The sequence below is a fragment of the Mustelus asterias genome, chromosome 1 (genome assembly GCF_964213995.1).
Source record: "Mustelus asterias chromosome 1, sMusAst1.hap1.1, whole genome shotgun sequence".
In the NCBI taxonomy this organism is placed as follows: domain Eukaryota; kingdom Metazoa; phylum Chordata; class Chondrichthyes; order Carcharhiniformes; family Triakidae; genus Mustelus; species Mustelus asterias.
This window is the reverse complement of record NC_135801.1, coordinates 58,289,698-58,433,876: the sequence shown is the minus strand read 5'-3', so window position 1 is coordinate 58,433,876 and position 144,179 is coordinate 58,289,698. Positions and strand designations below refer to the sequence as shown.

The window sequence follows — 144,179 nt, the reverse complement described above, 5'->3', positions numbered from 1 at the left end:
ATTACCGCACCCCCCCCTAGGCTGCCCCGATCGCTGGCCACCCTCCAGTCCCAACCAATCCCCCATGCAGAGTGGTAGCGGGATCCCCCCACCCCCATCGATCGCCCCTAGGCCCCACCCCCTACATCCCACCCCCAGCAAGCCCCGTCCACTTGGCACTGCCCCATGCCCGGTGGGCAGTGCCAAGGTGTCCCCTGGGCATAGGCACTTTGTCCCTTGGGCAGTGCCAGGGGGCACAGGTTGGCACTGCCAGGGTGCCCATGCCCAGCAGGCACCATCTCCCTGGGGGGGGCCTTAATTGCCCCCCCTTCACTCCAGCGGGGTCTCCCGCTAGTTCCCCAAAAGTGGGGAGCTAGTCTGAACCCGCCAGAGTGGAATTGTACTGACGGTGTGGGAGATGCTAGCAGACCCGGAGACTTCAGTCCCAGGCCCACTAATCACATTTAAATAACTTTAAAATAAGATTGAAATCATTTACCTGTTGTTCCTGCCGGTTCCTAGCCTGGTCCCGATCGCACTGGATATCCGGCGCTCAGAGATGCACGTGCGGCAGGAACACATGCGCGAGTCCCGCGCATCGACCCACACGTGATTCTCCCGGCCCACCGCACTGAAAAATTAGTGCAGCAGGATGGGAGAATCACCCCCATTGAGTCTCAGATGACCATAAGCTGCTCTCCCCTTTGAGGGGGAGAGCTGACTGGTGGCGATTTAACCTGAGGATCACCACACCTCAGGTGAGGGGCATGGTTGGGAAGGCAGAGCCATCATGAATAACCTCAGCTGGTACAAGAATTGAACCCGCGCTGTTGGCATCACTCTGCATCACAAACCAGCTGTGCAGGCGACTGAGCTAACCAACTCCACATTTCTGAATAACGGTGTTACACTGGTAGTTTTCCAGTCCTCTGGGACTTTTCCAGAATTTGAGGATGTTTGGGAGATTGCTACCAGGGCATCCATTGGGCAGAATATTATGAGATTTTTTCTAAGTGTCCAGCTAGTGTGAAAATGGGAGAGTTCCTGATCTGTTTCTCAGGCGAGTTTTCAAACACAATCCTGTGCACTCAGTCTTTGAAAATATGTGCTGGACTGTTTCTTCTGTTGGTAAAATGGGAATGGGTGTGAAAACGGCAGCCATTCCCACTAGTCGCATCATGCCCGATTTTATGACATTTTCCCACTGCAAAAAGGGTGTGATGAGGTCGTAAGATTCCACCATTATCTCTGTAGTAACTTCCTTTGATCGCCTAGATGCAACACATCAGGCCCAGGGGACTTATCGGCATTTTGCCCTATGAGCTTCCCTAGTACATTTTTTCAAACAATGGTATCATGGTATCATTAGACTCATAATTCCATATTTTCCATTGAATTCAAATTTCAGTACCAGCCATGTTGGGATTGGAACCTGGGGTCACCAAATCCTGTCCCATGGGCTTGGGATTAATATTCCAGTGTCAATACCACTACGCCAGGATGAGGTGAAATATCTGGAAGATATGCGTGAGTCGAGTGCCAGGGAGCATTGCTGGGTGAAGACGCATTCACTGACATTGGCTACCTGTGTTAGGTCATTAGGCGTGTTGTGGCATCTCTGCAAGGTCCTTAGGTCCTGATGCTGAGGGTGACCTCCCTGACTGCCTGTTCTCAGTCCTCTCTGTGGATAGTTTCTGAGGGTCTTCTGGCCCCTGGCAGAACCATGGTGTCTCTCCTCCAGTCCAACTCTACCACAAAAGCCTCCAGTGCTGTATCCATGATCCACCATCCCTGGTATTCCATTTTGCTTCGTTAGGATCGCAGCAATAATATTCAGCCTCCTGTCATTCAGTGCAGCTTCCCTTTAAGGGGGATAGGCCTTGTTTATGAATAGAAAGCTGGCTGTGTGTTATCAGTGTGCTATCTCGGCCCCCTGCTGTGCACAAAGGCAGCCAGCAGTTTTGCAGATGCTGAGCCTGAGTCTCCAATCAGTGCTCATTTTGGATGCGTCAACATTCACAAAGACGGTGCGGGCAGATCACGACCATTTAATGGTGCAATCCAGTATTTAATGCTGTTTATAATTCCTGAATCATGCAGTACATTGTGGAGGACTCTTCCCAAGCACAGATCCTCTGGGTCTTTCTGTGCTTTTCAACAAAGGACACTGATTTGCGAGACATTTTTTTTGTTGTAGTTCGTTCTGTCTGCCCCGTGTAGTAGTGTGATATTCTCCACGTTAGTTATCTGATAGTGACATCAAGTGGCAAAACATTTACACTGCACTCTTTTATTTTTCGCGGTGTTCTTTTCATCTAACTGAGCTGTTATTGTACAGTGACAATGTCACCCACAAGCCTCGCAAGTACATATTTACTATTGTTACTGTTGGCTAAAAACGTTCATTTATCCAGTTAGCTTTCACTGTCGACCAGAGGCAGATTGGTCTCCAGTTCCACAGCAGTTGAGGGAGTTAACAAGCAGATACACAACAGGCTTGATTATGAAGAAATAATTAAGCACATGTTTTAATCCTTTTACCTAACACAAACAAATAGATAGAATATACTACACTCTTACATAACAGTTAGTGATACAAAAACTTTATTTGCAAGCTGGATCACAGACAATGAGTTAAAACAGTCCTGTACTTTGAGCTACTAACTTTTGTGCTTCATTAAACATCATGTACTTCCTTATTTATTCACATAGTCAATCATCAATAAACCAACACCTTTACAAGGCTACTCCTGGAAGGGATTGTAAATGCTGATATGACCAAGTGAGAAAGGGTGAACAGGCCTCACTGTATTCGACCTCCTCGATTGGTCACAGTAAAGGTTTGTTTCTTATTAACGAGGATCTGCCTTTTCCAATTCAGAATGTACTGAATATTTAAACTGTGAGCAATAAAGAGTCAATCAAACAAGGAGTTCTTCAGTCAAAGAAAGTGCGAATTTATCAACCACTAAACCCAGGAAAAATAATAAAACTGTAATAGTACAATGAGAAATCTGTCACTCCGGGATACCACCACCACCCCCTCCCCAGCCAGACATCACACCCACGCCCCCCCCATCCCACCCCCGCCGCCTCCCCCCATCCCACCCCCGCCGCCCCCCCCATCCCACCCCCGCCGCCCCCCCCATCCCACCCCCGCCGCCCCCCCCATCCCACCCCCGCCACCCCCCCATCCCACCCCCGCCGCCCCCCCCCCATCCCACCCCCGCCGCCCCCCCCCCATCCCACCCCCGCCGCCCCCCCCATCCCACCCCCGCCGCCCCCCCCATCCCACCCCCGCCGCCCCCCCCCCATCCCACCCCCGCCGCCCCCCCCCATCCCACCCCCGCCGCCCCCCCATCCCACCCCCGCCGCCCCCCCCCCCATCCCACCCCCGCCCCCCCCCATCCCACCCCCGCCGCCCCCCCCCATCCCACCCCCGCCGCCCCCCCCATCCCACCCCCGCCGCCCCCCCCCCCCATCCCACCCCCGCCGCCCCCCCCCCCCATCCCACCCCCGCCGCCCCCCCCCATCCCACCCCCGCCGCCCCCCCCCATCCCACCCCCGCCGCCCCCCCCCATCCCACCCCCGCCGCCCCCCATTCCCAGATCGCTGCGTCCCGGCCAATTGCTGTCTCTGGCCAATCGCTGTGTCCCGGCCAATCACTGTCTCCCGGCCAATCACTGTCTCCCAGCCAATCACTGTCTCCCGGCCAATCACTGTCTCCCAGCCAATCACTGACTTCGGCCAATCGCTGTCTCCGGCCAATCGCTGTCTCCGGCCAATCACTGTCTCCCAGCCAATCGCTGTCTCCGGCCAATCACTGTCTCCCAGCCAATCACTGACTTCGGCCAATCACTGTCTCCCGGCCAATCGCTGTCTCCTGGCCAATCGCTGTCTCCCAGCCAATCACTGACTTCGGCCAATCGCTGTCTCCGGCCAATCGCTGTCTCCGGCCAATCACTGTCTCCCAGCCAATCGCTGTCTCCTGGCCAATCGCTGTCTCCCAGCCAATCGCTGTCTCCTGGCCAATCGCTGTCTCCGGTCAATCACTGTCTCCCAGCCAATCGCTGTCTCCCAGCCAATCACTGTCTCCCGGCCAATCGCTGTCTCCCAGCCAATCGCTGTCTCCCAGCCAATCGCTGTCTCCGGCCAATCACTGTCCCCCAGCCAATCGCTGTCTCCTGGCCAATCGCTCTCTCCCAGCCAATTACTGACTTTGGCCAATTGGTGTCTTCCAGCCAATCGCTGTCCCTGGCCAATCACTGTCTCCGTCCAATCGCTGTCTCCCAGCCAATCGCTGCCTCTATATCGCCGGGTCCATTGTTGCCCCCATCATTGCACTGCCCCCATCATGGCCCCACCCTCCTATTAGGCCCTGCCCCTTGGCACTGCTCGGGCACCCGGTGGGCACTGCCAGGGTGCCAGGCTCGGAGTACCAGTGTGCTTGGTGGGCAATGCCAAAATTCCAGACTCACAGTGCCAAGTTGGCACTGCCCAAGGGGCACTGCACAGCCTTCCCCTGAACACCCGGGTTCCTCAATGGCCCTCGGTCCCACTGGCAAGGCCATTACGTCTGGTCTCGTTGCTGGGGACCATTCGTGATCCTCATCATTGAGAAGCTCCACCAGCGAGGCCATTACAGCGATCAGCCTTTTGAATTAGTTTCAGAGATGGGCATTGATACAACAATCTGGAAGGTTTCTTTTGTTTCCCCTTGAGGAAGGGTTTCAATCCACAAAATAGACCAGGTGGTCCTCACGCTGCCAGTTTTGCAGCTTTATGTGGTTAATATTAAAATACAAAAATTAGTTTGAATTCCAGAACATACTGGGTCATGACTTAATAAAGGGAAGCCCATGATGCAATATATAGCGGGCAATTCTCCCAACAAAAACTAAGTGTCCAACAGGCGGGAAAACAGGAGATTTTCCTGCCTGTTTTTTGGGCTTACTTACCTGAATGAATCTCCGACAGTCTGTGCATCCAGAGTGCCGCAGAGCGATTCACGCCAGTAAGGGGGTGCTGGGCCTCAGCCTACTCGAGAGGCCGGCATCAGTGCGTTGAGCGGGCCACTACGCCGATCTGTCAGTAAAGAGATCAAAACATACGCACTCTCCCCCCATCACCGGCCTCCCGATCGCCGGCTTCCCAACACTGCCTCCCCCCCCTCCTCCGATTACCGGCCTACCCGACCACCCCCCCCCCCCCCCTGCCCCCAGGCCAGCCCCAATCACCATCCCCGCTGTGTGCAGCTCTGATTCCCTCCAACGTGCAGCCCCAATCACCCTCTCCCTCCCTCTCCCACCAATCCCTAATGCAGAGTATGCAGCGGGTCACCCCCAACCACCACCAATCGGCCCTGCCCCCAGTAGGCCCTGCCACCTTGGCACAGTCTGGTGTCCAATGGACAGTGCCAATGTGCCCGGTGGGTAGTGCCAGGAATATAAGCTGGGGGGGGGGCCTCAATGGCCTCTGTCCCCACCAGCAGGGTACTAGTTGATGGGTACTAGTTTTAAGCCCCACTGGTGGGAACCTCTCCCGGCGGGGTTGGGGGGAGGAGAATACCATCCTGGGCTCGCTAATGCTATGGAAATCTATATTTCCATAGTGTAATCAGCCTCGCGCTGATTTCTGGCACGAGGCTGATTACGTCAGAAAACATTGCCTGGGAAGTTTACGGTCAGTCGGACGTCAGTCGCGGCCCCCTGCTGATGTCTCCCGGCCCGGTGTACCCACATACATTTTTAAAACCAATTGTCATTGTCTTAGGTCTTTATTTGGACTGGCCAGTATCAGAACAATTAAAGTAAATGATCATATTAATTAGACAATAATAAACAAGCAGACATCCTCACATCACAAGTGTTACTGTGCCGGGGATTATCTTGGCCTAAGGCAAAGCCAAGACAAGCATGAAAGCAATGACTGGAATGATAAAATGTCCTGACATTCAAATTCTTTCTCATTCAATATTAGCACTGCATTTTGTACAGCTTTTAAAATATTGCCCCCGAAGGCAATGAGTTTGACGGATTGTCATTAAGTGTAAGAATGAAGGTCAAGAAGTTAATTAAAATCTTCTTGAGCCTGAGCTGTGTTTTTGCACTAATTACTCTTCAATATTTTATGGTGTGTAACACAAGGAAACACAAGACACAAAATCACAACAGGAGCACAAAAAGTGTCTGAAATCTCTTTTAACTGAGGTACTGACGTGTTTAAAATAAGTGGGTCAACACCTCCATTAACATCAGGGATGGTGGAATTCAATATAAATGTCACCACGGTCCACTCTCACCTTTGGGAGAGAGCTGACTGGTGATGATTTAACCTGAGGGTCACCACACCTCAGGCAAGGGTCAAGGTTGAGAAGGCGGGGCCTTCATGGATAACCTCTGTTGGTACAGGAATTGAACCATGCTGTTGGCACCACTCTGCATCACTAACCATCTATCCAGCCAGCTCAGCGAGCCAACACCTCTCATATAAACACGTTAAGTGTTCAAACATTAAAATCACAAAGAAACATCTCAAAGCGCTGTCGCTATATATTACTTTATTTTTGATATAACTGTCAGGGCTATCCTGTCAGGCAACAACGAAGGCCATCTCTCACGATTGAACCATATAACTTCACAAATGACAGTGTTAAATGATTTGACAACAAACAATGACAACAGGATTTATTTCACTGATTGACACAGGAGAATACCATAAATACTGAATATCACAAAATAGACTGGTTCTTGAATCAAATAAATCTGATCTATCAACAGACTTTAAATCCATTCCAGCTCAGGACAGAATGTGAACACCACCATGAGAATGTAACGGTGATCTTCTCAGTGAATGTTTACTAATACCACCGTCAATTAATGTGTTTCAGAATTCCTTTACTTCATGCATAAAATATTTTAATGCTTTAGGAAAGGTGAAAGCTGCTTCTCCGAGTGCCCTCCTGAAGAGGGCATCGGGTGCACTTGTTCTTGCTTTTTTAGGCAGCCGGTGCAGAATTCGGAGCCATGAACGCTTGATGTCAACTTGCAGAACAATGTCCAAGAAAAATGTTGTTATTTATTCCAAATGAGAGACTGCATCAGCAAAACCCGCATCACAGAACTGATCAAACTGAACAAAATACACAGAATGAATTTCACTGAGTAATGATAAATTTGGAAAGTAAAAGGTGAAGATTGCCAGCAGCTAAACAGTTGAGGAAGGTAAAGGAGCAGTCCACGCCCCGCATGGTTATGATGAATTGTGCCGGTCCCAACCAGCAAACAGAGATCATAGCCTTGGGTGATAACTCCCAGCCTGAGTCCTGAGGGCAGTGGCCAATGCTGACCTCAAAGTGTCTGGTCCTGGTCCTCTGCAGCTTGATGTCTGGGAGATTTCAGCTTCCAGACCTCATCTGCATCAGATCCAACAGTGTCCAGCCTGAATGTGAAGTGCTGTGTGGGCCGGAGATTTTTTAAAATTTGTTCATGGGATGTGGGTGTCACTGACTATTGCCCATCCCTGAGGGCATTTAAGAGTCAACCACATTGCTGTGGCTCTGGAGTCACATGTAGACTAGACCGGGTAAGGACAGCAGATATCTTTCCCTAAAGGACATTAGTAAACCAGGTATGTTGTTACGACAATTGATAATTGTTTCATGGTCATCAGTAGACTCTTAATTCCAGATTTTTTATCTGGAATGAAATCTGCCATGACGGGATTTGAACCCGGGTCTCCAGAGCATTACCCTGGGTCTCTGGATTGCTAGTCCAGTGATAATATCACTACATCACCGCCTCCCTTTAGGTAGGACAGCTGCTGGAATCAGCCTGATGGAACAGTACCTCGCACTCAGGTAAAGGCCTTGGAGGGAATCGGTTTGACACTTCAATTGGAAAAAGGCCAAGAACACCTGGATCAAATGAAGGCCACAGTTTCCATTTCTGTGTCGATAATTTGCTGAGTCGCCTCTGTCCCCAGATTTGCTTGTTATCATTAACTCATGGCCCAGCACTGGGTGAGACCGTCACAACTTTTAATTACATTTCTGTCGGATCACAATAATTTCATAAGACCCCAATTTTTAAAAAGTTTGTGAAGTCCCCTGTATTTGATCCCATGGCCACTCCCAACATGTAGGAATCGGCCAGGATTTTCCAGTCCCACCCGTGGCGGGAACCGTCACGGGCACGATGAAAAATCTGATGGCCAAAGGTCCGCTGACTTTGGGTGGGAATTTCCAGAAGTGAGCGGGACAGGAAAATCCTGGCATAGTGGTCGTGGGCAGGGGCAAATCAGGAATGCAGATTAAGTTTCCAGCTCTATTTTAACTACCTGCTAACCTGTCAGAGGGGCTGAGTTAAAATCCTGTTTCGATGACAAATAGAAAGTAGACACTCTTTCCCGCTTGGAATTTTCAGCAGTGCTGTATACCGCTGCTCCAACCCCATGCCAAGGCTACCCAGGCAAGACCAGCAGTTGTAGGTTCAAGAAGTTCTTAGAATGTATTAGATAATTTCAAAATTTTGAACTTGTATTATGAGCGAAGGAAGTGAATCATGTGCGTGGGCAAATCAGTTTCAAATGAGCACACAGAGCTTATTGCATTTGCCTCCTGACATTGCATTTGTAATTCTGGCTTGAATTAAACCCTCAGTGTGTGACACTGAGAATGCCACTGGATTTTAGTATCACGTTTTCTCCCTGGGTCAAGTTCCAACACTCTGCATCTTATATCAGTAATTAAATCACCACTAATATCTCTGGAGAAATGCCTAACATCCCTCATAATGGTGGGGAAATCCTTAGAATTCCACACTGTCTTCTTTTGGTTCTGGAGGTCAGACCAGGTTTAAACAAAACATCTGCAGCAACACACGATCCATTGCACTTCAGCCAGCTGACAACTCAAAAAGGTATTTTTATTTCATGTTTTGAGAACGCCCTTCTCTTGTTGGTGCAATGAGTTAAACTGTCTGGAAATCATTTTCAGCTCCTGGTGTAAAGTAAACCGCGTCTGAAACATTAACAACTAACGCTAACTCTGTCTGAATTTAAATATGCCCCTCGCACTCAAATTCATGGATAGGTTTACGTATAAAACTATTCACAGATTCTGGTGTCGATTTGGTCAGGATTTTGGGATATTCAAGTTTGTGGGGGGCGGGGCTGGCAGTGGAGTTTTGGGAGCAGAAAATTGTGTGTAAGTTACATTTCAAAGGGTGGGAAAAATTAATATTTGTGGAGAGAGAAACAACACTTTGAAAGGCTCAAAGAGCATTGCGGCCCAGACTATGGCAGGGTTGAAAGGAAAAGGGATTAAGAAATAGTTAAAAGTGAAAGGAAAGGAAACCACATGTGCAGCTCTGAGGTTCTGCCACTTGTTGTGCCAGTTCCATAGTATGTGCTGGAAGCCGATGTCTTTATAGCAGATGGCACAACCCTGTATTTGACTCCGTACTGACTCAGACCCTCTGGAGATACTTCATCATGTTGTTGCTCTGTAAGAGCGTCTTCAAATATCGGGGGGGATTTTCCAGTCAGTGCAGCAGTGGGCGTCCTGGTGGGTGGAACAGGAAAATTCAGATTGTGGCCAAAAATCTGTCACCCACCGGTGAGAAGATAGATTGAAGTTTCCAGCTCTTGACTTTCGTGGCAGGTCAGGTAGCCCACCATCTCACGTTGAGAACTGTATCTGAATATCATGAATACTCATTAAAATCTCAGCCCGGCACCATCACATACCCCCTTCCAGATCAAATGGCCACTCTAACGGCAAATTGGACTGGCGTGAATCACAGATATATGTGCCATGCACTCGGTGAACTGCACTTCAATCATCACCTTGAGCTTTGTGTGCATAGTGCTTGCCTATCTTTCTCAGTGCTGTTCCCGCTGCTCCAACCCCATGCCAAGGCTACCCAGGCAAGACCAGCAGAAAGGTAAAGGCTTGACTGGATATGGAGGGGCATGGGGAGAGGTAAGACGAGACAGAGGCAATGGAAAGGGCCGGAAGGCAAAGGCTTGCTGGGTGGAGGGTAGGAGGGAGGGGGTGAGGGAAGGGGAGGTGGACAGAGACACATGGCTGGAGGGGATGAAACCGTTTGGACCAGTATACTTATTTCCCAGTTTTTTCTGTTTCTTCCCTTCAGGTTGGGGAAAGGTGGACAGGGGCTCATGGCTGGAGGTGGGTGGTGGGGGTGGATTACTAGGGAAGGGTGCACAGAGACACAGGTATGGGTGCAGGGGTTGGGGGAAGTATTAAGTTGTAGCCAGAAAGCACAGACTGTACTCGGCTATTGTACACCAATTTAGAGGCTGTGCTTGGCAAGACTGCCCTGGGTCCAAAACAGTTCAAGGTACTGAGAGAAAAGGAGATGTTCAAGCATTGGAATCACACAAAGACGAACCCTAATGCTGAACTCCAGCATCAAGTGTCGGAATGATGAGGAACGCTAGAATTAACCTGAGTTATCCCACCCCACTCACTTAATGTACAAACTTTTGGCTCCAACAGTGGAGGGTTGGAGCGCAGCCCATTAACCTGTTCTCTGGAGACAGGGCTGGGAGTGGGGGTGAGGTGGGGGTGGGTATATAATACAAGCTGTTAGTGAGGCAGCACGCTACTAATTGTAGCTGGATTTCTGATTTCTCCAGGCAAATCCCACTGAGATATGTCCCCCAGACCCAAGTTTTTTCTTCTTCCTCTCCGCATCTTGGCTGTGACCTGGTGTTACAGACCTCCCATCCCCCTGATAGCTCGCCAGTTTCTCAATCTGTCTGTCTGCAGACAGGAAACAGAGTTCATACATTTAAATCAGCTCTGGCCATTCAATTCTAGGAAAGCCATAATTCTGCTGCTGTCCATTCACTCAAACCCTGCTGCCTCCCCAAAGTATCAAGGCCAAACTATCTGAAAGGTATACATAGAACATAGAACATAGAACAGTACAGCACAGAACAGGCCCTTCGGCCCACGATGTTGTGCCGAGCTTTATCTGAAACCAAGATCAAGCTATCCCACTCCCTATCATCCTGGTGTGCTCCATGTGCCTATCCAATAACCGCTTAAATGTTTCTAAAGTGTCTGACTCCACTATCACTGCAGGCAGTCCATTCCACACTCCAACCACTCTCTGCGTAAAGAACCTACCTCTGATATCCGTCCTGTATCTCCCACCACGAACCCTATAGTTATGCCCCCTTGTAATAGCTCCATCCACCCGAGGAAATAGTCTTTGAACGTTCACTCTATCTATCCCCTTCATCATTTTATACACCTCTATTAAGTCTCCCCTCAGCCTCCTCCGCTCCAGAGAGAATAGCCCTAGCTCCCTCAACCTTTCCTCATATGACCTACCCTCCAAACCAGGCAGCATCCTGGTAAATCTCCTCTGCACTCACTCCAGCGCTTCCACATCCTTCCTATAGTGAGGTGACCAGAACTGCACACAATATTCCAAATGTGGTCTCACCAAGGTCCTGTACAGTTGCAGCATAACCCCACGGCTCTTAAACTCCAACCCCCTGTTAATAAAAGCTAACACACTACAGGCCTTCTTCACAGCTCTATCCACTTGACTGGCAACCTTTAGAGATCTGTGGATATGGACCCCAAGATCTCTCTGTTCCTCCACAGTCTTCAGAACCCTACCTTTGACCCTGTAATCCACATTTAAATTTGTCCTACCAAAATGAATCACCTCACATTTATCAGGGTTAAACTCCATTTGCCATTTTTCAGCCCAGCTTTGCATCCTATCTATGTCTATTTGCAGCCTACAACAGCCCTCCACCTCATCCACTACTCCACCAATCTTGGTGTCATCAGCAAATTTACTGATCCACCCTTCAGCCCCCTCCTCTAAGTCATTAATAAAAATCACAAAGAGCAGAGGACCAAGCACTGATCCCTGCGGCACACCGCTAGCAACCTGCCTCCAATCCGAAAATTTTCCATCCACCACCACCCTCTGTCTTCGGTCAGACAGCCAGTTGCCTATCCAATCGGCCAACTTTCCCTCTATCCCACACCTCCTCACTTTCATCATAAGCCGACCATGGGGGACCTTATCAAACGCCTTACTAAACATCAACTGCCTTACATCAACTGCCCTACCTTCATCAACACACTTAGTTACCTCCTCAAAAAATTCTATCAAATTTGTGAGGCACGACTTGCTTATTACTTATAGAATCATATCAAATATTTATGAAAATGGAAAAGGTTCACCTTTATATTCATTTTTAATATTATTTCTATCAATAATAAGACTAGAAATAAAGAGGGCATGGGTTCAAGTTAATAAAAAATAAATTTGTGCCTGATGACAGGAATTCTTCTTCATGCACACAATAGACTTACAGCAAGAGTAACTGAGACAAAAAGCTTTGAATCTTAAGTAACAACAGAATGGTGAAACTGGCAGGGCTGCAGTGGGGGAGGAACGGAACAGAATTTAGCAATATTTCTGGGTGCAGCAACTTTGATGGGCTGAATGATTGCGCTGAAAAGTAAACCTAAAGAGCGTTAAAAATCGGAGCAGCAGTGGACTGTATAGTTACCTCGAGCCTGCTCTGCCATTCAATAAGATCATGGCTGATCTCAACTGTACTTTTAAACCCAATTCCCAAATCCCTTGATCTCAGTCTTGGATAAACGTATGATATACATCTCCAGCCTCTGGGATAGAGAAAAAGGAAAGAAGCTCCCCCTCAGCTCAGTCCTAAATGATCGATCATTTATCCTGAGTATATGCCGCCCAGGTATAGACTGTCCAGCGAGGGGAAGAGCTGATCAGCATCTCCCCTGTCACAGCTTCACAGAATATTATTTCATTATGTTTTATCTTATTCCACCCCCCCCCCCCCCCCCCCACACTATTACCATCTGGTACATGCCTCAGGTTGTCCTTTGATACTCTGTACATTTGTTCAGCCATTTACACATTCCAATCTCTTTATGGACACTATTGGCACCATTCCCAGCCTTTATCATCACCATTTACATTCCCTTTGTCCTTTAGTCTATGACATCTTGGTCAATTACACAACACTCCACCCCCAACGTCACCATTCCACCCCCCCGCCCCCCCCCCCCCGGCCCCCGCAGCACCCCCTCCCCCCCCAACCCCAGTCCCCAGCCTAACAGTATAAATCTCATCCTATTTTCTTTGTCTTTATCTCTGACAAAGGGTCACCCAGACTCGAAACGTTGGCTCTATCCTCTCTCCACAGATGCTGTCAGCCCTGCTGAGATTTTCCAGCATTTTCTGCTTTTGCTTCACAGAATGTTATTTGTTTCGATGAGGTCACCTCATTTTTTTAAACCCCAAAGCATATAGTTCTAATCTACTCAATTTTGCCTCACAGGGACATTCCTTTCATTCCAGGAATCAATCTAGTGAACTTTCATTGAGACAGTATGGAGATCAAAATTATAAACAGTATTCCAGCTGTGGCTTCACTCAAGCCCTGCACAATTGTAGCATTACTTACTTATTCTTGTACTCCAATCCCCTTGCAATAAAGACCAATGTGCTTTTTACTTTCCTGCTTGTACCAACATGTTAATTTTTTTTGTCTTTTGTATGCGGATGTTTAATTTCACACCGTTTAAAAATGTTTAATTTTTCTATTTTCACACAGAAATGAGTAATTTCATTTTCATAATCATTTGGTGATACAGAACCTGAGCATTGCTGAGAAAAGAGACATGCTGTTGAAGCTTTTGTCTGGCGCTCATCAGAACAGTTTGCAAGAATATCATTAGTAAAAGGGAATGACAATTTATACTAGATGAGAAGAGAATGCTGATTGGTTGGCAAGTGGATTCTGATCGGTCGAGGCTTTGAGATGGAGAATGCACCAGGAAACAGTTAACTGTCAAGCTTTTGTCCAAATTCAAACCAATCCTGCAATTTCATATTTCCTCCATATTATATTTCATCTGCCACCCTCTTGCCCACTCACTCAACATGTTCATATCAATAATAACAGAGTTATGTAGCACCTTAAATGTAACAAAACAGTCCAAGGCATTTCATAGGAACATTATAAAATAAAATATGACACTAAGCCACATTTAGAAGATATTACACAGGTGTTCAAAAGTTTGGTCAAAGATGTACATTTAAACAAGTATCTTAAAGCAGGAAAATGAGGCAAAGAAGCAGAGAGATTTCAGGACAAAATTCCAGAGCTTGAGGCTTTGGGAGCTGAAGCCTCAGCCATCAATGCTGGAGTGATTAAAACTGGGGATGCTCGAGAGACCAGAATTAGATGAGTGCTGATATCACGAGGGTTGTGCGGCTGGAGAAGATCACTGGGATGAGGGCATAGAGGAATTGAAAACAAGGAAGTTTTAAGTCAACACATTGCATTTACTGGCTGCCTGCATAGTTTGGTGAGCACAGTAAGAAGTCTCACAACACCAGGTTAAAGTCCAACAGGTTTATTTGGTAGCAAATACCATAAGCTTTCGGAGCACTGCTCCTTCGTCAGATGGAGTGGATATCTGTTCTCCAACAGTGCACAGACACAGAAATCAAGTTACAGAATACTGATTAGAATGCGAATCCCTACAGCCAGCCAGGTCTTAAAGGTACAGACAATGTGGGTGGAGGGAGCATTAAACACAGGTTAAAGAGATGTGTATTGTCTCCAGACAGAACAGCTAGTGAGATTCTGCAAGCCCAGGAGGCAAGCTGTGGGGGTTACTGATAATGTGACATAAATCCAACATCCCGGTTTAGGCCGTCCTCATGTGTGTGGAACTTGGCTATCAGTTTCTGCTCAGCGACTCTGCGCTGTCGTGTGTCGTGAAGGCTGCCTTGGAGAACGCTTACCTGAAGATCCAAGGCTGAATGCCCGTGACTGCTGAAGTGCTCCCCCCACAGGAAGAGAGCAGTCTTGCCTGGTGATTGTCGAGCGGTGTTCATTCATCCGTTGTCGTAGCGTCTGCATGGTTTCCCCAATGTACCATGCCTCGGGACATCCTTTCCTGCAGCGTATCAGGTAGACAATGTTGGCCGAGTTGCAAGAGTAGGTACCGTGTACCTGGTAGATGGTGTTCTCACGTGAGATGATGGCATCCGTGTCGATGATCCGGCACGTCTTGCAGAGGTTGCTGTGGCAGGGTTGTGTGGTGTCGTGGTCACTGTTCTCCTGAAGGCTGGGTAGTTTGCTGCGGACAATGGTCTGTTTGAGATTGCGTGGTTGTTTGAAGGCAAGAAGTGAGGGTGTGGGGATGGCCTTGGCGAGATGTTCGTCTTCATCAATGACATGTTGAAGGCTCCGGAGGAGATGCCGTAGCTTCTCCGCTCTGATTTCTCCAGGCAAATCCCACCCAGATATGTCCCCCAGACCCAAGTTTTTTCTTCTTCCTCTCCGCATCTTGGCTGTGACCTGGTGTTACAGACCTCCCATCCCCCTGATAGCTCGCCAGTTTCTCAATCTGTCTGTCTGCAGACAGGAAACAGAGTTCATACATTTAAATCAGCTCTGGCCATTCAATTCTAGGAAAGCCATAATTCTGCTGCTGTCCATTCACTCAAACCCTGCTGCCTCCCCAAAGTATCAAGGCCAAACTATCTGAAAGGTATACTTATAGAATCATATCAAATATTTATGAAAATGGAAAAGGTTCACCTTTATATTCATTTTTAATATTATTTCTATCAATAATAAGACTAGAAATAAAGAGGGCATGGGTTCAAGTTAATAAAAAATAAATTTGTGCCTGATGACAGGAATTCTTCTTCATGCACACAATAGACTTACAGCAAGAGTAACTGAGACAAAAAGCTTTGAATCTTAAGTAACAACAGAATGGTGAAACTGGCAGGGCTGCAGTGGGGGAGGAACGGAACAGAATTTAGCAATATTTCTGGGTGCAGCAACTTTGATGGGCTGAATGATTGCGCTGAAAAGTAAACCTAAAGAGCGTTAAAAATCGGAGCAGCAGTGGACTGTATAGTTACCTCAAGCCTGCTCTGCCATTCAATAAGATCATGGCTGATCTCAACTGTACTTTTAAACCCAATTCCCAAATCCCTTGATCTCAGTCTTGGATAAACGTATGATATACATCTCCAGCCTCTGGGATAGAGAAAAAGGGAAGAAGCTCCCCCTCATCTCAGTCCTAAATGATCGATCATTTATCCTGAGTATATGCCGCCCAGGTATAGACTGTCCAGTGAGGGGAAGAGCTGATCAGCATCTCCCCTGTCACAGCTTCACAGAATATTATTTTATTATGTTTTATCTTATTCCCCCCCCCCCCCCCCCACCCCCCAACCACCATCTCACTATTACCATCTGGTACATGCCTCAGGTTGTCCTTTGATACTCTGTATTTTTGTTCAGCCATTTACACATTCCAATCTCTTTATGGACACTATTGGCACCATTCCCAGCTTTTATCATCACCATTTACATTCCCTTTGTCCTTTAGTCTATGACATCTTGGTCAATTACACAACACTCCACCCCCAACGTCACCATTCCACCCCCCCCCCCCCCAGCCCCCGCAGCACCCCCCTCCCCCGCCAACCCCAGTCCCCAGCCGTACAGTATAAATATTCGTCGTCCAGTACCGGGGAAGTACTGGACGACGAAGGGTACTCTGTCCACCGTGTCCCGTGTTTGTCTTCTGAGGAGGTCGGTGCGGTTTTTCGTTGTGGCGCGTCGGAACTGTTGATCGATGAGTCGAGCGCCATATCCTGTTCTTATGAGGGCATCTTTCAGCGTCTGGAGGTGTCTGATGCGATCCTCCTCATCTGAACAGATCCTGTGTATTCGGAGGGCTTGTCCGTAGGGGATGGCTTCTTTAACGTGTTTAGGGTGGAAGCTGGAGAACCATGAGCACAGGCTACAGAGTTTTGGGTTACTGCAAGTTTATAGAGTGTAGAATGTGGAATACTTGTCAGGAGTGTGTTGGAATAGTAAAATCTAGACGTAACGATAACCATGAGGTTATCCGTGGGCTTGCGGTACAGTGAGGTGCTGAGGTGACCGTCCTTAATGGAGATGCGTGTGTCCAAGAATGCAACCGATTCCGGAGAGTAGTCCATGGTGAGTCTGATGGTGGGATGGAACTTGTTGATGTCATATAGTTGTTTCAGAGATTCTATTGCTCTACATCATAGTTTGGTGAGCACAGGGGTGATAGGCCAATGGGACTTGATGCAATTTGGGGCACAGGCTACAGAGTTTTGGGTTACTGCAAGTTTATAGAGTGTAGAATGTGGAATACTTGTCAGGAGTGTGTTGGAATAGTAAAATCTAAACGTAACAAAGGCATGAGTAAGAATTTCAGCAACAGATGAGTTGAGATAGGATCAAAGTTGAGCAATGTTACATGGAGGGAAATAGGCGTTTTAGTGATAATCTGATGTGTGACTGGAAGATCAGCTCAGGGTCAGATACCACACTAAGTTTGCAAATAGTCTGCTTTATTCTCAGAGTATTGCCAGTGAAAGGGATGGAATCAGTCGTTCGGGAACGGAATTTGGAGTCAGGACTAAAAATAAAACCTTTGGTCTTCCCAATTTTTAGTTGGAGTAGCTTTCTGTTCATCCAGTACTGGCTGTCAGCTGAATGGTCGGACAATTTAGCAACAGTGGGAGAGTTGATGGGGTGGTGGGGAACTGGAGCTGGGCATTGGGGAACTGGAGCTGGGCATTGTCACCAGACAAGTGAAAAGGAATGCTGTACTTTCCAATGGTGTCACCAGGGGGCAGCATGTAGATGAGAAATTGGAGGAAGCCAAGGTTAGATCTTGGGGAACACCAGAGGTGACTGAGGGCAGGAAGAGAAGCCATTGCATGTGGTAATCCGGCAATGATTACATTGATAACCAGGGGAGAACAGTCCCACATTGCAGGACAGCAGAGAGGCATTGGAGGAGGATAATGTGGTCAACCATGTCGCAGGCTGCAGAATGAGGAATGATCATTTACCTTTGTTACAGTCACATAGAATGTCATTTATGACTTTGATAAAAGCTATTTCAGTACTAGGACAGGGCAGTTCCTCATTGGAAGCTTTCAGACACGGAATTCCAGGAAAAGTGGACATGGATTTTGACAGTAACGGTGCCTTTAAGGACTTTGCAGGGGAAAGGAGAGATGAGGCAGTTATTCATAAGTAACATAGAAACATCAAAAATAGAAGCAGGATAAGGCCATTCGGCCCTTCGAGCCTGCTGCACCATTCATTTTGATCATGGCTGATCATCGAATTCAATATCCTGATCCCGCCTTCCCGCCATATCCCTTGATCCCTGTAAAGTGATGTCTAGGACTGAAGAGATGGGTGATGACAATGGTTTTGAAGGAGAGGGAGATGGTATCTGAAGTGAGAGAACCATTAATATTCTCAGTTAACATGAGAATCAGAGAGAGAAGTCAGGTGGTCAGCAGTGTCGTGGGAATAGGATCAATGAAACAGGAGGTGGATCTCATGGGCAGTGAACTCTGAACGGGCAGGGAGGACTTAAAAGGGAAACGAGAAAGAGTTGTGAGTCCAGGGCTAGGCAGGGGGGACACTGGAAGATGTCTGTGGGCTAGGAGAAGGGAGGGAATCCCCCAAGGCTGCTGATTGGATCATTCCAATTTTAGACACGTGAAGCCCGTGATCTCTTTGCACTGTTATTTGGTGAGGCTGCAGGAAACAGAGAGCAGGTGTTCAAGAAGAAGGTTTACAATAGAGACAAGAAAGTGTCTTTGCATTCCAAGCAGTTGTATTGTGGCAGATGAGAACAGCGGTGCTTTATGTGAGTCCAGTCAGACCTTTCCGCGTGTGTGTGTCTGAACCAGGTGTCCACTAGACTTCTTCAATTATACATCCTTTGGATTTAAGGGAACAGGGATGAGGGCTACCAGGATGAATAGCCAGGAGAGAGAGAATAATTGCCTTAGTGGGGACCAGAGCATCACAGTCCTGAACGTCCTTGCCTGCGGCTCCTTGCAGAGGAGACAAGTCCGAGATTTCACAATCTGCTGTCCACAAATCCATCTCGGTGGCGACCAATGCCATGCTTGCCAGAACTACTACAGATATTGACTTGCTCCCCCGCTCCATGTAACCTTTCCACTTCAGTGACAGACACTTCTCAGCTTTTACATCTGTCATACAATTTACCTCGAGGCTGATGTCCAGTTGGCAGATGACATGTGTTCTGGACAATATTTATCCTTCAATCAACATCACAGAAACAAATGATCTGGTCAGTTTTACATTGCTGTTTGTGAGAGTTTGCTGTGAGCAGATTAGCTAAAGTGTCTTCCACATTATAACAGAGACTGGACTTCAAAAGTAATTCATTGGTTGTAAGGCACTCTGGGATGTCCTGTGGCTATAAGAGGCACCATATAAAGATAAGTATTTATTTTGCTTAATGGAAATAATTGGACAAGGATTTAATAGCTGTATGAAACTGATGAGCAACAAGGCAGATAAATGATAAATGAACAGGGGTTTATTTGAGGAGAAAAGCTAATACAAGACAGAGATAAGAATGCTCCCAAACTCCAGCACTCCTGGACGCCAACTCCCAGAAAACCCCTGCTCCCATTCTCCATTCATGCGTCTAGCCATGATTGGTCCGATGGGTCATGTGACCCCCGATAACTCACCCCTTAAAGGGGTATGTCACCACATCGCTCCCCCTTTAAGTCCTTAATTAAAATTTTGCAATCACAACAAAACTATTCACCAGATTATACAGCAAAAGGGGAAACTTAATTCTGTCTCTCATAAAGTAAGTCTATCTGGAGACTTTCTAATTCTTTGAGAGCGCTGTCATTCTTCAGCAGGTGTTGGGTCAGTTGAGGTGGTTTTGACTTGAATGATAGCAGGAAGCCTGCACGGGGCACTCATGCTGATAACCTCGCCAATTCCCACCAGAATATTACTCGGCCCCTCCTCAGGGTTACTGGATTCAGTTCCACTTACAATCGCTGCAGCCACACTAAGGTGTAGCAGGGACAGAGTGCTCACTTTGTACTGTGCATGGTTCTCTTCTCCTCAGGTAGTCCACATGGTTTGTCATTCTCTTCCCTTGTATGTCAACTATGTATGACACTAGGCCTGTCTTGGTCACGCTCATCCCAGGCACTCAATTCAGACCGGATTTTCTGACATACCAGATGTTTCACCTGAAAAACCCTCTCAACCTTGGTGGAGTCACGATATCTCTACTGTACGTTCTCCAGCCTCCCCCCACCATATTTGGAAATTTAGATCTGAAGATGTCTTTCCATGAGCAATTCAACTGGGTAGCTCCTGTAGTGGCATGAGGAGTTGTTCCATACGTGAGTAGAAAATGGGCTATTTGAAGTTGTAAAGGCTTGGAGGACTGCTTTTTCATGGCAGATTTAAATGCCTGGATGGCTTTTCCAGCTGTTGTGGGAAATTACCACTGGAGTCAGACTGGAGGTTTCAACAATACAGTTTTATTTCGGACACGAAGCTTCGGGGAGAAAGCACTGGTACTCCGCAGTACTTGGCAGCGACCTTCTCAATTATACAATAGCAGTTGATCATTTTTATACTTTTCAGACAATGGATAGTCCGGACATTAGCCATTTAACACATCGCTATAGTTGAGTAGACAGATCATGGTGATCGGTAGTTAACACATTGTTACAATCAGATAGGTACAGACATGGGCATTTAACATCGCATTGTTTCATAGAATGGACACATTTCCTCTATCAATGACTATCAATGACTGGTTTCGGCCTATACATACAGTGATTGGTTTTGCTGCATTTATGTATTTATGTTCCCATCTATGGCTGATCTTGTTATCAGACCTTATTGTCCTGGGTCTGTCCTTATCTTTAAAGTGCCTCAAGCTCTTACTGGCTTCCTGCAGCTTTTGGTTCCTGCATGTTTAACTTTAACTAACTGTCTGTGCTGCACGTTCTAATTTTAAGTAGCTGTCTGTGCTAAAAGCCAGTGCCTGGTTAATGTCTCTTTCCCAGGTAACCATTTTGTGTGCCAGGCAACCATTTTATGATTTTCCCCACTTCACAGCTAACCTGTTTGAGGATTTTCTTTGGATTGGTAGAATGTAGCTTAATATGGAAATGTGGAATATTGATCCCTATCTTTGGTTCACACAGTGTATGATGGTGATTTCTGGGAAAGATAGTCAAATATCTTGAGCAATTGCTCCTTTTCTCCCATTTTTCAAAATGTGAGAAAAACCACTGGGGTGAACACAAAATCTGTCGGCGACTCAAGTTATATGGCACTATTCTGCCTGCACCAGCTCAGGAGCCAAACCCTCTTTTTGTAAAGTCAATAGGTAAAAAGAAATGATACTTGTTGACAAGAGCAGACTAAACCTTGATGCTAGAAGCGGCGAAGTGAAATAGCTGGAAGCTGTTGGGAGTAGTTTTGTTTCTGAACTGTGCTCTTTGCTACATCATGAAGTGCACAGGTCTGCCACACTCACTGACATACAATCATCCCATTTACATTAGTGCACCTTTCTCAGGCCCCAATTCTTTCTTGCATTCAAGATTATACAGCCACACTCAGGTGGCATTGTGGTAATGTGACTGGATGAGAAATCCAGAGGCCTTGGCTGATGCTCTGGAAGAAGTCTAACAACACCAGGTTAAAGTCCAACAGGTTTATTTGGTAGCTACCAAATAAACCTGTTGGACTTTAACCTGGTGTTGTTAGACTTCTTACTGTGTTTACCCCAGTCCAACGCCGGCATCTCCACATCATGATGCTCTGGAGGCAGAGATTCAAATCACACCATGGCAACTGGTGGATTTTACAATCCATTAATAAATATAGAATTAAAAGCTAGTCTCATTAGTGGTGAAACTATCTTTGATTGTTGTTGTAGTAACCTGGCACCATCAATTAAGATGTGGAGATGCCGGCGTTGGACTGGGGTAAACACAGTAAGAAGTCTCACAACACCAGGTTAAAGTCCAACAGGTTTATTTGTTAGCAAATACCATAAGCTTTCGGAGCACAGCTCCTTCGTCAGATGGAGTGGATATCTGTTCTCCAACAGTGCACAGACACAGAAATCAAGTTACAGAATACTAATTAGAATGCAAATCTCTACAGCCAGCCAGGTCTTAAAGGTACAGACAATGTGGGTGGAGGGAGCATTCAACACAGGTTAAAGAGATGTGTATTGTCTCCAGACAGAACAGCTCGTGAGATTCTGCAAGATCAGGGGGAAGGCTGTGGGGGTTACTGATAATGTGACATAAATCCAACATCCCGGTTTAGGCCATCCTCATGTGTGCGGAACTTGGCTATCAGTTTCTGCTCAGCGACTCTGCGCTGTCGTGTGTCGTGAAGGCCACCTTGGAGAACGCTTACCTGAAGATATGATGACATCAACAAGTTCCATCCCACCATCAGACTCACCATGGACTACTCTCTGGAATCGGTTGCATTCTTGGACACACGCATCTCCATTAAGGACGGTCACCTCAGCACCTCACTGTACCGCAAGCCCACGGATAACCTCATGATGCTCCACTTCTCCAGCTTCCACCCTAAACACGTAAAAGAAGCCATCCCCTACGGACAAGCCCTCCGAATACACAGGATCTGCTCGGATGAGAAGGATCGCAACAGACACCTCCAAACGCTGAAAGATGCCCTCATAAGAACAGGATATGGCGCTTGACTCATCGATCAACAGTTCCGACGTGCCACAGCGAAAAACCGCACCGACCTCCTCAGAAGACAAACACGGGACACGGTGGACAGAGTACCCTTCGTCATCCAGTACTTCCCCGGAGCGGAGAAGCTACGGCATCTCCTCCGGAGCCTTCAACATGTCATTGATGAAGACGAACATCTCGCCAAGGCCATCCCCACACCCCCACTTCTTGCCTTCAAACAACCACGCAACCTCAAACAGACCATTGTCCGCAGCAAACTACCCAGCCTTCAGGAGAACAGTGACCACGACACTACACAACCCTGCCACAGCAACCTCTGCAAGACGTGCTGGATCATCGACACGGATGCCATCATCTCACGTGAGAACACCATCTACCAGGTGCACGGTACCTACTCTTGCAACTCGGCCAACATTGTCTACCTGATACGCTGCAGGAAAGGATGTCCCGAAGCATGGTACATTGGGGAAACCATGCAGACACTACGACAACGGATGAATGAACACCGCTCGACAATCACCAGGCAAGACTGTTCTCTTCCTGTGGGGGAGCACTTCAGCAGTCACGGGCATTCAGCCTTGGATCTTCAGGTAAGCGTTCTCCAAGGCGGCCTTCACGACACACGACAGCGCAGAGTCGCTGAGCAGAAATTGATAGCCAAGTTCCGCACACATGAGGATGGCCTAAACCGGGATGTTGGATTTATGTCACATTATCAGTAACCCCCACAGCTTTCCCCCTGATCTTGCAGAATCTCACGAGCTGTTCTGTCTGGAGACAATACACATCTCTTTAACCTGTGTTGAATGCTCCCTCCACCCACATTGTCTGTACCTTTAAGACCTGGCTGGCTGTAGAGATTTGCATTCTAATTAGTATTCTGTAACTTGATTTCTGTGTCTGTGCACTGTTGGAGAACAGATATCCACTCCATCTGACGAAGGAGCAGTGCTCCGAAAGCTTATGGTATTTGCTACCAAATAAACCTGTTGGACTTTAACCTGGTGTTGTGAGACTTCTTACCATCAATTAAGAACAAACTATAGACGTTTAATAACAAAAAGATATTTACAGGCTGATAGAGATTCAATTCTTCCAGACATAACTCTAGGATCTAACTGCTGGGACAAGCCAAGACAAGTCAGAATGAAGCCCCAACTCAGTTCCTGATTGGTCAGCCCAGGTCATGTGACTCTTTCAGAAGATCGCTCCTTAAAGGGGCCAGACACCACGTCCCACACATTCTAATTATACAGAATAATAGTTAACTTATATCATCCCCCATAATTTACAACAATGAACACTTAATCAGCCCATCAAAAACTCAGTCTCACTGGTGGCTTACAGATTACCCGTCACCCCTCAATTCAACTGGCAAACATTCAGCAGGTTGTATGGCTTCCAAAGACAGTATAGTGGGAATGTCACTGGAGTAGTAATCTAGAGGCCCAGCCTAGTGCTCTGGAGACACAGGTTCAAATCCCACCATGGCAGCTGGTAGAATTCAGTTACTTGAATAGAAACAATGTACAGGGATGGGCAGAAAAGGCAGGGGAATGGCACTAAGCTGGAATGCTCTTTTGGAGAGCTGGCACAGACACGATGGGCCAACTGGTCTCCTTCTGTGCTGTAATGATTCTGTGAGCTATCTGGCCTGACACTGCAATCCTAAATTCCTTTTCTATTTTCCCTCAGTTTTTCTCAGCAATAAATCCTTCTGAGCATTCAGCACCAGGCATTCCAACTTTCCCAGCAGCTAATCCAATCCTTGGCTTTGGCTGTGATTTTATGCAAGGGCTGCATGGTGGTACAGTAGTTGGCACTGCTGCCTCACAGCGCCAGGGATCTGGGTTCGATTCCGGCCTTGGGTCACTGTCTGTGCGGAATCTGCACGTTCTCCCCGTGTCTGCATGGGTTTCCTCCGGGTGCTCTGGTTTCCTCCCACTGTCCAAAATGTGCAGGTTGGGTGGATTGGCCATGGTAAATGCACAGGGTTACAGGATGGGTGGGGGGAATGGGCCTTGATAAGATACTCTGTTAGAGATTCGGTGCAGTCTCATTGCACTGAATGGCCTCCTTTTGATTTGATTTATTATTGTCACATGTATTAGCATGCAGTGAAAAGTATTGTTTCTTGCGCACTATACAGACAAAGCATACCATTCATAGAGAAGGAAATGAGAAAGTGCAGATTGTAGTGATACAGTCATTGTTAGGGTATAGAAAAAGATCAACTTAATGCGAGGTAGGTCCATTCAAAAGTCTGATGGCAGCAGGGAAGAAGCTGTTCTTGAGTCAGATGGTATGTGACCTCAGACTTTTCTATCTTCTTCCTGATGGAAGAAGGTAGAAGAGAGAATGTCCGGGTGCGTGGGGTCCTTAATTATGCTGGCTGCTTTGCCGAGGCAGCGGGAAGTGTAAACAGAGTCAATGGATGGGAGGCTGGTTTGCGTGATGGATTGGGCTACATTCACGACCTTTTGTAGTTTCTTGCAGTCTTGGGCAGAGCAGGAGCCATACCAAGCTGTGATACAAACAGAAAGAATGCTTTCTATGGTGCACCTGTAAAAGTTGGCGAGAATGGTAGCTGACATGCCAAATTTCCTTAGTCTTCTGAGAGAGTAGAGGCTTTGGTGGGCTTTTTTCACTATAGTGTTGGCATGGGGGGACCAGGACGGATTGTTAGTGATCTGGCCACCTAAAAAAAACTTGAAGCTCTCGGCCCTTTCTACTTCGTCCCCATTGATGTAGACAGGGGCATGTTCCCCTTTACGCTTTCTGAAGTCGATGACAATCTTTTTCATTTTGTTGACATTGAGGGAGAGATTATTGTTGCTGCACCAGTTCACCAGATTCTCTATCTCATTCCTGTACTCTGTCTCATCATTGCTTGAGATCCGACCCACTACGGTTGTGTTGTCAGCAAACTTAAAAAGCGAATTGGAGGGGAATTTGGCCGCACAGTAATAGGTGTATAAGAAGTATAGTAGGGGGCTGAGAACACAGCCTTGTGGGGCACTGGTGTTGAGTATGATCGTGGAGGAGGTGTTGTTGCCTATCCTTACTGACTGGTCTGTGGGTTAGGAAGTCTAGGATCTAGTTGCAGAGGGAGGTGCCGAGGCCCAGGCCACGGAGTTTGGAGATGAGTTTCATGGGAATAATAGTGTTGAAGGCTGAGCTGTAGACAATAAATAGGAGTCTGACATAGGTGTCTTTTTTATCGAGGTGTTCCAGGGTTGAGTGCAGGGCCCGGGAGATGGTGTCTGCTGTGGACCTGTTGTGGCGGTAGGCAAACTGTAGTGGATCCAGGCACTCTGGAAGGCTGGAATTGATTCGTGCCATGACTAGCCTTTCGAAGCACTTCATAATGATGGATGTCATAGAAATCATAGAATCCCTACAGTACAGAAAGAGGCCATTCAGCCCATCGAGTCTGCACTGACCACAATCCCACCCGGGCCCTACCCCCATATCCCTACATATTTACCCACTAATCCCTCTAACCTACGCATCTCAGGACACTAAGGAGCAATTTTAGCATGGCCAATCAACCTAACCCACACATCTTTGGACTGTGGGAGGAAACCGGAGCACCCGGAGGAAACCCACGCAGACACGAGGAGAATGTGCAAACTCCACACAGACCGTGACCCAAGCCGGGAATCGAACCCAGCTCCCTGGAGCTGTGAAGCAGCAGTGCTAACCACTGTGCTACCGTGCCGCCCAGAGCCACCGTCAGAGCCACCGGCCGATAGTCATTAAGGCACTGCACTGCAGAGATTCTATGGGCAGGGTTTTCCGGCCTCGCTCGCCCCGAAACCGGAAAATCCCACCTGAGGTCAATGGACCTTTTCATGGCCCCCCCCCCCCCCCTGCACCCCCCCCCCCATCCTCCCCCCCCCCCCCCCCCCCCCCCTCTGCCCACCACACCCCCCCTCCCCCCCGCCACCCGCTCCGATTCTTGTGGCAGGCGAAACGGGAAAATTCACCCCTATGATTCGATATGGAAGAGGTTTGCACATGGACCCAGCACAAGTGAATTACAGTTGTTATCAGTGGCATGGGCACAGTCTTCTGCTGAGCAGGGCAGAGATGAGGATCTCAATGTTTCGGATATGAAAAGCAACCAGTTGGCATTAAAATTGCCCCTCTTATGTTGTCTGTTATTTCTCTCCCTGCACCTAGTGGTGCACAAGGCAGACTTTCATCTGTTCCCATGGCAAGGGTTTTTCCTGCAACAAATCATTCGTTAATTACTCCCTTAGTTGTGGTGCATCAGTTTTGCATCTCTCAACTTTCAAACTATGCGCAGAAAAATTCCTTTTTAGAAGGAACTCGATTTTCTCTATTACCTAATTTAGAGAACCACACAAAATAATATCAAACTAGTATAACGTAAAGGACAGAACCTAATGACATTCAGACAAAGACTGAATTACACCTTCACATTGTGGTCCATGGGAAACTGGCTAATTTTAGATGTTACTTTTGGCTGAGCAATAATGTGAACAGTTTATATTTTAATCTCCTCTTCCTGGCAGATCTGAGGTTGGGGATTTATCAACACCTGGAAGAAAGATCAATATCTGTGACCTTCTCACATGGCAGGAAGGAATGGATTTAATTAGTTAGCAGGATAGTCTTCATCCTGTATTAGAAACTTATCAAAACATTATACAGCATAATGATGCTTCTGATAAAATAGTCACATCCCGTGTTCACAAACTGCAACGGATAACAAAGATGTATCTCCTCCAGGGGTTGGAGAGGCTACATCTTTTTAAAAAAAGATTTCATTAAAAAAGCTGCAGAAATCGTCTCTCTGGCGCTAAATAAGAAAAAAGCCACTTGAGGATGAATCAACCTGGCACAGCAGCTAGCACAAGTTGCATTGCATCACTTCCTAAAAAGATCACTCAAAAAACAACTCCTGAAGAAATATTATAAGTCAGAAACACTTACAGGAAACAGGAAATGGTGACGCTTCTTTGAGTGAGAGAGGAAATCAGAGCACAATAATTTTGTATGCACACTTTCTGCAAAGGTAACATGAACCAGCGGAATTCAAGACTGTATTTGATTCTGTCGGTGACCTTCTTGTTTTCTGGCAACAGTAAGTGTCAACGTCAAATGTTATTCTATTGAGCCTGGCTGAATAGTAAGCCTCTGGCTTACTTCTGTGAATAGTTACACCCAGGTGTCTGAGAATTGAAAGCAACATGCTTTAATATTTAAGTGCACCTCAGAACAAGTGTATCTCTTTCAGCTTTCTCAATGGGATCTAGTGTTCACTGTATTTTTTCTCTTGATAGATCAATTGGTTTGAGACTGATTTACATGGTTATCTGAACATTTCTATACTTTCATATTAGCTGTACAGACTGTGGTATTAATCTGTTCTTTGATTTGTTCATACCCACTTATGAAATCCACTAAATGTTCAGATAAGGAACTGTAAAAAAAAACAAGCACTCTAAGATTTATTGCCTGCACATATTGCAAAAGGCAATTCATTCTGATTTAAAATATAACCTATTTTGATATTCATACTAATCATACTCTTGTCAATCAGAAATGTAAAGCAAAGTTGACTGTTCTTATATCATTATACGTAATCGTGCAGATTATACTTTAGCAAAGCCTTTGACAAGGTACCACATGGTAGGTTGTTGCATAAGGTTAAATCTCATGGGATCCAGGGTGAGGTATCTAAATGGATACAAAATTGGCTTCTTGACAGAAGCCAGAGGGCGGTTGTAGAAGTTTGTTTTTCAAACTGGAGGCCTGTGACCAGCGGTGAGCCTCAGGGATCAGTGCTGGGTCCACTGTTATTTGTCATTTATATTAATGATTTGGATGAGAATATTGGAGGCATGGTTAGTAAGTTTGCAGATGACACCAAGATTGGTGGAATAGTGGACAGTGAAGAAAGTTATCTCCGATTGCAACAGAATCTTGATCAATTGGGCCAGTGGACTGATGAATGGCAGATGGAGTTTAATTTAGACAAATGCGAGGTGATGCATTTTGGTAGATTGAACCAGAGCAGGACTTACTCAGTTAATGGTAGGACGTTGGAGAGAGTTACAGAACAAAGAGATCTAGGGGTTCGTGTTCATAGCTCCTTGAAAGTGGAGTCACAGGTGGACAGAGTGGTGAAGAAGGCATTCGGAATGCTTGGTTTCATCAGTCAGAACATTGAATACAGGGGTTGGGACATCTTGTTGAAGTTGTACAAGACATTGGTAAGTCCACACTTGGAATACTGTGTGCAGTTCTGGTCACCCTATCATAGAAAGGATATTATTAAACTAGAAAGAGTGCAGAAAAGATTTACTAGGATGCTACTGGACTTGATGGTTTGGCTTATAAAGAGAGGCTGGATGGACTGGGACTTTTTTCTCTGGAGCGTAGGAGGGGTGATCTTATAGAGGTCTATAAAATAATGAGGGCACAGGTCAGCTAGATAGTCCATATCTTTTCCCAAAGGTAGGGGAGTCTAAAAGCAGAGGGCATAGGTTTAAGGTGAGAGGGGAGAGATACAAAAGTGTCCAGAGGGACAATTTTTTCACACAGTGGGTGGTGAGTGTCTGGAACAAGCTGCCAGAGGTAGTAGTAGAGGTGAGTGCAATTTTGTCTTTTAAAAAGCATTTAGATAGTTACATGGATACGATGGGTATAGAGGGATATGGGTCAAATGCGGGCAATTGGGATTAGCTTAGGGGTTTAAAAAAAGGGCGGCATGGACAAGTTGGGCCAAAGGGCCTGTTTCCATGCTGTAAACCTCTATGACTCTATGACTCTAAATGACATATTCTTAAAAATACCAATTCATTTATTGATTGTTGTGCCTCCCTTCAGTATAATCGTCATAATTTACCGAGGAGCTGTTCTGTCACTGTTTCCTGAATGTTGCCTTTTAAATAAACTCCCTTTTGCTATCAGTCACATCCTGTAGACAGAATGGCTGTGCCATATGGTTACAAGAATAAATACTACCCCGATGCTGCAAACCAGGGGAACACAGAAAAAGTTTCTTTCTAAACTTGTTTTTCTTAAAAAAATGCCTTTCAGTGATGACTGCTGCAGTCAGTGGGGGAGGTGATGGCCTCATGGTATTATCACTACACTATTAATCCAGAAACTCAGCTAATGTTCCAGGGGACCCAAATTCGAATCCCGCCACGGCAGATGGTGGAATTTGAATTCAATTTTTTAAAATCCAGAATTAAGAATCTACTGCTGGCCATGAAACCATTGTTGATTGTTGGGAAAAACCCATCTGGGTCACTAATGCCCTGCAGGGAAGGAAATCTGCCATCCTTACCCGGCCAATATGTGACTCCAGAGCCACAGCAATGTGGTTGACTCTCAACTGCCCTCTGATCAAGGGCAAGTAGGGATGGCCAATAAACGCTGGCCAGCCAGCGACGCCCATGTCCCATGAATGAATAAAATAAAAAGTTATGACAAATCTTGAGTGGGATAGGTCGACCCCTGGAATCTAAAACAGATATTAGACTCCTCAATTACATTAAAGGGACCTAACTCCAGTGTCACAGAATCCCGACAGTGCAGAAGGAGGCTATTCAATCTGCACCGACTCTCCGACAGAGCATCTTATCCAGGCCCACTCCCTGCCCTATCCTCGTAACCCCACACATTTTCCCTCAAATCTTTGGACCCTAAAGGGCAATTTAGAATGTACATCTTTGGACTGTGGGAGGAAACCGGAGCACCCGGTGGAAACCCACGCAGACACGGGGAGAACGCACAAACTCTACACAGTCACCTGAGGCGGGGAATCGAACCCGGGTCCCTGGTGCTGTGAGGCAGCAGTGATAACCACTGTGCTACCGTGCTGCCAGGAAGAGGTGTCTAACCAAAAAAATGGCTGATCCAATTTCGCAGGATGTGATCCCCAAAATTGGGACTTTGTTATGCCTAATTTACAAAACTGCATTGAGGAAGGTCCATTATCCATATTTCTGAGGAATATAGGGAATCCTGTAATAAGAAAAAGAGAGAAAATAGTTTTTAATAAAGAAAGAATACTTGCAGGAATTTCAGGAATAAAAACAGGGAATGCGGGATAAACTCAGAGGGTCTGGCAGCATCTGCAGAGAGAAAAACACACTTAAAGTTTTGGGACTAAATGACCCTTCCACAAAAACTTGGTAATGAAGGATGCCAGTGAAATGTGTCCGAACTGGTCTTGTTTACCTGAAAACAAAACTCCAGTATTACTAGTGTCAGTGTTACTGGGTTGTTCCTGGGATTTGGAAGTTTTGAACTGATTATTCCTTCTGGAGCATTTCTCACAACCACCGGATGTTTCAAAGCTTCACAACCAATGAAAGCACTTTGGGGAGTTTGTTGCTGTTATAATGTCGGAAATGTGGCAGTAAATCCCAGAAACAGCAATGTGATAAATTGACTGAATATCTGTGTTAGTGATGTTGATGGAGGAATACATTTTGGCCAGAATCCTTGCTTGTCTTTAAAATAGTTCCTTGGGATTTCTCACTTCTACCCTGGAGGTAGATAGGGCTTTGTCTGAAAGATAGCACCCTTGACAGCGTAGCACTCCCTCAGTGCCACATTGGAAGACCAGCCTTGATTTTTTGTATTCACGCCCTGAAGTGAGACTTGAAACCAGAAACTTGTGGCTCAGAGGTGACAGTGCTACCTCCTGAGTAAACAGAAACCATTGTATGAGTTTGATGATGGTAACAAATAGCTACATTTCAAGGGAAGGTGAGGGATGGGAAATCTGACAGAGTCCCATCAGCTCAATCACAATGGCTGATCATGGAATGGTGTTGAGAGCAGGTGTGGCCAAGATTTGCTCATTGAGTCTTCCCTGCCTGGGAGGAGATTGTAAAGTTATTGAAAGCAGCGAAAAACTAAAAAGGGGGAAAAATCAACAAAATTTAGTTTTAGTCTTTGTAACATTTGAGCCTTTTGCCATTGTTCTTCACTGTAGGGTTTCTATGATTCTATGATTCTATGATTTAAAAATATTAATTGTTCAACAAAGAGTAGAAACGTTTAGCTATTCTAAAAGTGCACAATGGTTTAAGAAAATATTTTGAAACCTGCAATTTATTCCCATCCATTCGGATGTTCTTCACTCAATCCTCTGTTTCAAATCCACTGTTGATTTGAAGGATTTTGAGAAAATGTAAAGATGTAAAGGGGGAAACATGGTGGCAGACTGGTTAGCACTGCTGCCTCACAGCGCCAGGGACCCGGGTTCAATTCCCAGTTTGGGTCATTTTCAATGCAAAGTCTGCACGTTCTTTCTGTGTATGCGTGGGTTTCCTCTGGGTGCTCCGGTTTCCTCCCACAGTCTGAAAGACATGCTGGTTAGGTGCATTGGCCATGTTAAATTCTCCCTCAGTATACCTGAACAGGCTCCAGAGTACTAGGGGATTTTCACAGTGACTTCATTGCAATGTTAATGTAAGCCTACTTGTGACACTAATAAATAAACTTAAACTTAGTGATGCGCGATATAACACACGAGAGGCTGGATGTACTCTGGAAATAAAGGCTTTTATTGCCAACAATAACAGAGCTACCATATACAGTATACGATCCCAGACTAAAGGCTCACCAGGCAGAGCAGTGACCTTTATACCTCTCCCAGGAGGCGGAGCCGACTGGGGTGTACCATAACGACTATATCAACAGGTAGAACAGCCCAACCCTAACCCCAACAGTAACATATCTAGAGACTCATAGTACTGGCCAGACCCTGGCTCAGTACTACCTGGTGGGAACCAACAATGGTTCACCACATTCACCCCTCCTTTGAAAACAAAGGCCGGCGGGGTACAAAACACAGAACAATTGTTCATCTGTCTATAAGTTCAAACGGTCTGGGGGACCGCACCGTCGCTGTGACCTCCTCAACACCGGCGATGACACCGGTTCAGGCAATCGCGGTGACCTTCTCTCCAAGGCGGTGTCCAGCGACTCCTCCAGTGCCTCACAGGCCAGTAGACCCCGAGGTGGTGACAATCCGCTGAATTCGGGCACGCCTTGAAGTGGCGACCATCTCCTGGACTCAGGCAAGCTGTACACGGGAGTAAGAGGGTTAAGTGGTGGTCCCGATACTGCCCGCGCCGTGTCAGGAGGGGAAATAATGGTTGGGGGGTCCCTAACAGGAGGTGTGGGAGCGACAGGGGTTTCCAAGCCCCCTGCTGGCGCCAGATCTCGAATCGAGACCGTGTCCTCTCGCCCGTCAGGATATGCCACGTAGGCATACTGAGGGTTGGCGTGGAGGAGATGGACCTGTTCAACCAAAGGGTCGGACTTGCGGGTCCTAACATGTCGCCGCAGGAGGACAGGTCCTGAGTACGTCAACCAAGACGGTAATGAGGTCTCAGAGGAAGACTTCCTAGGGAATGAAAACATTCTCTCATGAGGAGTAGCGTTGGTTGCCGTACACAGGAGTGAGCGTATGGAGTGGAGCACATCAGGGAGTACCTCTTGCCAACGGGAGACTGGAAGACCTTTAGACCTCAACGCCAGTAAGACAGCCTTCCAGGCTGTAGCATTCTCTCGTTCGACCTGTCCGTCACCCCTTGGGTTGTAGCTCGTGGTTCTACTAGAGGCAATCCCATATGAGAGCAAGTATTGCCTCAAGTCATCGCTCATGAACGACGAGCCCCTATCGCTGTGGATATAACAGGGGTAACCGAACAGGGTGAAAAGATCACGTAATGCCTTGATAACCGTGGCAGCGGTCATATCAGAACAGGGAATGACAAAAGGGAATCGTGAGTACTCATCAACCACATTGAGGAAGTACACGTTCCGATCTGTCGAGGGAAGGGGGCCCTTAAAGTCCACACTCAGTCTTTCGAAGGGACGAGTGGCCTTAACGAGTTGTGCCCTGTCAGGTCGGTAGAAGTGCGGTTTGCATTCCGCGCATACCCGGCAGCTTCTGGTTATGGACCTGACATCCTCCACCGAGTAGGGTAGATTCCGGGCTTTTATGAAGTGGAAGAGTCGAGTGACCCCCGGATGGCAGAGGTCATTGTGGAGAGCCTGCAATCGATTCTCCTGCATACTAGCGCATGTTCCACGCGACAGGGCATCCGAGGGCTCGTTGAGCTTCCCTGGACGATACATGATATCATAATTGTAGGTGGAGAGTTCGATTCTCCACCTCAAGATCTTATCATTCTTGATCTTGCCCCGTAACGTGTTGTTGAACATGAACGCCACGGACCGCAGGTCCGTGAGCAGAGTGAACCGTTTTCCCGCCAAGTAATGGCGCCAATGCCGAACGGCCTCCACAATGGCCTGGGCCTCCTTTTCCACCGCCAAATGTCGAATTTCAGGGCCTTGGAGGGTGCGAGAGAAAAAGGCGACGGGCCTGCCCGCCTGGTTAAGTGTGGCGGCCAAGGCGAAATCAGATGCATTACTCTCCACCTGGAAGGGGATGGACTCATCGATAGCGTGCATCGTGGCTTTCGCGATGTCAGCTTTTATTCTTGCAAAGGCTAAAGCGAGCCTCTGCTGCGAGGGGAGAAGAGGTAGACTTGATGAGCGGACGGGCTTTGTCCGCGTAATTGGGAACCCACTGTGCATAGTATGAGAAGAAGCCTAAACATCTTCTCAGTGCTTTGACACTAGTGGGCAGGGGAAGTTCGAGGAGAGGACGCATACGGTCTGGATCAGGGCCAAGGACCCCGTTTTCCACCACGTATCCGAAGATAGCTAGGCGGCGCGTGCGAAATACACACTTCTCCCTGTTGTAGGTCAGATCCAGGCGAGATGCAGTGCGTAAGAATCTAAGAAGGTTGGCATCGTGGTCCTGCTGGTCAAGGCCACAGATGGTGACGTTATCCAGGTACGGGAAGGTAGCCCGCAGTCCGTTCTGGTCCACCATTCGGTCCATAGCACGCTGGAAGACCGAGACCCCATTCGTGACACCGAAAGGAACCCTTAAAAAATGGTACAGGCGACCATCCGCCTCAAAGGCCATGTATTTTCGGTCCTCTGGGCGAATGGGGAGCTGGTGATAAGCAGATTTTAAGTCGATGGTGGAGAACACCCGGTACTGCGCAATCTGGTTGACCATGTCAGATATGCATGGGAGAGGATACGCATCCAGCTGCGTATATCTATTAATGGTCTGACTGTAGTCTATGACCATCCGGGGTTTGTTCCCATTCTTAACCACCATGACTTGCGCTCTCCAAGGACTAGCGCTAGGTTGGATGATCCCTTCCTTGAGGAGCCGCTGAACTTCAGATCAAATGAAGATCCGATCCTCAGCGCTGTAACGCCTGCTCTTTGTTGCGATGGGCTTGCAGCCTGGCACGAGATTCTGGAATAGGGAGGGTGTGGTAATTCTAAGCATTGAGAGACTACATGTGGAGCGCGTTGGGCAATTTAGAGGCTGCAGGTCTCCCACTGAAAGCGGAGGGAGTGGCCCATCGTACCGCAGGGTTGCACTCTTCAAGTGGACCATAAAATCCAGTCCTAGGAGTATTGGCGCGCAAAGGTGCGGTAACACAAGGAGCCTGAAGTTCTCGTAAACCGTGCCCTGCACCGTCAGATTGACCACGCAACTCCCTAGCACGGTGACAGACCGGGACCTTGACGCCATCGAAATTGTCTGCTTGACAGTCCGAATCTAGAGACCACACCGCTTCACGGTGTCTGGGTGAATGAAGCTCTCCGTGCTCCCGCTGTCAAACAAACAATAAATCGGCGTTTGTTTACCTGTATGTCCATCATGGACTTGTCGAGTCTGTGAGGCTTGGCCTGGTCCAGGATGATCGACGCCACCGTTGGTTCGTGGGTGCAACTGCAGGCAGCTGAGATGGTTGATGACGACCCCTGCTGGTCAGTCGCGGTCGGTGCCGACCAAAATGGCTGCCCCCATAGGTCGCACGTGGACGATGGCGCCAAAGCCTGCGGCCCCTGCAGGTCGCACGTGTCTTGCGACTCCGTCGTTCGGAATGGCGACGTCCTGGAATCGCACATGGTGGAAGACCTTGAAGATGCAGAAGACAAGGAGGCCGGCTCCGGGGAGTCACACGCCGCACTGCTGTTCTTGGATGGAAGTTTGGACCAGCCTACCTTGGAATAGTGCCCCTTCTTGCCGCAGGCGGAGCACAACACCGCTTTAGCTGGACATCGCTGCCGAGGGTGTTTCACCCCCCCCCCACAGAAATAACACCGCGGGCCACCTGGAGCTGCTGCCGTCGTCAGGTCCGAGGCTGGGAACGCAATCGCGCAGTTTTTCGGTCCCGCTGAATGAAGTGGAGTCTGTGACTGCCCCTGCCATGCTGTCTCCACGTGGTCGTCGGGGTACATCGCCAGACTTTTGGAGGCCGTTTCTAGAGCGTCAGCTAACTCTATGATTTTAGTGAGATCGAGGTTACCTTACTCCAACAGCCGAAGGCGGATGTACGATGAGCCGATTCCCGCCACGAACGCATCTCGAGCGAGGTCGTTCATGTACTGGTCTGCCGACACTGACTTGCAGTTGCAGGCTCTGGCTAGCTGCTGAAGCTCGCACGCGTACTGTTCCGTCGTTTCGCCGGGCTGCCGCCGTCGAGTGGCTAGAAGGTATCGAGCATGCATCTCATTCGGCGGTTTGTTGTATCGCTTCTTGAGAAGCTCGAGGGCCCCTTTGTAGTCGGTGGCCCCACGGATCGCTAAGTATACAGCGTCGCTTACCCTCGCGTGGAGGACCCGGAGTCTGTCAGCGTCGTCGGTGACCGCTGTGGAGGCTTCGAGGTAATCTTGGAAACACTTCAACCAGTGGTCGAAAGTGTTCGATGCTCCCGCCGCACGTGGGTCCAACGTAAGCCGTTCGGGTTTAAGCATTTGCTCCATGTTTTAAAAAAAAAGAATTTACTTGTTGGCAATAAAATTGATGCGTGATATAACACACGAGAGGCTGGATGTACTCGGGAAATAAAGGCTTTTATTGCCAACAATAACAGAGCTACCATATACAGTATACGATCCCAGACTAAAGGCTCACCAGGCAGAGCAGTGACCTTTATACCTCTCCCAGGAGGCGGAGCCGACTGGGGTGTACCATAACAACTATATTAACAGGTAGAACAGCCCAACCCTAACCCCAACAGTAACATATCTAGAGACTCATAGTACTGGCCAGACCATGGCTCAGTACTACCTGGTGGCAACCAACAATGGTTTACCACACTTAGAATGCAAAATTCAAAGCCTCACAAAGCCACACAAAAATCATTTGTTTTACCGAAACATTTTGGAAAGAATTAATTTAATATCCAGTTTGATGAATCTGTCTAGTTATTTGTTTTGTTACTTTTTGATTCTATTTCACCAACGCATTGAAAAAACAAATGAGCTCATTCAGCTTGTATTTGATCCTTGGTATAAGATCGAAAGAAGAACGTTTTTCTCCGCAGGAGATAAATTAATTTCATGGAACTCGATGTGATGGTGAAATCATGCCTTTCTTTCCAATATGCATCCTTTGTTCTGTATAATTATTTGCATCGCCTTCTGTGGTTTTGTTTTATTCTCCTTGTTGGAGCAATCTTAAAACATCGATCCCTAATTTTAACACAGGTTAAGGACTGGGGTACAGAGGCCAAGGTGGACAGCAAGATTTTAACTCCCAGGCCTTGCTGGGATGTCTGACTCTGCCTGCACCCGAAAGCAGTAGGAAGGAGACTGGTGCCAGTGGGTTGGAAGGTCAGGCCAGGAATCCACACAAATAGCCCATGGCAAAGGGAGAAAGGGGCAGCACTGGCAAAGTTCTCAATCAGAGAAGGACAGGGGAATCCTGAAGTATCTGTGTGGGGCCGTAAAGGGGATTTACCTGGGCATTTTGCGGACGAGTGATGCCTGGTGGCAGCAAAAGCTGATGATTGTGAAACTGGATGATCCTTCTCAGTCCTGGAATTAAATTGACATGTATTTTCTGAATATATCATTGTGTTATTTAAATGAAGCTACTCTTCGAGTAGGATAGCTCCCTGTGCTTCAGTTCAGCTAAAATAAGGCGGAAAGAGTAAGAGCAGGAATCACAAAATCTTTACAGTGTCGAAGGAGGCCTTTCAGCTCATCAAGTCTGCACTGGCTTGATGAAATACCTAATCTCACTGCCCTGCTAATGCCTGTGACCTTGCATGTTATTTCTGTTCAGATAGCAATCCAATTCTCTTTTGGACACCACAGTTGAATCTGCCTCCATCACCCTCTCAGGTAGTTTGTTCCAGACTCCAACCACCGACTGGGTGAAAAGATTTTCCCTCACATCACGTCCATGCCTTTTTCCCATTATTTTGAATCCGTATCCTCTAGTTCTTGGTGTCCTCCTGAGAGGGACGACATTGGGAATGAGGGACGGGGCCCCTCACCATCTTAGCCCTCTGCCTGTGCTGTTTCCGATAGTCCTAGGCAGAGGGGGTTAACGCAAATCCTTAGTTTTGGGTTTTGGGTTTCTGGTTCAGAAGCATTAATTGCTTTTGAAGATTAGAGGGATTTCTATTTTGCATCTGGCCTATGCTATGGTAACAACCTCCATTTTTACAGTGCTAATTATGTAATAGAACATTCCAAGTTGCCTCATAAAATACAGATGGCTCACCCGGCAACAGTAACAGATTTGGATGACCAAAAATAACTTTTTTGGGAGCAGAGAGAAGCCGCTGAATGGAAAGTGTTAGGAAGAAAGTTCCAAAGATGTTAAAGTAGCTGGAGGTTGCAAAATTGAACAGGGCCTATGTCATAAATCGAGGGTGACTCGATGAGGCTAAAGAACAAAAGGCTTTATAGCCAACGAACAAATAATTATATTTACAACAGTGTCAGACTGAATAACTATGCCAGTGTATACTATTCCTTCCTGGCTCCAATTGCGGATCCTTCCCCAGCCCAGGATGCACGTCCTCACACTCGATTGGCTCAGTTTCCCGCCTCAACACTCCATAGGGTCCGGCCCAATCACGTAGCCCTTAAGAAACGCCCCCTTAAAGGAGCCACGCGACCACACTCCTTACCCCCAACTCCTGAAGTCACCTAAGGAGGAAACAAAAAGAAAACATCATTAATATAATCAACAATTTGCAAAAAGAACATGAGAGAAACCCCCAAAGCAACTTGTCATAAGTTTAGTCAATCCGGCAACTTCCGAACTTTAATAAAACCTCGCCTCCAGGTTCATCTGGAAATGGAAACTCAGGTCAAGGCGAAAGGCAAACTCACCAACCCTGGGTCTCGTTCTCCCTCGGTAGCTGCTGTATTCTCTGTTACAGAAACCACTGGTTACGCCGGTTCCACATTTACACCTGGGATCCCTGAAACTAATCCTGGCTGATCGACATTTCCTGCTGAAGTCTCCTGTTGATTCCTTGGAACAGGCACTACTCTCCTCCTCAGGTGGTCTACGTGCTTCTTGACACCGCATCTTTGATTCTCTATAGAAGACCTGCTCTTTCCATGATCTTACCAGCCACCCATGTCGGTCCTGTTGCATAATTTCTGACCATGAATAAATCCTCAACCTGGAAACTCTGTTCCTCCTGAAGTTGTGATTTTCTTTCTGAGAGGGTTGCCTCGTCTCCACCCTTCTCGCCAGATTTGGGAATATCATGTCCAGACATGTCCTTAAATGGCGTCCCATTAGCAATCCGGCTGGCGTGACCCCCGTGGTCACATTTGGCATTGTGTTATTATTCAGCAAAAAGCTGGCGATACGGAGTGGGTAGAGGTCTATTGACTTGTTTCTTCATTGAAGCACTGAAAGTTTGTGCAGCATGTTCCCTTAACCCGTTTGAGGCTGGCTGCTGGGGTGCTGATCTAACATGGTGAATGCCATGAAACACCTCCACAGTGAAGGATGTGCCATTATCTGATACTGAGACCTCCAGGATACCACAGATGGCAAAGATTTTTCTCAACTTATCAATGGTGGCAGCTGCCATCGTGGACTTCATCAACTGGACATCCAGCCATTTCGAGTGTGCATCCACTAATATCAGAAAAGTATGACCCATAAATGGTCCTGCAAAGTGAATACATATTCTTGCTCAGGGTCTGCCTGACCACTCCCAAGGATGCAGATTAGCCGGTGGTCCACCTCAGCACACTTACTGAGATTATTGGCGGCACTGGCCTATCTTCTCTGAATAAGCCCAACAATGGATTGTGGTCCGAAACTATTGTAAAACGCCGACTATAAACGTACTAATTACTTTTTGACTGCATATATGATGGCCAAGCTTTCCTTATCTATTTGGGAATATTTCTTTTTCACATCTGACAACGTCCTTGAGGCAAAGGCAATTGGTCTTTCTGCTCTATCAGGCATTCTGTGGGGCAAAACCACCCCCACTCATAGATTCATAGAATTCATAGAAACCCTACAGTGCAGAAGGAGGCCATTCGGCCCATCTAGTCTGCACCGACCACAATCCCACCCAGGCCCTACCCCCACATATTTTACCCGCTAATCCCTCTAACCTACGCATCCCAGGACTCTAAGGGGCAATTTTTTAAACCTGGCCAATCAACCTAACCCGCACATCTTTGGACTGTGGGAGGAAACCGGAGCACCCGGAGGAAACCCACGCAGACACGAGGAGAATGTGCAAACTCCACACAGACAGTGACCCGAGCCGGGAATCAAACCCGGGACCCTGGAGCTGTGAAGCAGCAGTGCTAACCACTGTGCTACCGTGCCGCTCCATATAGTGATGCATCACAAGTTGCCACCAATGGCTTGGTTGGATCATAGTTCACCAATAACGCTGAGGATTGCAGAACCTGTTTAATTTTTGTGAATGCCTCTCTCTGGTTTTCTCCTCACCTCCAGCAATGACATTTCTTTAACAATTGGTGGAGTGGGGCTAAGATGGTCGGTATATTTTGTAAAAATCTACCTCAGTATTTCATCCTTCCGAGAAATGACTTTAATTCAGAGATGTTTATTGGCCGTGAATGTTCTGTTATGGCTTTTACATTATCCTCCCAGAGATGGTGTGGCGTGGGCTGTAGGTGTTGTCCATTCTCACTGTAGTACAGAGTGGAATTATTTGCAGAGGAGAGTGAGAGAAAGAAGAACACTGAATTATAGAACACAGGGCAGAGAGGATGCTGCAAGGATTTCTGGCACTATGCTGGATGTCTGGTGGAGGAGGTGGACAGGAGGAGGAAGATCTCTATCCATGAGTGGTCATGAAGCCCTCCCAACACACGGTAAGATGGCAATAGCACCGGAGAATCCTGCCCCGAGAATCTGGTAAATTGATGTGACCACAGTAATCTCTCAATGTCAGAAAAATGAAGGAGATAGTCATCAACTTCAGGAAGTGTAGTGGAGGACATGCTCCTGTCTACATCAATGGGGAAGTAGAAGAAATGGTCGAGAACTTCAAGTTTGTAGGTGCCCAAATCACCACCAACCTGTCCTGGTCCCCCCATGCCGATGCTATAGTTAAGAAAGCCCACCAACGCCTCTGCTTTCTCAGGAGGCTAAGGAAATTCGGCATGTCTGCTATGACTCTCAGCAACTTTTACAGATGCACCATAGAAAGCATTCTTTCTGGTTGTATCACAACTTGGTATTGCTCCTGCTCTGTTCAACACAGCAAGAAACTACAAAGGATTGTGAATGAAGCCCAGTCCATCACTCAAACCAGCCTCCCATCCATTAACACTGTCTGCACTTGCCACTGCCTCGGAAAAGCAGTCAACATCATCAAGGACCCCTCGCACCCCGGACATTCTCTCTTCTACCTTCTTCCATCGGGAAAAAGATACAAAAGTCTGAGATCACATACCAATTGACTCAAGAACAGCTTCTTCCCTGCTGCCATCAGACTTTTGAATGGACCTACCTTTTATTAAGTTGATCTTTCTCTACATCATAGCTATGACTGTAAAATTACATTCTGCACTCTCTCCTTTCCTTCTCCCCTATGTACTCTATGAACAGTGTGCTTGGTCTGTACAGTGTGCAAGAAACAGTACTTTTCACTGTATCCCAATACATGTGACAATAATAAATCAAATATAAAAAAATGTCCACAGTCTGTCCTCCAACACATTGCTGGGGCTACTGAGGCATTGCCCCGGGGTCTAGCAATGGTCCAATGGAGGCTAAACCACTCAGAGGACAGCAATAATGCATTTATCCTTCCACCAGCCACCACCTACCCTCCACCCCATGCCTCACAACCCCCCAAACCTCAACCAGCCAGTGCCCTTGTGGTTGCCTGTCATCTGGCAACTCATCAAGTCTCCTTCGACAATTCCTTCCAAATCTGTGCCCTCTACTCCCAGGAAGGACAAGGGCAACAGATGCATGGAAACACCACCACCTGCAAATTCCCCTCCAAGTCACTCGCCATCTTGACTTGGAAATATATCACCGTTCCTTCACTGTCACTGGGTCAATACCCTGGAACTCCCGCTCTAATAGCATTGTGGGTGTACCTACATATAAGAGACTGCAGCGGTTTGAGAAGGCAGCTCACCACCATCTTCTAAAAGGTTCTGCTTCTAGATTCTCTGGACAAATTTTAATTTTACTGGCCTTCGGCCTTGCTACTTTTTGGAAGCTCGCTCTTGCGGTCTATGAGGGCACTTCCATCCTTCTGGGCTTCTGGACCTTCTCCAGATTTCTGGTCTCTTTCCAACCTAGTCTCAGCCTTTTTAATTCCAGGTAGCTTTCCTGAAGCAATTTTATCCCTGATGGATCTTTTAACCCCTGCAGGGTGTCTGAACTCTTTTCAACCTTCCGGCACAGATGGAATCCATACAACCACAGAATCCCTACAGTACAGAAAGAGGCCATCCGGCCCATCAAGACTGCACTGCCTCTCCGAAAGAACATCCAATCGTCCTGTGGGAGGAAACCGCAGCACCCGGAGGAAACCCACGCAGATACGGGGAGAATGTGCAAACTCCACACAGACAGTGACCCAAGACCGGAATTGAACCCGGGTCTCTGGCGCTGTGAGGCAGCAGTGCTCACCACTGTGCCACCTTGCCACCCATTTGGGTTGTTCACCCTCTCTGGACTGTTCTGACTTCTTGAGGCACAGTGCTTGGGACCTCACCAAGTCATTTACTATAATATAGCTAATTCCCACTGTCTCCTTTCTATCTCCTTCTGGAATTCCCTCTTTGCTTCCTAAGCTTTTAATTTCATCTCCAGAGCCTGTTCCCTCTCGTTCTCTTTTCTGGATTCGTGGAAGGATTTGAAATGTTCTTGCCCAGAAGTAAGAATCTGGAGATCACTGCCTGAAAAGAGGCAGAAACCCTCTCAAAAACTCTTGGATTGTACTTGGAGATGTTTTGTCTTGAGATAATCAAAGCATCGCTAAGATTTTTACTGATTTTGGGTGAACCAGGTTCAGAGATGGATAATATTTTGGAGATTGAAATAAGCAGCCTTGGGGCTCCTGTGATGCAGCCCCTGGGAGAATAGGCCATGCAGGTTGTGTTCTGTCTGCTTTAGTCTGAGCGATCGCTGGGGGGTGAATTACTTTGGGGCCTAGGTTTAATATTTTTGGTGGGAGCTGCGTAAAATGAGTTCAGTTTTCCAAATGTGCAACTGGGGAAATTTTTGTTTTATCCACAACTTTAGGCTTGATCGGCTGTTTGTAAAAACAGAAGCAGTTCGACAATCAAAGCTTGTATTAAAATAAAACCATATGATATAGGAGCAGAATTAGGCCATTTGGCCAATCGAGTCTGCTCCACCATTCAATTATGGCTGATATGATTCTCATCCCCATTCTCCTGCCTTCTCCCCGTAACCCTTGATCCCCTTATTGATCAAGAACCTACCTACCCACCTACTCCCCTGGCCAGTCTCCCACCTTGCACCCCCATTACCTTCAGCTCATTCTAAGCTTTCTATTTTAAGTCCCTTTCATCCATCAGCATTGTCCTTATTCCCTACACTGCCTCACGGACCAGCAATGCCTTGATTTTATAATTCTCACCCATGTTTTCATATCCCTCCCTCGCCTCACTCCTCTCCATCCCTGTAGTCTCGCCCAGCCTCCCAGCCCTTCCAGGTTTCTGTGTTTATAGAGTTGTGGCCTCTTGCCATAGCGGATTTTTAGCATTCCGCCATTGGCGGTCAAACAAATTGCCTCAGCTCTGGAATTCCATTCCCGCCTCTAAACTTCTCTTTCTTCCTGTGAGACAATCGTCGGACCCTACACTTTGACCCAGTTGTTTTGGTATCTTCTTCAAATTCTGTTTGATAATATATCCATAAAGCGTATGCGGGAGTTTTTACCACATTAATGATGCTATATAACTGCGAGTTGTTGTTACCATGATACACTCACCATGAGAATGAGAAAAAAGACCATTCCAGAGGTCACTGTGTTGAGATGTGAAGAGAAGCAATTGCTGGGGGTGGTTCTCCTGGCACTGGGAGGAATGAAAATATTTCAAAAGAAAGGCAGTAGAAAGAAGTTATTTTTTTAATTGATTTGTTTGTGGGATGTGGGCAACATTTATTGTCCATCCCTGAAGGCATTTTAAGAGTCAACTACATTTCTGTGTATCCAGAATCACATGTCGGCCAGGCCGGATAAGGACGGTAGATTTTCTTCCCTGAAGGATATTAGTGAACCAGATGAGTTTTTCTGACAATCGGCAATGGTTTCATGGTCATCAGGAGACTTTTAATTCCTGATTTTTAGAGAATTCAAATCTCACCATCGCCGAGGTGGTTTTGAACCCAGGTCCCAGAGTATTACCCTGGGTCTCTAGATTAAAAGTCGAGTGATAATACCACTACGCTACTGTCTCCCTTTGCAGTGCTTGTCTGCCATCAGTGGTAACTGCTTCAAGCTGACTCCTGTGTCCTGTCCCATATTCAGTCCTGTTCCTTGTTCCATTTCATTTGCCCCCTTTCCAATCGCACACAGATTTCAAAATGAAATCATAGAAACCCTATAGTACAGAAAGAGGCCATTCGGCCCATCGAGTCTGCACCGACCACAATCCCACCCAGGCCCTACCCCCATATCCCTACATATTTTACCCAATAATCCCTCTAATCTACGCATCCCAGGACACTAAGGGGCAATTTTAGCATGGCCAATCAACCTAACCCGCACATCTTTGGACTGTGGGAGGAAACCGGAGCACCCGGAGGAAACCCACGCAGACATGAGGAGAATGTGCAAACTCCACACAGACAGTGACCCAAGCCGGGAATCGAACCCAGGTCCCTGGAGCTGTGAAGCAGCAGTGCTAACCACTGTGCTACCGTGCCGCCCTCCTCTGACCTTGCTGCTCCCCACCTCTGTAGCCTCGGCCAGTGCTATGTTTATTTGGTTGTAAGTGATACCAATGAACTATTTTTAATAAGAGCAGTGGGGTAGGGGAGGGAGGGTTCTTTGTGTTTTGACAATACTTACCCTTTGACCAGCATCACTGAAACCGATAATCTGGTCATTACCTCAGTACTCTTTGTGGGTGCTTGCTGTGTACAAGTTGCTTGCCACATTTCCTACATTACATCAGGGACTGCACTTCACAAACACTCGATTGGTTGTAAAGTAAGTTGGGATGTTCTGGGGGCACGGCGGCACAGTGGTTAGCACTACTGCCTCATAGCACCAGGGACCCAGGTTCAATTCCCGGCTTGGGTCACTGTCTGTGTAGAGTCTGTACATTCTCCCTGTGTCTGTGTGGGTTCCTCCAGATGCTCCAATTTCCTCCCACAGTCTGAAAGACGTGCTGGTTAGGTGCATTGGCTGTGCTAAATTCTCTCTTGCTGTACCTGAACAGGTGCCGGAGTGTGGCGACTAGAGGAATTTCACAGTAACTTCATTGCAGTGTTAATGTAAGCCTATTTGTGACACTAATAAATAAACTTTAACTTTTAGATCACAAAAGGTGCCTCACATCTTCAAGTCTTGCGTTTAACAGCACTTGTGTCAGCAAAATAGTCCCGCCAGAAACTTTGAGGACAAACTACTCAAATGGCTGTTGATTTGCTCTGGGAACAGGAACTATGGCACAAACCGTGAGCGTTCCCTATAGATCCTGCACTTGGAGCTAAGCAGTCGTATCATATCAGAGCAGGAACTGGGCTCAGCAGTGAAGGCAGCCTGAGAAAGCAGGCCATCGACTCATGAGTTGGGGGAAGGGAAGATCATGAACTAACAATTCAGAGCAAGAGTTGGCCATTTGAGCCTATCCCACCATTTGATAAGATCATGGTTGATCTGATTGTGGCCTCAAATCCACCTTAACTCCCTTGTCGATGAAAAATCGATTTAGTTCAGCTTTGAATAAATTCAATGGCCCAGTCTGCACTGCCCTCTTGGTTAGTGAATTCCATACACTAATGATCATCCCACAGGAAACAACTCTCCTCATCCTGTGTCCCTGAGTTCTGGACTCCCATGAGGAAAAGCACGCTCTCAGTGTCCACCCTGTCAACTTCCCTCAAGGTCGAGGGTAGAATTCTCCCATTTTGAGACTAAGTCCCATGGCAAGCGCAGAATGTTTCCCACCGCAGCGACTGGTGGGAAAACACAGCAAATCCTCTGGACCTGACCTCATTAATTATGCGCCTGGGCGATTCACACCATATTCAGTGGTGGGGCCAGTCTGGATGGCGCCTAGTTCACCACTGTGTCTAGCCACCATGTTGCAATGGCACCCAACAGCACTGATCCCACCATTAAAGAAAGAATATGGACCTCCTGAGGCTGGAAGAAGGTCCCCCTCCAGGATACCGAATCTGGAAGGTCTACCTGCAGATGCTCCCCTGAGCCACTGAAGTGGCGTTCCAGGGTCCAGGGTTGTGGGTGGCCTCCATTCTGAATTCCAGAAGCAGTCTGACATTTGATGAGTCCCAACATGCCAGCTCGCACCCGATTTCTTCTTCTCCTTCCAGAATAACCTTTTCATCCCGGGCATCAGTCGAGTGAATTCTCATAGAGTCATAGAGGTTTACAGCATGAAAGCAGCCCTTCGGCCCAACTTATCCATGCCGCCCTTTTTTTTAAACCCCTAAGCTAATCCCAATTGCCTGCATTTGGCCCATATCCCTCTATACTCATCTTACTCATGTAACTATCAAAATGCTTTTTAAAAGACAAAATTGTACCTGCCTCTACTACTACCTCTGGCAACTTGTTCCAGACACTTACTACCCTCTGTGTGGAAAAATTGCCCCTCTGGACCCTTTTGTATCTCTCCCCTCTCACCTTAAACCTATGCCCTCTAGTTTTAGACTCCCCTGCCTTTGGGAAAATATATTGACTATCTAGCTGATCTGTGCCCCTCAATATTATATAGACCTCTGTAAGATCACCCCTCAGCCTCCTTCGCGCCAGAGAAAAAAGTCCCAGTCTATCCAGCCTCTCCTTATAACTCAAGCCATCAAGTCCCAGTAGCATCCTAGTAAATTTTTTCTGCACTCTTTCTAGTTTAATAATATCCTTTCTATAATAGGGTGACCAGAACTGCACACAGTATTCCAAGTGCAGCCTTACCAATGTCTTGTACAACTTCAACAAGACGTCCCAACTCCTGTGTTCAATGTTCTGACCAATGAAACCAAGCATGCTGAATGCCTTCTTCACCACTCTGTCCACCTGTGACTCCACTTTCAAGGAGCTATGAACCTATACCCCTAGATCTCTTTGTTCTGTAGCTTTCCCCAACACCCTACCATTAACTGAGTAAGTCCTGCCCTGGTCCAATCTGCCAAAATGCATCACCTCGCATTTATCTGAATTAAACTCCATCTGCCATTCGTCAGCCCACTGGTCCAATTGATCAAGATCCCGTTGCAATCCGAGACAACTTTCTTCACTGTCCACTATGCCACCAATCCTGGTGTCATCATCAAACTTACTAACCATGCCTCCTACACTCTCATCCAAATCATTAATATAAATAACAAACAGCGGACCCAGCACCGATCCCTGAGGCACACCGCTGGTCACAGGCCTCCAATTTGAAAAACAACCCTCTACAACCACCCTCTGGCTTCTGTCATCAAGCCAATTTTGTATCCATTTAGCTACGTCACCTTAGATCCCGTGAGATTTAACCTTATCCAACAACCTACCATGTGATAACTTGTCAAAGGCCTTGCTAAAGTCCATGTAGACAACATCAACTGCACTGCCGTCATCTACCTTCTTGGTTACCCCTTCAAAAAACTCAATCGAATTTGTGAGATATGATTTTCCACTCACAAAGCCATGCTGACTGTCCCTAATCAGTCCTTGCGTCTCTAAATGCCTGTAGATCCTGTCTCTCAAAATACCTTCCAACAATTTACCCACCACAGATGTGAGGCTCACTGGCCTGTAGTTCCCAGGCTTTTCCCTGCAGCCCTTCTTAAACAAAGGCACAACATTTGCCACCCTCCAATCTTCAGGCACCTCACCCGTGACTATCGATGATTCAAATATCTCGGCTAGGGGACCCGCAATTTCCTCCCTAGCCTCCCACAATGTCTTGGGATACACCTCATCAGGTCCCGGGGATTTTTCTATCTTGATGCGCTTTAAGACTTCCAGCACCTCCTTCTCTGTAATATGTACACTCCTCAAGACATCACTATTTATTTCCCCAAGTTCCCTAACATCCATGCTTTTCTCAACAGTAAATACTGATGAGAAATATTCATTTAGGATCTCACCCATCTCTTGTGGAACGAACATAGATTACCTTGTTGATGCTTAAGAGGCCCTACTCTCTCCCTAGTTACTCTTTTGCCCTTTATGTATTTGTAGAATCTCTTTGGATTCTCCTTTGCCTTATCTGCCAAAACAATCCCATGTCCCCTTTTTGCCCTCCTGATTTCTCTCTTAACTCTACTCCTACACCCCCTATACTCTTCAAGAGATTCACTTGATCCCAGCTGCCTATGCATGTCATGTGCCTCCTTCTTCCTCTTGACCAGGGCCTCAATATCCTGAGTCATCCAGAGTTCCCTCCCTCTACCAGCCTTGCCCTTCTCTCTAAGAGGAATGTGTTTACCCTGAACCCTGGTTAATACACTTTTGAAAGCCTTCCACTTACCAGACGTCCCTTTGTCTTCTCACAGACGTCCCTTTGCCTTCTCACAGACTCCCCCAATTAACTTTTGAAAGCTCCTGCCAGATACCATCAAAATTGGCCTTGCCCCAATTTAGAATTTTAACTTTTGGGCCAGACCTATCATTCTCCGTAGCTATCTTAAAATGAATAGAATTATGGTCACTGGTCCCAAAGTGATCCCTCACTAACACTTCTATCTCCTGCCCTTCCTTATTTCCCAAGGTCAAGTTTTGCCCCCTCTCTAATCGGGCCATCCACATACTGAATGAGAAATTCCTCCTGAATACACTAACAAATTTCTCTCCATCCAACCCTCTAATACTATGGCTGTCCCAGTCAATGTTGGGAAAGTTAAAATCCCCTACTATTACCACCCTATTTTTCTTGGAGCTATCTGTAATCTCCTTACATATTTGCTCCTCAATTTCCCGCCGACTATTTGGGGGCCTATAGTACAACCCTATCAAAGTGATTTCCCCCTTCTTATTTCTCAGTTCTACCCATATCATAGAAATCATAGAAACCCTACAGTACAGAAAGAGGCCATTCGGCCCATCGAGTCTGCACCGACCACAATCCCACCCAGTCCCTACCCCCATATTCCTACATATTTACCCACTAATCCCTCTAAACTACGCATCTCAGTACACTAAGGACAATTTTAGCATGGCCAATCGACCTCACCCGCAGTGACTGGGGGAGGAAACCGGAGCACCCGGAGGAAACCCACGCAGACACGAGGAGAATGTGCAAACTCCACACAGACAATGACCCAAGCCAGGAATCGAACCCAGGTCCCTGGAACTGTGAAGCAGCAGTGCTAACCACTGTGCTATCGTGCCGCCCATATAGACCCAGTGGCCGAACCCTCGGATATATCCCCTCTCAGTACTGCCATTGTGTTTTCCCTAATCAAAAGCACAACTCCCCCTCCTCTTTTACCTCCTGTTCTATCTTTCCTATAGCATCTGTGCCCTGGAACATTGAGCTGCCAGTCCTGTCCCTCCCTTAGCCATGTTTCAGTAATTGTTATAATATCCCAATCCCACGAACCCATCCATGTCCTGAGTTCATCTTCCTTGCCCATCAGGCCTCTTGCATTGAAATAAATGCAGTTTAATCTGGACTTCCCTTGCTCTCTGCTCTGCTTTTGCCTGATCTGTCTGGTACTAGGATTACTGACACTGCCTTTACTACTTAATATGCTCTCTAACTTCTGTGCTGTCCTCAACCTTCTCTTCTGTCTCCCTACTGCTTTGGGTCCCACCCCGCTGCCAAACTAGTTTAAACCCTCCCGAGTGGCTCTAGCAAATCTTCCCACCAGGATATTTGTCCCCCTCCAGTTCAGGTGTAACCCGTCCCTCTTGAACAGGTCACCCCTTCCCCAGAAGAGATCCCAAATGATCCAAAAATCTAAATCCCTGCCCCCTGCCCCAGCTCTCAGGCCATGCATTCATCTGCCTAATCCTCCTATTCCTACTCCCACTAGCACGTGGCACCGGCAGTAGTTTAGAAATTACTACCTTCGAGGTCCTGCACTTTAGCCTTCTGCCTAACTCTCTATATTCACACTTCAGGACCTCATCCCTTTTCCTTACCTATGTTGTTGGTACCAATGTATACAGCAACCTCTGGCTGCTCACCCTCTCCCTTAAGGATGTCCTGCAACCGCTCAGAGACGTCCTTGACCCTGGCACCATGAAGGCAACACACCATCCTGGATGGTGTGTTCTCTGAAATGCTTCCATTACAATTCTATCCTTTCTTCAGTCAGGAAACCAAACTGTGCACAATACTCCAGATGTGATCTCACGGAGACCATGTACATCGATAGCAACACTTCCCTCGAAGAAGAGTGTTATTTTGAATAGGGTGCGATTAGCAACAAAATTAGCAACTCGGGAAGAATGGGATTGGGAATGGGAATGGGACTTTGACCTGTCAACTACCGCAGTGGCTATTAACTATTTATTGGATGAAGGGCCCATTCTAAAATCAATTATTAATCATGGCCAACTTGCATTTAAATGATAATACTCTAAAATACAAATGATATAAAAGTGTTGTCTATAAAGTGTGTTATTAATGCTTTTAAGAAAACAAATTGATGCACTATCAATTACGACACAAAGACTCCTGTGAGTGAGGGAAACTAATAGGCTTTTATTCACAGAGAACAGGAGCACACCCATGTAGCTGACCTGGTCTAGGCTGAGGCAAGGAGGAGGGACCATCACCTTTATACCCCACTCTGGATGGAAAGGGAGGAGTCTCAGGTGGAAAGGGAGGAGTCTCGGGCCAGGTGCAGCATGGATGTGTCCAGGTACATACATGTAGTTACAGTGGGTCACCACATTCACCCCTCCTTTTAAAAAGAGTCTGGCGGGGTGGGTGGAACCATATGTACAGGGGTATGAGGGTATATATATACACATAAGAGTCACAAGCTGAGGTAAGGCGTCGTCCCTTCACAGGTTCAGCCTGTCGGGCGGCTTGACCAGTCGCTGTGACCGCCGCAGTACCAGTTGAGGTGTTGCTTCCGATGGCAGGGTGGAACCGCTCGAATCCGCCGTCGTCCCTTCTGGTCGGGTCCTGCGTGGTGACTCCGGGGGCTCAGGCGAGCTGCGTACAATGGGCAAAGATGTAAGCAGACCTGTTGCTACCTGAACAGAGGGGTTTAGGGGTGTGGGGTCATAGTGGCCTTCGGGGCACCCAGAGGCGCCAGGTCCCAGATAGAGACCGTGTCCTCCCGCCCATCGTGGTATGCCACATAGGCATATTGGGGGTTGGCGTGGAGGAGCTGGACCTTTTCAACTCGGGGGTCCGACTTATGGGGTCGTACATGCCTCCGGAGCAGAACGGGGCCTGGGTACGCCAGCCATGTTGGTAGTGCGATTCCCGAGGAGGCCTTCCAGACTGTCGCGTTCTCCCTCTCCACCTGCCCGTTACCCCTGGGGTTATAGCTGGTAGTCCTACTCGAGGCTATGCCCTTAGAGAGCAGGTACTGACGCAGCTCATCACTCATGAATGAGGATCCCCGGTCGCTGTGGATGTAGTTAGGGTAACCGAACAGGGTGAAGAGGCCGTGCAGGGCCTTGACGACCGTGGTTGAGGTCATGTCCGAGGAGGGAATGGCAAAGGGGAATCGGGAGTACTCATCTATCACGTTGAGGAAATAGATGTTGTGGTCAGAAGAAGGAAGGGGCCCTTTGAAATCGACGCTGAGGCGTTCAAAGGGGCGGGTGGCTTTTATGAGGTGTGCCCGGTCCGGCCGATAGAAGTGTGGCTTACATTCAGCGCAGACCGGACAGTGTCTGGTTATAGACCGGACGTCCTCAACAGAATAGGGCAGATTATGGGCCTTAATAAAATGGTAGAGCCTGGTGACTCCCGGGTGACAGAGGTCATTGTGGAGAGTCTGTAGTTGGTTCACCTGTGCGCTGGCACATGTTCTGTGAGACAAAGCAACCGGAGGCTCGTTGAGCTTCCCGGGCCGATATAAGATATCATAATTGTAGGTGGAGAGCTCAATCCTCCACCTCAGTATCTTATCATTCTTAATCTTGCCCCTCTGCACGTTGTTGAACATAAAAGCCACTGAACGTTGGTCCGTGAGCAAGGTGAACCGTTGGCCAGCTAGGTAGTGGCGCCAGTGTCGCACTGCTTCGACGATGGCCTGAGCCTCCTTCTCGACCGAGGAGTGTCGAATTTCCGGGCCTTGAAGGGTTCGTGAGAAGAAGGCTACGGGTCTGCCCGCCTGGTTGAGGGTGGCGGCCAGGGCGAAGTCAGACGCATCACTCTCCACCTGAAAGGGGATTGACTCGTCCACAGCGTGCATCGTGGCCTTTGTGATGTCCGCTTTGATGCGGTCGAAGGCCGAGCGGGCCTCTCCCGACAGGGGAAAAAGGGTGGATTTGATAAGCGGACGGGCCTTATCCGCGTAATTAGGGACCCACTGGGCGTAGTATGAGAAGAGGCCCAGGCATCTCCTCAGTGCTTTAAGAGTGGTCGGGAGGGAAAGTTCCATGCGGTCGGGATCGGGGCCGATGACCCCGTTCTCCACTACATATCCCAGGATGGCGAGGCGGAAGACACACTTCTCCTTATTAGAGGTCAGATTCAGGAGAGCGGCCGTACGGAGGAATTTATTAAGGTTGGCGTCGTGGTCCTGCTGATCATGGCCGCAGACGTTATCCAGGTACGGGAAGGTGGCCCGCAGCCTGTTCTGGTCCACCATTCGGTCCATTTCGCGCTGGAAGACCGAGACCCCATTGGTGACGCCGAAGGGAACCCTGAGAAAGTGGTAGAGGCGGCCATCCGCCTCGAAAGCCGTATATTTGCGGTCCTCCGGGTGGATGGGGAGCTGGTGGTAGGCCGATTTGAGGTCGATCGTGGAGAACACCCGGTATTGCGCAATCCGATTGACCATGTCGGATATGCGCGGAAGGGAATACGCATCCAGCTGCGTGTACCGGTTGATGGTCTGACTGTAATCGATGACCATCCGGTGTTTCTCCCCAGTTTTGACCACTACCACCTGCGCTCTCCAGGGGCTGGTGCTAGCCTCAATGATCCCTTCCTTCAGGAGCCGCTGGACCTCGGACCTAATGAAGGTCCTATCCCCCGCACTGTACCGTCTGCTCTTAGTGGCAATGGACTTACACTCGGGGGTGAGGTGTTCGAATAGCGGTGGAGGGGTGACTTGGAGGGTCGAAAGGCCGCAGGTGGTGCGCGGTGGGCAGTCTAGGAACTGTGGGTTGCAGACGGAGATCGGAGGAAGAGTCCCGTTGTACTGCAACGTGACACTCTTAAGATGGGTCATGAAATTGAGCCCGAGGAGTACGGGAGCGCAGAGGTGTGGCAGCACCAGGAGCTTAAAATTTGCGTAATCGGTCCCCCGAACCGTAAGGGTCACCACACAGTACCCGAGGACATCCACCGAGCGGGACTTTGAGGCCAAGGAAATGGTTTGCTTGACTAGCTGCACAGATAGGGCGTAGCGGCGCACAGTATCGGGGTGGATAAAGCTCTCCGTACTCCCGCAGTCAAACAAACAATTTCCCACATGGCCGTTTACCTGTATGTCCATCATGGACCTGGCGAGCTGATGCGGACGAGACTGGTCCAGCTGGACCGCTGCCACCGTGGGTCCCGGAGAATCATCGACCGGCGTCCAAAATGGCGGCTCCCTTGTCTCGCATGCGGCCGACGGCGTCCAAGATGGTGGCCCCCTTGACTCCCACGTGGCCGATGGCGTCCAAAATGGTGGCTCTCCGGGCTCACACATGGTCGCTGGTATCCAACATGGCGGCTCCCTTGACTCCCACGCGGCTGATGGCGTTCGGGTTTTCTGTTCCTTCGGGTCGCACGCTGCGTTATTTGGTTTCGAGGCCCACTTCGCCTGCAGACTTTCGCGTAGTGGCCTTTCTTTCCACACCCTGAGCAGAACACCTCCCTTGCCGGGCAGCGTTGTCGGGGGTGCTTCGCTAGGCCGCAAAAATAACACTTCGGGGCTGCCGCGGCCACGGCCGCTGAGTCATTGGTGGGGCGCTGCGTGGCATAAGTCTGAGGCCCTCCTAGGTACTGGGATGATAGTCGCCGTGAGGCCCACGATGTCGCGTGATCGGGCACGTACGCCTCGAGATTACGGGATGCCACTTCTAGGGATTCCGCGAGTGTTACAGTTTTTGGTAGGTCCTGCCCACCTTGTTCTAGCAGGCGCTGCCGAATATAGTTGGATGCGATGCCCGTAATGTAGGCATCGCGGATTAAGTCCTCTGTATACTGCGCAGCGGATTCAGCCTTGCAGTTACAAGCCCTGTACTGAATGCATACGGCCTTGCACGGAGTTCACGGAAGAACTGTGCATTTGATTCCCCCGGCCGCTGTTTACAGGTAGCTAGCAGATGCCTGGCGTATACTTCGTTTGACTGTTGGCTGTATTGGCTCTTTAAGAGCGCGAGCGCATCAGTGTACGTTTCTGCGTCACAGATGGTGGCGAAAACTACGTCGCTTACCCGGGCGTTGAGCATGTGTAGCTTGTCTGCATCGGACCGGACGACCGTGGAGGCTCCGAGGAAGGCTTCGAAGCACTTCGGCCAGTGATTAAAGCTGTTGGCTGTCCCGGGCGCTTGCGGGTCCAAGTTTAGAGTATCGGGCTTTAAAAGTTGCTCCATTCCGTTTTTTTTTCTCTCTGTGAATAAAATTGATGCACTATCAATTACAATGCGGAGACTTCTGAGAGTGAGAGAAAACTAATAGGCTTTTATTCACAGATAACAGGAGCACACCCTTGTAGCTGACCTGGTCTAGACTGAGGCAAAGAGGAGGGACCATCACCATTATACCCCACTCTGGGTGGAAAGGGAGGAGTCTCGGGTGGAAAGGGAGGAGTCTCGGGCCAGGTGTAGCATGGGTGTGTCCAGGCACATACATGTAGTAACAGTGGTTCACCACACAAATATAATGTAAACAAAAACTTGACAATTAACTGTTCCCTAGTGCATTTTCCAGAGTAACATCCCGACCAATCAGAGCCCACTTACCAACCAATCAGCAACCTCTTCTCATACACTATAAATTGTTATTCACTTTGAAATTTGGTATTCTTGCGACTGTCCTGATGAGTACAAGATGAACAGTTTTGACAGCATGCCTTTTTTACTGCAAAACTCAAATTCTGTACTGCCAAATGACAATCACAGATTTACGTTAATGCCGCTGTGAGTGTTACTCCTTGCACATCCCCCTTTGTAGGTGAGACAACTAGCCCACTCTACACTATAGGTATTTAATGCAGCACTCCCATTTCTCTTTCTCAGCTTGCATTTTCACCTTATCCCAAAGATCCACTGGAAAGTGCCCAGAGCCTCCAGTTTGAGAGCCAGTCCAGCAGAGAACAATGCCTCCCAGAACTTTGTGAGTGGAAGTGGAGGATGAATATGTCTCTGTGAAAGAGAGGGAAACGTGGAAGAAGAGTATTTCTTGATAGTACAGAACTTGAATATTGCTGAAAAGAGAGACATGTTGCTGAAACTTTTCATCTTGCACTCACCAGGACAAATACAAGAATGCCAAATTTCAAACAATCACAGTTCACATTACATGAGAGCAGGGTGCTGATTGTTTAAAAATGGTAAACATTTTAAAAACTGAATTGTTTTCTCCTCAGTTGCTGTCAGCAGAACCGTGGAAATGAATCTTTAATTCTTAGAGGCTCTGGGACAATGCTGGAAGTTTCGTAAACATTCATAACTGAGCCATTCACTGCAGCAAGGTTCCAGAATTGGCCCTTCATCTGAATCCATGCAGTGATGGGATTATTACACTTTGTTCATATAAAAAAAGGAAAATGTGTGAGTGATTCTTGTAGCTGCTGTACAAATACGTGGGGGACATCATTCCGATTCTTAAGCAGCTTTGTTTTTTCAACCACAGAACAGTGTTTCCTTTTCAATGCTCCTGCAGTGTTCTGACCAGGTGAGAACGCATGAACTGACTCCCATTATCAGCTGGTCATTAACAGAGGTTTCAATTTCTTTTTCATGAGGAAATGCGTTTTCCAAATCGGAATGTATTTAACTATTTATGCAATGAGCAATAAGAAGCCAAGCAAACAAAGTGTTCTTGAGTCACAAAAAAGCAAATTTATTAACCATTGTGGTGAACCATAGATGGTTACCACTATGGGTACTTGTACATATGTTACTCTTGTTACTGTTGGGGTTAGGGTTGGGGTGTTCCACCTGTTAGCATTGTTCTGTGGTACACTCCGTTTGGCTCCGCCTTCCTATAGGAGTATAAAGGTCACTGCACTTCCTAGTGACCCTTTAGTCTGGGATTGTATTGTTAAGCAGTGTGCTCTATTCTTGTTGCGAATAAAAGCCTTTATTCCCGGGTACGATCTAGCCTCCTGAGTGGATTAATCGCGCATCAATTTTATTCGCAACAAATTTTATTCTGAAAAAAAAATGGAGCAGATGCTGAAACCCGATCGGCTAACCTTGGATCCGCGTGCCGCGGGAGCGTCGAACACTTTCGACCGTTGGTTGAAGTGTTTCCAGGATTACATCGACGCCTCAACAGCAGTCCAAACCGACGCCGACAGATTGCGGGTCCTCCACGCAAGGGTGAGTGACACTGTGTATGCAACAAACCGTGATTCCCAAGACTACAAAGAGGCCATCGAATTACTCAAGAAGCTGTACCATAAACCGCCAAACGAGATTCATGCTCATCACCTACCAGCCACTTGACGGCGGCAGCCCGGCGAAACGACGGGACAGTACCTGCGCGAACTTCAGCAGCTAGCCAGAGCCTGCAATTGCAAGCCAGTGTCAGCTACTCAATACACTAACGATCTGATCCGAGATGCGTTCGTGGCGGGAATCGGCTCATCCTATATTCGCCTGCGGCTGCTAGAGCAAGGTAACTTGGACCTGGCTAAGACGGTAGAATTGGCTGATGCAATGGAAACGGCCTCCAGAAGTCTCTAAACTTACCCCACCGACCACGTGGGAACATCGTGGCAAGTACAGCCACCGACTCAACTCTACCCGGCGGCTCCTAGGAACTGCGCGATCGTGCTTTCAATCTCGGACCTGACGGCTGCGGCAGCTCCAGGAAGCCCACGGTGCTATTTCTGTGGATTGGCGAAGCACCCTCGTCAGAGATGTCCGGCCAGGACGGTATTTTGCTCCGCTTGTGGAAAGAAAGGGCACTATGCTAAAGGGTGCCGAGCAAAGCCCCCTTCGAAGCCAAGCAGTGCTGCGTGTGACTCCCCAGGATCCGTCTCCTCGTCTCCAGCTTCGTCGATGTCTTCAACCACGTGCGATTCACGGGCGCCGCCATTCCTGATGACGACGATGCAAGACACGTGCGACCTGCGAGTGCCGCCACTTTCAACGCCATCGACCACGTGCGATCCATGGGCGCAGCCATTTTCGTCGACACCGGCCGCAGAAGACCAGCAGGGGTCCTCGTCGTCGACCATCTCAGCTGCCTGCAGTTACACTCGGGATCCAACAGTGGCGTCAATCATCCTGGACCAGGCCAAGCCTCACAGACTCGACAAGTCCATGATGGACATAGAGGTAAACGGACGCCTGACACATTGTCTGTTTGACAGCGGGAGCATGGAGAGTTTCATCCATCCGGATACCGTGAAACGTTGCGCTCTCCATGTGCAAACTGTCAGGCAGACAATCTCTTTGGCGTCGAGGTCCCGATCTGTTATCATTCTTGGGAGCTGCGTGGTAACTTTAACGGTGCGGGGCACAGTTTATGAGAACTTCAGGCTCCTCGTGTTACCGCACCTTTGCGCTCCAGTACTCCTGGGGCTAGACTTTATGGTCCACCTGAAGAGTGTGACCCTGCAGTATGATGGGCCACACCCTCCACTTTCAGTGGGAGAACAGCAGCCTCCAAATTGCCCAGCACGCTCCACGTGCAGTCTCTCGACACTCAAAATTACCCGCCTTCCTTATTTGAAAATCTCGTGCCAGGCTGCAAGCCCATCGCGACTAAGAGCAGGCGTTACAGCGCTGAGGATCGGATCTTTATTCGATCTGAGGTTCAGCGGCTCCTCAGGGAAGGGATCATTCAACCTAGCACTAGCCCATGGAGAGCACAAGTCGTGGTGGTTAAGACTGGAGACAAGCCCCGGATGGTCATAGACTATAGTCAGACCATTAATAGGTACACGCAGCTGGACGCGTACCCTCTCCCGCGCATATCTGACATGGTCAAGCAGATTGCGCAGGACCGGGTGTTCTCCACCATCGACTTGAAGTCAGCCTACCACCAGCTCCCCATTCGCCCAGAGGACCGAAAGTACACGGCCTTTGAGGCGGATGGCCGTCTCTACCACTTCTTAAGGGTCCCTTTTGGCGTCACTAATGGGGTCTTGGTCTTCCAGCGTGAGATGGATCGAATGGTGGACCAAAACGGGCTACAGGCTACCTTCCCGTACCTGGACAACGTCACTATCTGCGGCCATGACCAGCAGGACCACGACGCCAACCTCCTGAAGTTTTTACACACTGCGTCTCGCCTGAATCTGACCTATAACAGGGAGAAGTGTGTATTCAGCAAGCACCGCCTAGCAATCCTCGGATACGTGGTGGAAAATGGGGTCATCGGCCCCGATCCAGACTGTATGCGTCCCCTCCTTGAACTTCCCCTACCCACTAGCATCAAAGCACTGAGAAGATGCTTACGCTTCTTCTCGTATTATGCACAGTGGGTTCCCAATTATGCAGACAAGCCCGTCCGCTCATAAAGTCTACCTCTTTTTCCCTGACAGCAGAGGCTTGCCTAGCCTTTGAAGGGATAAAAGCTGACATCGCGAAAGCCACGATGCATGCTGTCGATGAGTCCATCCCCTTCCAGGTGGAGAGTGATGCATCTGATTTCGCCCTGGCCGCCACACTTAACCAGGCGGGCAGGCCCGTCGCCTTTTTCTCTCGCACCCTCCAAGGCCCTGAAATTCGGCACTCCTCTGTGGAAAAAGAGGCTCAGGCCATTGTGGAGGCCGTACGGCATTGGCGCCATTATTTGGCTGGAAAACGATTTACCCTGCTCACGGACCAGCGGTCCGTGGCCTTCATGTTCAACAACACGTTAAGGGGTAAAATTAAGAATGATAAAATCTTGAGGTGGAGAATCGAACTCTCCACCTACAACTATGATATCATGTACCATCCGGGGAAGCTCAATGAGCCCTCAGATGCCCTGTCGCGTGGAACACGTGCCAGTGTGCAGGAGGACCGGCTACAGGCCCTCCACAATGATCTCTGCCATCCGGGATCACTCGGCTCTTCCATTTTGTAAAGGCCCGGAATCTGCCCTACTCCATAGAAGATGTCAGGTCGATAACTCGAAGCTGCCAGGTATGTGCTGAATGCAAGCCGCACTTCTACCGGCCTGACAGGGCACACCTCATTAAGGCCACTCGCCCTTTTGAACGACTGAGTGTCGATTTCAAGGGCCCCCTTCCTTCGACAGATCGGAATGTGTATTTCCTCAATGTGGTTGACGAGTACTCCCGATTCCCTTTTGCCATTCCCTGTTCTGACATGTCCGCTGCCACGGTCATCAAAGCCTTGCGGAGTCTTTTTACCCTGTTCGGCCACACACACAGAAACATACACATGCACACACACACGTGCACACAAACATACACATGCACACACACACACACACATGTGCATGCACACATGCACACACAGACATGCACACAATCACATGCACACACACACAGACACATACACACACACACGTGCATGCACACATGCGCACGCACACACATACACACACACATACAGATGCACACAAGTGTATGCATGCACATGCACAGACGCACACATGCACACACACATGCATACTCATGCGCATACACATACGCACATATACACATGTGCACATGCATATGCACACACACATGCACAAACACGTGCACATACACACACGTGCATGCTCACATGCACATACATGCACACACACACACACACACAGGGAGTTAGAGTCCACATAAAAAAGGCAAAATAATATATGGTTAAGTGTCTTTTCATTGTCCCTGAGGCGTTGATTTGAAACATTGTGGCTGATTTAGGTTAGCTGGTTTCTTGATAAAGTGAAAGATAAAGTTTTAAAGTTTATTTATTTAACATTGAAATGAAGTTACTGTGAAAATTCCCTAGTCGCCACACTCCGGCGCCTGTTCGGGTACACTGAGGGAGAATTTAGCATGACCAACACTCCTAACCAGCATGTCTTTAGGACTGTGGGAGAAAACCAGAGCACCCGGAGGAAACCTACGCAGACATGGGGAGAACGCACAGACTCCACACAGACAGTCACCCAACCCGGGAATTGAACCCAGGTCCCTGGTGCTATGAAGCAGCAGTGCTAACCACTGTGCCACCGTGCCACCCTATGTAGATGTAGAGGATATTGTGTATATTGTGCGATTTTGGTTTTCCGGTAGGTTTCTGGTAGATTGATTTCTTGAACTGGGTGACACACTTAGTCCAAAAGGAAAAGGGAGAAAAGCAGCCCTCAGCTTGTTTCCTGAGATTTGTTTGACACTGGGAGTAATTTTGAGTCCACATTAGCCATCAGAGTAAGCGGCAATGTGAGACCAAAATTTCGTAAGAGTCAGGAAAGGAGATTCTCGCCGGTGAGATGCCTTTTAAAGGTGTCCCGATCTCTGTGGAGCTGGCACTGCCAGGTCTATGAGGCCCTGCCCTGCCAGAGTGACAATGAAAACCACGCCCCCAGATTCGCAGTGCCAGAGAATCTGGCGAGAAAACTCAGCTGTGCAGCTGGAGAGCTACCCGCTGGTTTCCTCACTGAAACTCTGAAATAAATCACAAGATTCCGCCCACTGTGCGTCACTTGCAATCTCTTTGCAGCCTTGCCTTGAAATACTTCACCCTCTGTGTACTTCCAAGAGGTCTTGCATGTGTCTGGCTGTGGCTGTCATTGTTTCAATATCCAGTACTTTGCAGATTTAATGTCTCTTCCTGAGACAGTTAAGAGTTTCAATGAGTGTCTGGATTATAGGAAATCCTCTCTTCACGCTCCCCTGAGGGAGACGTGTTGATTTCTCAGCTCCATTTTGGAATGTGGCGCCGGATTTCTAAGCAGTTGGCTCTGGGCTGAATTCTCCCATTCCAACACTAAGTGCCCACACCGGCAGGAAAACAATGCCACCCTTGGCATTGGCAGCATCTGTCAGGTGGGATTCACCCAACTGAAATATGCTAATGAGCTCATTTCGAGCAGCCTGCCGGCCAGCTCTGCTCTTCAGAGATCAGGCCGCCATTTTCAAAGGGCTCCTCGATCTCCGTGCTTGGAGACAGGCCCCTTCTCCCCAGAAAATGAAACAATGCCTCCCCCCCACCCACCAACACTTCACCAGAGAGGGGCACCCTGCCCTCCACACACAAATAATGGTACCCCCCCCCCCCCCCGCCACCCCACGCTGGCATGAGAGTGATCCTACCCCTCTCCACCCTAGGCGGGAATCCGATTGGTGCTGGCGAGCGGACTGAGTCAATGTCGATAGTCCTGACGCCGGTCGGGAATCCCAAGTTTTCGCACCCAAAAACAGGTCCAACTTGAGGGTAAAATTGGGCCCAATTTGTCCGTTTATAGTGCAGCCAAAAAACTTCATTTAAACGTGAGAAGTGGTGGTTAGCGAAATGGAAAAGATCAAATGAATCATCATATCTTGTGGACTAACCATCAGTCGTTTCAATATCTGGTGTGAGTGCGACTGAGACAGGGGAAATGTTGACACGAATTGAAGACGAGATGTTGTATTCCTGTTATCTTTTTTGCGTGCTTCCCGTTGAAGTTCCAAAAGTTACTGAGGCTAAATTAAGAGCCAAATACTGCTGGAAATCTGGAAAAAAGAGGAGAAAGTGCTGGAAATACTCAGCAGGTCTGGCAGTCTCTTTGGAGAGAGACAGAGCTCATTGCCTGATGTTCATGCACATTGGGTACTCGATGGGCCTGGACGCGGGTGTGAAACGTGCTTTTGGCCACGGTTAGCCCCGGAACAGGATTTCATGCTGGCTGGCCAATTACTGAGCAGCCAGTGAGATAGACACTCTGGGGAAGGCTGTGTGCAGCCAGGGAGGGCGTGGTGAAAAGGGAGGGTGCAGACTGCCACTGGCTCCCTCAAGGATAACAGCTACTGTGGGGCACCAGGCAGCTGCAAACCTCCACAAATTCAAAATGAAGCAGAAAACCCCAGCGAACTGTGTCCACGCAGCGCAGTCAAACACCTGACAGCAGTATTCAGTCCCCAGACATTATTTTATTGAATTATATCCTGCCCTGGATCAAGATTGAGGTGAAAATGTAAAGGCCGCCTGGCCGATTGACCTCCCCACTAACTGTAGAAGTCCCTGGGCCTTGCAAAATTGCTTTACTTCACTCCTTAACGCTCCAGATTGTTTGCTTAATTGTCAGTGGGTGCGCTCCCCACTCGTGAGCACCCGCACTGAGTGAAACATTGCATGGGTGTGCCATGACTTTGGGACACTCACCCCACACCGTTTTGTGAAATTTCACATGCTGTCAGGTCAGGCTCACTCAAACCACGCAAACTTCTGGCCAATGTTTCAAGTCCAATATAACTCTTCTTCACTGGGATTGATAGATTGGTGTTAGTGTATTGAGGATTACGACACCAAGGTGGCTCAATGGAGTTAAGATACAGATCAGCCACAATCTATTTGACTGGCAGAACGGGTATGGAGGATAGAATGGTGCACTCTTGTACCGAGGTTACTATATCGTCTGAGCTTCTGCTTCTTTCCCACTGGGCAGCTCAATTAATGATCAGTGCTTACTGTTCCAAAAGAGATTTTCTGAAGCACACTCAGTATGCAAGGTATCTCACCAAAAGTCACAACTCAGAAAAGTTGTCTCATTACCATGCCTGCTGTATGCAGAGTTCAGTCATTGAAAATCTGATGTGTTGTTAAAGGACAGATTCATGCACTGTTACCATTACAGCTCCCATTTAAAAATAATTCTTCAGAGAGCCACTATTCCAAACACCACCACCAACTAATTTAAAGATTCTAAATGGCTTCTTATCGCTGAGGAAAGCGGATACTTTCCCCTAAGGGTAATCTCTAGCGCCAGAAAATGACCAGCAGCAAGCATTCACATTGTTGCAGTTATAGGAATGTTCTCCTTACGATCTCATTACAATCTTCCAAAGCAGCGGTATTGCTAGTATCGCACTTCTGTCACAATGATAAATGAGCAACTTTTGAAAGAATCTTATTTTTATTCATTTTAAATAAAGTAACGCTCATTTCTTCTGATGTGGGTGGCTTCCTGTCACCCGCCTGTTCCTGCACTGCTGCAGCTGAGTGCAGTTTTTGCAGGCAGCCTGTGGTACAGTGACAAACATTACTCCAGCTCATCTACATCTCCACGGTTCGGATGTGAGACCAGAGCCACTGGGGGAGGGGTGAGGGTGAGTGGATGGCTACAATCATCAACAGCTCCTCCTCCAGAGGGAGAAGAGTACATTTTATTCATATCTTGTGATGCGCGATTAATTCACACGGGAGGCTAGGACGTACCCGGGAATAAAGGCTTTTATTCACAACAAGAATAGAGCACACTGCTTAACAATACTATCCCAGACTGAGGGCTACTAGGAAGTAGCAGTGACCTTTATACTCCTGTAAGAAGGCGGAGCCAAACGGAGTGTACCACAGAACAATGCTAACAGGTGGAACACCCCAACCCTAACCCCAACAGTAACAAGAGTAACATATGTACAAGTACCCATAGTGGTAACCACCTATGGTTCACCACATTCACCCCTCCTTTAAAACAAAGGCCGGTGGGGTAAGGAGACAATACGAACTGTCCATATGTTCACAAGTTCAGCCGTATCGGGGGTCCGCACCGTCTCTGCGACCTCCGCAGCACTGGCTCCAGTGCCAGTTCTGGTGACCCTGGTGACGACCCTCTCTCCGAGGTGGTGTCCAGTGACTCCTCCAGTTCCTCACACGCCTGTGGACCTCGAGGTGGCGACAATCTCCTGGACTCAGGCAAGCTGTACACGGGAGTAAGAGGATTAAGTGGAGGTCCCAATGCTGCCCGCGCCGTGTCAGGAGAGGACAGAATGGGCAAAGGAATCCAAACCAGGGGTGCGGGAGTGACGGGGGTTTCCAGGTCCCCTGCAGGCGCCAGATCTCTGATAGAGACCGTGTCCTCTCGCGCGTCAGGATATGCCACATAGGCATATTGAGGGTTGGCGTGGAGGAGGTGGACCTGTTCAACCAAAGGGTCGGACTTGTGGGCCCTAGCATGCCGCCGCAGGAGGGCAGGTCCTGAGTACGTCAACCAAGACGGCAATGAGGTCCCAGAGGAAGACTTCCTAGGGAAGGTAAACATCCGCTCATGTTGGGTAGCGTTGGTTGCCGTACACAGGAGGGACCGGATTGAATGGAGCGCATCAGAAAGTACCTCTTGCCAACGGGAGACTGGAAGACCCCTAGACCTCAACGCCAGTAAAACAGCCTTCCAGACTGTAGTGTTTTCTCTCTCGAGCTGTCCGTTACCCCTGGGGTCATAACTCGTAGTCCTACTTGAGGCAATTCCTTGAGAGAGCAGGTTTTGCCTCAAGTCGTCGCTCGTAAACGACGAACCCCTATCACTGTGGATATAACTGGGGTAGCCGAACGGGGTAAAAAGACTCCGCAGGGCTTTGATGACCGTGGCAGCGGACATGTCAGAACAGGGAATGGCAAAAGGGAATCGGGAGTACTCGTCAACCACGTTGAGGAAATGCACATTCCGATCTGTCGAAAGAAGGGGGCCCTTGAAATCAACACTCAGTCGTTCAAAAGGGCGAGTGGCCTTAATGAGGTGTGCCCTGTCAGGCCGGTAGAAGTGCGGCTTGCATTCAGCACATACCTGGCAGCTTCGAGTTATCGACCTGACATCCTCTATGGAGTAGGGCAGATTCCGAGCCTTTACAAAATGGAAGAGCCGAGTGATCCCCGGATGGCAGAGATCATTGTGGAGGGCCTGTAACCGGTCCTCCTGCACACTGGCACATGTTCCACGCGACAGGGCATCTGAGGGCTCATTGAGCTTCCCCGGATGGTACATGATATCATAGTTGCAGGTGGAGAGTTCGATTCTCCACCTCAAGATTTTATCATTCTTAATTTTACCCCTTAACGTGTTGTTGAACATGAAGGCCACGGACCGCTGGTCCGTGAGCAGGGTAAATCATTTTCCAGCCAAATAATGGCGCCAATGCCGTACGGCCTCCACAATGGCCTGAGCCTCTTTCTCCACAGAGGAGTGCCGAATTTCAGGGCCTTGGAGGGTGCGAGAGAAAAAGGTGACAGGCCTGCCCGCCTGGTTAAGTGTGGCGGCCAGGGCGAAATCAGATGCATCACTCTCCACCTGAAAGGGGATGGACTCATCGATAGCGTGCATCGTGGCTTTCGCGATGTCGGCTTTTATCCTTTCAAAGGCTAGGCGAGCCTCTGCTGTCAGGGGAAAAGAGGTAGATTTTATGAGCGGACGGGCTTTGTCCGCGTAATTGGGAACCCACTGTGTATAGTACGAGAAGAAGCCTAAGCATCTTCTCAGTGCTTTGATGCTAGTGGGTAGGGGAAGTTCAAGGAGGGGACGCATACGGTGTGGATCGGGGCCGATGACCCCGTTTTCCACCACGTATCCGAGGATTGCTAGGCGGTGCTTGCTGAATACGCACTTCTCCTTGTTATAGGTCAGGTTCAGGAGAGCCGCAGTGCGTAAAAACATCTGAAGGTTGGCGTCATGGTCCTGCTGGTCATGGCCGCAGATAGTGACATTGTCCAGGTACGGGAAGGTAGCCCGTAGCCCGTTTTGGTCCACCATTCGGTCCATCTCACACTGGAAGACTGAGACCCCATTAGTGACACCGAAAGGGACTCTTAAGAAGTGGTAGAGACGGCCATCCGCCTCAAAGGCCGTGTATTTGCGATCCTCTGGGCGAATGGGGAGCTGGTGGTAGGCTGACTTCAAGTCGATGGTGGAGAACACCCGGTACTGCGCAATCTGGTTGACCATGTCAGATATGCGCGGGAGAGGGTACGCGTCCAGCTGCGTGTACCTATTAATGGTCTGACTATAGTCTATGACCATCCGGGGCTTGTCTCCAGTCTTGACCACCACGACCTGTGCTCTCCATGGGCTAGTGCTAGGTTGAATGACCCCTTCCCTGAGGAGCCGCTGAACCTCAGATCGAATAAAGATCCGATCCTCAGCGCTATAACGCCTGCTCTTAGTTGCGATGGGCTTGCAGCCTGGCACGAGATTTTCAAATAAAGAAGGCGGGGTAATTTTGAGTGTCGAGAGACTGCATGTGGAGCGCGCTGGACAATTTGGAGGCTGCTGTTCTCCCACTGATAGTGGAGGGAGTGGCCCATCATACTGCAGGGTCACACTCTTCAGGTGGACCATAAAGTCTAGCCCCAGGAGTACCGGAGCGCAAAGGTGCGGTAACATGAGGAGCCTGAAGTTCTCGTAAACTGTGCCCCGCACCGCTAAGGTTACCACACAGCTCCCAAGAACGATAACAGATCGGGACCTCGACGCCATGGAGATTGTCTGCCTGACAGTTTGCACACGGAGAGCGCACCGTTTTACTGTATCCGGATGGATGAAGCTCTCCATGCTCCCGCTGTCAAACAGGCAATGCGTCAGGCACCCGTTTACCTCTATGTCCATCATGGACTTGTCGAGTCTGTGAGGCTTGGCCTGGTCCAGGATGATTGACGCCACTGTTGGATCCCGAGTGTAACTGCAGGCAGCTGAGATAGCTGACGATGAGGACCCCTGCTGGTCTTCTGCGGCCGGTGTCGACCAAAATGGCTGCACCCACGAATCGCACGTGGTCGATGATGTTGAAAATGACGGCACCCGCAGGTCGCACGTGGCTTGCGTCGTCGTCATAGGTAATGGCGGCGCCCGTGAATCGCACATGGCTGAAGACATCGGTGAGGCCATGGATCCTGGGGAGTCACACGCAGCACTGCTAGGCTTGGAAGGGGGCTTTGCTCGGCACACTTTAGCATAGTGCCCTTTCTTCCCACAGGCGGAGCAAAATACCGTCCTGGCCGGACATCTCAGACGAGGGTGCTTCGCCAATCCGCAGAAATAGCACCGTGGGCCTCCAGGAGCTGCCGCAGCCGTCAGGTCTGAAGTTGAGAGCATTATCGCGCAGTTCCGAGGAGCCGCCGGGTACAGTTGAGGCAGTGGCTGTACTTGCCACAATGTTCCCACGTGGTCGGTGGGGTAGGTTTCAAGACTTCTGGAGGCCGTTTCCATTGCATCGGCCAATTCTACCGTCTTAGCCAGGTCCAAGTTACCCTGCTCTAGCAGCCGCAGGCGAATATAGGATGAGTCGATTCCCGCCATGAACGCATCTCGGATCAGATCGTTGATGTATTGAGTAGCCGACACCTCCTTGCAATTGCAGGCTCTGGCTAGCTGTTGAAGTTCGCGCAGGTACTGTCCCGTAGTTTCGCCGGGCTGCCGCTGTCGAGTGGCTAATAGGTGACGAGCATGAATTTCGTTTGGCTGTTTATGGTCCAGCTTCTTGAGTAATTCGATGGCCTCTTTGTAGTCTTGTGAATCGCGGATTGTTGCATACACAGTGTCGCTCACCCTTGCGTGGAGGACCCGCAATCTGTCGGCGTCGGTCTGGACTGTTGTCGAGGTGTTGATGTAATCCTGGAAACACTTCAACCAATGGTCAAAAGTATTCGACGCTCCCGCGGCACGCGGATCCAAGGTTAGACGATTGGGTTTCAGCATCTGCTCCATTTTTCTTCGAACAAAATGTTCGGTATTTTGTTGTGAATAAAATTGATGCACGATTAATTCACTCGGGAGGCTAGGACGTACCCGGGAATAAAGGCTTTTATTCACAACAAGAATAGAGCACACTGCTTAACAATACTATCCCAGACTGAGGGCTACTAGTAAGTAGCAGTGACCTTTATACTCCTGTAAGAAGGTGGAGCCAAACGGAGTGTACCACAGAACAATGCTAACAGGTGGAACACCCCAACCCTAACCCCAACAGTAACAAGAGTAACATATGTACAAGTACCCATAGTGGTAACCATCTATGGTTCACCACATCTTGTAAACATGCCTAAAAACTACCATCTATTACTCCTGGACAAAATTAAACTTTGGCAGAGCCAGGAGGAATGGTGTCAGAAATGAAGGACTTCAGTCATGTGGAGAGACTGGAGAAGCTGAGATAGTTCCCTTGAGAGTAGAGAAGGAGATTTCACCAAAAGGTTTGATTTAACGGGAGATGTGAAGGAAATGAGTGGCAGAAGGGTAAATAGCCAGAGGGGAACAGATTTAAGATAATTGGCAAAAGAATTGGAAGTCGAGGAGAATTGTTTTACACAGTCAATTGTCATGAACTAGAATTTACTGCCTAAAAACGGGGTGGAAACAGATTCAATAATCACTTTCAACAAGGAAATGGATAAGCACTTGGAAAAGGGAATTTGGCAGGGGCTATGAGGGAAGAACAGGAGAGTGGAACTATTGGATAGCTGTCAATCACAAAGAGCTAGCACCAGCAGGATGGGTCAAATGGCCTGCTTCCCTGCTGCCTGAATCTATTTTTATAATTCATCATTAAACAGATTCTAGAACAAGGATTCAAGGACAAACATTGACATTTTGGTGCGGATGCTCCAGGAGGATTAGGATAGGAGAGGGTTGGGGGATGGGGAGGGGGTTGAGTGTATCAGTGATGCCTGACACTAATCCCACTAAGATTCACAGGGTTAGAGGGCGGTGACTTTTTTGCAGGGGAATAGTGAGCACTTGTATCACGAGGGGTATATCTAAGGTGGCTGTCATAATTAGGTTTCTGGCTACACCCTCCCTCCCTCAATTCGGCCGCATTTGGAATACTGCGCCCAGTTCTGGTCGCCACACTACCAGAAGGACGTGGAGGCTTTAGAGAGAGTACAGAGGAGGTTTACCAGGATGTTGCCTGGTATGGAAGGGCTTAGTTATGAGGAGAGATTGGGTAAACTGGGGTTGTTCTCACTGGAAAGACGGAGGATGAGGGGTGACCTAATAGAGGTGTATAAAATTATGAAAGGCATAGATAGGGTGAATGGTGGGAAGCTTTTTCCCAGGTCGGTGGTGATGTTCATGAGGGGTCATAGGTTCAAGGTGAAGTGGGGGGAGGTTTAACACGGATATCAGAAGGACGTATTTTACACGGAGGGTGGTGGGGGCCTGGAATGCACTGCCGGGCAAGATGGTGGAGGCGGACACACTGGGAACGTTTAAGACTTATCTAGACAGCCACATGAACGGAGTGGAATGGAGGGATACAAAAGAATGGTCTAGTTTGGACCAGGGAGCGGCGCGGGCTTGGAGGGCCGAAGGGCCTGTTCCTGTGCTGTATTGTTCTTTGTTCTTTTGTTTTGTTCAATATTTTAGAAGATAAAAGGAGAACGGCAAAGCAAGTCTCACATTCTCTGGAGGAGTTGAGACTTGCACCAGGTTCATACATAATGCAAACTAAATTGTTTTTTAATCCTCTGATTTATTTCAACAGGTTATTCACCGCAAAAAAATGAAACGACGACATCAATGATTCATGCAACCCAGTCAGCTCCGACAGAAAATGACACATTTATCCCATCATCTACAGCAACCACACGTCAAGATCTCAGTACCAATAACTGTCTCACATTGCGAGAAAGTAAACAAGAGACACCAACTATTTCCCAAAATACATCAGCAACAAAGCTTCTGGGCAATGTCCTCAAGAAAAATACTCCGAGTATTAAAGCCACCAATGAGCACCTGAGGAACAGATCCGGGAATTCTGTCTACAAATTGATCTCTTCACCAGCTCCGACAACCTTTGCAAAGACTCGCCCAGAGAGCAGGAATGTCATTCTGATCATCGTGCTGCCCATTCTGGGCCTCACCCTTGTTGGCTTGGTGGTTGCCTTCCTGATAAATCACACTCACGGGAAAAAACAGAGTGAGCAATAACAATGTGTTCTGTTGATTTGCTTAAATGAACCGAGTGCAAAATAGTGTTGTATTTAAAAGAAGAATTAACAGAAGGACAACAAAAAGGTTGGCCCGTGCAGGACCAAGCACTGCTAAGGGTTGTTCTTCTGAGTTTGGCACAATGGACAGAGTTAATTTTCCTTCCCTTTGAAGTCAATGGCAAGTAAACCTGAGCAGCAATCACAGGCAGCCCTGATCTGACCCCGTTGGTTAAAATCAGCCCCAGTACTTGGACAGAGTAGTTACAACTTAACCCCCATTGTTCCTTTCACACGCCCCACCTGCAAGCAACTTCATGGGAAATCCATCGGAATGAACATACACTTTGATTTACCTACTTGTTTGAACAAACCTGGTATAATAGCATTTTTTAAATTCAAGTTTTGAAACCCTACACGCATATTAATAGTAATAACATTTTATCTTTTAGGTACAATACCCTATGAGTACACATCGAAACCCCAGTTTTAACCAGGAGGCAAGGATGAGTGAGGGGCCACCAGTGTGAGGCTCCCTGATCACAGGCTATACTTTCAGGTTCATTTCAATATTCCAGGGCCCTTTCTACCCAAACCCAGAGTCAATGGTGAGCTTGGCAAGCAGGCATAGCAAAGGCCTTGGGCCAGGAACCTGTGGTAAGGCATTATTTGATCACAGGTTCAGAAGGGAAGCCTGGATTTACTTGTGGGGCCCAAAGGGGCACTGATGCCCAGCCAAAACAATGTGAAATAGCACATTGCTCACTTTCTGAGCCTCTCCTGGGCCTGCGACTTCAGGCCTGTTGTTTCTAATGAGAATGGTCCTGGGCACCAATATAGCTCTTCCCTGTTAACACTCGCCACAGTGTGAATGACATCAACAGACCTTGATGTTAACTTTCACAGACGACCTCGCTTGTTTGATGCAAGGCAATTCTGGTTGTCCAGTAGGTGTTTGTTAAAATGGTACATGGCAAGGATCAGGTGAATAGATCTCTACAAGCACTTTAACCCCAGTCCAGCACATTTTTGTCAGGTCTGAAGGGTTAAAATCAGGGCTGTATAGTGTTAAATAATAGTTGAAAGATGAATTTGTTGTAATGGGAACTGTTGTTAAGATTTTTTTTCAAATCTCTCAGGAATGAAGTTGCTTGCAGGTGGGGCGTGTGAAAGGAACAATGGGGGTTAAGTTGTAACTACTCTGTCCAAGCACTGGGGCTGATTTTAACCATCGGGGTCAGATCAGGGCTGCCTGTGATCAGGCTTACTTGTCATTGACTTCAAAGGGAAGGAAAATTAACTCTGTCCATTATAACCATTCATAGAATATACAACACTCATTAAATACTACACAATTCACAATTATTTAGTGAAGTCAGAAGAAAACAATGCATTATGGAAAGTTCTCAGTGGATTGAGAGTTAAATATGTAACAAGCTCTTGATGAAGCGGCACCTGGGGGAGGGGCGGGGCAGGGGGGAGGGCGGGGGGGGGTGCTCTCAGCAGTCAATCTGTCCCAGATCATTATTTATTAAGAAAGGTTCTAATGAACAATCCCTACAGTTTTCCAAATGCAGCTTTTTGTTCTTGAATGCTGAAAATAATTTGCTTCCATTTCCCATCTGCATCTCTCTCCAGTCAGACATTCTGATGTAATGGAAACCCGTGCAGATTTGATGGGCTCACTTCTGAGCAATCAGGAGAGCAAGCTCTGCATTTGGTCATTATATTCCACTGTCTCCTCAAAGACACTATTCCACGGATTAATGGGAATATACATTTTGGTGCGCTTTGGTTAAAAAGTCGGTGACTGATCTGAATAGGCTGTAAATTCTGTAACTATCCGACAGCGTATAAAAATGTATGCTCCAAATTGCTTTAACAACTGCTGTGCCAATCATTCCCAAGCTTCTTATTGTCTCCCCGTTTATAACAAAGCCACATTTTATAGAATTATGTAGAATCCATACCACAGAAACAAATCATTTTGTTTAATCAGTCCATGTCAACATTTATGCTCCACTTCCACCTTTCCTCATCTAACTCCATCAGTACAACCTCCTAATCCTTTCTCCCTCATATGTTTAACTAGTCCCCCCTCAAATGCCTCCATTCTATTTGCTTCAGCTCCCATGGGGTAACAAGGTCCACAATCTCACCCGTCTCTGGATAAAGATGTTTCTTCTGAATTCTCCATTTGGTTTATATTGCTGGCCTTTAGTTTTGTCCTTCCCCATCTTCAATTGAACTGTTTACAGACTGTCTCCATTACAATTAGTTTTCTCACCTCAAAGAACAAAGAAAGAACAAAGAACAGTACAGCACAGGAAACAGGCCCTTCGGCCCTCCAAGCCTGTGCCGCTCCTTGGTCCAACTAGACCAATCGTTTGTATCCCTCAGTGCCCAGTTCCAAAGTATTTTCCCTGAACTGTTTCTGAATGTCACTGGAGAATTGATAGTTATCAACTTAAAAAAGGAGAGATGCGGCAGTTTGTTGCCTGCTTATTCAGCTGGGGTGGACCCACATTTGCAATCCTCCTAGCCTCAATTGAGATTTGGATTCTGTCTTCCTTGAGACTCGAATTTGCTGATTGTGAATGAATTGAGCCAACATTGAAATAGAAAGCCAATAGAGCAGAGAAGCTTCAGCGAGAGGCCTGACTTTGATTGAATTTTCCCAATGCCATCCCATCAGTCTAGCAGCCCAGTCACTCACTGTACGAGCTATGTCACTTTTGAAAACACAACTTAGAGATCCCACAAACTAATTTGGATAATTCCACAAACTAATTAGAATAAATCAAACAGTTTGCATCAATCATATCCCAACGTATTCATGCATAGTAACTTGTAACCATGACTACCTAAGAATATGGATATTGTTCAACAAAACAAGAAATTAAATGTGCTTGGATTACCGATATGAAAGTGTGAGGATATCACATATCATCCACATATCATACTTATCTTGTTATTTCAACCACTCGAGCACAAATAATTTTGTTTACCTCCAGAATGACATAGGATCTTTATTTGAATGAGGACATCTAAAGGATAATTTTATGAATTGCATTGCTGACAGAGAGCTTTGTCGACCTGAAACATATATCAGGGATTAATTTTAATTGTGTTTCTGTAGTCTGGTGGTCATCACATTCACCTAACACGCGAAAGGCCCCTGGTTCGATACCTGGCAGAAATATTGTCACAATACTTTAATTTTAGAATGAGTAAAAGATCAATAATTCACCTTTATTTGGGGTTGTTCTCCTTAGAGCAGAGAGGGCTGAGGGGGGACCAGATTGAGGTGTACAAAATTATGAGAGATATGGATAGAGTAGATCGGAAGAAACTTTTCCCCTTAGTAGAGGGGTCAATAACCAGGGGACATAGATTTAAGGAAAGGAGCTGGAGATTTAGAGGGGATTTGAGGAGAAACTTTTTCATCCAGAGGGTGGTAGGAATCTGGAACTTACTGCCTGAAAGGGGCGGGAACCCTCACAACATTTAAGAAGCAGTTAGATGAGCACTTGAAACACCACAGCACACAAGGCTACGGACCAAGTGCTGGAAAATGGGATTAGTTTAGAAAGGTGCTTGATGGTCAGTGCAGATATGATGGGCTAAAGGGTTTCTTTCTGTGCTGTCAAGCTCTATGATTCTATAATAGATGGAAAAGCATGTCCCTGAATTCTGATACTCACACCCAATGATTGACACTCAGCCCAGAGGTCAGAAGTTATTCTAAGCTCATTTTAAGATGTTGATTTTCATTCTATTGGAGGGAATTTTCTGTTAATGTTTTCCCTTCCTTACTCGAAGGCACTCATTCTTGCTGGCATATAATTCTGCAACTATCAATTGTCCTTTTATACCTCACACAAAGGGGTGAGCAGACAGGGTTAGAAATTGCAGCTGAGATTCATCTGACGTCAACACAAATTCTCTGATTACAACCTCCTGAACACAACAAGAACAGGAAAGGCAGGAGGTTAAAATAGGGCAGTGTACCCACACCGACCTCGGGCTCCTCCCTGTTGCCAATTTAACTCAGACATTTCAAGGGCTTTTGGAGATGATCTCTGCAGGCAAATGAGGGCCTAACACATCTGCAAAAGTAAGAATTTTATTTTATGCAAATAAGACCCTCAGCATGATTTTACTATATAGTTGCTGCAGGGACAGCCATTATCAGAACTAACACACAGCTAACACGATTGGAGACAAGAGAAGCACAAAAAGTCTATTATTTTTTTATGGGTTCTTTGTTGGCCAGGAGGAACAGGTGTGTCCCCAGAAGTTGTGTGTCACAAGTAAGCTTACATTAACACTGCAATGAAGTTACTGTGAAAATTCCCTTGCCGCCACACTCCGGCGCTTGTTCAGGTACACTGAGGGAGAATTTAGCATGGCCAATGCATTTAACCAGCATGTCTTTCGGACTGTGGGAGGAAACTGGAGAACCCGGAGGAAACCCACGCAGACACGGAGAGAACCTGTAGACTCCACACAGACAGTGACTCAAGCCAGGAATTGAACCCAGGTCCCTGGCGCTGTGAGGCAGCAGTGCTAACCACTGTGCCACCGTGCCATCCTAGTCCATTTATTTTAGCAGTCAGAATCAAAGAGTGAACTTCCTTCAGGAGTTTTCCACTGTCATCATGTTGCTAATCATAACTGGGCGGATTATTTTTTCAATTAGTTTTTCAGAAATAAACACTTCACCGTATTGACTCGTGTGGACTAGATACTGCAAGAACTGGAGCACTACAGTCCCAAACATGTTCACAATTAGAAATATTCTTGAGGGAGGAGAGAAGGTGTGGGACAGACGATTAGCATCAACAGGAAAATAAATACATAGTCAGATTTGCTTTATGGGATACAGAACCAAAAAATACTCCAAGATTCAACTGTGCTAAGGAACAAAATGCACGTGAATTTCAACAAAGCAGAGTCTGTGCAAGAACTCAATTTTCATTCCTGAGAATACCAGCAGTGACATAACTAGTTTCCATTTCTCTTTCATTATTTTATAAGTGCACCTTCCTCTAGTCTATAGATGACAACTATCTCCCAGTTAAAGTATGTAAATATGACATCAATCCTAAAATGTGCATGGTTCAGTGTGGAGCACTATTGCCTCTGAGGGTTCATGTTTAGACTCTATTCCAGGATTTAATCATAAAAGTCAATGCTGAGGGAGCTCTGCACAGCCGTAACTCCTGTTTTTCACACAAGAAGGTACATTAAGGTTTCTCCAGGTGGACATAAAAGATCCCATGACATTATTTTAATGAAGACCAGGCATTTCACCCACAAGCCCTGGTCAATACTGATTCCTTTTTATGGCATATTTACACTCACACTTGTTTCCCTGTGGTGAATAGCGGGGAGATGGTGGAAGTCAACGAGCAGAATTTTCCAGGCCCATTTTGACTACTCTCCAAATTTTCCTGTCCTGCCGGCAACTGATGGGACAGGAAAACCTGCCCAACACCACAAGGACAGGTGATCTGGTCATTATACCATTGCTGCTTGTTGCAGCTTGTGGGTGCCATATTTCTGACATTCTAACAATGATTACGCCTCCCCTCATCGGCTGTGAAGCACTTCCAGATGTCCGGTGGTCCGGAACACCATTCTGTAAACACAAATAGCTTTTCTTTCAGAGAATTTGCTTGAAATTTTATTCTAACTGAACATGTATAAACTTTGTTTTTTCAGTTCTAAACAATGAAGCTGACAGTGAAAATCCAGCCAGGTATGGTGTTTTAAAACTTTTAACATGTTACAAAGACTGCATAAAGTGAAACTGTTTATTAAGCTTCAGAGGCTTGTGCTAAGATATTTAAAGGATCAGTTTCACTTTGTTGGAAATGATTCTTTTATTGTGGTGTTTTCTGTTACACACTCACCGATGGATATAGGTATTACTGCACTCCTGCTGCTGAGGGGCTGATCTTTCCATTCTATTATAACATCTGGATAATTATGTCAACAAGAAACTATCCTATCAAATCATTCATTATTCTGGGCTCCATTTCACTGTAAGGTTTTCAAACATTGCCTTGCCCCAATCCTTCCAAACCATCCTCCCAAATTCCTAAGACATGCCCTTCAACACCTGGCTGTTGAGCACTTTGGGACATCCTGAAGTCCATAAGAAGTACTAGATTGGTGTGAGTTTTTCTATCTTTCTTGCTTGCTTCCTCTCTTCACCCAGCAGGGTGGACGTGAAAAGGTTGTTTCCTCTTATGGGAGAATCTAGAACTAGAGGTTACTGTTTAAAAATAAGGGGTCACCCATTTAAAACGGAGATGTGGGGAAATTGTTTGACTCAAAGGGTTGTGAGGCTTTGGAATTCTCTTCATATAAAGGTGGTGGAAGCAGATTCTTTACATTTTTTTCAGGCAGAGGTGGCTGGATTCTTGGTCAGCAAGGGGGTGATGGGTTATAGGGGTAGGTAGGATGCAGATTTGAGGTTACTATCAGATCAGCCACGATCTTATTAAATGGTGGATTAGGCTTGAGGGGCTGAATGGTCCATTCCTGCTCCCTGTTCGTATGTTGATATCAAATTCATGCTTTCTCCCAGTTTTCAGAAACTGCTTGATGGTTCTGTCAGCACTCCTGAAGTCAACTTGCTGAATCCTCTAAAAATCAGAAAAAGTACTCTTTCCTTATCCGTTTTCTACCAGACCGAGCTATCCAGGGCAAGTTGTCCAAATTGTTCAATAGCATTTGGGCCCACCAGAGATTACAGGCTCAATAGGAGGACACATAGGCTGGAATTCTACCGCCCTGCCTGCCACAGAATCGGAGCAGGCAAGGGATGGACAACGGAAATGTCCGTTGACCTCAAGCGGGAATTTCCGGTCTTGCCCGAGCGAGGTCGTAAAACCCTGTCCCTGCTGTCTGGAGAAGGCTGGCGTTGACGCCAATACAAACACCCTGTTACCCTGTGGGGCCAGGAAAGTCCCCCAGCTGCCTGCCATTGTGGAGATGGGGAATGGAATCCAAGCCCCTGCACACAGCTGAGATGAGGAGGGGGTGGATCTAGATTTCGATTATCTTCAGGAGTCCAGGCTGCAGCCCTGACCTCGGCGTGCTGCTGTGTCACTTGCTCATCTGAAGGCCAGTAATCCTTACCTGTCTCGGTGTACCCATGTCCATCCAGCAATGGACCTCAAACTGAACAGGAAAAGCAGAAATGCTCAGAAGGAATGCTGCTCTAAGCTCCTCCCTTGGAGTTGCTCCTTGCTGTCATTGGCCATGTAAGGGAAGTTGTGTCTTTATGTGCCCTGTTTGTGAACAGAACTCCCACTCACCTGACGAAGGGGCAGCGTTCCGAAAGCTAGTGGATTTTGCTACCAAATAAACCTGGTGTTGTGAGACTTCTTACTGTGCCTACCCCAGTCCAACGCCGGCATCTCCACATCATGTAAGGGAAAGACAGAGGATCCTTTTCTTACCAGGCCAACGAGAAAATCTCAGAGATAGTCGAGACTATGCAACCAAGTTTTTGCTGGGTTCAGCTGAGGCCTGACTTAAGTTACAGCAGGACTCAGGCATTTCTGGAACAATAGTTATATAATTTGTTGCCTAATACTCCCCTGCAGTTCATTGATGTCCTATTTCCCAATGACACAGAGTCAAGTCTGCTATAATCCAGCTCTAATTTGAAACTGGAGGCTGCTTTGAGTGAGAGCTATTCAGTACAGAGCAGAGGTAGCAGTCCTGTTTATTCACACAGATTAATCCTGTGTATTGGAATCAAGCAGCTGCTATTAAACATCTCTATTGAAACCTAAACTATTTGTGTGTTTGACATGACAGTGCATGCATTGGACAGGTAACTGCTCATCAAGATTCATGCCAGAGATTTGAGTACATACAGCCTCCAGCCCAAAGTAAATGTTTAGTTTTAACTGTCCATCAGGCTCCTGTGGACTGGTAAAACAAATTCACAATTCAGCCTGTGAACATTGTTATTTTATACCCTGGACATTGATGTAGTTTAAACGTTTGTTTGCCCCGAAGCTAAAATCCTTTGATCTCCCATCTTTGATCTTTGACTCAGGCAGAGGGGAGAGGAGGGTCAGGCGGGATAGTATTTCAGACCAAGGCTGGATACTGTAAAGGTGTCCATTGATGTTGACACTAATCAGCTGCCACGCATTGGATTTGTGGCCACAGTCGATGTGCAATTCTTATCGATGTGAGTATTGGAGCGAGAGTGAGAGAGCCAGCCAGAGGTTTAAAAGAGTTAGGCTGTGGTCTGCACACATTGGGAAATCAACATGCCATGTTACAGGGAAATAGGTAAGTGATTGGTTAGTGAGTATTTTTCTCATTTATCATACGATTTACCAGTAGTTGTAACGCTTTATTTGTAGTCGTCAGGTTTATTGGAGTCGTAAAGCTTTGTAGGGTTTATTACTTAAAGAAAAAAAAATTAACACATAATAAAGATAGCAAGGGAGATGATGTGTTGCAAATGTAGAATGTGGGAGCTCCTGGATACCAGTGAGATCCAGGGCAAACAGTAAGTATCGGGCTTGAGGACCTTTAGCTCAGAGTTGTTAAACTGGAGGTCGAGCTGCAGACAGATACATCAGGGAGATGACTACAACCTTAATGGAGACAGAAATTTAGAGTTGGTTAAGGGTCAGGAACAGAAGGGTGTGACTGCGAGTCAGGTGGGTATGGGTAACTAACATGAAGTGATGGAGGAGCTTCAGCCTCTGACTTTGTCCAATAGGGTACAAGATGCTTGCTGCCTGTGAGGATTGGCAGACTAACCATTGTGAAAGCTATCATTTTCCAAAAGTCTTTAGATTTGGGAATGGCCCCCATTAGATTGGAAGTTTGCAAATGTTGCAATGCTTGTCAAAAAGGAGGGAGAGAGAAAACAGTGAACTGCAGAGCAGTTAGCCCAACATTAGCTGTTGGGAAAATGTTGGAATTTATCATTAAGGGAGTCTTAACAATGCCCTTGGAAAAGCAGAGTATGATTAGAACAGTCAACACTGACAAATTTATTAACATTTTCTGAGGATGTAACTAAAGGTTAGATAAAGGAGAGCCAATAGATGTGGTATATCTGGATTTCCAAAAGGCATTTGAGAAGATGCCACACAAAAGATTCATGAGCAAGGTAAGAGCTCCTAGAGTTGGGGTAATATTTTAACATGGATAGAGAATTAGTTAACAGATAGAAAGTGGGTTTAAGAGAGTGGTGCTATTTTAAGTTGGCAAGCAGTAAATAGTGGAGTGTTGTGAGAATCAGTGCTGGGACCTCAGCTATTTACAGTCTACATTAGTGACTCAGGTGAAGGCTGGGATTCTTCTCCCTTGTCCACCCCACCACCGTTTGCCAGCAAGAATGAGAATGTGGCATTCAGCCAAATCTCCATTCACAGCAGTGGGATCGGAGAATCCCAGCCACGGGCGCGGTTGGAGAAATCCGGATGAAGAGTCAGAAAGTGATGTATACCAAGCCAGCTGGAAGGTAAAGCGGTGGGGAGGACACAGAGAGGCTCAGAGAGATTGATGCGCGATTAATTCACTCGGGAGGCTGGGTCGTACCTGGGAAATAAAGGCTTTTATTAGCAACAAGAATAGAGCATACTGCTTAACAATACAATCCCAGACTAAAGGGTCACTAGGAAGTGCAGTGACCTTTATACTCCTATAGGAGGGCGGAGCCAACCGGAGTGTACCTCAGAACAACACCAACAGGTGGAACACCCCAACCCTAACCCCAACAGTGACAACAGTAACATATGTACAAGTACCCATAGTGATAACCATCTATGGTTCAGTACCCATAGTGGTAACCATCTATGGTTCAGTACCCATAGTGATAACCATCTATGGTTCAGTACCCATAGTGGTAACCATCTATGGTTCACCTCAGAGATATAGACAGGTTACTTGTTGCATTACTATAATTCCTTTTACCTACGCCTTACACCTTATCAAAGACAACTTTCCCTCTAATTTGTTTTGGAGTGGGCAGGTGATTTATTGAAGTGTATGGTCCATTTCTGTGTGGCTGGACACAGGCGAAGGATCTGATTTATGTGTGGGCTGTACTGCTCACAAGGATCACTGATCGCACACCTCCTTTTCCTCCCTTTCCCCCTTTCTCTATCAATGAACTTGTTTAAAATTCGTGACACCTCTAAAACCATCGACTGGAACCATTAACTCTTCTCTCCACAGATGTTGCCTCATCTGCTGATTTTTTCCAGCAATTGCTCTTTCACATTTCCAGCACTGACTGGATTTTGCTTCTGTATAAATATCTTGCAGTTGTTGATAAACTGCAACCTCGGCATGTTCCAGCAAACGATATCTTTACCACAGATTACATGTTTTTCCTTTGGATAAAGTAGAATAGTTCCTGTTGTGGGCAGGTGCTAAGACAGGGCCTCTGGGGGAGATTGTACTTTTCACACATTTACTTGAGTCAAGTGGAACCAAACTTGCTCAAGACATGCCAGTATGCACGGTGAAATGTGTTGTTAGCAGCTATGCTGAGTGGCTCAGGCAGCTTCCTGCGATAGTGTGAGTGAATTAGCTGAAAGTCTAAGAAAATCAGCCTGACATCATCAGTGTATCGGGTATTCCGTTGTATGTTAGGCTCTTTTAGAAAGTTCCAGAAAATTGTTCACAAGAGAGCAAAAAAAGATTAACTGTGAGTTACTGCTTCCTGCTGCACTAATCGTAACTCCAACCCACGAGCGAGTGGCTGGGGCTGAATATCATTGCTTCTGCTATCGTTTGAGCAGATAGGCTGAAATGTCACTGGAATGACCCAGTGAGAAAGTCCCCAATGGCCTTGTGAGGTGTTGAAGTGGGCCGGGGAAGAGGAGGCTGAAAGTACCACATCCCTGTCATCACAGCTTCTGAGGCTCAAAAGCCTAGGAAAGGAGGAGGCCGTGTGGTCTCCCTGGTGACAGTGTGGGCCAACCTAGGCTGTGGCCTGGGCCTTCAAGCACTCGGCAAGTTAAAATGTTTCCGTTTTTAGAATTATTGACCAGAAAAACAGCTTTCACCTAACACACCCAATTAACTGGCAATAGATAGGCCGATGGAGGCAGGAGTCAGAGAATCACCCCTAAATAATATGGGGAATTGCCGTATGTATGCAAATTCCTGGATTTTCCTCTGACCATACAGTTCAGAGGTGTGTGTCTGTGTGCGTGTGTCTGTATGTGTGTGTGTGCCTATGCCTGTGTGTATGTTTGTGTGTGTGTCTGTCTGTATGTGTGTGTGCCTGTGTGTGTGTGTCTCTGTGTGTCTGTGTGTGTCTGTCTGTCTGTGTGTCTTCTGTGCGTGTGTGTATGTGTGTATGTCTGTGTGTGTCTCTGTGTCTATGTCTGTGTGTCTGTGTCTGTGTGTGTGTTTGTGTCTGTGTGTGTGTCTGTGTGTCTGTGTGTGTGTGTGTCTGTGTGTGTCTGTGTATCTGTCTGTGTGTGTGTCTGTATGTCTGTGTGTCTGTATGTCTGTGTGTGTGTGTCTGTGTGTGTCTGTGTGTGTGTTGTGTGCGTAATTTTGACAGGTATTAGTTTATGAATTATATGTGCTGCTCTGATTCTTTAAGCTGTGAACAGTTTTGTTACCACTCATGGTTATTTTCCTTCATTAGCCCTATTTTTGAGGAAGATGTGGCTTCGGTGATGGAAGTTGAAATGGATGAACTTGACCGATGGATGGGCAGCGTGAAGAAGAACTGTAAGTGCGCAATGATAAAATCTGCAGCACCCGACTCTCCTGTTTGGAGGCTAAGTGTCCATACAGTGGATCACTCACTGTCGGAGGACTGTGGGAGCTGAGGCCACTGCTCAGCCTCAGGCTGCTGATGGTGTCGTTGGCAGCCCTCAGGCAGAGGCCAGACAGGACCCTCAGACAGAGCCCAGACAGGGCCCTCAGGCAGAGCCCTCAGTTAGAGCCCAAGCAGCCAGAGGATGACCATCAGGGACATGCAAAGCAGTGAGGCAGCAGAATTAGCAGCCTGTCTCCACATCAGCTGTAGCTGCAAGAGGTGTACTTGGTAAGAGAATGAGGAAGAGTAGCTAGCTGGGTTTCACAGGTGAATACAATATGTAGATGTTTGTTGTGTCATTCCATAAAGGATTTGTAATAACTTGGCACCCACCCCTCAGACACTTCAGTCTTTGTGAGGAACAGTAGATATTTATTGATGAAGGGAAATCGGGTATTGTTGATAGCAGCCCTTGGCTGCCCAGAGCAAAGCTGCAGTCTTTACATGTTGATCACACAGCTTCTAGATGATTCTGTATGAGAGAGGACTCACCCTCTGGGGTGATCGCACACTCCATTCCCATTGGTCCCTCAAGCCAGTGACCTGATTCTGCTGTGATGTCTTAAAGAGACAGACACCACAATCACGGCATCCCTCCCCCTTTAAATTTTTACACAAACTTCAAAAACAATTTACTCAAATCCACATTCTAAATTTACATTATACACACAACTTAGATATTTGTAAATGGATGGAGCATTGTTCAATGATGAATTTTTGAGGCTTGCATTTAACATAACACTCCCCCTAGAAAGCTTCCACTATGCACAGTTCCAAATGGAATCTTGTATGGGATTCTTCCATCCAGGCTTGCTGCTTGCTGATCTAGACTGTGCGCTGACCATGGACTACATACTCTACTCTGCAGAAGGTGTCATCTCCAATCCTTCACTGATCCTTTTCTCAGTCATGCAGAAGTCAGGCAGGGGGCCAAATATTCAGCAGCCAAAGGGACTGAGGGCCCTGCCTCAGGCAAGGGGACATGCCTGTTTCCCAGAAACCAGACACACACCTGGAGAATCTACTCAAGCAAGCAGAAAGCAACTGTTGGCAAAGGCCAGGGCTGGTCTCGAGGAGGTTTGTTGGAACACATGCGGGCAGCCAATGACACATTGCACCGAGGAGAAATCCAGTGGTGGTTCTGCGGCTGACAGACCGCTCCATCTGACCATCAGAGCTGGTTCATCAACGAGTCATTGGTCACCTCCTTGATGTAACAATGGGCTACAGACTGGGAATTCCACACATATCCCCTGTGGATCCTCAAAAAGAGTCAGAGGCATAGTTGAGAGCCTGGTGATCTTCAGCGCATTGGGTGCCCACCAAGCCACATGGATCTCAGCTCATCCTGCAGCGTGGCACATAGATTAGTGACTGTCTCATTGGAGAGTGCAAGCTTCACTGGCACTGCCACTCCAACATCTAGAGATAATACACCTCCTCCTGGCATTGGCCCCCTCTGTGGCAGGAAGCTGTTGATGTGTCCCCCTATGCCCTTCTCTAGTGTGCCCAACCCAAGGCTGGCACTCTAGTTGGTCCTGAGATCGCTGTATGGAACAATCCCATGGTCAGAAAAATGTAGCATATAATTCCACTTAATCAGCTTTTTAAATGTCTTCATTGCAACCTCACCGCATTGCTGTGTGGACTTTTTTGCATGTTTGCCAATGTCAGTAAAATCCAGAAACACGTTCAATGTATTCTGTGCGATTTTACCCACCACCCCCTCCTCTGAACATTTCGATTTAGCAGCTGTGTTAGCCACAAGCACAAATCCCATTATCATCGCTAAATCTCACGAGAGGCCAAAAATGGGATTTGTGCCAGTGAGATTTTAATTTGGGATCTTCCCCGCTCCCTCCAGGAATGTGATCAAGCTCAGGCCCAGGTAGGACACCGGCCTGATTTGCATCTTTTATAATATCATTAGTAGGCTGTACGACTCTTCTTCTGCCCTCTCCGCATCATCCCACCCAGCCAACGGGACGTCACATTGGCACAAATAACTACTGATTTTCAAAAACAAAAACCAGTCGTGGTGACTACACCAGGGACACACAGATAAGTATAGCCCTGGGGTGGTGTGAGACCTGCCTGGGTAGTGCCCCCTGGCATTACCACTTGGGGACCCCACCTGGCAATGTCAATCTGTGCCAGGGTGGCAGGGCGGGGGGGGCGGGGCGGGGTGGGGGGGTGCGGGGCAGGGGGGGCAGGGGGGGCACGGGGCGGGGGGGTGACATGATGCCTTTGAGGGGGAGGTTTGCCCCTGTGTTGCAGGTTTGTAGGGTGGGGGAGGGGGGCCCTGATGCTTGTGGGGTTGGTTCTCCATGTCCACGGTGGCGGGGTAAATGGGGAGTTAAGTTTTTGTAAGATCGGCCCCAATCTCTGTGGAGATAGCATTCCTGGCTCTATCAGGCCCTGGAAGAAGTCTCACAACACCAGGTTAAAGTCCAACAGGTTTATTTGTAACAGGTACCTGTAAAGACTCGCATTCCAACCATTATTTTGTAAATTAAATTTGTGTCTTTCTGTGCCCTGTTTGTGAACAGAACTCCCACTCACCTGACAAAGGAGCAGCGCTCCCAAACCTAGTGGCTTTTGCTGCCAAAGTTGTGAGACTTCTTACTGTGTTTACCCCAGTCCAATGCCGGCATCTCCACATCATGGCTATCAGGCCCTGCCTTGCCAGAGTGACGCTGCAAACCCCATCCCCTGAGTGCCAGGAAACCCGGAGAGAAAACTCAGCTGTGGAGCTGGTGAGCTACATATCGGTTTTCTCACTGACACTGACTCTCTGACAAACTCTGGAATGATTCCACTCATCATAAGTGAATTTCAGCCATTAATTGAGTTTTCTGAGATGACTTACAAAGTATAAGTAGCTCTGTCCCTCACAGCCAAACTCCATTCAACATGTTGTGTTTCATTTCCTAATACATTCCGACATCATTTCAGCTCAACAGGATTTACCAGATATCAGTGAGGACAAAGAGCTGAAACCCGAGTCAAGGTACGTGCTAGACACAAAGAAAGAGTGAGAAAGAGAGAACCTCACATCTTGTAATTCCGAAGGAAAGTAAGTTTCCCTGTATTTAACTCTGGATAGTACAGCTTTGACTATTTAACATTTAAACAAATCATGCAGAGATTTTTAAAATTATGCTTGTCACAGGTTCATTAAAGGTTTTCAATATTTGACACTAATCAAGTTTATAGTTGAGTGTATTTTATCTCACAGTCGAGTGGAAAGTTATAATCTCACATAGTGTGGCATGTCATGACAAGAGCGAACAGGAAGTGGTCTGGAGGGAAGTGGCAGCACCAGCAGAGCAGAGTAAAACACCACAGGCTGCAGTGAGCTCAGGAAGACAGGGCTCCAGACAACAGAAAGATGATTCACTGCACCTTGGCAATAAGAATTAAAAGAAGCATTGAGATTTCATTTGATATTTACAGGAACTATATAGCACTGACAAACCCTGGCATGTTCACACGTTAAGAATACAGTTGGCATTCATCATCAATATTTGAAACATTCTGACATAATAAAAGATAGTGTATATCATAGAATCACGAGTGCAGAAGGAGGCCATTCGGCCCATCGAGCCTGCACTGACAATAATCCCACCAGGGCCCTATCCCCGCAACCCCATGTATGTACCCTTCTAATCTCCCAACATTAAGGGTCAATTTAGCATGGTCAATCCACTTACCCACACATCTTTGGAGTGTGGGAGGAAACCAGAGTACCCGGAGGAAACTCACGCAGACACGGGGAGAACGTGTATGTACAAGCTTTATTATTACTAATATTATATTTGTAAAGTTTGCATAAGGCTCAATGACCAAACATTGTGGGGATAGAATTCTCCTTTCAAAGCCATAAAATATTGTGGTCAGTGTTAATGGGTGTGAAATTCAGTTGCTTAACCCCACCATAGCACTGGTTCCCAATAATACACAGCACCACAGCTTCCTCTGTGGCCTATTCTAAATGCCGCCTAGATGGTTATCCCCAGTGTACCCCAGGAGTCAGTGACGCAGCACTATCCTAACCAGCTGATGCAATGCCGGGATACCAAATATAGGCAACACCGGCCCTGGCAATGAATTTGCCATCACTCAACAAAGTCAGACACGAGGCTTCAAAATAGGCCCTGCATCAGTGTCTCTGAAACAGCCAAGCACCCAAACTGCCGGACAGGGAATTTTTAACAATATTTCCGATTGCAAAGTGTCTGTAAAAACCCTGGAGTGTTTTTGGACATGCTGTGTGTGTTCCTAGGTTTAGCAGGGATTGTTGCTGTATCCTTCCAGGGAGGACAGAGTATTAGGGACTTGTCCACAACAAAGGCTGCATATATTAACTCCAGGAGTCAGCTGTAAAGGAACAGTGCTTTATTGCACAAAATAAAGCAAAGCAAAAACCACGAGCCAGTGGTGAACACAAACAGGTTCCAACCAGGACAATGCAATAATGGACCCACTCAGGGGCTTGCTTTATACAGGGCTCAGTATACAAGCTCCACCTGGTTAGTTCATTACCAATTCCCAGGGAGCTTGTATTCAGTGAGTCCTACAGGGAGGCCAATCAGTGATTCCCCATGCAAGTCCTGGGGATTATCACACCGTTAGAGGTAGGGAGGCAGCAGTGAGAGTACCTCTGGGTTTGCAGCACAGCAGGGAGATGGAACACAAGCTGAGGAGTGAACATAATCTGTCAGTGCCCTCTGCCACTTGGAACCAGATCCCTCCATGTTCCTTGACAGTGCCAGGAGGCATGTCTGGCAAGCCAGCTAATGATGTAGAGATGCCAGCGTTGGACTGGGGTAAACACAGTAAGAAGTCTCACAACTTAATGCAATTTTGACCTGGTGTTGTAAGCCAGCTAATGCCAGCATCTCAGAGCGAATACCCATCAACGCTCTTCTAGACATCGTCCCTTTGAAGTTTTCATTTGAGTTTGCTGCAGCAGAATTTGTCTGTGACCTCAGCCTCCAGCAAGCTAGGAGATAAAGTATCCTTTATCCCCGGTGTGGTTGCAATCCACTCATGCCCAGTGACTCAACATGTGCTGATCACAACTCTATTCCAGCTTACGAGGTACGTGCAGTGCCAGTTACTGAGTTGATAGCTGTGAGTATCAGATCAGGTTGCAGAGCCTCTTCATTAGTGCTGTCGCTCTCTATCCCCCACCCCCGGGGCTGCTGTACTGGGCGAGAGGCAGCTCTGAGTGTTTAAAAGTTGGAAATCTGATGGGGAAGGTTAGTGTAAGGGAGGGTGTGGGTGGGGAAGCGAGAGGTCTATGGTGGCACCATCAGTAACACGCTCTTCATGCTGGTAGCAGGATAAGGGTGAGCTGAGCATTGAGACAGGGCAGAAAGTAAAAACACAGCCTCGTATTCACTGTTCCGAGTGATGCTGGATTGCAGCCTGCTGCATGAGGCTGGAAACTATCCCCTCCATAGGGCTCAGGAGGTGAAGGTTTCCTTGCCCCCTCACAAGTTCTGCCCTGCTCCTTCCTATTGTGCATTACATGGACAGGCAGGAGAGGGGAAAGAATGTCAGTCAATGTGTAGCTCTGTGTTTGGGTGATGTATCTGCCATGGCAGAATAACTAGAACATAAGAATATAAGAACTAGGAACAGGAATAGGCCATCTGCCCCCCTGCTCCCGCAGCCCCCCCCCCCCCCCCCCCCCCCAACCCCGAGCCTGCTCCGCCATTCAATAAGATCATGGCTGATCTTTTCGTGGACTCAGCTCCATTTACCCGCCCGCTCACGATGGAGGTATGTGGACTTTGTGAGGGGTGGATGTGAGGCCGGCAGCTTTGGCTGGTGTATGATGCTGAAGTGGAGCATCTGGATGTTTGGTGTGAGTGCTGAGATGGAGCCAGGGAGTGCTGCTGGGTGAGTGATGATCTGCTGGAAGTGCGTTATATGAAGGCTGGGAGAGGTTGCTGGTGTGCTGGGTTGGAGATGCCATGTGGAAATATACTCTGACCAAGACCACTCACATGAGGTCATTAAACCTCTTGCGATCCTGCTGCCAGGACCTCACTCGCCCTCATCCTCCAAACACACCCATTCCCAACCCATGCCACCTCATATCCCCACCTATCCTCCATGGTCCCTCAAACCCCCTGTGCCAAGCTCTGCCCTTCCATCTCGCCCCGTGGCCCCTCATGCTCCCGAAAACTGTCCCAATGAAGTTGGGGCTGAAGGGGCTGATGCATGAATGCCGCCTGCTGGCTGCGGAATTCCAATTAGACTCATGAATGAACCACTCATCAAAACTGATCTCTGAAGCCACTGGAATGAATTGGTGGCTCAGGGATAAAACAGGACTTGCAGTGTTCTCCCATAGTCCCCAAAGATTACCCAGCAAACCCTGCCAGGCTTGCCTGCGGCCTCGCTGAGAGAGGGTCTCCTGTTGACAGGAATATAGGGGGACCCCACATTGGGAAAGGAGGAGACATCTGAAAGCCAACATCGCCTTGCCTCCATCATCATTGCCCCGCCTTTGCGACAGCCCCCTCCCTGTGATTACCATGCCACCCAACTCACGTGATCCAGCATCAATCCACTGGGCAGGCCTCAGAGTAACGACTGCTCCCAGTCACGCAGCCTCTGATTGGCTGGCAGCTCTCGGTGGCGGGATTCCCACCCTCCCTTGATCCAATGGGAGACACAACCTTGCCAATGAAGTGGCTGAGTGCAGTGAGTGCACTTGCAATGCCTCAGGCCTCCCCCACAGGAGTGACGCAGGGTTCCCACCAGATCTACAACCCGTGGGGGGCATTGCAGTAACTAAATCCCAGGCCCAGTAACAAAGAATGATGTTTTCAAGGCATAAGCTCCTGTTCATCAGAAAACCAATCTCTGGGTGGAATTGAATGTTCCCAATGCAGGTCCCACCCACCAGTTGAAAAACAGGTCCTAAAATCACGTCATTTCAGTGGCAGAGGACTGACCAAATGAAGTACTTTTCCAATTCAGTCAAATCAAGTCCAATTCAGAGTCTCAACAAGTTGAGACATTTCCGATCCAGGCTGACAAGACAGGGCATGCAATCCTCTACCCTCTCTTGGGCCTGATCCACATGAGCCAAGCTGATTGGAGTAGGCAGACGTCTCCGCCCCCTCCCCCCCCCCCCAGGTTTGATCTCATTTGCATCTTAGCCAAAAGGCCGAGATACCGCTTTAAAAAATTGCTTCATATGAAAATGAAGCTTAAATGCATCCCAATGGCCACTACCAAGTGCAGCATCACCAGACCAAATCTTAGCCAAAAGGCCGAGATGAAGTGCCTCTCCTGTGGTGTAAGGGTGTTTGAGTTAGTAAGAGTTAAAATGGGACTGCAGAAACATTGTGATGCACAGTCACATGATAGTGGACTATAGATGAAGAGCGTGAGAGAAGTCGGCATGAGGAGAGCACTTAGTTAGGGTTATACATTGGAGATATGAATATAGTTGTGTGTTAAAAATAAATAATTTGTATTCAACCACACAAGCTTCCAGACCTCTTAGTGAGACACCAAACAATCTTACAACATGGTGACAATTAATGAATGAATCCAGAACTGGAGAATCAAGTGCAGGATCCCAAAATCCCAAAGATTGCAAAAGTAAAGAAACTGAAGTCTGACCTCAGTGATTTGCATCTAATTCTCAGACATAGCTGGAGATCACTTATAAAAAAGCTCCATTGTGATACGTGGAGGCTGGAGGGCGAAAGAGAGGTCCATTGGCAGACGCGATCAAACGCAGAGTCAAAGGACCCTGTCAGATCATAAAAAGCGTGAACAAAATTCACCAAAAAGGTTAACTAACCTTTCAAGTATAATCAAGCGGACTGGAAGAGCGCTGCAGCCGGGTCTGGTGATACCATACCATGTGGCAGCGGACTGAATGGAAATCTTGCCGGAGTGAAACAAATCCCCTTCAACTTGATTTTCCAGGCTCAGAGAAGCAAATTGCTGGCCAAAGCTGTTAGTCTGAAAGGTTTCACACAGAATCACCAAGTTTTAATGATGGCGCTGAGGTCACAGCAGCAGCCGAAACCTGGCAAGCACAGGAAATCGAGAAAAACACAGTTGTTGCAGAACCATCTTGGAAAAAAATTAAAGCTGTGGTCCCCTGTTCTGAAGATCAACCATGGATAGTAAATTAAAACTACCACCAAACTGAGTGCATGGAAGGGCCAACCAGACACAAAATTGGGTGTTATGAAGGAGAAAAGTTTTAGATTACGAGGTGCATCAGGATTGAGTAGGGAATCAGGGAAAGTGCAAGTTAATATATTTTTGTACTTATTTGGTGAAATTACCAACATAAGACAAGGTATGGATAAATCTTCAACCACATTTAGCGAGGTACTGAAAGCTTTTGACAAATATTTTAAACTCTAAATTGTGGAGAGAGCAGATCTTTAAAAAAAAGCACAGAACACCCCCAAAAAGTGCCAGAAGGTACAAGAAAATACCAGGGCGAGGGAGACAAGAGCCAAGCAAAACACAAGATGGTCACAGATCATGTCGGTGCAATGAGTTCACAAACTGAAGAATTTAGTGCCGTAAAGAAAAGGCTGAGAAGCAGCCAAGAGGATTAAAAATAGGGCTTTTGGAAAATGTCAACACAGTACCCAAACTGCAACAGCAGGTGGCAGTGTCAAGTGAGCAGATGGCTGTGAATGAAGGAAAGTTACCTGATGTAACCCAGAAGCAACAAAACCTGCAAGAAGAAAATGAAGCTATTCCACAGGAAAATATTCAGATCAAAGCTGACTTGAAAGAACTCAACCAAATGTGCAGCCAGGCAAAACAGTCGGCAGAAAGAAGTCCCTGCCTTAAAACACTTTTTGAAGAAAAATACACAAACATAAGGTGTTAAAAATGATGCTCATTACTTCAAGGACAGGAGTTACCTTCCAGCACATATTTTCTCAATGCTGGGTCCCTCAATCAGGCAATACAGGATGCCACTGGCACAGCTGGCAGGGTTTGCTGGGCAGCCATCTGGAGGCACATGAAACTCATACAAATTCGGGAGAATCACTCAGTCACCGTTAAATCCAGATGGGCTCAAGGATAATGGCCTTGAAGTTGCTCAATAATGAGCCTGGCCATTGACTGGAAACTCAACTGGACTCGCCACAAAAACACAGTGACTACAAGAGCAGATCAGAGGCGAGGAATACTGTGGCGAGTAACTCATCTCCTGACTCCCCAAAGCCTGTCCACCATCTACAAGGCACAAGTCAGGAGTGTGATGGAATACTCCCCACTTGCCTGGATAAGTGCAGCTCCAACAACACTCAAGAAGCTTGACACCGTCCAGGACAAAGCAGACAGCTTCATTGGCACCACATCTACAAACATTCAATTCCTCCACCACTGACACTCAGCGGCAGCAGTGTGTACTATCTACAAGATGCACTGCAGCAATTCACCAAAGAACCTTAGACAGCACCTTCCAAACCCACGACCACTTCCATCTAGAACGACAAGGGGAGCAGATACATGGGAACACTGCCATCTGCAAGTTCCCCTCCAAGCCACTCACTGTTCTGACTTGGAAATATATTGCCGTTCCTTTACAGTCACTGGGTCAAAATCCTGGAATTCCCTCCCTAACGGCACTGTGAGTCAACCCACAGCACGTGGACTGCAGCAATTCAAGAAGGAGGCTTACCACCACCTTCTCAAGGGTAACTAGGGATGGACAATAAATGCTGGCCAGCCAGCGGCGCCCATGTCCCACAAATGAATAAAAAAGATGGAGCAGAAAAAGGGTGCGTGTGACAGATTTAGGGTTGACAATACAAGTGAGAATGAGGCCGAACATGGAAAGTTCAGAGAAGTGAGAAAAGAAATACTATCATTAGCCAACATTAGGTTCTCTCTCAATGTTGCATTTAGTTGGTGAAAGAGAATTTTCTTGTGAATGGTACTGTGGGATGAAGGGAACCATCACTGCTTTCAGATCTGGGGAAGCTCTTTTGTGTTTGATAACTGTCTGTCTTTCTAATTCTTTTATAGTGACCCTGAATCATGAAACTTTTCTCCAAGTTAATTGACAAAGACTGAATCCTATCGTTGAATTTCCACAACAACATGTCTATGAATATGTTTTCATATTGCTTATGGATCAAGATTTCACAGTTTTCTTAAACAGCATTTGTTTTTAGTTTATTGACCAATATTTTTATTAAAAGATGCAAAGCTGAAAAGGATAAAAACTGCAAAAGTATGAAATTGAAAGAATAAATGAACGGAAATGTACAGAAGGCCTAAAACAAATGCAAGACTGAATTGATGAAGGACTTATAAATGAGATGCTAACTTCTCTTTTTTTCTCTTCTCCTGCTGGCAGAGTTGTTTACTCTTAGAATTTTCTGGTTTTCTTTTACATATAACTGAAGATAGATTTGTTCATTATTAATGGTCCCTGCAGAAATGTCTAACTTCCTAAGCTTTACTCAGATTCTGCTTTGAAGATGTAGCCTGCTCAACAAGATAGAGGGTGATGAAACAAGGGGGCGAACAAATAGCGTACAGCATTCCAGCCAATCCTTTGCACTTGTTAATGCAACACAATTGGGTCTAGAATTGTAGAGGAGGCAGGGACTTGTGGAAGTACATAATATTTCCAAGATGTTGACTCACTCTGTTCACTTCATTTATCACAACTGTCTGTAAAAGTACTCTACCTGAGCCCCTGCCCTAACCTCACACACCCAACTACATCTGCTTCAAGACATACAGAGAACCATAGAACCCCCATAGTGCAGAAGGAAACCATTTGGCCCATCGGATCTGCACTGACTCTCCAAAAGAGCATCCCGCTCAGTCTATCTCCGCACATTCACCATGGCTAATCCCCCTAACCTACACATCTTTGGACACTGAGGGGCAATTTGGCATGGCCAATCCCCCTAATCGACATATTTTTGGACCGTGGAAGGGAACCAGAGCACCAGAGGAAACATATACAGACAGGGAGAATGTGTAAACTCCACACAGTCATTCAAGGCCGGAATTGAACCCGGGTTCTTGGCGCTGTGAGGCAGCAGTGCTAACCACTGCGCCACTGTGCCACCCATGTCTCTGGGGGCTTCTGAACAGTTGCCAATGCCATGCTAACAAAGGTTAAGACCTATGATTAGGTAGATATTTAAACAGATTTCAAACAGTTTGTGCAAGAAATTGGTTCATTGGAAAAAAATGGTCTTTGCTTACCATATGCTTGCTTATGTTATATTCTTATGAAATCTAACTCCAGTGCTCAAAAGCACTGAAACCTTCTGGGAATGGTGAGGTCCAAAGAGATATGAGTCCACGTATACAAATCAATGAAGTGTAATAGGTACAGAAAATAACCAAAAAGTCAATTGAATATTAGCCTTTTTAAATATAGGGCTAGAATGTAAAGGGGAAGATGATTTGATCCATACAAAATCCTGGCTGTCCACACCTGGAATACTCTGTGCAATTCTGGGTACCACACCCTATGAAGAATAGAAAGAAGGAATGCAATACAGATTGATCTGAATGTTACCAAGACTCCAAGCATTAGATTTTGAGGACATTACATAAACTAGGTTTATATTTCCTGGAATATAGATGAGTAGGGGGCAATTTGATTGAGGTGTTTAGGATCTTGAGAGGAATTGATGGAACAGATTGAGAGAATTCTTTTCACTGGTTGGGTATTCTAGGAGAGGCAGACATAACCTCAAAAACAGAACTCGAACATTTAGATGAGGAGTCAGGGAGGACTTCTTTACACAATGCCTGGCCAGATTTTCTGTTGTGATTGTTAATTTTTTTCACTGCTTGATATGAAGTCCAGAAACATAGGAGAGCTCCTCCCAATTCCAGGAACTCCTGAGGGGCAGTCCCCTTTCATCACCCTTACAAACTCTTCCCCTGGGACTGATCTGACAGTCATTCCTGGCAAAATAAACAATCCAAAATGTATCTCGTTGAAGTGAGTGAACTGTCCCTCGTGGCAAAACAGGCGCCGGTAGCTCACTCGAGTTATTGAAATGAGACTCAAGGTCATTGTCTAAATGGCATACCAACTTCTACCCCAGGGAACGAGGGAATGAGAGATAATGCAGGTAGGCCTAAGAGTAGGAGGTAAAACTAATTCAAACAAATCCTCAACCTCACAACATTTTGCACTGTATTTGAATGCTGTATTTATGGGTATTTTGTTTATACAACATACTGACTTTATCCACTGCCATTCATTCCAGGGGAAAGTATACCCACAGATTCTTTGTTTAAGATAATGAGCAATTTGAAATGAGGTACATCTGTAATAGGTGTAAGTTGTGTTTGTTGCCTTATGTAATATTACAATGCCAAAGTTTTTGTATTTTTACACTCAGTAAAGCTGGTACTTCATTTTATAATAAAAACTGTTTCCATTCTTCAAACTGAGAAATCCGAAATAAATAATTGAAAAATGGATCATTCTTATTTAACATCTTAGTCTTTTAGGCTTTATTGACATTTACATATCCTAATTGGACCAAGAAAATGTGTGTGTGTTATATCTAGCATTCAGATCTCCTGATTTGTGCCAAGCTCAGTGTGTGCTATAACTCCAGCCTGTGTACAGCAACACTCCTACAATACAGCAAACGTGGCAGACTGAGATAAAAGGGGTAATTTTAATCCCCACCCCCATCACTGGAGAGGACTTGGAGATGTTGGGTGGGCGGGCGGGCGGGCGGGGGGAGGGAGGGAGGGGGGGGGCAGTTATAGTAAGTTGATAAAAATGTGAAACCTGGTCCCTGCCCACAGAATGTAGTTGAGGCCAAAACGTTGTCTGATTTCAAGAAGAAATTAGATATAGCTCTTGGGGTTAAAGGGATCAAGGGATATGGGGGGAATGGGGGAAATCAGGATATTGAATTCGATGATCAGCCATGATCAAGATGAATGGTGCAGCAGGCTCGAAGGGCCGAATGGCCTCCTCCTGCTTCTAGTTTCTATCTTTCTATGGCCATTCCCAATGCATCTTGAGCACGATGGGATTGAGTCTTCTGCTCTGGAGAGGGGGGTCAGTGATGTTAATTTTGGAATGAGGCTGTGTTCCTCACATTTCCGGATGAATTAAAGTTACCAGCTGCGTTTTCCAGATCTCAGGAAACCCCACTCACTACAGAGAGGCTGCAGCGAGTAAGTGTTTTCTGGAGCACTGTTTGTAGGCCAGGAGGAACAGAATTACTTTACCAGGCGGCTCCTTAAACAAACCTACCACAACCTGACTCCCCCTGCATTCTGCAGACTGCCCGCCGTGATCTAGAGACTGCCCTCTACCCTGACTATGCCTGATAGTCCCTTCCCTCCCTCCCCATCTCCTCGTAACTATGATGCCCAATCACTTCAACATTGTATACTTCGAGTTCTTTCCCCCACCCCCGAGGCATCGGGACTGTCCCCCCCTCCCAGGTATCGGGCCCTTGCCCCTCCACCCCACCATACATAAGGGAAACCCCTGCACCAATGGAACTCCCCAAAAGGCCCACCCTGGCAGTGCCAGGGGTCAGGCCCGGCCATGTCCCTCACTACCGGGGGCGATACATATCTCCACGCCCTCAGTGTGGTCATCACGACTGTTTTTTTTGTTTTTGAAAGTCAATAGTGATTCGTGCCGGCGAGACATCAGACTGGCTGGTGAAAGGATCATGCGTGAGTGGACATTACAGCATCAGTGCCGCTAAGTACATATTAAGTCCATGAAATCAGGTTCTTATCCTTTCCCAAACTGAGATCCCACTGATGCAAAACCCCTTTTCGCCCTCTCGCCAAATTGAGTGGCCTTTATGGGATTTGTGTCCGTGCTGATGCAGCCACTAGATTGTGGCCAAGATCTTTAAGTGGCCATAGGAGGATTTTGCTCGATAATAGCTCCAGCGCGGGGGGGGGGGGGGGGGAGGGGGTCACATGATGTAAGCATGGGAGCGAGTGCATTTCTGCGAGCTCTGGCACTACTCATCTTTGATTCTGTTTTATCCTGATGCCCAGACATTATTATTTGATGCTGACGTGTGTAATTTGTGCGATGTTCCTGGAGGATCCTGGCCAAAATTTGGTGGTGGAGGGCCGAGTTAAGTTTAGAAGATCCCTGTTAGATTCAGGCAGTTGGACACGGGCTGGGATCCAGTTGGCAGTGGCGGTTTCGCTGGTGAGAGGGCATTTGCTTCGGCAGTGTCACAAGCACCGTGATGATGGCTGCATCAAAGAACAAAGAACAATACAGCACAGGAACAGGCCCTTCGGCCCTCCAAGCCTGCACTGATCATGTGTTCCTAACTAGACCATCCGTATGTATCCCTCTATTCCCAGTCTGTTCATGTGGCTATCTAGATAAGTCTTAAATGATCCTAGTGTGTCTCCCTCAACCACCTTGCTTGGTAGTGCATTCCAGGCCCCCACCACCCTCCTGTGTAAAATACGTCTCCCGCATATATATCTGTATTGAACCTTGCCCCCCTTACCTTGAACTTGTGACCCCTTGTGTTTGTCATTTCTGACCTGGGAAAAAGCTTCCAACTGTTCACCCTATCTATGCCCTTCATAATTTTATAAACTTCTATTAGGTCGCCCCTCAACCTCCGTCTTTCCAGGGAGAACAACCCTAGTTTACTCAATCTCACCTCATAGCTAATACCCTCCATACCAGGCAACATCCTGGTAAACCTTTTCTGCACTCTCTTCAAAGCCTCCACGTCCTTCTGGTAGTGTGGCGACCAGAACTGGACACAGTATTCCAAATGTGGCCCAACCAACGTTCTATATAACTGCAACATCATATGCCAACTTTTATACTCTATGCCCCGTCCAATAAAGGCAAGCATGCCATATGCCATCTTCACCACCTTTTCCACCTGTGCTGCCACCTTTAAGGATCTGTGGACTTGCACACCCAGATCCCTCTCAAGGGCAAGTAGGGATGGGCAATGAATGCTGGTGGGGGGACAGGATGCAGGGAGACAGGGTGCAGGGGGGACAGGGTGCGGGGGCATGGGGACAGGGTGCGGGGGCATGGGGACAGGGTGCAGGGGGCACAGGGGGGGATGGGGGACAGGGTACATCATGAGTGAAGTTGTGGAGGACGGTCTCGGATCCCCGGCACAGACTATTGCTGCTCACATTGATGAACTGTGAGATATCCTAAAGAGAAGGAATGAAGCAGAGAAGAGAAAGGTGTTAACATTGTGCTCCCCCAGTGTAAATATGGATTACAGCATAAGGATTACCAGCCTCCCGATCGCTGGCCAGCCCCTCCACCCCTCCCTGATCACTGGCCGACCAGACTCTGCCTACCAGGCAAGCCCCAATTTCTCCCCCCCACCTCCAGCCAGCCCCAACCACCCCACCCTGATGACCAGGCCCGATTTCCCTCCTCCCTCCCTCTCCCAATGCTTCAGGTGCAGAGTGGCCGCATGTTCCCCACCAATCGCCCCCCAATAGACCCCGACCCCTCTGGCCCCACCCAGTGCCCCTTGGACCGTGCCAGGCTGCATCCTGCCCCCCCTGCATTCTGCCCCATCCCCCCTGCACCCTGCCGCCCCGCACCCTGTCCCCCCGCACCCTGTTCCCCCCCACACCTTGGCCCCTGTCCCCCTGCACCCTGTCTCCTGTCCCCCCCGCATCCTGTCCCCCGTCCCCCCACACCCTGTCCCCCGTCCCCCCACACCCTGTCCCCCGTCCCCCCCGCACCCTGTCCCCCTGCACCCTGTCCCCCATCCCTCCCTGTGTCCCCCACACCCTGTCCCCATGCCCCCGCATCCTGTCCCCCCTGCACCCTGTCCCCCTGCATCCTGTCCCCCCACCAGCATTCATTGCCCATCTCCTAGTTGCCCTTGAGAAGGTGATGGTGAGCTGCCTTCCTGAACCGCTGGAGTCATTTGGTGTAGGTACATGTACAGTGCTGTTAGGGAGGTAATTCCAGGATTTTGAGCCAGTGACACTGAAGGAATGGCGATATATTTCCAAGTCAGGATAGTGAGTAACTTGAAGGGGAACCTCCAGGGGTGCTGTTCCCAGATATTTGCTGCTCTTATCCCTCTAGATGGTAGTGGTTATGGGTTTGAAAAGTGCTGCCTAAGGAACCTTGGTGAGTTCCTGCAGTGTACCTTGTAGATGGTGCACACCGACTGTTCATCGGTGGTGGAGGGATTGAATATTTGTGGAAGGGGTAGCGGTGAAGCAGGCTGCTTTGTCCAGGATGGTGTCAAGCTTCTTGAGTGTTGATAGAGTTGCAATCATCCAGACAAGTGGGGAGTATTCCATCACACTCCTGACTCGTGCCTTGTAGATGGTGGACAGGCTTTGGGGAGTCAGGAGATGAGTTTCTTGCCGCAGGATTCCTAACCTTTGACCTGCTCTGATAACCACAATATTTATACCCTAGTTCAGTTCAGTTTCTGGTCGATGGTAACCCCCAAGACCAAAAACAGAAAATGCTGTAAATCTCAGCAGATCTGACAGTATTGGTGGAGAGAAAATAGAGCCAACATTTTGAGTCAGGATGACCCTTCATCAGAGCTGGTCTGAACAGGATTTCCATTTATCTCTTTCACTTTGTCCACCTTCATTGCTTCCCATTTCCTTATTGCTGAGATCTTCCAGCATTTTCTGTTTTTTCAGCATCTGCAGTCATTAGGATGTTGACAGTGGGGGATTCTGTGATGGTAATGCCATTGAATGTCAGTGATGAAAATAAGCCACATGTAAATTCCCACTCATACCAAAGACCCAAAGCAGCAAAGAAAGAAGAACTATTTTGCAAAGAGCAAAATATTCTAATTCATGTTCGGAGACACTTTGAAATATGATGGCTGCTTGGTGATCTGATGTGTTTAGACCAAAGAGAAATAAAATACAAAAGGGTTATTTTCTGTGGGATTATACACTCCGAGCCTCCTCAGAGACAGTACAGAGCAATAAAATACAGCCCCTTCGGTATCACGGCGTAGCTTTGATATCATTATCTTTTTGCCCTCCTCTAAGATTTTGAATTTCAAAATCAATTTGAGTCCATCGTTATTTTAGTTACTTAAAACTTTGCATTGCCAAGGAAGATTAAGTTCCCAGCTCCTGTCAAAAAGCTTAATTATTGTCATTTCAGAAAATTCAATCCCAGATAACAAGTATGTCAAGAGCTAAAATTAATAATTCTGTCAGGGATGCTATGTTTTCTCTGCAAAACCCCATTCAGCCTTTCAATACTCATGGCAGTTTCTAATTCTCAATACTGTGTGCTACTCTCCACAGCCTCATCCTTTATTATTTTTGCTATCTTTAGTTCTGATGATGTGTCTGAATATAAGGGGGCCAAGAAAATGTGTGGGATGCTGATTTCAGGACTGCAGCAAAAATTGGATGGTTCTGAGATGCTTATACATTTGTTTTATATTCAGTGAATACAACAGAGATCTCATTAATAATCTAACAGCTCGGTGCCAGAGGTAGGAGACCAGTAAGAGAAGACAATTAATAAACTAGAGGAGACAGTAAGGATTCTGAATGCAACGTCCAAAAGATAACAAGTAGACGGAGCTAAGATCTGTTTGAGAAATCCTGGACAGTTAAAAATAGAAGCGTAAATCAGATTTCATCATTAGGCCAGGACAAAATCCTTTCTGCTTTAGGGCCATTTTCTAATTGAATGTAAACCACATTCAGTGTTGTCTGATCTGAACGGAGGTTTGTTGTGGAGAAGTCGCCAGGTCCGATAGCTGGCGTCGACACTCTGATTTACATTTGAAAGCTGTCTCTTGTCTCTTTCAGGCAGATATGCTGAGTACCCATTCCTGAGCCTATGAGCAGGAAAGCTTCCTGGCACAACTACAGTCCACAACCCCCACATTACCATTAGAATTCTTTGATTTGATTTATTATTGTCACATGCACTGGGGTAGGGTGAAAAGTATTGTTTCTTGCACGCTCTACAGACAAAGCATACCGTTCACAGGGTACATAGGGGAGAAGGAATGGATAGGATGCAGAATGTAATGTACAGTCATAGCTAGTGTGTAGAGAAAAATCAGCTTAATATAAGGTAGCTCCATTCAAAAGTCTGATGGCAGCAGGGAAGAAGCTGTTCTTGAGTCGGTTGGTATGTGTTCTCAGACTTTTATATGTTTTTCCCGATGAAAGAAGGTGGAAGAGAGAATATCCGGGGTGCGTAGGGTCCTTGATTATGCTGGTTGCTTTCCCAAGGCAGCGGGAAGTATAGACAGAGTCAATGGGAGGTTTGTTTGCGTGATGGACTGTTCACAACCCTTTGTAGTTTCTTGCGGTCTTGGGCAGAGCAGGAGCCATACCAAGCTGTGATACATCCAGGAGCCATACCAAGCTGTGATACATCCAGAAAGGATGCTTTCTATGGTGCATCTGTAAAAATTGGTGAGTTGTAGTGGATATGCCGAATTTCCTTAACCTCCTAAGAATGTAAAGGCATTGGAGAGCTTTCTCCACCATCGGACCTCCATGGTGAGGGGAATATACCAATTTGATTTCCTGTCAGCAGGATTCCAACCATAGATGGTTAATGATCTGAACACCTCGAAACCTGAAGCTCTCAACCGTCTTCACTTCATCCCCATTGCTATAGACAGGGGCATGTCCTCCACCACGCTTCCTGAAGTTGACCAGGTGATAATGGATAGAAAGCATTACCCTTTCAATCCTACCTTTTCCTTTCCTCCTATTGTTCTCTCTCGCTGCTATGATCTTTTCCCCTCTCCAAAGAACATTGACCACCCTCATCGCCCGCTCCCCTGGCTGGGGTAATATTATCGTAAGGAGCGGTCACCCCTCCACCCCGCATCGTCATTCTTCAAGGATGTCCTGCTTCAGCCAACCTTAGTGGATTTCACAGGATCAGTCAAATTAGCAAAGTTTTTTTGGGTTTTGAAGTTTTTCAACCAAGAGTGGAAAATGGCCACGTCAGAGGGTGTAGGCTGTTTCTGGAGTACCTGTGGAGGAGGGCAGGTTAACCATGGAATCGTAGAGTGATAGAGTACAGAAGGACAATGCATCATGGCTGTACCAGCTCTTTGAGAGAACTATCCACTTACTCTCACTGGCCTTCTCTCTCCCTAAAGCACTGTAAATGTTTCCCTTCAATAATGTATTGAATTGAATCAGATACATTTGAATCTGCTTCCATCACCCTCAGGTAGTTCATTCTCGATCACAATTACTTGCTGCATTATCGTCTTTTTTTCCTCAAGTCACCTCGTGTTCTTTTATAAGTCATCCTAACTCTGGGCCTGATTTTACCAAAACTTCGCGCCCATTTTCGGGCACGAAATTGTGGTAAAGTTGGGCATCGGGCCTTTAACGCGATCTGCACCCGAATCCGAGCAGATCACGCCTTTACCGACACCCGATTTGGGCGCGGGTTCGGTTCGCACCCGAATCGGGCGGCCCGATGATTTAAATGCATTTGCATGCATTTAAATCGACTTAATGAACCGCGCGCCCAACTCTATCACCAAATCCTACTTTACCATCTTCTGGCCTGATCCGCATCCGCGCTGTTACCAACCTGCAAAATAAAAGTCTGAAGTCGCCGCTGCAGCCTCCGAAGAGCGGGGTCAGAGACTGCAACGGCTCTCTGACCCAGCTCCTCCTCTGGTTGGGGCGGGAGGGGGGTGGGAGGTGGAGAGGGGGTGTGACGTCTCATCCCCAGGGCGGGGGAGGAGGAGAGGGGGTGTGACGTCTCATCCCCTGAGGGGGGGAGGAGAGGGGGTGTGACGTCTCATCCCCTGAGGGGGGGAGGAGAGGGGGTGTGACTCATCATCCCCTGGGGGTGGGGAGAGGGGGTGTGACGTCTCATCCCCTGAGGGGGGGAGGAGAGGGGGTGTGACGCATCATCCCCTGGGGGCGGGGAGAGGGGGTGTGACGTCTCATCCTCTGGTCGGTGGCGGGGGGGGGGGGGGGGCTGGTCGGCTGCCAGTCTGCGGCCGATGCCTCCTGCCGGAGCAAACGTGCGGCCATGCCATCCCATGAAACCCCCCCCCCCCAGGCGATGATCGGTCACACCCCCTCCCACCCCTCCCGACCAGAGGATGAACGTCAGAGAGCCGCTCTCTCTGCTTTTTCTTTCGCGCCCAGGCACTCTGTCGGATTTTTTTCGGACTGCGCATGCGCAGTTCAGAGCTCCGATCGGTCCACCAGTGCTAAGCCCCGCCCACAGCACGAATCGGACCGGAGCCGGCAAAACGCGTATGGGCGCGCTGCAAAGAGGATTCTGGGCGCGGGTCTCTTTGACGCCCAGATTCGGCACTTAGACTCAAAATGGTAAAATCGGGCTCTCTGTGCCCTCTGGTGTCTGAACCTCCTGCCCTGGAAAAAGTTTTCTTTCACTCAATCAAAACCCTTCATGAACACTTCTATCAAACTTGCTCTGAGGTTTCTCTGCTCTAAGGTGAATAACCCTCGGTTCTCCAGTCTTTCCAGTCCCTTATCCATGGTGCCATTTCACTAATTCCCTTCTGCACCATCTCTAAGGCCTTAAATTGAAGGTTTTGTGTCACTTTGTTTTATTATTCACTGTCTTTCTTAATAAAATCAAGGACCCCGCATTATTTAACAGCCTTCTCAACTTGAACCTGCCATCGTCTAAGCTTCATGAACGGATACTGTCAACTGTCTGTTTCCATAGCTATTTAAAATACTCTGTTTGACTCAAAATGTTAACTCTGTTTCTCTCTCCACAGGTGCTGCCAGACCTGCTGAGTGTTTCCAGCACTTTAGCTTTTTATTTTAAATTGTACTATTCAGTTTATATTACCTCACCTTTTGCAAAAATGCATTACTTCACACATAAAATTTCCATGTTTCTGCTTATTCCATCAGTCTATTTATGTCCTCCTGAAGTCTGTTCCTATCTTCCTCACTGCTTTTTGTCTCCAAGATTTCTTTCAACTGCAGACATTGATATTGTTTCCTAAACACCCAAGTCCAAGAACACAGGAAATAGGAGCGGGGATCAACCCTACAGTCCATTGAGCTTGTTCTGGCAAGAAGTCTGGATCACTAAGATATAAATCAATAAGAGTAGTGATCCTCGTACTGATTTTTAAAAAAAGTTTTACTCCATCCTTAAAGTGACAAAGCCAGTGCTCAGAGTGGATGGGTAAATCCAAATCCATTCCTTGCTTGCTCCAAAAACCAAATTCATTTCCAACTGAATCCAATTCCAAAGTTTTCCAAAATCACGAGGTTTTGAAACGATCCCAGCAGATTCAAAGTTAGTGAATGTAACACAGTTATTCAGGAAAAGAAAGAGAGAGAAAAAAACAAGGAACTACAAGCCAGTCAGTATGACATCAGTCATCGGGAAAATGCAGGAATGTATCATTAAGGAAGCCTTAACAATGCACAATAGAAAAGCAGACTAGGATTACAACAAGTCAATATACTATTATTAAAGGGAAACCCTATTCAACAAACTTATTGGAGTTTACTGAGGATGTAACTAGTAGGGTAGATAAAGAGGAACCAGTAGATATAATATACCTAGATTTACAAAAGGCATTTGATAATGTGACACACAAAGGATTGATAGGCAACATAAAGGCCCATGGAGCTGGGGGTTGGGTATATTAGCATGGGGAGAGAATTGGTCAATGGATAGGAAATAAATAGTGGGTATAAATGGGGCTTTTCAAGTAAGCAGTGAAGTGCCACAGGGATCAGTGTCGGAGTTTCAACTATTTACAATCTATATTAATGACTTAGACAAACCAACAGAGAGTAATGTATCAAAATTTACTGATGATACAAAGTGAGATGGAAATGTAAACAATGAGGAAAACACAGAGAGGCTGCCAACTGATATAGACAGGTTAACTGAGGGGGTAACAATATGGAAATGGAGTATAATGTGGCAAGTGTAACATTATTCACTTTAACCATAAGAATAGGAAAGCAGAATATTTTTAAAAACACATGAAACTTATCAATATTGAAGTTCAAGGAGTCTTGGGTGTTCTTTACAAGGAACACAGGAAGTGAGCTAAAAAAAGGTACAGCAAGCAGTTAGGATGGCAAATGACATGTTGGCCTTTATTGCAAAGCGTTTGGAGTCCAGGAATACACGAGCTGATAGTAGACATTAAGATTCTCCAGCCACTGGCTGGAGAATCCAGAACATGGGGACATAGTCTTGGCCTAAGGGGACTGACAACCACAAAGGGCATGAGGAATCATCACTAGATCTCCCTGTGGGCTTCATGGAATGTGAATCCCTTATTGAGCGATTGTAGGCTCGCCCAATGGGAAGTGAGCAGTGGGGGAGTCAAACACATTGCTTCAACCCAGACCGGGATTCTGTACGTCCTGGCTATTGAATTGCTTGTTGTAAGCCACGGGTGCAACTCTTTCTTGTGTTATCATTAAAGGGCTTTTGGTGATGGAAGACTGGCTTTGGCGCAATCATTACAGAGACAAACATTTAGGATTGAAATGAGAAATCTCTTCACTCAAAAGGTTGTGAATCTTTGGAATTAGATTAGGAGCTGTTTCTTGACAGAATGGAGCATCACTCAGAAGCACTGTGGGTTCAGGATTATTTTAACAATCTTTGGCGTATGTTATGGAAAGATGTGGGCATTTAGATTCCAAATGGATAAATCATACCCCATGTCTCTGTAATGGCTGTCGATAATAACCATTTATTCCACTTTGTGTTATCAATTGCTCTAACTTGTTACAAATGCTGCATGCGTTCAGATAAAGAATCTTTAAGTTTGTATTTTACTATTTTTCCCAACTCTGATGGTATTTGGTGATGAACTCTTCAGTTTGTTGCCTTCCTGTCACACTCTGGTTAACATTACTCATATTGCTATCCTGCACAATTGTCTTGTTCTATCTCTTTTTCTTCCTAAACTTCCCTTCATTTAAACTCTTCTCCCCACACCCACCTCCCACTGTTCAGCATTAAAACCATATCTGCTGCATTAGTTATCCAATTCACCAGGACACTGATCACAGCACAGTTCAAGTGAAGTCAGAAGAACAGCGAGCTCAATTCTCCATTATATATTTTGATTTGAGGTACATTTTCCCACACCAATCTGTGAGCCAACTCACTTTAGGGCTGATTTAATGCCATTCCCAGAAAAAGTTTGAGCTTATCTGTCAGAAAAGCTGCAAAGCATAATTTTGACAACAACTTTCGTTTTTAAAGGTTGGAAATTTGTAAATTCACGCTTCTACCAGCAGGGGGCAAGCTCAGTGCAACTGGGAACAAACAGCAGTTCTGGCTGGACTCTGGCTGGGCCTAAATGGTAAATTCTGCCTTTCTTGGCAGAAAGAGCACACCATATATGGGCAATGGTACAAAGAAGGATTTTCTTTCATGCTGTCTTACAACTGCAGCGCCTAACTTAACTCAGCAAAAAAAAATCTACCTTGGAGTCATAACGAAGGTTAATTTTCAATCATTTAAAATAATTGGCACATTACAATCACACAAATAGGAATAGGACTGCTAATAAAGGAAAGCAAAAAGCTTCATGGTAAGTCGCCCAAAAAGAACAATTAGGTGCACAATGAAGACACTGATCAAAGAAACTAGTATTTCTATTTTCTGATCAGTAATAATCGGTGAGTGGATGTGGCACACTGTGTTATAAATGAGCATATTTCACAATTCAAAATACAAAGATGCAATTAAGCCCCAAAAGGATATGTTGCCAGTGACAGCCCATTTTAGGAGCTATTTCCTGACAGAATGAACCATCATTCAGAAGCACTGTGGGTTCAGGTCTATTTTAACAATCTTCAGTGTATGTGAAGGAATGTGGATAATGTTCATTCACTGATGCAATAGGCTGGCTATTCTGTGGTTTGATTATGTTTAGATTTTAAACTCTTGTCTTGCAGATTCAACTATTGAATGATAAATTAATTTCAATAAATAGAGAAATAAAGTAGGAGAGGCCAATATTTTAAAATAATCGAGCAGTTTGAGTTCATGACCCAGGCTGACCCTCCAAAATATGAAGCGTGCATTGCTAGAGTTGTTATTATTCGAATGAGAAGCTAAAGCAAGGACACCTTGGTCACTTGTGGAGGTTCAGGTGAGGTCCTCAATTCCCTTTTTCCTCCTCTACCCTGACCACATAATCATCCCGGCCCAGTTTCCTGCAATAGGGGCTGATCAGTATTTGTGGCAGGCTACCAGCGGCTTTCCTGACAACAGCTGGGAACTCACCAGTAACCCTGAGTAAAGTCGAGGCAGTTCTTCAGCAGGACAACCATCGCAGCACCCTCAGAACAAGGTGCCACATTAAAGAAGCAAAATCGCCTCAAAGACTACAAGGAATCTCCCACTGAGACTAAGGCCTTCAGTCGATAAGTGATCTTCCCAACACTGTCCCAGAGACAACTGCCAGGCATCAACTGGAGATCACAGAAAGCATGGGCACAGAGCAGTCAGCAGAGAAACCTTCATCCTACACCCACCAATGATGCCGAGCTGGGGATTCAGAAATTCCAGCTCAGTTAGGCAGAGGGCCTAAGCTAAGTATCACACAGATCACAGGCCCAATTTGTTACTGGGAGCAAACTGGAGGCAGCCCCCAAAACCAGGTTGGACAACCTCAAAATGATTGGAGGAATCATGACCCCCCTCCCCCTTGACCCCATCATTCTTCTCTCCCATGCTCCCCCAGTGGGCTGTGCCACTGTCAGGCCAGCAAAGGAACAATCAACCAAAATACACGGTATTAACTATCTTTCTTGCTTATAATGACCACCGTAGTGAAGGAGATTAATATCCATCGGCTCTGCAGGGCCCTCAGCTTTCACCTGTAACTGTTCCTTTACTCACACAGCCTGACTTTCACTACAATCTTCACAAGGTAGGCACTTGCTTGATTCATCTCCCTATCATTGAGTGAGGGTGTAGTTAAAGAGCTGAGAAGGCTCTTACAAGAAGAAATGAAATAGATGCTGTAACGGGGGAAAAGTTAGGATTTATTGTTGTTAACGCCATCCATTACATGACTGATGGGAGAATTTGAATGCTGGTAACAAAATGCATCCCTCCTGCAGGACAAAAATGCCGAGGGATTCAAGGTCACTGTGGGTGAAGGTGTATAAAGCTCACTTTTAACAGCACAGGAAAAGGGAGCAATGACATTCTCCCTCCCATAACTGGGGGCGGGAATGTGAGAGATATTTTCAGCTGATTTGGGAATTTGGGAGTGAGTATACCTTTCCTTATTTAATATGCGGATGCATTCTTAATCATTCCAACAGCTACACTTACCTCAAAGAGAGGACGGAGTAGTGTATTAAAGATAGAATACTGAAGACTAAGGCTACTATCATAGCAGTTCCCAGCATTAATTCCCATGTACATGCAAGAGCAAGGTCTAGTGTTGCAAGTGTCTACATTTAGGGGCTGGAAGCCTTTACAGTTCATATAAATATGGGATGGAATTTTCCCAACATTTGTCAGAATGTGATGTACAGATTGAAAGCCGTTGTGTATCTCGCCAGCTGTACAGCCGAGTTTTCTCTCCAGACTCTCTGGAACTCAGTACACAGAGAATCTGGGGGCAGGCTTTACGCTGTCACTCCTGCAGGAGTGAAGGGGCCTAATAGAGAGCAATGTTGCCTCCATAGAGATCAGGGCGCCATCTTTAAAGGATACCCCTACCTTTGCTGAAAATAAATTCCCACCCACCCTACGGACATGGAAGAACCCCACAAGCATCAGGCATCTCCAGCACCCCCATGCAAGTATTGGATCACCACCTCCCACTGCCCACCCCCCTCACAACCCCCCAACACCCCAAACACAACCTCCTCCCGACCCCAAGCAATAATAGGGCATTTCTCTTCACAGGCATCAGCTCTTCCCCTCACATGCATCGCCCTCCACTACCCCCAGGTATCGCCCCCCCCGTCACATCTCACATGCATCGCCCTCCATTGCCCCCCAGGTATCGCCCCCCTCACACCTCACATGCATCGCCCTCCACTGCCCCCCAGGTATCACCCCCTCACATCTCACATGCATCGCCCTCCACTGCCCCCCAGGTATCACCCCCTCATATCTCACATGCATCGCCCTCCACTGCCCCCCAGGTATCGCCCCCCTCACACCTCACATGCATCGCCCTCCACTGCCCCCCCAGGTATCGCCCCCCCCCCTTGCACCTCACATGCATCGCCCTCCACTACCCCCCAGGTATCGCCCCCCCCTTGCACCTCACATGCATCACCCTCCACTGCCTCCAGGTATCGCCCCCCCCACACCTCACATGCATCGCCCTCCACTGCCCCCAGGTATCGCCCCCCCCACACCTCACATGCATCGCCCTCCACCGCCCCCAGGTATCGCCCCCCCCCCGCACCTCACATGCATCGCCCTCCACTGCCTCCAGGTATCACCCCCCCCCCCCCCCCACACCTCACATGCATCGCCCTCCACTGCCCCCAGGTATCGCCCCTCTTGTACCTCACAGGCACCGGCCCTTCCCCCTCACGGGCATCGGAGTGTGCTGCCTCCCCAGCACACATCAGGACTCCCCAAAGGGTCCATCCCTGGTAATATGCCAGGTTGGCACTGCCAGAGGGCTGTGCCAAGCTGCCAGGATGTTGTGCCAGGGCACTGCCCAGTCATGAGCCATGTCCCTCACCACCTGGGGGTCATACTTACTTCTGCACCCCGACATGGTCATCATGATTGGTTTTTGTTTTTGAAAACCAGTAGTGATTCACAGCAGTGTGACGTCACGCTGGTTGGGTGGGTCGATGCGGAGAGGGCGAAAGTAGCAGCATTAAGCCTGAGAATTAGTTCAAATTGATATTAAAATATGCTAATCAGACTCACGCCCTTCCTGGCATGAACCTGATCACATCATCAGAGGGGCCGGGGAAGATCCCAAACTGAAATCTCGCCAGCCCAAATCCCAATTTTGGGCTCTCGTGAAATTTAGCAACGATTATGGGATTTGCACCCACAGCTCGCCCGGCCGTTTGATCACAGCCATGGGGTTAACATCTGGGTTACAAAATATGTAGTGTAAAATCAATATCCCTCAAAGCCCTGGGAAATGCAGCAATTTTGAAAGAAATAATACCCTCTAAGTCTTCTAGCTGGGATTACTGTCTGATTTTATCAATTGAGCTACCCGGGAGGCAGTAACAAGGGTATTGATTACATGCCTTCAAGAGGAATCTCGGCAGCCTTGTTTTTGCTACAGGAAGAAATTTCTTTGATTAGGTGGCCTGAAGTTGATGACCACAAGTAGATGAATGTTATCGTCACCGTGGCAATGGGAGAGAGATGTGTATGAGGGGCGGGCTGAATTGGTATTCTTGACAAGGCCTTGGCTCTATCAGATTAGTGTCAATTTCTCTGCAGCCATTAATGGATTGTCCTCTGCACCTCATTATGTTGCTGCTGCCGGCTTGCTTCATGGTGCCTCTGCCCTTGGTGCCGCCTCCCTTCAGCAGATAGTGCGAAGCTCAGAATATTAATGTTAGGAGTGAGAGAGTAACAGGGAGACGAAACATGGATTACGGTGGGGTGGGGCGGGTGGGGGTGGAGGCAGGGGGTGAGGGGACAGGGAGGGGGACAGGGAGAGGAAGGGTGGGGAGGGGAGAGGGGGGGGGGCAGGGAGGAGGGGCTTTGAGGAGGCAGGGAGGGGGAGGGGAGGCAGGGAGGGGAGAGAGGGGGTAGGGAGAAAGGGGACTGGGAGGTGGCAGGGAGTGAGGGGGCGGAGGCAGGGAGAGGATGGGGGCAGGTAGAGGGGGGCTGGGAGGGGAGGGGGAGGAAGAAAGGAAGGGGAGTTGGGGCAGAGAGAGAGGGGCAGGGAGAGAAGAAAGGGAGGGGGACAGGGAGGAGGGGCTTTGAGGGGACAGGTAGGGGGAGGGGAGGCAGGGAGAGGAGAGGAGGGTAGGGAGGGGAGAGAGTGGGTCAGGGAGGGGAGAGGGGGGCAGGGAGGGAGGGGGCAGGGTCCAGGGACGGGGGGCTGGTCCTGTCAACATTCAATCCTAGTGGTTTAATATCCTTAAAGAGTGTGAGTATTAGGGAGCACGCTGGGTAGGGTGTATGGCACTAGGGCTGTGCAATATTTACCTGTTTTTTTCTTCTTACAATCCTTGCATTTATAATGGTGGTATGTACTGTGTGGATCCTTTACTTTTGTCACGGCTAATATGAGTAGAGCTTCTGCAAGGAGGTGAGTGGCTGGTTTAGGGTAGAGGTTGCGGATATGGCCCAATGAGTCCTCACAACTAATGAGGAAAACCCCCTTAGAACTATTGGTGTTGCATAGTGTTTTTTTTTGTACTATTGTTAGTTTGAGCTCGAGGAATCTCTGATGGGTTCCTGTAAAGGTGCAGACAGAGCACATACCCTGGGAAAATACATTGTTTTGTATAAATGGCACCCCTGGTGTAACTGGAGATGGATGAAGTATGCTTTGATGAGTACCTAAGCATGGCGCAAGAATCTTTTCTATACCTGTGTCAATATCCTCTATTTCCCTTGGCTGAATATGCAATGGCAGTAACTACTTTGAAAATCCTGGAATGTAAGTTACGTGGCTCTACCTCTAGTATCCTGTAACTGAGGGCATGCACTGTTATGTTGTGTACTCATGGCTTTATCTTGTTATTCTGTTTTCCCCCAATCTCTGAAACATTTTTCATTGTTTGCATTTTGGAGGCCCTGTTTGAAATGAATAATGAATTGTCCAAACCAACTGTATTAACGCTCTCTCGTCTCTTTCTGTACGTATATGTGGAGAAATGACTGTGCCCCACTGTACCAATCCTTGAGGGTTTGTTGCATTGTTTGCAAAGTAGGGAAAAATCTTCAATAAAAATATATTTTTTAAAATTCTGCTGTGAGTTGGAGGAGGCATTTCATCCAAAGCACATGCAATAAATCAGAAGTTGGAAGGCACTAGAATCCCTGTCATTTTTTGCTTTCCTCTCTCATTAGACATTATTTCTATCAGATACTATCAGCTCATCCTAAACATTTTCCTGCCACAAATTGATGAAGTCAGTAATGTCTGATTGATTGGTACTGACAGGCTGCAGTACTGCTCTCCAAATGATATCCTCGGTGGACACTGACAGCTTCCCATCCGAGAAAATACTTTTTTTTTATTGGGCAACTCCAACGTGCTGACAGAAGTTTAAATACTAAAGCTCAGCTCAAAACGCTGTAATCATGTGAAATGTTAGTTTTTGGCATTTATCATTTTTGGAGTTAAAATTAGAAACTTGGGCAGCTATCACAGTTTTTAGTGGCTGGCTACGCACTTGGACACAAAGAGGCATCAAAACATTTCAGGTGTCCAAGTTCAGAGAACGGTACTGCACAGACACAGGGATTTCAACAATGTCTTTAAAATGGAAAAGGGAAAAATTACATTGAAAAAAGAATGAAATTGTTTTCGGTTAGTTTTTAAACATTTGGCACAATGGGAGTAATTTTAGTTTTAGCATCTAGTGACGATATAAAATGTACAATATTATGTGGGATACAAACAAAAAAAATCAGACTGGGTATATAATGGGCAGCCTACCCCATACCATGAGTTTTATGCCATCATTGGAAGTTAAAATGACCAACGTCATGATGGTACAGTTTTGGTGTCCTTATCTGAGGAAGATGTCCTTGCTATAGAGGGAGTACAGCGAAGGTTTACCAGGCTGATTCCTGGGATGGCAGGTCTGTCATATGAGGAGAGACTAAGCTGGTTATGATTGTATTCATTGGAGTTCTGAAGAGTGAGAGGGGATCTCATAGAAACTTAAAATTCTAACAGGGTTAGACAGGGTAGATTGAGAAAGAATGTTCCCAAAGGTGGGGGAGTCCAGAACCAGGGGTCATAGTTTGAGGATAAGGGGTAAACCTTTCAGAATTGAGGTGAGGAGAAATTTCTTCACCCAGAGGGTCGTGAATGTGAAGAATTCACTACCACAGAAAGTAGTTGAGGCCAAAACATGATCTGATTTCAAGAAGAAATTAGATATACCTCATGGGACTAAAGGGATCAAGGCATATGGGGAGGAAGGGGGATCAGGATATTGAATTTGATGATCAGCCATGATCAAAATGAATGACGGAATAGGCTTGAAGGGCTGATTGCCCTACTCCTGCTTCGAGTTTATGTGTGTCTATGGTCTGTCTTACTCTGCAAACAAATGCAGAATCTAATTGTTGCCTCCAAAGTCCATGCTCATCTTTTCCAGAGCTCATGTTTAAATGCCTCCAATCAGATTGCTACCTCTGCCATTGCACAGAAACTGCTCCCACTAAAGTCACAAATGAGATACGATATGACTGTAACAAAGATAAACTATCCCTGTTCATCCTTCTTGAGCTGTCTGCAGCCTTTGCGCCATTGATACAGTTACCTCATCATTTACCCCCAACACTTCTCCAATTCTCTCCAGCTGCAAGGACATCCCTCGCCTGGTTCAACTCTCTTGTAGCTATAACCAGAGTCTCACCTGAAATGGCATCTCTTCCCACTTCCTCATCATTACTACTCGCATGCCCCAAGGATTTGGCCCTTTCCTATTTCTCAACCATATGCTACCCTTTGGCGACATCACCAAAAAACACAGCATTAATTTTTCCATGAATGCTGCTAATTTGTCAGCCTACCTATCTGGCATCCGGTACTGGGTGTGTCAAAATTTCCTCCAAGTAAATATTGGGAAGGCCAAAGTCATTGGGCTGGATTTTTGTCTCAGGTTCTAAATATGCAAGTTGAGGCAGTTTCCAACTTTGCCAACCTGAATCCATCACGTCCTCCAGTATGAGACGAATCATTTAGAAGGCCCACCTCCATTCTCTGAGACATTATCCCAACTCTCTGCATTGTTCTTATGCACCCTAACTTCCAACTCCCTCACCCAGCCCATGCCCTCTTCATGTTCCCTCGTTGCCTCATGCCCCATTCATGTCCACTCATACCCCATGCCTCCTCCATGCCCTCCCATATCCCCATGTTCCTTGATATCACTCTCCATGCCTCTTCATATCCTGCATGCCCCTTCATATCCCCCAAGCAACCTCCAAACCCCCTTCTACCCGCATACCCCCTCATATCCATATGCCCCCTCCATACACCCATGTATCCTCCTTACACCCATGTATTTTCCATTGCTAGTCACCCAGAATCCACTATGGACAGATTTCAGGGTTCATTTAATAGCAATGGAAGTATTTGAAATGGACCTGAAGAAAATTAAACTTCCAACAATATAATAAAATTGTTACTCAAGCACACTATCATTCATATTGAAAAAAGAAAATCCAGAGCTATTGAAAGAAACTTAAATCTCCCCAAGTGGTCAGTCAGTTGTAAGTACAACAGACATCTATTCAGAAGCAACAACTCTTCAATAACTTCTTAAAACTGTCAATTGAACTGCATATACAATGCCATGCTGTACTAAGTGGTCATAGCTTTTGCAATTCCGTCAAGTATTCATAATGGACTCAGGTATCAAAACAAAGAATTAGAGCTCCAGTCAATGCTCATTTTTGAAACTGGAAGAACATATGACTTGTTTTTCTTCAGCCATACTAGTGACCTGTCACTCAAAGAATTCCAGGAGGAGGTGGCTGGCTTAATTAAGTAAGCTAAGTAATGTAAAGCAACAAGCCAATTTTGTCTGCTTTAAAGCACTGTGGACACTTAAATAACTTTGGACACTAGAATTCCCAAGCATTGTTTTGATAGTGTTGAATGCATAGTAGCATGTTTTCTTTCCAATGAGAAAAGTACTCTAATGCATCTCAACATTTATAGAATGCTGATCAATGAAGTGGTCAACTTACCTTTTCAGGACAGAACTCTGCGATCAATCATTGAAGTAAAGGCACATCGAACTAATAAGACAGGATCTAACAATGACATTTGAAGATGTCAAAACAATTTACACTTACCTGTCTGAGTGTTCCTGACTCCTCAGCAGGCTCCCACCATGTTGCTGAACTCTCTTACCTGGTGCAAAGTCCATGGCTTCAGAAGCACACCTGACACGGCAAAGATACAGGTGTTCATGAGAAACAAATTTCCCTCGGCCTGTTAATGGCAACCCTGCTGTCACAAGATTTGATTGTGGGGTCGCAATCAGAACCTAACCCAAATGTTTTCCTGCCTTTTGGAAGTTTATAAAAGGCTCTTTATAACGGGGAATATCACATTTCTGGTCTGACGGCTTTAGTTTTTCTTTTTCCCACACTCATTCTCAACTGTTTTGAGACATAAATATCTGGCCATTTGTGCTCAGTTCCTGCTACAAATTTGTTCCCTAGCTACTGACTTCATTCCTTTCCCTGGAGACTGTCTGAAACAGACGTTTTGCAACTTGGGGTCATATTAAACCTGGAGATGAGCTTCTGAACACGTATCTGCACCTTCACTAAGATCACCTATTTCTACCTTTGTAACATGACCTGACTTTCCTCAGCCCCCTCTTATTGCTGCTCAGGCCCTCATCCATGCCTTTATGTTATTACCTCTGGACTTAACTATTCCAATGCAATTGGAATTCTAACCCTTCTGGTCACCCTATTATAGAAAGGATATTATTAAACTAGAAAGAGTGCAGAAAGAATTTACAAGGATGCTACTGGGACTTGATGGTTTGAGTTATAAGGAGAGGCTGGATAGACTGGGATTTTTTTTCCCTGGAGCATAGGAGGCTCAGGGGGTGATGTTACAGAGGTCTATAAAATAATGAGGGACATAAATAAAGTAGATAGTCAACATCTTTTCTCAAAGGTAGGGGAGTCTAAAACGAGAGGGCATAGGTTTAAGGTGAGAGGGGAGAGATACAAAAGGATCCAGAGGGGCAAATATTTCATTCAGAGGGTGGTGAGTGAGTGTCTGCAACAAGTTTCCAGAGGCAGTAGCAGAGGCGGGTACCATTTTGTCTTTTAAAAAGCATTTTAGACAGTTACATGGGTGAGATGGGAATAGTGGGACACGGGCCAAATGCGGGCAATTGGGACTAGCTTAGTGGTAAAAATGGGGCAAGAACAAAGAACAAAGAACAATACAGCACAGGAACAGGCCCTTCGGCCCTCCAAGCCCGCGCCGCTCCCCGGTCCAGGATTGAATCCTGAATCCAGGATCCCCGCCCAATTTTCCAGCCTATCTACATCCTAATATCCTATCCACCGAGCTGTCCCTCACAGCTACGATGCTTTGTTCATCACAACCTATTAACTCACCCCCACCCCCCCATTCCAGACCATGTGATCTCCAGGGAGAGGCGAAAACCCAGAGTGAAAACCCCAGGGCCAATATGGGGAAAAAAAATCTGGGAAATTCCTCTCTGACCCCCTGAGGCGATCGAAACGAGTCCAGGAGATCACACTGGCCCTGATCAGAAAATGCTTCCCAACCCTATTCATTTCCACTTCTGCTTTACGAACACCATCTGAATTCCCTGCCCCCGAGACAGGTTCCCAACTATCCGCAGTCTCGCTCTGTACTGGCACCAGCAAGATGATCATAGAATGAAGCCTTGAAACGAGAAACAAAGAACAATTAGCCCGCGCCGCTCCCTAGTCCAAACTAGACCACTCTTTTGTATCCCTCCATTCCCACTCCGTTCATATAGCTGTCTAGATAAGTCTTAAATGTTCCCAGTGTGTCCGCCTCCACCACCTTGCCCGGCAACACATTCCAGGCCCCCACGACCCTCTGTGTAAAATATGTCCTTCTGATATCTGTGTTAAACCTCCCCCGCTTCACCTTGAACCTATGACCCCTCGTGAACGTCACCACCGACCCGGGGAAAAGCTTCCCACCGTTCACCCTATCTATGCCTTTCATAATTTTATACACCTCTATTAAGTCTCCCCTCATCCTCCGTCTTTCCAAGGAGAACAACCCCAGTTTCCCCAATCTCTCCTCATAACCAAGCCCCTCCATACCAGGCAACATCCTGGTAAACCTCCTCTGTACTCTCTCCAAAACCTCTACGTCCTTCTGGTAGTGTGGCGACCAGAACTGGACGCAGTATTCCAAATGCGGCCGAACCAACGTTCTATACATCTGCAACATCAGACCCCAACTTTTATACTCTATGCCCCGTCCTATAAAGGCAAGCATGCCATATGCCTTCTTCACCACCTTCTCCACCTGTGACGTCACCTTCAAAGATCTGTGGACTTGCACACCCAGGTCCCTCTGCGTCTCTACACCCTTTATGGTTCTTCCATTTATCGTGTAGCTCCTCCCTACATTATTCCCACCAAAATGCATCACTTCGCATTTATCAGGATTGAACTCCATCTGCCATTTCTTTGCCCAAATTTCCAGCCTATCTATATCCTTCTGTAGCCTCTGACAATGTTCCTCACTATCTGCAAGTCCTGCCAGTTTTGTGTCGTCCGCAAACTTACTGATCACCCCAGTTACTCCTTCTTCCAGATCATTTATATAAATCACAAACAGCAGAGGTCCCAATACAGAGCCCTGCGGAACACCACTAGTCACAGGCCTCCAGCCGGAAAAAGACCCTTCCACTACCACCCTCTGTCTTCTATGACCAAGCCAGTTCTCCACCCATCTAGCCACCTCCCCCTTTATCCCATGAGATCCAACCTTTTTCACCAGCCTACCATGAGGGACTTTGTCAAACGCTTTACTAAAGTCCATATAGACAACATCCACGGCCCTTCCTTCGTCAACCATTCTGGTCACTTCTTCAAAAAACACCACCAGGTTAGTGAGGCATGACCTCCCTCTCACAAAACCATGCTGACTATCGTTAATGAGTTTATTCCTTTCTAAATGCGCATACATCCTATCTCTAAGAATCTTCTCCAACAACTTCCCCACCACGGACGTCAAGCTCACCGGCCTATAATTACCCGGGTTATCCTTCCTACCCTTCTTAAATAACGGGACCACATTAGCTATCCTCCAATCCTCTGGGACCTCACCTGCGTCCAGTGACGAGACAAAGATTTGCGTCAGAGGCCCAACAATTTCACCTCTCGTCTCCCTGAGCAGCCTTGGATAGATTCCATCAGGCCCTGGGGATTTGTCAGTCTTTATATTCTCTAACAAACCTAACACTTCCTCCTTTGTAATGGAGATTTTCTCCAACGGTTCAACACTCCCCTCCGAGACACTCCCAGTCAACACATGCCTCTCCTTTGTGAATACCGACGCAAAGTATTCATTTAGGATCTCCCCTACTTCTTTGGGCTCCAAGCATAAGGCTCCACTTTTGTCCCTGAGAGGTCCGATTTTTTCCCTAACAACCCTTTTGTTCCTAACGTATGAATAAAATGCCTTGGGATTCTCCTTAATCCTGTCTGCCAAGAACATTTCGTGACCCCTTTTTGCTCTTCTAATTCCCCGTTTGAGTACTTTCCTACTTTCTTTGTACTCCTCCAGAGCTCCCTCCGTTTTTAGCTGCTTGGACCTAACATACGCCTCTCTTTTCTTTTTGACCAGTCCCTCAATTTCCCTGGTTATCCACGGTTCTCTAATCCTACCCTTCCTATCCTTCTTTTTTACAGGCACATGCTTGTCCTGTAGCCCTAACAGCTGTTCCTTAAAAGACTGCCACATACCAGGTGTGGATTTACCCTCAAACAGCCTCTCCCAATCAAGAGCTGCCAATTTCTGCCTGATCCCACTAAAGTTAGCCTTCCCCCAATCCAACACCTTACCCTTGGGACACCACTCATCCTTTTCCATCACTATCCTAAAGCTAACAGAATTGTGGTCACTATTTGCCACATGTTCCCCTACCAAAACTTTGAAGACCTGACCGGGCTCATTCCCCAGTACCAGGTCCAGTATAGCCCCCTCTCTAGTCGGACTGTCTACATATTGTTCCAACGAACCCTCCTGTACACATTTTACAAATTCCTCCCCATCCAGAGTCCCTGCCCTCAGCGATTTCCAGTCTATACCAGGGAAATTGAAGTCTCCCACTACAACAACCCTATTTTTCCTGCACCTATCCAGTAACTCCTGACATATCCATTCTTCCACTTCCCTTGGGCTGTTGGGGGGCCTGTAGTACACCCCCAACATAGTGACTGCGCCTTTCCTGTTTCTAAGCTCCACCCAGAGTGACTCGTTACACGACCCCTCTGAATTGTCCTCCCTCTGCACCGCTGTAATATGCTCTCCAACTAATACCGCTACTCCCCCACCTCTTTTGGCCCCTCCTCTGTCTCGCCTAAAACACTTGTATCCTGGAATATTCAGCTGCCAGTCCTGTCCTCTTTCAACCAAGTCTCTGTCACTGCAACCACATCCAAATTCCTCGTGCGCATTAAGGCCCCAAGTTCGTCTGTCTTACCTGCTACGCTCCTTGCATTGAAGTATAAGCACTCCAGACCTCCAGGCCCAGTGAGGTCATCCTCCCCCCAGAGTGCTCTTCTTCTTTGCCAGCCTTGTCCCAGCAGCATGGACAAGTTGAGCTGAAGGGCCTGTTTCCATGCTGTAACCTCTATGACTCTATGATCCTTATGCTTACTGACCAACATTGGCTCCCGATTAAACAAAGCCTCAATCTTAAAAAGCTCATTCTTGTTTTCAAATCCCTTTAATAACTTTAATAGCAATTAGCTTTACCTGTCCCTTCTTCTTCTGCTTTTCTTGTGTCGGCATTACAGGTTAACATTCTGCCAACATTTATGTAGGCAATTCGATCTAAACCAGATATAACCTACTGATATGATTGCCCTGGTCATGAGAAACTTAGAGATGGAAATAATCTAGAGATAGGTATTGAAGAATTCAAGTGATGGGCTGTGACTATTTCAATTGGCAGTTTGTTCCATTGAGGTATTGTCCTTGGGAAGAAAGATTGTTGAGAAATGTTGATACACTGTCTTGGAAACAAATGGTCTTTGTAGTTTGTGTGGATGCCTACCTTGTGAATTCTCATTTCCAGAGGATACCAGCACTTGGTTGCTGTGAATTCCCACCATCCATTCCATATTTTATAGAAGATGGTCAGTCTTCTATACCGGGGCGGCACGGTAGCACAGTGGTTAGCACTGCTGCTTCACAGCTCCAGGGACCTGGGTTCGATTCCCGGCTTGGGTCACTGTCTGTGTGGAGTTTGCACATTCTCCTCGTGTCTGCGTGGGTTTCCTCCGGGTGCTCCGGTTTCCTCCCACAGTCCAAAGATGTGCAGGTTAGGTTGATTGGCCAGGTTAAAAATTGCCCCCTAGAGTCCTGAGATGCAGAGGTTAGAGGGATTAGCGGGTAAATATGTGGGGGTAGGGCCTGGGTGGGATTGTGGTCGGTGCAGACTCGATGGGCCAAATGGCCTCCTTCTGCACTGTAGGGTTTCTATGATTTCTACTTCCCTCCCATTCCAAAGTTCTGATTAAGGATGTAACACTGGTGCAATTCCCATATTTATTTATTCAGAATCATACAGAACGTGGTTGGATTGCTTGAATCTTTTTTAAATCTCTTGCAAATTGATATGAGTTTGAACTCTTAAGTCACACAGTCAGCTACAGATAGCTACTCTCTGTTCTTTAACTTGTTGGGACAGTCATTTATTTATGTCAGGAAGAGTAGAGTGGCTTACACAAGGGTCTCTGAATCACTCTGGAGGGGACATCTCTGGGAGAGGATGATTCCCCATCACACATCACTCTTTGTCTCCTATTGGCTAACAAGTGCCAGATCGAATTTATTAATGTCCCCTTGATTCCATAATGGTGAAGTTTGAACAAGAGCTTTTCAAGAGGACCTTTGTCCAAAGCTTTTAAGAAATCTAGTATTGCAATGCAGGTAATTCCACCTTTTTCAAGACTTGAAGCTCGGCCAGCAACAATCTGTCAATAGCTATATTTTGGTAGATTGTTTTTGACTGAAAACTCCGCTGACTATCTACCATTTTGCTGCGAGCTTCAAAGTTCTTCACACCTGAGAATGAAAAATATGTTCAAGTTACTCATGAAGGACACTGTTGAGAGATACCAGTCTGTAGGTTTTATCCCCATTTTTGAATATGCCCCAGATGTTAGCTTGTCCCCACTGGTCCAGAAAGTAGTGATTGACTCTTGAAAGAGATTGGTCAATGTTGAAGCCGGTTCCTGATCTGCTAATGTTAAGACCTAGGAAGTTATTCCATTTGTCCCAGAACTTTATTTCAATTTATACCATCCCTGTAATCTCCTCCAGTTTCACAGTCCTCCAAGATACCTGTGCCTATCTAATTCTGGCCTCTCAAACATCCCAGATTTGAATTGATCCACCATTTGTGGCTGTGCCTTCAGTTGCCTTGACTCTGGAATTTCCTCTATGAAACTCTCTAGCTCTTTCTCTTTTTAAAAGAATGCTCCATAAAACCTACCTTTTTAGCCAGGCTTTTGGTCATCTGCACAATGTGATCATATGTGGTTCACCATCAGATTTTGTTTTATAACACTCCCGGATATTTTACGTTAAAGGTGCTATTTAAATACAAGTTGTTGTTGAATGCTCCCCACGCAATTCAAACTATATCTAGCTGATCTGTACAGGAAATTTTACAGATGTACCAGAGAAAGCATTCTTTCTGGTTGTATCACAGTTTGATACAAGTTATTTTGCAATGCATTTTTTTTTGTTCTGGAAATAATTGAACCACATAATTGATAAATGATCAAGACCACAAGAAACTACAAAGGGTTGTGAACGTAGCCCAATCCATCACGCAAACTCCGTCTATACTTTCCGCTGCCTCGGAAAAGCAGCCAGCATAAACAAGGACCCCACAGACCCCGGACATACTTTCTTCCACCTTCTTCTGTTGGGAAAAGGTACAAAAGTCTGAGAACACATACCAACTGACTCAAGAACAGCTTCTTCCCTGCTGCCATCAGACAGTGCAGCAGGTGGTACAGTGGTTAGCACTGCTGCCTCACAGCGCCAGGGACCTGGGTTCGATTCCTGGCTTGGGTCACCGTCTGTGCGGAGTCTGCATGTTCTGCCCCCGTGTCTGTTTGGGTTTCCTCCCATAGTCCAAAAGATGTGCTGGTTAGGTGCATTGGCCATGCTAAATTCTCCCTCAGTGTACCCAAACAGGTGCCAGAGTGTGGCGACTAAGGGATTTTCACAGTAACTTCATTGCAGTGTTAATGTAAGCCTACTTGTGACACTAATAAATAAACTTTTAAAAACAGACCTTTGAATGTACCTACCTTATATTAAGTTGATCTTTCTCTACACCCTAGCTATAACTGTAATACATATTCTGCACTGCCTTCTTTCCTTCTCCCCTATGTACCCTATGAACGGTATATTTTTGTCTGCAGAGCATGCAAGAAACAATACTTTTCACTGTATCCCAATACATGTGACAATAATAAATCAAATCAAATCAAATCAAAAAGTCACTGATTCAACCCCTTGTCTCACTAAGTTAACTGATTTCAGTCTGAATTGCAGTAAAGAGACTACAGTTAACCCCACACCCCTACATTGGGAGACTGGAGGAAAATGAACTCAGTTCAGATTCCACATCATTATCCCATGACAAAATGTATGGATCCATTCCTGTTGGATCAGGTTTGGCTTCAAGATCCCCCCTTCTCCCCCACCCCAACCACCCCCCACAATCCCGACAACCCCGCCACTCCCCCACACTTTATTTTATTTTTATTTAAGTCATTTGTCAACACTCATTGTGAAGATTCATATAAATTGTAGTCCAACAGGATAAGATTGTCTGAGGGCAGCTCCCAAGCTGATGGAACTATAAACTAGCAACAAGTGATTTCAGATTGAATATGGGAAAGGAAAAAAACCTGTGGGGGCCTGTGGAGGCAAGACTGTTCTCTTCCTGTGGGGGAGCACTTCAGCAGTCACGGACATTCAGCCTTGGATCTTCAGGTAAGCGTTCTCCAAGGCGGCCTTTACGACACACGACAGCGCAGAGTCGCTGAGCAGAAACTGATAGCCAAGTTCCGCACACATGAGGACGGCCTAAACCGGGATGTTGGATTTATGTCACATTATCAGTAACCCCCACAGCTTGCCTCCTGGACTTGCAGAATTCCACAAGCTGTTCTGTCTGGAGACAATACACATCTCTTTAACCTGTGTTGAATGCTCCCTCCACCCACATTGTCTGTACATTTAAGACCTGGCTGGCTGTAGAAATTTGCATTCTAATCAGTATTCTGTAATTTGATTTCTGTGTCTGTGCCCTGTTTGAGAACAGATATCCACTCCATCTGACGAAGGAGCTCTGCTCCGACAGCTTATGGTATTTGCTACCAAATAAACCTATTGGACTTTAACCTGGTATTGTGAGACTTCTTACTGTGCTTACCCCAGTCCAACGCCGGCATCTCCACACCAAGGAGCAATGCCAGGGGGCATTGGCAGGGCACTGTCTAGCCATATCCCTCTTCCCAGGGGCTATACTCTCCTTTACACTCCTGGGGGATCCATACAACAGGTTCCAGTCTGGGTGTGTAAACCTGTTGTAAACCACACCTGCATGATGGTTTGAAAATCTGCCTCGGGCTCACAATGCGGCAAGGGAGGTGTTTAATTATATGGTATTGTATGGAAATGTATTGAAATTCTTGTGGATGTGAACCTGATTACATCGCCAGCGTGGAAGTCACGATCTTGCCAGCAAGATTAATGCCTTCTGGGTTTCGCTGGACCTTGAGCCCCCACCGCAATTCATGGATGGCGAACGCGGGCTCAAGATCACACCCTAAGTAAGTTCAAGGAGGAGATAGATGGGTTTTAATTACTTGTGGGATGAAGGGTTATGGGGAGCGGGCAGGGGGAGGGGGAGTTAAGATAAGAGTTGAGATAAGATCGGCCATGATCGTATTGAATGGTGGAGCAGGCTCAAGGGACAGAATTGCCTTCTCCGGCTCCTAGTTCTTACATTCTTATAAGATTGAGGTAATTTGCCTTGTGCTTGTTCACAGCATGGTTCATCACTACAGTTAACAAACTGTGGCAGGCAATCATCAGTAAAAATATGAATTAAGCCATTCTGTGGGATATGTTGGAACTCCCTGGTGTTGCCCTATCAGATTCAAATTTTGAAAAATGATTGCTTCTGGACGCATGGAATTCCAGCAGACTGAATTATTGTTACTATTCCTATTATACAGAATTCCTGGTCCAAACATAACATTTCCCACATTCCTCCCACAGGGATCATTTTTAGTTCGGATTTTTAACTATTTAAAAACCTGCCATAAATATAAAAATGAAGCGAATATTTTGATCTACTTGCAAAATGGCAGTCATAGACAATTACTCCCATGTTTGAGGGCTTAGTGTATTCTGGATCTATGATTCACAGTAGAGGAAGAGGTCAGCATGCCACACATCCTAAGGAAGCTATTATTGAATCAGGGACAGGAACTCAACAAAATTAACATAAGCAAAATAACAGTAATGAAGAAATGAATGGCACTAAGCAGCATCAAATCCCCAGAACCAGCATTTTAAAGGAAGTAGATGAGAACATCCTTCCAAAGTTTGCTCGATTCAGAAACCATTCCTTTAGATTAGAAAATTGCACATGTTATTCTGCTATTTAAGAATGATAACAGAAGGAAATGAGGGAATTAAAACCAGTTACCCTAACAACTGCTGTCAGGAAATTGCGAGAGACTACAGTTAAGGGTAAGGTGACTGAACACTTTGAAAATGTTCGGCTGACCAGCGAGGGCCACATCGATTTGTAAAGAGTAGGTCATACCTGACAAACCTGATTGAATGTTTGACTAATGTAGTGCACAGGAAAAAGGCCATGTTTGTTATTCATTTGGATTTTCAAAAGGCATTTGATAAAGTCCCTCACAGGAGATTGCTAGTTCAATCGAAGCTCATGAAGCTGAAGTAAATTACTGAACTGATTGGGAAATTGGCTGTGTCAGGAGAGAGGATGTGGAGATGCCGGTGTTGGACTGGGGTAAACACAGTAAGAAGTCTCACAACACCAGGTTAAAGTCCAACAGGTTTATTTGGTAGCAAATGCCACTAGCTTTCGGAGCGCTGCTCCTTCGTCAGGTGGAGTGGGAGATCTGCTCACAAACAGGGCACAGAGACACAAACTCAATTTACAGAATAATGATTGGAATGCAGTCTTTACAGCTAATCAAGTCTTAAAGTACAGACAATGTGAGTGGAGAGAGCATTAAGCACAGGTTAAAGAGGTGTGTATTGTCTCCAGACAGGACAGTTAGTGAGATTTTGCAAGTCCAGGCAAGTTGTGGGGGTTACAGATAGTGTGACATGAACCCAAGATCACGGTTGAGGCCGTCCTCATGTGTGCGGAATCTGGCTATCAGTCTCTGCTCAGCGACTCTGCGCTGTCGTATGACCTCAGGAGAGAGGTACATTGTTCATTAAAACTTCATGAACAAGTACCAAACAAGTTCAAAAAGACTAGCGGAAAACAAACCACTGCTCAAGCTAATGCCCAGTCTCAGCCTCAGAGGTAGGAGAGGACCAGAAGATGGTCATGCCCTTGATATCTTCTGTCATCATAACATAAACACCACTTAGAAAATTCACATGAAAGGAAAGTTTGAATAACTTCTAGAAGAATTGGTTCTATGAAAATGTGTTAATTGCCTTGAAGTTGAATAGATTACTCCAAAATAGAACAATGTAAATCATTGTATGAATAATAATTATTTTAGCCTAGATTGAATGTGTCTATTTAAGATGTGGAGATGCTAGCGTTGGACTGGGGTGGGCACAGTAAGAAGTCAGGTGATGAAGGAGCAGCACTCTGAAAGCTCGTGATTCCAAATAAACCTGTTGGATTTAACATGGTGTTGTGAGACTTCTTACTGTGTCTATTTAAGAACTGTTGAAATGCTCTGTGTTTAAAGGTGATGAAGACATACACACATTATTCTTGCTCAAGAAAAATGAACAACCATTCCATAAAACTTCGAGGTACTGATAGGTCATAGGACTGTGCGCAACTAGCCACTCCCAAACAGCGACCATTACTGCAGGGTTGATGGTATTCTAACAATTCTAGCAGGCATGAATCATCATGTGGCATCACAATCATACCTAACATCTTATGGTTTCCCCAGAATTTGATCCAAGCTTTCCAACAAGTGTAAATGAAGGTGAACATACATTTATGAATTGTCATGTGACAGTTGCTGCTGCATCCTGGAATAAATTCAAACATTGCCTGAAATTCCAGTTGTAATTACGTCCTATAAAACTAATCAAGACACTCTCTACTTTGGTTTCATCTTTTTCGAGAGGGAATCCTTCACACTGGCACCAGAAAACACACAGATAATCTTTTGAAAACATGGTAGAACATCATGAAGGTGTCCCCTGTATTATCCCCCTTGATTGAAACATATAGGATCCTGAGGGGTATTGACAAGGTGGATGTGAAGAGGATGTTTCCTCTTGTCAGAGAATCTACAATTGGCAGAGGGGGGGGAGGGGGGGGGTCACTGTTTGAAAATGAGGGGTCCCCCATTTAAGACAAAGAACAGGAGAATTGTTTTTTTCTTTACAGAGGGTAGTGAGTCTTTGAAACTCCCCTCCTCAAAAGGCAGTGCAAGAAGAGTTTTTGAAAGATTTCAAGGCAGAAGTAGATAGATTCTCGATAAACAAAAGGGTGAAAGGTTATCAGGGGTAGGTGGGAGGTTACAGTCAGATCAGCCATGATCTTATTGAATGGCAGAACAAGCTTGAAGGGCCAAGTGGCCTACTCCTGCTCATAATTCATATCTTTTTATGTACTTATGTACATGTTTCTTAAAGTAGCCATAAGTCTTTTCCAATTGTGAAAGAGCATTGGCATGATGTGAAATTCTCCAACTCTTAAACACGATTAATCACCTTTATGGACAATCCAAACAAGGATCTATTACCGTAACCAAATGTGCTCATGTTGTAGGGATTTAATGTTATATAAATCAAGACGAGTTATAAACTACCTCGTGATATTTTTATTATTTTGTGGCCAAACTAAGCATCAAGATAATAATTCTCTTTCTTAAGCAGGTCAACATGTTGAAGAAGCAATAACACCTTAACATGCCCGTAGTTAGTTGCTTGGAGGTATCAAATCAGAGTATCGCGGAATAAAAGAGACATTCTGTTGAAGCTTGTCAGGAAAGATGTAAGAATACTAAATTTCAAAAGCAATTTATACTGCATGAGAAAAGGGTGCATTTGGTTGGTAGCAGGACTCTGAATGGTTGAGACATGGCCATCAAGAATGCACCAGGGAACCATTATCCCCAAAGCTTTTGTTTAAATTCGAAAAAGGCAAGTTCGCTCAGATCAATTGAGGTGTTGCCGAGGAGGAATGCACCAGGGAACCATTGCCCCCACCCCCATGCTTTTGTTCAATTAAAAAAGGCACAATGCCTGGATATATTCTGTTCGGAGAAGACAGAGCTCTACATATGAAAATACAAAACTTCTAGCAAGTGCAAGTGAGCCACCTTACCTGTCCAAATCCTAAACTTAAATTTATTGTTCATGAATTCTGAGCACATTTGGAATTATTCAGTAGGTGCTGTCCAATCATAAAATCACATTGCATGTTGGACACTATTACCGGAATTTGACTGCCTCGCCAGCCCCAGAATCAGGGTGGCGCAGCTCGCAGAACAGAATTCTCCATTGGCCTCGGGTGGGATTTTATGAGGCTTCGTCCAAGTGAGGTCGTAAAATACCGGCTTATGACTGGGATTGAGTCAGTTGGTACAAGTTCTCAGACTTTTGTATCTTTCTCCCGATGGAAGAGGGCGGAAGAGAGAATGTCCGGGTTGCGTGGGGCTTGATTATGCTGGCTGCTTTGCCGAGGCAGCGGGAAGCGTCGACAGTCGATGGATGGGAGGCTGGTTTGTGTAGTGGACTGGGCTTCGTTCACGACCTTTTGTAGTTTCTTGCGGTCTTGGACAGAGCAGGAGCCATACCAAGCTGTGATACAACCGGAAAGGATGTTTTCTATGGTGCATCTGTAAAAATTGGTGAGAGTCGTATTGGACATGCCAACGTTCCTTGTTCTCCTCGCTTCAGTCACTGTACAATTTACTGTGACTCACCTGGGGTTCTGAACAAACCCCAGTCCATGCCCATGTCGAGGGCATCCTGAAACCCATTGTACAAAGAACCCCCAGCTTTTGTCGCGACACGACGGACTTCCTACAGAAACTCGGCACACATGGAGTAGTTGAACCAGGAGCGCTCCTCGTCACAATGGATGTCTCGGCACTCTACACCAGCATCCCCCATGACGATGGCATTGCTGCAACGGCCTCAGTGCTCAGCGCCAACAACTGCCAGTTTCCAGATGCAATTTTACATCTCATCCGCTTCATCCTGGACCACAATATCTTCACCTTCAACAACCAGTTCTTCATCCAGACACACGGAACAGCCATGGGGACCAAGTTTGCACCTCAATATGCCAACAGCTTCATGCACAGGTTCGAACAAGACTTCTTCACCGCACGGGACCTTCAACCGATGCTATACACTAGATACATCGATGACATTTTCTTCCTTTGGACTCATGGTGAACAATCACTGAAACAACTCTATGATGACATCAACAAGTTCCATCCCACCATCAGGCTCACCATGGACTACTCTCCGGAATCGGTTGCATTCTTGGACACGCGCATCTCCATTAAGGACGGACACCTCAGCACCTCACTGTACCGCAAGCCCACGGATAACCTCACGATGCTCCACTTCTCCAGCTTCCACCCTAAACACGTTAAAGAAGCCATCCCCTACGGACAAGCCCTCCGTATACACAGGATCTGCTCGGATGAGGAGGATCGCAACAGACACCTCCAGACGCTGAAAGATGCCCTCATAAGAACAGCATATGGCGCTAGACTCATCGATCAACAGTTCCAATGCGCCACAGCGAAAAACCGCACCGACCTCCTCAGAAGACAAACACGGGACACAGTGGACAGAGTATCCTTCGTTGTCCAGTACTTCCCCGGAGTGGAGAAGCTACGGCATCTCCTCCGGAGCCTTCAACATGTCATTGATGAAGACGAACATCTCGCCAAGGCCATCCCCACACCCCCACTTCTTGCCTTCAAACAACCGCACAACCTCAAACAGACCATTGTCCGCAGCAAACTACCCAGCCTTCAGGAGAACAGTGACCAAGACACCACACAACCCTGCCACAGCAACCTCTGCAAGACGTGCCGGATCATCGACACAGATGCCATCATCTCACGTGAGAACACCATCCACCAGGTACAAGGTACATACTCTTGCAACTCGGCCAACGTTGTCTACCTGATACGCTGCAAGAAAGGATGTCCCGAGGCATGGTACATTGGGGAAACTATGCAGACGCTGCGACAACGGATGAATGAACACCGCTCGACAATCACCAGGCAAGACTGTTCTCTTCCTGTTGGGGAGCACTTCAGCAGTCACGGGCATTCGGCCTCTGATATTCGGATAAGCGTTCTCCAAGGCGGCCTTCGTGACACACGACAGCGCAGAGTCGCTGAGCAGAAACTGATAGCCAAGTTCCGCACACACAAGGACGGCCTCAACCGGGATATTGGGTTCATGTCACACTATTTGTAACTCCCACAGTTGCGTGGACCTGCAGAGTTTCACTGGCTGTCTTGTCTGGAGACAATACACATCTTTTTAGCCTGTCTTGATGCTCTCTCCACTCCCATTGTTTTGTTTCTTAAAGACTGGATTAGTTGTAAGTATTCGCATTCCAACCATTATTCATGTAAATTGAGTCTGTGTCTTTATAAGCTCTGTTTGTGAACAGAATTCCCACTCACCTGAAGAAGGGGCTTAGAGCTTCGAAAGCTTGTGTGGCTTTTGCTACCAAATAAACCTGTTGGACTTTAACCTGGTGTTGTTAAACTTCTTACTGTGTTCTGAACAAAGGCTGCAAACTATGAAAAAATTAGCTATACTCATGAGGCGGGTCAATCCCTAATGGAATGTTAATTGTAAACATACATTATAACTTATCATAGAATATCTACAGTGTGGGAGGGGGCCATTCGGCCCATCAAGCTTGCACCGAAAACAATCGTACCCAGGCCCTATCCCTATCAACTCATATATTTACCCTGCTAATCCCCCTGACACTTAAGGGGCAATTTAGCATGGCTAATCAACTTAACCCGCATATAGGAGAGAGAGAAACCCCAAATGAGTCATAGTCAATTGTACAGTGACTGAAGCCAGGAGAAACACACAGGACCATTGGCATGTCCGCTACGACTCTCATCAATTTTTACAGATACATCATAGAAAGAGGGAGCCAGTCGATGTGGTATATTTGGACTTTCAGAAAGCATTTGATAAAGTCCCGCACAAGAGATTATTGTGCAAGATTAAAGCACACGGGATTGGGGGAAGTGTATTGAGATGGATAGAAAACTGGTTGGCAGAGAGGAAATAATAGGTGCTTTTCAAATTGGCAGGCAGTAACTAGTGGGGTGACATAGGGATCGGTGCGGGGACCCCAGCTATTTATGATATATATTAAGGATTTGGATGAGGGAACAAAATGTAACATCTCAAAGTTTGCAGATGATACCAAGTTGGGTGGGAGGGTGAACTGTGATGAGGATGCAGAGATCCTTCAGAATAATCTGGACAGGTTGGGTGAGTGGGCAAATCAATGGCAGATGCAGCATAATTTGGATAAATGTGAGGTTATTCACTTTGGAAGCAAAAACAAGAAGGCAGATTACTACCTGAATGGCTGTAAATTGGGAGAAGGGAGTGTGCAGTGGGAGCTGGGTGTCCTTGTGCACCAGTCGCTGAAGGTAAGCATGTAGGTGCAGCAGGCGGTAAAGAAGGCAAATGGTATGTTGGCCTTCAATGCGAGAGGCTTTGAATACAGGAGCAGGGATATGTTGTTGCAATTTATACAGGGCCTTGGTGAGGCCACACCTAGAGTATTGTGTGCAGTTTTGGTTTCTTTTTCTGAGGAAGGATGCTCTTGCTCTCGAGGGAGTGCAGCGGAGGTTTACCAGGCTGATTCCAGGATGGTGGGACTGATGAATGTGGAGAGATTGACTAGGTTAGGATTGTTTTTGCTGGAGTTCAGACGGATGAGGGGGGATCTCATAGAGACTTATAAAATTCTAATAGGACGAGACAGGGTAGATGCAGGGAGGGTGTTCCCAATGGTGGCGGAGTCCACAACCAGAGGTCACAGTCTGAGGATTCAGGGTAGACCATTTAAGATGGAGGTGAGGAGACATTTCTTCACCCAAAGAGTGGTGAGCCTATGGAATTCATTACCACAGGAAGTAGCTGGTGTCAAAACATTGAATGTATTCAAGAGGCAGCACTTAGGGCAAATGGGATCAAAGGCTATGGGGAGAAAGCAGGATTAGGCTATTGAGTTGGACAATCAGCCATGATCGTAATGAATGGTGGAGCAGGATCAAAGGGCCAAATGGCCTCCCCCTGCTCCTATCTTCTATGTTTCTATCTATGGACTGTGGGATTAAACTGGGGCACCCAGAGGAAACCCACATAGACATGGGGAGAATATGCAAACTCTACACAGACAGGGACCCGAGACCGGAATTAAACCCAGCTCCCTGGCACTGTGAGACAGCAGTGCTAACCACTGTGCTACCCTTATGTGAAAAAGTCGTTTATTTGATCTACTTTCTCCCTCAATCTGAGGACTATTGTTTCTTAAATGAGAAGGAAATTGGTTATTAAAATTAGTTTGGGAAAACAAACCTATGAACCAGAAACATTAGGTAAGGCAATTTTCTTTTACAAATTGTTTGCTGATACTTAAAAGCATAGAGAGCAGCAAATTAGTTCTTAACATTTAACACATGCAAGAATAAACAAGACACATGGAATTGTTCCAGAATAACTGATATCAGCTCAATAACTGGAGGGGAAGCACTGAAAACTGAGCAAATGAAAGAGAAAAACAGGAATGATGGTGAACATGGAGAGGATTTCCTTCCAGCTAGGATAGAAGGAAGCGTGAGTTGAGGAGATTGAGGTCCCCAATTAAAACATTTGGAAATTGAGTAAAATATGAATGAGCCAAAAAATCCTTCCTAACTCATGGATTAGATGGGAAAGAAAAAGAGACTTTATTCACCTATAGAGTTCACCTCTCCTCATGCAGCCATATTTCTTGAGTGAAATCAATGGTATCAAGTTGAACAATAATTTTAGTCTGAGAGCTGTCTGAACACAAGGCATGAATTCCATGCTTCCAGGCCCCCCACGGCTAGTTCTGCGGTGATGGGGGATAACTTGAACGGGCGGGACTCCCCCTGGGAACCCACTTGCCCAATCCTGGATGCAATTTCACACCTGGGCAGGCAGGAGTGGTTGCGGGGAGGGTGGGATAATGGACATCAACACTACTCCTCATATCAGGTGAGAAGGGGCCCGGGGGGCGGGGGGGGGAGTCTACTGGTGAAGGTTTACTCAGAGGTGGGGAGCCCTCCCCTCCCCAGGATATTAGAGCTCCAGGGCTCCCTGGCCTACTCCTTGGTTCTGCAATCGCCACCCCCCCTTCCCCCGGGCCTCTACCCTCCTGCCCCCGGGACCCGTGGGACTTATCTTTTCAAAGGGTCTGGGACTGCAGCGCTGTACCACTTCGGGCCACTGCAGCGCTGTGCCTAGCTGGGTTGAAGAATCTGATAGGCTGACAGTCTTCTGTTCAAGGGCAGATGGAAGTCCTGCCCACTGCTAAACAATGCTCTGACTCTGGTAGTTAGAGAGTCAGTGGCGGCATGTTAAGCACCGACTCTTGGAATGGCAAGTGCCACCCACTCGCCATCCTTAAACAAATACCCCTGCAGTGTGTCCAAAGATGCATCTTTTTCAATTCTCAATGGTGTGGCTTTACAACATTTTAAAAGAGAAATATTGGAGGCGATTTTCCCAAAGCAAGTCTGAAAATGGGAGTGTTCCACACTGTTTTTTGGGGCAAATTTGGTACTGCAATCTTCCTGCACTCTGTCAGTTTTTCTGACAGCTGGGAGATTTGCATCAGTGGCGGGGGATGTGGAGCCTCAGCTCACTGGGGGAACCGGCTTCAGAGTGATCAGGCACCATTGCACAGGGCGCCCTGATCTCTCAGTGAACTGGGATTCTTCTTCCCACCCAATCCCCGCTCCTCATCATAGCCCCATCCCCACTCAGGCCCCACCCCCACTTAGGCCACACACCATTGGCACTGCCCCAGGCACACTTATGATACACTGGGCACTGCCAAGGTGCTAGGTGGGCACTGCCAAGGTGCTGGTTGGGCACTGCCTGGCTGGCACTGCCCAATGGGCACTGCCTGGACATGCCCCAGACCATCCATGGGCTTCAATGGCCTCCAATCCCCAACCCCCGCCACCGGCCTGGCGTGGCCATCATGCCTGCTCTCTGCTGGTAGAGACCAGTTGTGATTCTCAGTTGCGGGGGGAGGGGGGAGAGGAAGGGTACAAGAAGCCGGAAACAGCTGAACCGGACACACGAATAGGATTGAAATGAAGTCAATTCTATGTAAATCGACTTTGCGTCCTTTTTGGGCATGAAGCTGATTGCGCTGGAAAAACAGAGCCGGGAACATTGCGTGTTTATGTCATACTGGTTCATGTTTGGAGCAAACCAGATTTTTGGCCTGGCATGCAATCTTACCGGATCACCACATCAATCACCACATCAATTGACAAGTGCAGCTAGCACTGGAGCAGTGCAAGCTACTGTCTTCTTGTTGAAAGGGACGCTGACACTGATATCGTTGCTTAGCTGGAACTTTAACCAGAACCATTGTATTTGTCTATTTCAAATAGCCTCTATCCAAATTCTACCTGGTTGAGAGGCATGAGTGTAGCCTCGTGTTAGCATAGTTAAAAAAGTACAATTTAGGAGTAAAACTAGAATACTGCAAATACTGTCTGGGAGAGGCCTATACAAGGGATATTACAGTTGAAAAAAGACCAGTCTGGAAACAGAAATATTGGTAAGGGTTACCGTACTGTGTTAGGAAATGTAATAATAACTAACCTTTTTGTTAGCTGCTGAGGAATTTGAAACTGGAATGCTTCCAAGTAAAGAGCGGTGCGTGGTTAAACAATAAAACTTGGAAACAGTTAAACAGAGAATTATTATTAATAGAATGACCATACAGTTATAAGCACCCCAACCATGGTCACAAGTACAGATGGTCAAATAATTCTGAAATGTTACAACAATGTGCGATCTCTACATGTGGCGTAAGCTTTGATTTAGGGGTTCGAGGATATCAGGTTAATTAATTAATTTGATTTGGATTTAAAAACATTAAAATTTGTGTTTGTAAATTGCTACTTAAATTTTAAGTGCCACTCATCCATTCCCTTTAATGGCATAACATTATCTTTCATCATCTCCACTTTAAATGAATCTGAATGCCTTTCCACACCAATCTGTAAGCAAAACAAGTAGTGTGGAAATGCCATCATTCTTACATTGATGGTTTTGAAATTTCATGGGACATTGAAATCCTCTTGTAGTCCTCAGAGGGTTTAGACATGAATTGCACACAATTTACCACCCAAAAGTTGAAACTTCACGTCCCAAGGCATCTTGTCTGCTTATGAGCTATGACTGCAATGAATCTGTCAGCTCTTCACTGGCCTTCGTAGTAGAGTTTTCCACCTTAAAAGGAGAAAAACCTGCCAATGTACACACAAACCCATTCATGGTCATTGAGGAGCCTGTTGCCTGGACACCACAATTTCCTGTTAAATAAGGTCAAGTGGGAATGAGAAAAGCTTTTTTTTGGAAATATCAGACCTGTCGTTTTCAGCTGAAAGAGTATCTGTAGCAGCAAATTTTAGTGTTTGATTAATTATCATTACGTAGTTCAAAATTAATATTTGTTTTTCTGCGTCAGGATCAGCAGTGCAATTATAAATGGCAAAATAATTACTTTATTGGCAATAAAAATAACAAATGTGTGTCGACAATTGAAGAGAAATAGGTTTAAACATCAAAATATTTCACTGATTTGTGGTACTGACCGTAATTCAATCAATTATGGCTTAGAACTTCCAATGTTCTTATGTTGGATTCATCCGTTTTTCTGCAGACTGACACAATTTCTGAGCAAACTGTTATAAACAATTTGACACAGTTTCCTTAGCCTAAACAAAATAGATTCTTACAGTGCTTCGGGTAAAATCTGATAACTCTTTCCAACTCCAGATAACTTATCATTGTTTGAGGGAACAGGAGGGGTTCTTGGTGTGAAAAGTAGTGGATCAGCAGAAACTCTGGTTGCACACTGAGGTTTTTCAGGCAATGATCTCTAATCCATAGAAAATGCTGATAAACTGCAACTCTGGCACCTGTGGAGAGAAGATGCAGCCAGGCCTACTGAGTTTATCCAGCGTTTTCTGTGTTTATTTCAGATTTCCAACATCCACAGTATTTTGCTTTTATCTCTGATCCATCACTGATTTAAGCCAATGGGACAATCAGTCTCAGTGCCTCCTGAGTTCGGGGAGAAAAAATGAGGCAAGTTCTCACTCCGGATTATGATGCAGTAGGCACTGTTGAAAGGGCACATGTAGATGTTGGATGAAGTGATCAGAGGACGAGTCCCAGCTTTGATATCCCAATGTTTGAACAGCTCGCATTTGAACAATGGTCTCTGAGGGTGAGGAGAGGGCACCAAGTTGCCGTGAACCAGAATCCCAGGAAGGAGTCAACGCATTTTGGATGGAATACATTTAACCAATTTTTAGACTCTCGGCAGTTTTACTTTCAAACCTCATACGTGGATTAATTGGCATATGGATTACTTGGTTTCCTTCCCAAAAGTAATTCCATTCTCTTATTTGTGTTAAAAATAATCTTCAACATGTATTATTACATGGACATACTGTCAGTGTTTCCTCTGCCAATTACACAGAACAACTGCTTTACTTATTTTGTCGCCCACTAGTCAATACTTTAATTCCTTGAGTCAGTTTTGGATCTCTGGTCAGTTAGCATTTTACAAAAAATTAGCCCAATTTAATGTGATTTACCTTTTCAAGGCAAATACGACAAATGTTTATCTAACAGGTAATGGTGCTTTGAATATGTCTGTATTCTAAATCCATTTAATCGTTGCCACTCTGCTTGTTGGCCTACATTGGTTTTTGAACCGGCAAAACCTCAACTTTAACGTTTTCCTCCTGTTTTCAAATTCCAAGGAGGCCTCTGATGTACTCCAACCTAACAACCCTCTGAATCTTTGCTTTCCTGCAATCTGGCATCAACTATCCCTGAATTTTGTCTCTGCACCATCGATGTCCATGTCATTAGCTGCCTAGGCACTAGTCTCTGAAACTGTTACTGAAGCAGTCCATATCCAAATGCAGCAAGACGTGGACAATATCCAGGCTTGGACTGGCAAAACATTCGTGCCACACAAGTGCCATGCAATGACCACATCCAACAAGAGAGAATCTAACCATCGCTCCTTGACATTCAAAGGCATTACCCTCATTGAATTCCCCCACTATCAACATCCTGGGGGTTACCATTGACCAGAAATTGAACTGGATTGGCTATATTAATACTGTGGCTACAAGAGAATGTCAGAGGCTGGGAATTCTGTGACGAGTAACTCACCTTCTGACTCCCCAAAGTCTGTCCATCATCTATAAGGTTCAAGACAGGAAGTGGTGAAATACTCTCTGCTTGCCTGGACGAGCCCAGCTCCAAAACTTCACAAAGCTTAACACCATCCAGGACAAAGCTCAATTGGCACACCATCCACCACCTTAAACATCCACTCCCTCCACCACCAACACATAGTAACAACTGAGTGTATGATCTACAGGGCGCAAAGGAGAAACTTACCAAATCTCCTTCGATATCACCTTCCAAACTTGCGAAGTCTACCGCTAACAAGGACAATGGCAGCAAATACATGGGAACACCACCATCTATGTCCCCCTTCAAGCCGTGCACCATCTTGATTTGGAACGATATTGCCTTTCCTTCAATGTCACTGGAAACAAAATCCTGGAACTCCCTCCTTAACATCACTATGGGTGTACCTACATCACACGGACTACAAGAAGGCAGCTCACCATCATCTTCTCAAGGGTAATTAGAAATGGGCAATAAATGATGGCCTTGCTAATGATGCTCAAATCCCAAGAAAGGTTGTTTATAAATCCTTTCCTGAACCTCTACATTGCTATACCTCTTTCTCCTCCTTTCGTAAACTTCTCATTTTAAGCAACCTCTTTGACTTAGCTTTGAGTCATCTGTCTTAATATCTCCTAGGTGTCCGAGTATCAATTTTTGTTTGATAATGCGCTTGTCAAGTGCCTTGGGAAGTTTTACTACATTAAAGGTGCTATACAAATGAAAGCTGTTGTTGTAGTAGTGAAGTTAGAAGCAAATTGATTTGCAATGCAATAGATAATGAACAATGTTCAGTCATTAATAAGCTGGATCACGAGGTTTCGGAGCCATTTGCACTTTATCTCTTCTTCACCTGTGGCTCTTGTTGTAAATGCCTTTTAGCATTCATTCACAGACTGATCGACAGTGATCATCAGCAAGCAGACATTCAGGGATGTCCCCGCTCTTTTTCTTGTTCTCTGATAAAAGAGGGCAAAGGGAACATTGGCGGAAGCAGGTTTAGCCTAATTTACACAAGAGAAACAAACCAGTTAAAACAGAGTTACTGCTTTGATCATTTATTTGTTTTCTTTGGGAAATGCTTGTTTGTCATTTGGCAATTGGCCAGGGGGCTATGATTGAAATCAGGAGCTCACTGGGCTGGGAACCGTTAACCCTGACCCATGTCCAATCACTCCATTCCCGATAGAGATCCTGCAGCAGGATGCTGATTGAGATCCTGGCCATTGGCCAAAGGTCAATGAACAAAACTCCCCGAAAACTATGAAGTCAAATTTCAACTTCAAAACAGATTTAAATTAATTTCAAGTTAATGCAGTTATAGTGCATTTTATAAACAATTTACTGGTCTGTTAATTTGAGAGATACATATGCGAAAGTAATTGTGATATATGGCAATTACTTGTGATAAAATTATTGACAGAGAATCTTGCTATCAGATCTGTTTCAGTAGGTGAGAGAAATCATTCCCACTGTCTGGGAGGATATGTGTGCCAGTTTATCATGTTAAAGTGGATCACGCCATACTGTTCACATAAGCACAACAGAGGCTCCAATTTTAAACACTGTGCTCTTCTGCAAAAGATTACAGTTTATTTATTCAGAACAAGGTTCTTCTGCCATATCCATGTGGTCATCATTTTTTTAAATACTTTTCCAATTCAATCAAATCAAATCCAATTCAGAGTCTCAACAAGTTGAGACATTTCAGATCCAGGCTGACAAGACAGGGCGAGCGACCAAACCACCCTGTCCTGGGCCTGATCTACATGAGCCAAGCTGATTGGAGAAGGGGGAGGTTCCTCCTCCAAGACTTGAGCTCATTTGCATCTTAGCCAAAAGGCCGAGATGCCGCTTTTAAAAATTGCTTCATATGAAACATATGAAGCCTCAGCGTAACCTAATGACCTCAACCAAGTGCGGCCGACCATGGGCTGCCGACCATACTACACTTGATCTTAGCCAAAAGGCCGAGAAGCGATATGTAAGAGTAGCAATAGCACTACAGCCCAGATGTTTGCCACAACGTCTCCATTGTGGGGAAAACTGCAGAACTGCCCAAAAATTCTAACTCCCAACCCCAAGCATGGCATTTTTCATTTTCGTTGGGGCAGGACACATTTTCATAGAATCATAGAAACCCTGCAGTGTAGAAAAGGCCATTCGGCCCATCAAGTCAGCAGCAAACCTCCGAAAGAGCACCCTACCTAGGCCCAATGCCCACCAGAACCTCATAACCCCGTGCATTGCTCATGGCCAATCCACTTAACTTGCACATCTTTGGACAATAAGGGGCAGTTTAGCTTGGCCAATTCACCTAACCTGCACATATTTTGACAGTGAGAGGAAACTGGAGCACCCGGAGGAAACCCACGCAGGCACGGGGAGAACTTGCAGACGCCGCAGTCACCCAAGGCTGGAATCGAACCTGGGTCCCTGGCGCTGTGAGGCAGCAGCACTAACCGCTGTGCCTGTGCGTTTTACACATTTAAATCAGCAGTTGCCTCCACTGGAATCTGATTTTGGCAGTCTTGGAGTGTGGATCCTGCAGTATGCGAAGTAGGCCTGGTAAGAACAGGTCTGAACTTGGTGTCTTTCTTTGGATAGCCTTTGGAGAGGTCGGGTACCCCTTTGGAATGTACCTTAAAATTTTATTCACAGCCCCAAAAATGACAGAGCACATATTCCAACTGTCTTCCCTAAACCGAGTCTCATGGGACAACTATTTTTGTCTCTACTGGCTCATGCACCCAGGTGTCAGGAGGAGGTTTGTGTTGCAGAAGGGCACAGTGTGTTTAATGCAAAGATGGGCTTAGCACCATCACTTATAGATGCAAAAGAATCCAGTCACCTTGTACAGCTGGAGACCAGAGGGAGAGCACACGTCAGGAGGAAGAGGCTGCTACACACACACCAAGAAGGATGAGGATTACCAGGTACTACCCAATGGGAAGGACATACAGACTGTGGACATCCTTCCTCAATAAGAGAGTGAACCAGTGTCAAAGGGGACCGCGGCTAGTCGATGAAGTGGTGACAGATATATATCACATGGTGCAGCAGCAACTCAGGACACAGACATCCAGGTCCTGCCAAAGGTCGGGAAGGTAACCACTGCTCTTTCAGAATCTTTCCCTGGCAGTTGCCACGACTCCTTCGTACTCAGGAGTTCTGAAATCCCTCAATTTCTTTCAGCCAGCTATGAAGATCCATGCTTGGCTTCTACGAGACAAGAGTCACCCTTAAGAAGCTGGAAAATGTGCCCCTTTAGGCGCCCTTAAAGAGTCATAGTGCAACGACAACAGCAGCCATGTTGTCAGCAGGAGTACCATCGAGAAGTCAATTAACATTTTAAACATGTTCTTCAGGTGCCACGATCACCCAGGTGAAGCTCTGTGATATTCCCCAGCAAGGGTTTCAAGAACAGTAGTGGTGAGCTGCATGCTGCACAACATTGCAAAGCACAGGGACATATTAATCAATCACCACAGCCATGAGCAGTGCTCCAACCTGTGAGGAGCAGAAGGACCGACTGAAGAAAGAGTTTGGGATCAGGTTAAGTGATTGATATACCAGACAGGTCAAATTCACTTTGGTGATAAGAATAAAAATAGCAGAATATCTTTTAAAAGGTGAGAAACTTGTAAGCATTGATGTACAAAGAAGCTGATACAAGGAAGACAGAGTTGTATCAGCATCTTTGTACATCAATGCTTACAAGTTTGCATGTAGGTACAGCAAGCAATTAGGAAGACAAATGACATGTTGACCGTTATTGCAAGGGGATAAGAGTAAAGAAGTCTTGCTACAGCTGTGCAGGGTGTTTTTGAGATCGCATCTGGAATATAGGGGGGTGATTGTCCCAACCCGCTGTGTTGCTCTGGCAGTGCAACAGGCGGGGAGACATCAGCGGAGGTTGTTTAGCGGGCTCCCTGTTGGGTGACACGGTCTCGGCGTGTCTCCAGACACCGGATTTCCAACATCGTCAGCTCTCCGCCGGAAATCGGTGTGGAACTGATTTAAATATGGTAATCTCGATTTTAATATCATTAGCGGGCCAGGGACTGAAGTCTCCGGGCCCGCTAGCCTCTCCCCCGCCCCCGCCAGGAGTGTTTCACTCCAGTGGGGTTTACAACAGCTCCCCACTAACTGGGAGCTGGCAGCCTGATCCTGCTGAAATGAAGGGAGGACATGGAGGCCCCCCCAGGAGGTTGGGGCTAAGGAGGGTGTCCCCTAGGCACTGCACTGCCCAAGGGGCACCTTGGCACTGCCCACCAGACATTGGGCAGTACCAAGGGGGCAGGGCCAGAGGGGGTGCGGCCATTGGATGGGCGGGGCCTATGGGGGGCAATTGATGGGGGTGGGTTCCGCTGCCACTCTGCAAAAGGATTGCGGGCAGAGGGAGGGGAGAAGGGGAGAGGGTGATGAGGGCTGGCCATCCAGTTGGAGGTTCATAGCTGCCAGAATTGGCGGGGGGGGGGTTGAATCGGGGAGATCAGGACTGGCAGGGTTGGGGGGGGGGGCGTTGAGAGACATTGGGGCTTGCCCGAAGAGGTCTGGGTGGCCAGCAAATGGGGGGGGAGTCAGAGGGGCAGCGATGCGGGGTCGCAGGACTGGCCAGCGACTCCAGATGTGTGTCTCCAGTCGCCAGATTTCCGGCGTCATCAGATCATCTGATCAAAATATTTAAATCACCATTTTCCTATCATTAGTGGGCCCACGACTGAAGTCTCTGAGCCCACGAGCCTCTTCCCCCACCCCCCGCCAGGAATGTTTCACTCCAGCAGGTTTACAACAGCTCCCCACTAATGGGAAGCTGGCAGCCTGACCCGGCTGGAGTGAAGGGAGGCCATATATGCCACCCTGGAAGTTGGGGGTAAGGGAGATATCCCCTGGGCTCTGCCCAAGGGGCAAAGTGGCAATGCCCAGGGGGCACCTTGGCACTGCCCACCGGGCATTGGGCAGTGTCAAAGGGGTGGGGCAAGAGGGAGCAGGGCCTAATGGGGGGACTCTGGGGGTGATAGAGAGAGGGAAGGGCTGATCGTGTCTGGCCATTGGGGTGGGGGGGCCAGCCTGCCGGACGGTTTGGGGCTGCGGGTGTGGTGGGGGGTTGGGGCCACCGGGGGGGTTCGGGGCTGGCCTGGACACGTCCGGGAGGTCAGCAAGCTGGGGGGTGGAGGCCTTGGGCCAGCGAAGTGGGGTCGCATGGCTGGCCAGCAGTCGGGAGGCCGGCAGTGCGGAGCCACTGCTCATGTGCTGTTCTCAGCGCTGACAGATTGGCGCGTGTGCAGTGGCCCGCTCAGCACTACGCTGCCGGCTTCTCCAGGGGGAATAGGCCCCGCCCACAGCTTTTCATCATGGTTCACGCTTGGGCGCAATGTGATGCAAAGTGTGGGAGATTATTTTGAAAATCCTGCTGAAAAAACCAGCGGCATTTACTCCAGTTCTTACGTGAATTCGGCACTTCGAATGTTTTTGGGAGAATTCCGGCCACTGTGTGCAGTTTTAGTCTCCACCTTTAAGGATATACTTGCATTGGAGGCGATACAGCAAAGGTTCACTAAATTATTCCCTGGGACGAAGGGGTTGTCCTAGGATGACAGACTGAGTGATTGGATTTATAATCTCCGGAGGTCCGAAAAATGAGAGCTGAACTTATTGAAACCTACAAAGTTCTGAAGGGGCTTGATGGGTGGATACTGAGAGATTGGGGGCAATTCTCCCATCGCGACCCACAACCTTTCCAGTGGATCGGGCTGGGAGATGCGCGTTGTCGGACTTTTTCTGGGATTTGCGCATGCAGAGCCGAAGGACTGTCGGAGTCCAGACCATGCTGGAAACCGGCGGGAAGACAGGCAAGTCATTTGAATCTTTTTTTCATGTAGTTTAAATATGTTTAGTATTTCATTATCGGGAACTTGCTGGTCTGATTGAATCTCCCACTCCGCCAGGAGTACTTCATTCCGGCGGGGTTTAGAGTAGCTCCCAATGTTCGGGGAGCTAGTCGGAGACCCTGCCAGAATGAAGCGGGGGGAGGCAACTGGGACCCCCCAGTGGGTCAGGCGGTGGGGGGTGGTGCCCCATAGAAATCACCATAGAAACCCTACAGTACAGAAAGAGGCCATTTGGCCCATCGAGTCTGCACCGACCACAATCCCACCCAGGCCCTACCCCCATATCCCTACATATTTTACCCGCTAATCCCTCTAATCTACGCATCTCAGGACACTAAGGGGCAATTTTAGCATGGCCAATCAACCTAACCCGCACATCTTTGGACTGTGGGAGGAAACCGGAGCACCCGGAGGAAACCCACGCAGACACGGGAAGAATGTGCAAACTCCGCACAGACAGTGACCCAAGCCGGGAATCGAACCCAGGACCCTGGAGCTGTGAAGCAGCAGTGCTAACCACTGTGCTACCATGCCGCCCTGGGCATGGGCACCCTGGCACTGCTCAAGGGCCAAAGTGCCCATGCCCAGGGGGCACCGGGCAGTGCCAATGGGGCAGGGCCTATTGTGGGTGGGCCTTGGGGCAATCGGTGGGGGATCCCGCTGCCACTCTGCATGGCGATCGGTCTGGGCTGGAGGGAGGCAGCGATCGGAGCGGGCTGGGGGGTTGGTCTGCTGGGGGGGGGGGGGGGCCTGCCTCCAGGGGAGGGTCTGACCCTGGGGGGGGGGTGTCAGCAGGGGAACTGAGGTCTGCCGGGGTGAGGGGGTGGGGGGATCGCCAGTGCTGTGTGCTGGGAGGCTGGACATTGCAGCGTTCCGGGGCCGAGGGGGTGGGGTCAGGACTGGCCTGGGAATTGTTGTGGGGGACGCGATCGGGCCGTGGGGGAGCCTGGAGGGGCAGCACTCCCGGGGTCCCGGGCTGGCCAGCGATCCAGCTAGCCAGCAAACAGGGAGTCTGACAGATCGGGACCACTGTGCATGCGCAGAGTTCCAGAACTGTCAAACTCCGGCGCGAATAGGCCCCGCCCCCTGGGTTTTTAATGATATTCACGATTGTGACCTCTACAGTGCACAGAGTGGGGAGATTCGAGTGTGAAGTTGAACTCAGAAAACAGTCGTGATCTAGAACAGTTTCCCCGCCAATTCAGCACTTTTGGGAGAATCGACCCCATTGTTTCCATTGCTGGGAAATCTAAAACACTGGGGCACGGTCTCAGGGTAAGGGGTTGATCATTTAACATTGAGAGAAGAAATTTCTTCACTCAAAGGATTGTGAATCTTTGGAATTCTCTACCTCCAGAGGGTTGTGAATGCTCTATCGTTGAATACATTTAAGGCACATTTATGGTCTCCCAGGATTAAGGGATATGGGGAGCAGGCAGCAAAATGGAGTCAAAGCCCAAGATCAGCCATAGCTGCAGTGAATGGCAGACCATGTGTGGTGAACCATCGTTGGTTCCCACTGTGGGATTGTTCTAATGTTGTTGTTGGGCTAGGGTGGGATTGATACACCTGTGGTTGTTACTGTTGTGGCACATCCCAGTCGGGCTCCGCCTCCTGGGAGAGGTATAAGACCCCCTGCTCGGGCGGGACCTCTTCAGTCTGGGATGGTGTACTTACGTTCTATTAGTTCCATTGTTTGTCAATAAAAGCCTTCTTTTACCGAAGCTTTGTGCCTCGTGTCCAATTGATGCGCATCAATTTTATTAACTAACATTAAGTTCTCGACGGAAGAAAAAAAAGAAAGAAGAGCGGGAACAAACCCCGGATGGTCATTGATTACAGTCAGACCATTAATCGATATACGCAGCTGGATGCGTATCCCCTCCCGCGCATATCTGATATGGTCAATCAGATTGCGCAGTACCGGGTGTTCTCCACCATAGACCTTAAGTCCGCCTACCACCAACTCCCCATTCGCCCAGAGGACCGACACTACACGGCCTTTGAGGCGGATGGTCGTCTGTATCAGTTTCTTAGGGTTCCATTTGGTGTCACCAATGGGGTCTCGGTCTTCCAGCGTGCTATGGACCGAATGGTGGACCAGAACAGGCTGCGGGCTACCTTCCCGTACCTGGATAATGTCACCATCTGCGGCCGTGATCAGCAGGACCATGACACAAATCTCCAGAACTTTTTACGCACTGCATCTCGCCTGAATTTGACCTACAACAGGGAGAAGTGTGTATTCCGTACGCGCCGGTTAGCCATCCTGGGATACGTGGTGGAAAACGGGGTCATTGGCCCTGATCCAGACCGTATGCGCCCCCTTGCTGAACTTCCCTTGCCCGCTAGCGCAAAAGCACTGAGAAGATGCCTAGGCTTCTTCTCCTATTATGCGCAGTGGGTCCCCAACTACGCGGACAAAGCCCGTCCGCTTATTAAGTCCACGACTT

At 47.0% G+C, this 144,179-nt stretch overlaps 1 protein-coding gene and 1 pseudogene across 2 annotated transcripts; one reads left to right on the top strand and one right to left on the bottom strand.

Annotated features, from left to right (window-relative positions):
• Positions 1 to 27,634: 27,634 nt before the first annotated feature.
• tmem154 (transmembrane protein 154) lies at positions 27,635 to 94,640 on the top strand. 2 transcript variants are annotated; one of them, XM_078211091.1, is made up of 6 exons: positions 27,635 to 27,768; positions 69,868 to 70,302; positions 76,040 to 76,076; positions 81,972 to 82,057; positions 85,104 to 85,158; positions 92,190 to 94,640. In XM_078211091.1, exons 1-6 carry the CDS (start codon positions 27,681 to 27,683, stop codon positions 92,203 to 92,205), a joined length of 717 nt encoding a protein of 238 aa, XP_078067217.1. In that variant the 5' UTR covers positions 27,635 to 27,680; the 3' UTR covers positions 92,206 to 94,640. The 2 variants fall into 2 exon arrangements, with proteins under 2 accessions (XP_078067217.1, XP_078067133.1); XM_078211007.1 differs by having other exon boundaries at positions 27,641 to 27,768; positions 85,104 to 85,224; positions 92,190 to 94,591.
• A 43,000-nt stretch (positions 94,641 to 137,640) lies between these two features.
• Positions 137,641 to 137,814, bottom strand: LOC144501715 (U2 spliceosomal RNA; annotated as a pseudogene).
• Between the last annotated feature and the right edge of the window lie 6,365 nt (positions 137,815 to 144,179).

Excerpts from the sequence above, each read along its gene's own strand:
- tmem154 (XM_078211007.1), top strand. The coding sequence starts at position 27,681 with ATGCACACTTTCTGCAAAGGTAACATGAACCAGCGGAATTCAAGACTG. Across the intron at positions 76,077-81,971 it reads GACAGTGAAAATCCAGCCAG|CCCTATTTTTGAGGAAGATG; the intron begins GTATGGTGTTTT and ends TTCCTTCATTAG. Across the intron at positions 82,058-85,103 it reads GGGCAGCGTGAAGAAGAACT|CTCAACAGGATTTACCAGAT; the intron begins GTAAGTGCGCAA and ends ACATCATTTCAG.